This window comes from Setaria viridis, chromosome 7 (assembly GCF_005286985.2).
Source record: "Setaria viridis chromosome 7, Setaria_viridis_v4.0, whole genome shotgun sequence".
NCBI classification, from domain to species: Eukaryota; Viridiplantae; Streptophyta; class Magnoliopsida; order Poales; family Poaceae; genus Setaria; species Setaria viridis.
This window is the reverse complement of record NC_048269.2, coordinates 26,572,422-26,712,933: the sequence shown is the minus strand read 5'-3', so window position 1 is coordinate 26,712,933 and position 140,512 is coordinate 26,572,422. Positions and strand designations below refer to the sequence as shown.

At 47.3% G+C, this 140,512-nt stretch overlaps 10 protein-coding genes, 2 long non-coding RNA genes, 2 other non-coding genes and 1 pseudogene across 17 annotated transcripts; 10 read left to right on the top strand and 5 right to left on the bottom strand.

Moving 5' to 3' along the window:
- The first annotated feature begins 2,256 nt into the window (after positions 1-2,256).
- Positions 2,257-5,620, top strand: LOC117863955 (dof zinc finger protein 1). 2 transcript variants are annotated; one of them, XM_034747889.2, is made up of 2 exons: positions 2,257-3,335; positions 3,679-5,620. In XM_034747889.2, exons 1-2 carry the CDS (start codon positions 3,270-3,272, stop codon positions 4,780-4,782), a joined length of 1,170 nt encoding a protein of 389 aa, XP_034603780.1. In that variant the 5' UTR covers positions 2,257-3,269; the 3' UTR covers positions 4,783-5,620. The 2 variants fall into 2 exon arrangements, with proteins under 2 accessions (XP_034603780.1, XP_034603781.1); XM_034747890.2 differs by having other exon boundaries at positions 2,262-2,772.
- A 10,043-nt stretch (positions 5,621-15,663) lies between these two features.
- Positions 15,664-19,968, bottom strand: LOC117865250 (uncharacterized). Its single transcript, XM_034749406.2, has 3 exons — positions 19,534-19,968; positions 18,179-18,327; positions 15,664-16,136 (listed from the first exon to the last, which is right to left on the bottom strand). The coding sequence occupies exons 1-3, from the start codon at positions 19,717-19,719 to the stop codon at positions 15,998-16,000; spliced, it is 474 nt and encodes a 157-aa protein (XP_034605297.1). The 5' UTR covers positions 19,720-19,968; the 3' UTR covers positions 15,664-15,997.
- A 4,474-nt stretch (positions 19,969-24,442) lies between these two features.
- Positions 24,443-28,217, top strand: LOC117863818 (uncharacterized). Its single transcript, XR_004642300.2, has 2 exons — positions 24,443-24,926; positions 27,313-28,217. It is a non-coding gene; the product is annotated as an uncharacterized lncRNA (long non-coding RNA).
- On the bottom strand, positions 25,718-31,125 carry LOC117863817 (transcription factor EMB1444). The gene is made up of 10 exons (XM_034747675.2): positions 30,936-31,125; positions 30,039-30,128; positions 29,473-29,578; positions 29,155-29,196; positions 28,960-29,019; positions 27,138-28,634; positions 26,951-27,052; positions 26,693-26,845; positions 26,426-26,551; positions 25,718-26,342 (listed from the first exon to the last, which is right to left on the bottom strand). The coding sequence occupies exons 1-10, from the start codon at positions 31,016-31,018 to the stop codon at positions 26,160-26,162; spliced, it is 2,442 nt and encodes an 813-aa protein (XP_034603566.1). The 5' UTR covers positions 31,019-31,125; the 3' UTR covers positions 25,718-26,159.
- Positions 31,126-34,998: 3,873 nt separating this feature from the next.
- LOC117866016 (small nucleolar RNA Z247) lies at positions 34,999-35,132 on the top strand. Its single transcript, XR_004642716.1, has one exon. It is a non-coding gene; the product is annotated as a small nucleolar RNA Z247 (small nucleolar RNA).
- A 14,272-nt stretch (positions 35,133-49,404) lies between these two features.
- Positions 49,405-51,629, top strand: LOC117863713 (aluminum-activated malate transporter 10). Its single transcript, XM_034747530.2, has 3 exons — positions 49,405-49,891; positions 50,042-50,182; positions 50,285-51,629. The coding sequence occupies exons 1-3, from the start codon at positions 49,528-49,530 to the stop codon at positions 51,304-51,306; spliced, it is 1,527 nt and encodes a 508-aa protein (XP_034603421.1). The 5' UTR covers positions 49,405-49,527; the 3' UTR covers positions 51,307-51,629.
- A 2,112-nt stretch (positions 51,630-53,741) lies between these two features.
- On the top strand, positions 53,742-54,878 carry LOC140223496 (uncharacterized). The gene has a single exon (XM_072295335.1). It carries the CDS (start codon positions 53,742-53,744, stop codon positions 54,876-54,878), a length of 1,137 nt encoding a protein of 378 aa, XP_072151436.1.
- A 5,583-nt stretch (positions 54,879-60,461) lies between these two features.
- On the top strand, positions 60,462-69,464 carry LOC117863711 (uncharacterized). The gene is made up of 14 exons (XM_034747529.2): positions 60,462-60,853; positions 61,123-61,803; positions 62,706-62,909; positions 63,116-63,427; positions 63,609-63,727; positions 63,972-65,039; positions 65,607-65,748; positions 65,844-66,003; positions 66,099-66,262; positions 66,552-66,631; positions 67,201-67,300; positions 67,439-67,500; positions 68,100-68,259; positions 68,743-69,464. The coding sequence occupies exons 1-14, from the start codon at positions 60,680-60,682 to the stop codon at positions 68,911-68,913; spliced, it is 3,597 nt and encodes a 1,198-aa protein (XP_034603420.1). The 5' UTR covers positions 60,462-60,679; the 3' UTR covers positions 68,914-69,464.
- Positions 69,465-70,096: 632 nt separating this feature from the next.
- Positions 70,097-72,311, bottom strand: LOC117863714 (uncharacterized). The gene is made up of 2 exons (XR_004642283.2): positions 71,675-72,311; positions 70,097-70,548 (listed from the first exon to the last, which is right to left on the bottom strand). It is a non-coding gene; the product is annotated as an uncharacterized lncRNA (long non-coding RNA).
- A 1,752-nt stretch (positions 72,312-74,063) lies between these two features.
- On the top strand, positions 74,064-75,250 carry LOC117862912 (mitochondrial import inner membrane translocase subunit TIM23-2). The gene has a single exon (XM_034746466.2). The coding sequence runs from the start codon at positions 74,380-74,382 to the stop codon at positions 74,968-74,970; it is 591 nt and encodes a 196-aa protein (XP_034602357.1). The 5' UTR covers positions 74,064-74,379; the 3' UTR covers positions 74,971-75,250.
- An 8,602-nt stretch (positions 75,251-83,852) lies between these two features.
- LOC117862823 (myb family transcription factor MOF1) lies at positions 83,853-87,386 on the bottom strand. 2 transcript variants are annotated; one of them, XM_072295391.1, is made up of 6 exons: positions 87,110-87,386; positions 86,593-86,669; positions 86,451-86,487; positions 85,867-85,954; positions 85,450-85,696; positions 83,853-84,465 (listed from the first exon to the last, which is right to left on the bottom strand). In XM_072295391.1, exons 1-6 carry the CDS (start codon positions 87,237-87,239, stop codon positions 84,133-84,135), a joined length of 912 nt encoding a protein of 303 aa, XP_072151492.1. In that variant the 5' UTR covers positions 87,240-87,386; the 3' UTR covers positions 83,853-84,132. The 2 variants fall into 2 exon arrangements, with proteins under 2 accessions (XP_072151492.1, XP_034602235.1); XM_034746344.2 differs by having other exon boundaries at positions 83,853-84,462.
- Positions 87,387-95,485: 8,099 nt separating this feature from the next.
- On the top strand, positions 95,486-97,497 carry LOC117862724 (uncharacterized). Its single transcript, XM_034746221.2, has 2 exons — positions 95,486-96,914; positions 97,107-97,497. Exons 1-2 carry the CDS (start codon positions 95,689-95,691, stop codon positions 97,285-97,287), a joined length of 1,407 nt encoding a protein of 468 aa, XP_034602112.1. The 5' UTR covers positions 95,486-95,688; the 3' UTR covers positions 97,288-97,497.
- Positions 97,498-106,412: 8,915 nt separating this feature from the next.
- LOC117865480 (uncharacterized) lies at positions 106,413-108,803 on the top strand (annotated as a pseudogene).
- Positions 108,804-114,179: 5,376 nt separating this feature from the next.
- LOC117866083 (small nucleolar RNA Z247) lies at positions 114,180-114,317 on the bottom strand. The gene has a single exon (XR_004642776.1). It is a non-coding gene; the product is annotated as a small nucleolar RNA Z247 (small nucleolar RNA).
- Positions 114,318-118,606: 4,289 nt separating this feature from the next.
- On the top strand, positions 118,607-138,332 carry LOC117865828 (protein argonaute 1B). Of its 2 annotated transcripts, none has more exons than XM_034750066.2 (23): positions 118,607-118,806; positions 131,677-132,416; positions 132,490-132,710; positions 132,792-132,941; positions 133,016-133,149; positions 133,319-133,428; positions 133,516-133,622; positions 133,707-133,845; positions 133,980-134,096; positions 134,564-134,671; positions 134,780-134,851; positions 135,727-135,849; positions 135,941-136,106; positions 136,187-136,308; positions 136,387-136,524; positions 136,616-136,758; positions 136,845-136,907; positions 136,978-137,041; positions 137,122-137,257; positions 137,345-137,418; positions 137,505-137,599; positions 137,684-137,715; positions 137,821-138,332. In XM_034750066.2, exons 1-23 carry the CDS (start codon positions 118,752-118,754, stop codon positions 138,024-138,026), a joined length of 3,315 nt encoding a protein of 1,104 aa, XP_034605957.1. In that variant the 5' UTR covers positions 118,607-118,751; the 3' UTR covers positions 138,027-138,332. The 2 variants fall into 2 exon arrangements, with proteins under 2 accessions (XP_034605957.1, XP_034605958.1); XM_034750067.2 differs by lacking the exon at positions 118,607-118,806 and adding an exon at positions 129,781-129,942.
- The last annotated feature ends 2,180 nt before the right edge of the window (positions 138,333-140,512 follow it).

Sequence of the window (140,512 nt, the reverse complement as noted above, 5' to 3'; positions counted from 1 at the left end):
GCGGAATGCGTGCGTGTTCGGCCCTCCTCGGCCGGGGTCGGGTGCGATGCGATGCGATCGTCTCGGGCTCTTGGCGCGGCGCCGGGGGGACGTGGCAGCGCGCGTGTGGCGCCGGGGCCGCCGGGGGCCAGCCGCGCGCAGGGCACCACGCCGCCGGGTGCAGGGCGGGCACTGTGCCTTTGCCGTGGCTGCTGCTCGCTTGCCGTCGACGCCTGCGAGCTGTATGGACACCGACCGATCGATCGGCCGGCCGGCGAGGGCGCCATCATTGGTCGTGGGTGCTGATCGGGCCGGCTCCGATGCGGAGGCGTGAGGTGTGAGTTTCCTTCAAGCATGCACGACTCCGAGGACTTGTCGATCGAGCTGAGCTGACTGCCTACTACTCGATGATGGCCGGCCGGGCGGGCACCGGTGGAGTGCACCAGAAGCATACGTTTTTTCGAGCCAAGAGCCACAACCATAAGCCGTTCAGTTCAATCAGCTGATCTCATGCTCGTTTTATCTCTCTGGTTTTTTAGGCTGCAGTTGATGTTCTAATAGGTACACTTCTCAAGGGGGAAAACACACACGGAATGGTCGGGTGATGAATGGAGCATGTAGCGGATTGGCGGAGTGATGCAATCTAGATGGGCTTGATTGGTCCCTTGCAGTAGATGACGGATGAGAAGGGATGTTTCTCTAGCCAGCTACCTATACAAGCGCCGCAACTAGGATTTTTGGGGGAAAAAATAACAACTCCATGTCAAAACCGAGAAATATTGCACGCACAGGTTACGCCATTTCGTTCACAGTCAGATCCATCTGTTTGGATCAAGATCTCGGATAAAGATTAGCTCCTGATGATACAAATATTGGGACTAGAAATTAACCAATCTCCAACTAAATTTAGACACGAATAGTAAAAGACGAAAATACTTTGCCCGTAAAATCTGAACATTTTCTCTCTCGTACACCCCTAAGGATAGAATGAACTTTTACCCATTTATGGGGGTAAAAATTAGCTCTAGCTCCAAACAAGATATGGATAATCTTAGCCAACTAAAGTTTGGATGTCTAAACTTTAGTCAGGACAAAACTTTAGTTTTGATCCATCCAAACATACCCTTAGTTTAAAAGCGAATAGGTTTTCTTAGTGATAAAGAGTAAACTAGTGATTATTAGTTCGATCTAGACATTGTATGTTTAAAAATATAAGTCATTTAATCTCCTAATGGTAAATTCTCAATATAAACAATTTATACTTACAACATCATTGGAGGAAGGTAACACACCAGAGAAACACAAGAGCATAAAAAAGAAGGAAACTTTGTTTACGAGGTTCAACGGCTGTAATTTATATGACTACATGATTTGTGCCACATGTTAGAATTTAGACGGTGTATTTTGATTGATGTCAAGTTGCAAACTCTCGATTTTAAAACTTCTCTTGTGGCAACAACCATTCCTATCGTTGTGTAATAATGCTAGCTTAGGAAAAATGAAATGGTTCGCATATGTAGCACCTATTTGTATTTTAAAAATCATTTCCAACCTGGAAATCTCCCACATGGTAACCCTTCGATTTTTTTTTGAACGTAAGTAACCCTTCGTTTCATCAACGATTTTATGTGTTACACTGTGCTATGATTTTTTTCAACCCCTTCAGTACTAATGAACATAGAGACGCAATGTAGGAAGAACCAAACAGCCCAAGGTGTGGTATGCGTGTGAGCGGCTAATCAACCCTGAGAACTGTAACGGAAATTACTACTGCCTTTTAGCTTGGTAGTTCTACAAAAATGTCCATAAATGCCAATTTTGTTATTTCTTCATTATAGACATCCACGGTAACATAGTGTGTCTTGACTCGTGCATTGGCATAGTAGTTTTAATGTGAATATTTGGTTTAAAACTTACCAGGAACCAGAAGTCCAGAAGGATTTCTTTAATAAAAAGTAGATGGATCATCCATTTTGGTAAGTGGAAATTTATAGGACTTTTAGCAAACAAATATGGTGGACAATATTTTAAAAAGCTGACCTTTGGTGTAACTAAGCACAAAAAGGAAACCATTAGAGTTTTAAACTTTGAGGTTTGCCATTGAAATGCTTTAGGTGCAGAAATGAATTACAATAAGCAACAATACACCGAAAAATCAAAGAAGCAGGTGCCATGTCGCACACGAAGAAAAAGGGAGAATAGGAAAGGCAGCACTAAACAATGACGCCCAGGGAATTAAGCCAAGCCGGGGTGGCCGCACCTGCCACGCCGCCCCACGCACGTGCGAGGCCCCACAAACCGCCATTCCCAGGGCTTCCTCCCATGGTGGGTGGTGGCTTCCTTCGCCGCGTTCCTCTGTGGAATCCCGGCCGGTTGACTGCTGTGGACCTCATGAGTCATGAACAAGAACGCAGCTCCTCTCAGCAGCTGCCTACTTATCAACAGCAGGATTAAATTTTGCCACAATTACAGGCCAAACACTGGTGATGAGGAGAGGTTCAGCTGATAGGTGCATAAAAATATTTTAAAAAAGAATCCCCCACTACTAGATTAGAGAGGAGCGCAGATAGAGAGAGAGAGGGAGGAGCGCAGAGAGAAAGGGGCATAATTCCACTCACACTGCCCAACCACAGGACATTCTCTCTCCCCCTCCTCTTCGCTGAAGCAGAAGCTCCTCCTCATCTTCTTCCTCCCTGCTCTCCTCGTACTCCTCCGACACCCAAGAAGCAAGAATTGTGGGGGTAGCGAAGGAATTGGAGGAGATCTTGCATGGATGCAGCCCACTGGCAGCAGGTAATTTTTTCTTGCAAATCAAAGATCAATTCTGCACCCCATGCATCTGGCTACCTGGCCTCGAATCATCTGCGAGAATTTTGGTGTTGTTTTTTCTCGATCCTGTCGCTGTTCATCTTCCTCTCTGTGTGCCTTGTTCTTGGTGCGTGCCGCGCTTTATTTGATGAGACCATGATCTCTCCTGCTTCCTTCCGTTCCTTCTTGGGTCCTGTTCTTGCTTTATATCCTTCGTGTAGTAGATCTATGCATACCATCATCAGCATCTATCTCATCCATAGGCTTTGGGGTGAGGCCTTTGTGGCTTTAATCCTCTCCTGCCCCTCCCCTTTAATCCTTGAAAGCAGCACACACACCACCACCTTTCTTTTCCTCCCTTTCTAATCCCCCTTTCCTCTCTATCATCCTTTTTATCCTCTTTTTTTCCTCCATGGCTTTTTTCTCCTTCTCTCTCCTCGGCTCACCACCTCTTGCATCAAAAGAGCAGCCATGTCTTGGTGATGTGTAGCAGAAGCAGCAGCGGCAGTACTACTGCAACACACAACCCTACAAGAGCACAAACAAAGGTGTGTTTTGTGCTGTGGTGTCTTGTGTTTCTCTTTCATCTTTTCTTCCCCGGCCGGCCTCATCACCTTTTTCTTTCTTCTCCCTTTTCCTTTTTCCTCTCTCTAATCTGCCTTTGTATCCTTTTGCTTGGTTCTTAGTTGCACCATAAAGATTCTAGCATCCTCCCCCATCCAGCTCTCCCTCTCTTCCCCGCTGCATCTGCATGCCCACATGCTATTTTTGTTCACTTGTTCGTGCTTCTTCTAATCTTCTTGCTCTGGTTGTTAACTAACTTGGTGCTGATCGTCTGCGTTCTGATGATGGTGTGCTGCTGCTGCTGCACCATGTGCGTGTCCTCAACAGAGCTTAGGGCTGGTGAAGCCCATGGAGGAGATGCTGATGGCGGCCAACGCGGGCGCCGCCGCCGCGAACACGGGCCAGGGCTCGAATCCGAACCCGCCGGCGCCGGCGCCGGCGCCGTCGTCGGTACCTGGGGGAGGCGCCCTGCGCGCCGGCGCGCCGCCGGCCGTGGCGGGCGCGGGTAGCACGGAGCGGCGCGCGCGGCCGCAGAAGGAGAAGGCGCTCAACTGTCCGCGGTGCAACTCCACCAACACCAAGTTCTGCTATTACAACAACTACAGCCTCCAGCAGCCGCGCTACTTCTGCAAGACGTGCCGCCGCTACTGGACGGAGGGCGGCTCCCTCCGGAACGTCCCCGTCGGCGGCGGCTCCCGGAAGAACAAGCGCTCCTCCTCGTCGTCCGCGTCCGCCTCCACCTCCGCCTCGGTCACGAGCTCGTCTATGGCCAGCACAGCGGGGGCGGCGTCCAAGAACCCCAAGCTGGCGCACGAGGGCGCGCAGGACCTTAACCTGGCGTTCCCGCACCACAGCGGCTTGCACGCGCCCGAGTTCGGGGCGTTCCCGAGCCTGGAGAGCAGCAGCGTGTGCAACTCCGGTGGTGCAATGGCGAGCAACGGCCGGGGCGGCGGCGGCGGCGGCGCGGGGCCCGCGGTCGGCGCCCTCTCGGCCATGGAGCTGCTGCGGAGCTCCGGCTGCTACATGCCGCTGCAGATGCCGATGCATATGCCCGGAGATTACGCGGCGGGAGGGTTCGCGCTCGGAGAGTTCCGCGCGCCTCCACCGTCACAGAGCGTGCTCGGGTTCTCGCTGGACGCGCACGGCCCGGGGCCCGGTGCTGCCGCGGCCGGGTACGGCTCCAGCGCGGGGTTGCAGGGCGTGCCGGAGAACGCGGGCAGGTTATTGTTCCCGTTCGAGGACTTGAAGCCGCCGGTTAGTTCGGGAGGCGGCGGTGTGGCCACCGGTGCAAGCGGCGGCGACGGCGATGGAAACAGCGGCCACCCCCAGTTTGACCACAACAAGGACCAAGGAGGTGGAGCCCCCAGTGCCGGGCACGACCCGCCGGGATTCTGGAACGGCATGATCGGCGGCAGTGGCGCTTCTTGGTAATGCGGCGGCGCCATGCATGGCTCATGCAAAGCCTCCGTGCGAGCGTGCATGGGCGACTGGAGACATAGGCATGCAGTAGAGACAAGGGTTCAATAAGAGGTTGGCATTGGTGGTGGTACGGTCGCCGTGACATGGGAGTCTTTGATCTCTTCCCTGGTGTTGGTTCTTGGTGTTCTTGGTCCTCTCGCCGTTGTCGTCGCGAGTTCATGTGTGTTTTGCTGACCATCGACTTAATTGGGGCTCTAACACATCAGAGAGTACAAAATTCAGGGGGTCATGATACATAGTAGCTTGATCGACACATCTCTTGGTCGCCTCTCTCATTTCTGATCAATCTTTCGCTTGATCTGCCATGGCAGCTGCTTCACTGTAGCACTGGGGCAATTGGGAAGCTTCTTTTTAGGCCGGCTTCGAGTTAGATGGTACATCGTAATAGTAGTAGTACATTCTGTGTGTGAGAATGGGTGGCTCCAGGCCAGTGTGTTCACGCCACACATTGACACAGGGTTTAGTGACTCAGTGTGTGTTTGTGGTTGGTAACAACAATCCATGCAGCGCGTGGAACTTTGGAGCTTCTGGTGTAGAAGTAGATCTTAATTTGAAGGGGATTTTCAAGTTTGTATTGATCCAAAGAATATCAGAGCTACTGTTTTATTGTTTTTAACTGGCTACTTTAATTATGTTGTAGGCTCATATATATACACAAAGCTAGTACCTTATTTTTCATCAGAGCAAAGGGTTTTTTGAGCGCATGTAATGTGCATGTTATTTTTATTCCGTGTTATAAAATAATGTATATCTGTTGCTAGCTCAATGCAATGTTTCCCTACTTTTGCAAGCTTGTCTTTCTATCTGTCACCTCTCCCTGCGCTCCTTTTTCTTGTAGCAGGGCTAGCTCTGAGATGTCATGTCTCACCATCTTCCCAAACCAAGAATCTTCCAGCCATGAAAAGCACTAGCGAGAGGAGGAGGGAGGGAGAGAGAGAGAGGAAGATGAGGATGCAGTAGCGAGAGAGAAGGCATGGCCGCATGGAGCAGGAGAATATGTACGTATGACAAACACCCCACTGCCTAAAGAAACTTTACCCTGTCTCTCTCTTCACATGGTATTATTATATCATATGCTTGGCCATCTGTAAGTGCCTGGGCAGGCCATTTGTACCACCTTTATCGTTTTTGTAAGCCAAAAGGTACAATGCTACCCCCCCTTCCTTCTCATCATAATGCTTCTTGCATCTCTCATCAGAGATCTCTCGCCGTCCCTCAGGCTTTCATGTCCAAGTGGGTAAGAATGCAACTTTTACTCATTTGTTTTTGTTTGTTGTTAGGCATTCACACACTTGCCCGGTTCACCTGCCCACACCAAAAAGTTGCCATCCAATGATACTTCCAACCAGCCTGTAGTACCATGCATTTCCTTGTCCATAACTCCATATCACCATATGGCCTGTGCTGTGTGTCCCTTCTTCGTAGTACTGTACTGCAATGACACAGCTCTTCACTCTTCAGTCACCACGCCAATCCTTCCTTCCCCTGGAGAGATGAGTAAAGGGGGCCCCACAACAAACATTCTCCTAGGGATGAGGACAGGAGGAATATTTGCTTCATCACCCTGTTGATGCATTGGCCAACAGTATTAAACAAACCAGTCACCGCCTCAATGTGCTGAAGGGAGTATTATGATATGGTGCACTGGGGTCTGGGGGCTCTGCCATACCAAATGCCAAAGGATTAGTATAGTACTAGTTGTTAGCTCCTTGATAGCAGTATCAACCTAACAATGTGTGGATGAGGATTATGCATGCTCTTGTCCCCATGATTCACATCATTGCTTTGACCTTTAACTATGATAAAAAAATAACAGACTTTAAGGAAAGTTGTGCCATATATATTTCTATACTGTATAATCACGGAGTAGATCACTATGACTACGTTCTGCTAGTGGTCTAACCTAGAGGCTACTAATTAAAACTAGTTTTCGCCAAGACTTTCTCAAGTTGCTTGCTCGATTGATTATTTGTAACTACTTTTATCGCCTACATGTCTCTATCTGCCTTGTTTTCTTATCTATTTTTGTGCTGTGGTCTCAACTTTGTCTGCATGCTGTCCTAGCCTCGCCTTCATGCCACTACAAGGGGGTAGCTCATCGTTAGTTGCATGGGAGTGTAGTTGCTGTGCATCCTATATATACCTCGTGGTGCAATGGCTTACTTAACTTCTACGAGCGCATCTCTTTCATACATGCCACAAATGCATGGATACGGTTGGGGATGTCCAAGGCTTGACCTTTCAAGTTACTCCTTAGCAGACCCTACCTAAACTTGCAGCTCCTTTGCACTTGTTCATTTATGCGATAGCGAGGTGAGGCAGCTAGGAGAAAGATCAGCAGTAAGCATACGCTCACATCTGAACTACAAGTCTGCCAACTCACTATGCTTGGTTTTCGTCTTGGTTCTCTTTACGGATGCTCCTTCACAAGTATACCTGTTTCTTACATCCTTGAACTTAGGTCTCTGTATGTATGTGCTTTCTGTTGGTGAAAAAATGCAGTTTCTGGAAATAGCTAGCTTGGTCCTGGGTTGCAGAGAGTTCTAGAGGAGTAAAGTAGCGGTGATACTAACACCATATATTTTCTGCGATAGTAGACTGCTGCAAAAAGTAACCACATAATTCACCGCACCGATTAAGTGTAATTTGCAAAGAAGTTCCGCTGAAACTACCAAAACTAGCTATTCATGTTTAGTTATGTTTTGTATAGCTACTTGAGGGTTTTTTTCTTGGTAATATTAATGGATACTACAATTGTTTTGTTTTAAAAATAAATATATTAGTTTACTTTCCGTCATATATAATTGAATTATCTAGTGAACAATTGAAGCACTCAGTGAATTCAAGACATGATGGTTTGCATGCATGTATCTACAACAATGCTATATTGTGTAGAGGCAAATGCTGGACAAACTTCAATCAATCCTAAAAAGGTAACACTTTAGACACTGGTACTGTTATCCTCACAGAAACTTGGAACTTTGTTTTATGCAAAAGAATATGTCTATGAAAAAACATAATGATTCTGTATCATCTAAGATGGATGTTATATCTACAATATGTCTTCCAATAACAAATATAAAGCACAAACGAATAAATTGTAGGATGGCCTGCAATTGAATGCTTGTGTATGCTCTCCGAAATGTCTTTATTTTTGCCATGGGGCTGGGGAGCAAGCTACTAACAAGCTTGAGACTTTAAACTTTTAAGTGAGCTTATTATAGTGCATGCATAATACAAAATAATGCCCTTATATAGTCATATGCATTCATAATCCTAAATTTACCATAAACATCTATTATTAGACTGCTCTTGATTATATATATTTACAAGTCCGTAAACCCATGCAGCTGCACATGGGTTAGTGTTTTTGTTGTAAAAATAAATTAATAGCACTTCATGGAATGCCTATGATTTAAGATATATAGGTGATTGGTTTGAGAATATATATCACATTTCCCTACTATATTCCTCCATTGAACCGGAGTCTTGCCCAAGGTTATTTTGTTTTTTTCTTCTCACATTCATGATATTATTCATATGTGTGCTGTGCAACCATCCATGGCACAATATTAGTTATTTTTCCTTTTCTGGTTTGGTCTCTGGATTACACCAAGTAATTGAGAGAGGAAGGAGAGAAAGAGGTGGCTTAAGATAAATTATTAGAATACTTTGGCTTAATTTGTTATGATAACAAATCTATGATTCTTTAGTGGCAGATGTTTATAATATATTAGAAGCAAACAATGGAGTACTTTGGATTTGCTTTTTGTTATTAATGTCAAATGTAGGTAATTTAGAAGCAAATATTATGGTTTTTACATTTTTTTTCATAATGGCGGAGATAGTTAATTTATGTAATTTATTGTTTGTAGCACCCCTCATCATGAGTGCTCTGAAAGGAGTATCCAATTAGTATAGTAAGGTATAAGGTGCCGTTAATGCATCTCTAACCTCATATGATGGTTACTATGAGCTTCATATATTTGAACAAATTAAATTAATACTAGTTGTTCTCGGTTTTGGGAACCTCTCGCTCTACCTGCTGCGGTTTCCATCCATGGATCACCTCTATAAGTTTTTCTAATAATCCATTATTACGCCGTGTTCATGTGGGGGCAAGTTGGTGTTGTACCAACTGAACTATGCTCACGAAACTAAACACATGCATGGGTTCAATTAGAGTTAAGATCTAGTAGTGCGGTCCACCGCCCACCCGTTCTTCAAACCTTGACGGCTAAGTGATAACTCATGCAGTCATGTTAACAAGCATGCTTGTTGAGCCACGCCCGACAGGGGGTACATTCCGGATCCTGCTGATCGAAAAGGTCAGCAGGACTGCAGGAGGAGAACGGGGAGCCATCTCTCTATCGCTCAATAAGTCCACAGACTGTACATGGAAGTGGGCGTTGATTAGAGCGCAAGACATTGTTGTGGGGATGGAGGACATTCAGGGAAGTCAAACACATGCACTGAACCCACCACTACCAAGCAGGGCCCGTCGCGCCGCCATTGGCCGGCGGCCTGGTTGGTGTCGTTGGTGCATTGCGGCCGGTGCGCAGCACGCACCAGCTCGATCTCCCAACTGTTACGTGGTCATCGACCCCCACGGTGGTAGAGGTCTAGCGGGAGCGGGACACGCTGCACGCCGGGGCCCTGGGCCCGGCGTGAACTTTGCCTTGGTTTCGAAGCTAGAGCAGAGCTTGCCGTTCGGGTCTCGTGGGTGACCACCCCGGACGCGAAATGCTGCCAACCACCGCGCTATAGCAGCATGGCGCGTAGCTCTCGGGTCAGGATCTCGCGCGGGGTCGGGGTCGGTCGATCGCCCTGGCACTGTAGCTAGCGGCACGTGCCGGCATACCTGGCTGCCCCTGCTCGATCTCGATCGCCGCCGGAAAGCCACACGCCGCGTGTGCTCCGCGTTCTGGACGGCGACGACTCGTCGTCGTGCCTACGTCTACGTGGCTACGTACCTATACATCGTAGCTAGATTCTCGGATGAACTGCCCGACAGAGGGGAGTGGCCGCTGCTGCCCAGCCCGGCCAGCTAGGCGATCGAACGGTGAGGATCTTATCTATCAACTTCCTGCATCCGGGAAAAGGATTCGCTTGCAGGACTTGACCGTGCTGAGCTCTCAGTTTTCACCTGTCTGATCTTCTTGGGCTCCGGGCGGTTGCATGCAGTGTCGATCGAACGGCAGCGTCACGAGCCGGCCAGTCATGTGTAGTGTAGCAGTACAGGCCAGTTTCGCCACGCCCCCGGCACACAGGGCTGGAAAACTTTGACCCAGGGCCCGCGGTGGTGGCGGCGGCGGCGTAGATCTGTGGCCATTCAATTCCATTTCCCCGTCGAGGGAGACGGGGGAGGGGGAGGAATGTTCCGAGGCCCATTCCGGCATGTCGCCTATCGGATTCAATGCGGGCAGCCGATGGTTAGGATTCGGCACGGCGGTGCATGATCGGGGCCGCGCGCGGCCGCTCATCAATGCCCGCCGGCCGGCCGGCGAACAGCCATAACGAACTGGCAGGGAGGAGTCAGAAGTAATAGTGTACTACTAGTACGCTACGCTCGCGGCTTGGAGTAGAAGCGCCTTAACTCCGGCGACGTTGGTCCTGCACTCCAGCTTCGATCTCTTCCTGTGTCCTGGTCGATGTACACGATCCACGAAGCTCTAACGTTTTACCAGCACACGTCGATCCGACGATCACACGACACCGTAGATGAGTCTGGCGCGGGCATTCGACGCGTATCGAATTGGCGTGTTTCGATCACTTTCGCGTCGCGCTCGCATCATCCTGCTTACGCAACCCACGCCTACGACAGCCATGTTTCTCAGTTCCTGTATGGACTCGCCTGCAGAAAGCAGTAGAGATCGACCTTCTTTCAAAAAAGAAAAGAAGAAGAAGAAGAAGAAGAAAAGAAAGCAGCAGCGGAGACGATGCGATTTCCTCGTGGTGAGGAAGCACCTGGCGCAGGAGGCTGGGACAGCGTTTCCAAGCTTGCGTGTCTACGCGCACCATGTCACCGCAACGGCGCAATCCGCGAGAGGACCCACCCACCGCCGAAAAGCTAAGCCATGATCGTGGTGACCCCAGCAGCGACTTGTTTCATCAGACTCATTGTCCGGTGACTTGATACGTGTTGAGTTGCGTTGCAGTGCCTTTTTCACCACGGACACATAACTCAAAGGTGACCAGTCTACCAAAGTTGCCTGCCCATTAAAAGGTCGACGAGGGCTTTCCTTCAGGCGAACACAAGAACTGTTCGGGTTTGCTTGCCGAACGGTTCAGCCGACCATACACAGAAATGGGAACAAAGCTGAAGCCGCGCAAGCTGGAACAGTAGCCCAGGCTCTCCAAAACCAGCCGGGGAACAGGGGCTAGTCTCCACCTGTGCCTTTTCCAGTTTTCCTCCTGGTGAATTTGGTGATGGGTGTCACTGTCCTCGAGTCAGGCAGGCGTCGCCACTTTTCTTCAGGTCGAAGACAATGAAGCGGAAAACTCAACATTTGTCTCGAGTCTTAGTACCGGTTATTTTTTTATCCGGTACTGATGTGAACATTAGTACCGAGTCTAACGATTAGTTTCCCAGGAGTCCCCGTGACCCACTTTACTACCGGTTGGGGGCTTGGTACTAAGGTCACTCATTAGTACCAGGTGGATTAGTACCGGATGGACGCTGACTCCCCAACTCGTACTAACTTCCCTCTTATAAATCAGATGTCTTCCTCCTCCTGCCCAAGCCATTTCCTTTAGCTCGGGCTTCATCCATTCATGGCGAAATAGGAAGGTGCTGTCAGATTTTTAACCATTTCATGGGGATTTCACTCGTTTGAGTGTTCTAAAGGTTAGAAACTTCATCCTCCCTCGATACATGGTTAGTACTAAGTTTTATGCTTTAGAGCTAGAACAATTTGTGATTTTTAGAATAAGATACAATGGAGAAATTTTTCATTTATATCCAAGTTGCTTTCGGAGTTTGATAAGAACCTACTTCTATTCGCCAAAGATACAAATCTCACCGTAGCTCAACTTCGAGGGGAGGATCACATCCCAAAGCACGCTGGGGCTGGTAAATGGAAATACCATCTTCCAGCGAAAATGTACAAATTGCACCAATGGTACATGGAGGTTTCAGCCATCAGTTTACTCCTGCTAGAAGTTCGAATTGGAGATCAACATTATTTTCCTGGTGATGCCATTATAAATGTGCCGCTCGAGGAACTTTTTTCTTTTACCATCAAGACGCACTTGATAAATCACTCATCAGTTCCTAGGTTCTGTAAGTGTTTAATTTGCTCTAACTTCAAAATCTCCGCTCTAGTCATTGTGCGATGTCTTATCTCCTATTCTATTTTGTATGCCGGAGGAAAGGGTTGTATGACATCGGCTTCATGGACCCGGATGTTATAAACAAGGCAACTGTAAGGGTAAACCAAATTGAACCTTGAAGAATATGTATAATTTTTTGGATAAGCAACATTAGAAGAAGTACATACTTTTGTTGTACAACTTCAAGTGAGCGTGTTTTCCATCTCTTTTATTTTTCGAACTAGCAGTTAAAAATAAGACTAAATAGCTTTTCACTGTGCATATATGTCCAGCTTTCACTGGATACTCCTTGTTATCGTGGTTGATCGAAGCATGTTCTATATCCTGGACTCTCTGAGGAGACAAGAAATCAATACACCGACCTCATAAACATGCTTAACAGAGCATGGTCTCGCTTCCGTCAACATCACTAGGTAAATTCAAGGAGCAACTTCGTATCCACTCTGAATTCCATGTATGTATTGAATTTGCACATCTCGTGTCACTTCGTTGAACACAACAAATATTTCATAAGTTCTTTTGCCATATATATAGTGTTTGAGATAGAATCCGGGGACTATTTTATGTGGATACTACATATGTGAGTTCATCCATGGCTTTGTAGGTCCCAAGCGTATAACCGACCACGAATTCAGAGTACGTATACAAATTTCTTAACAATAAATTAGTTCTAATTGTGTAGATTTATTGATCTAATATAATAATCTTTGCTAATGACATAGACCGTGCACATGAAGAAAGAACTCCTCGAGATGAAAAAAATTAGGGCAACTCAAGAACAATTTAGTGGATTTTTTCTGAACGAGGTAGTAAATCTAGCTGGAGAGTTATGGATCAAATCTGTATCACCGTTAGGACTCAAGTTCAGAATAGTTGATCCAAAATGTTGAATTTGGAGAGTTGATGCAATGTAATATTATTCATATATGTGTATGCACAATATGTCTATGTATAATATTATCTCAAATGTAGTATTATAGATCAAATACAACTTTATATATATTGCGTATTAGAAGTAGTATACGTAAAGGAAATGAATATGAAATACTAATATAGAATAAAGAAACAAAAAAGAAAATAAGAAAAGAAACCGAAAAGAAAAAACAATTTAAATTGGTCCAGCTAATTTAGTACCGGTTGGTGAGGTACTAAAGGATCCCTTTTAACCCCCTTAGTACCGATTTAGCAATATCGGTTGCACAACCCGTACTAAAAGAAGATTTGGACCCGGTACTAAAGGCGCTTTCCCAACAGTGAAGGGTAGGGGCGGACCTCATGAGCGACTGGTAGTTACGGGGGAAACATGCGTTGCATACTTGCATTTGTCACGGAAACCATTTCCATTGGAGACGTGTCTGGCATATGGCCATGGAATTATTGATCGGATAACCCTTAGTTAGGCCACTTCCAGTGGCATATTTCATTTTTTTGTTTTTAAGATGCCACATTATCTTGGTATTGTAAAACCACGAATGTAGCAACCCCAATTCAAAGTTTCATTTTTTATATATATATGTAGCCACTCGTCAGGGTGGATCTAGGATAGTGAAAAGAGGGTGTTAGGACTCTTGTAGTTAGACTAATTGATACTTTATTGGCTAAACATGTACTAACTTCAATACTAAATTGACTAGCTGCGCACGGATTTTCTTGGGTTAAGGGGGCCTTGTAGCACCCCCTGCAGATCCACTATTGTAGCCACTCATGATATAACTAGCCGCATGAAAATGAAACTAGCCACGCTTTTCTCTTACAATATACCATGAGTACCTACCAAATCAATGACATATTAAAATATCCTTTATATAATATTAACTAAGTGGTTGTCATTTGTCAATATTATGAAATTTGACTTTAAGAAACAAGTCTAACATTTAATTATCTTGTAGGACTTCAAGCAATCTATATGTGATAGTATGCCCTAGGGTAGTTGCATCTCCTATAATTTCATATAACATGACAGGACAGCTTTAGAGAGTACGGTAAGAGAGAACACGAAAGATTAAGAATAGTCTTGCACACCCAAGGCTTTAAAAGCGAAGATTACACGAAATGAAAGGGCATCGTTCAATATGGTTGTCGATTTCTAAACATTTATTTCTATTTGTTGGCTCGTGTTTTAATGTAATATTCCTGCTTTATTAAAGTATTTATAAAAATTGAGAGATTGAGAGCTCCAGATTAATTAAGATGTAATCTCGATATGCATGCGCAATGAAATTGTGACATTCTCATGCCGGTTCGTTTTAAAAAGAAAAAAAGGCCATATCAATGTTGTATGTCTTTACTCTTAGCTTAGACATTTCCGTAGATTTAGTTTTTTCTTCGAGACCTTGATGGATGCTGTTAGGGCATGGCCAATGGTTGCTGCCCAAACACACCTTAAGATGGGACCCACTAACAGGTAGCATTTGTTAAGGCAAACCGCACAATGTTTGTGGTTTGCAATCTGAGCTCACTACAGGATAAAATATTTGCAGTAGTGTGCAGAAGGAAAAGAAAGTGGTGGCTCGTAGTGCGTGAATGATGCGAGAGAGCGGAGGAGAGAGAAAATACTTGTTTATTCAGTAAAGTGCGTCGTAAGCTTGAGGTTGACCGTAAGGAATCTTTTTCCTATGGTGCGTTTGCACAATGCTTACGGTGCACCACAAGAGCACATTAATTGCTTAAGGTTACCTTTTTACTTCCATTGTGGTTGCCCTTAGTTAGAGAACACTGACACTTAAAAAATTAAATAAGTCATATCAGTATTGTATGTGTCCTCCTTCAATTATTTTTTATGTATCATCACCGAGTTGTCTTAAAGTATATCGTCCATTTCTCAAATATTTGTAATCACTTATTTATTATCTATTACTTTGATTTCTTTTGGGAGCATCATGTGGTATATTTTGGGACATTTACTCAAACCAAACCAAGATTCTCATTCTCCTACGCCATAAGTAGCAGTGTGCAATGCAAACATGGTCTGCAAAAGAATCTATATTCAGACCCTCCCATGCAAGCATATACTCTCTCCATCGTTTTGAGCTTTCTAGATTTATAAATTTTACTATGCATCTAGATATACGCAATATCTAGATATATAACAAAAACTATGAATTTTAAAATGCCAAAATGGTTTATAATTTGGGATGTAGGGAATAGTGCAATAGTTGTCCTAGTAACATCAACAATATAGTATATGATGACTATAAAAGTAGTAATTCAACTACTAGCCTTTGCTTTAGTTTTCATCATTTTTAAGTGGTAATTCAACTACTAGCCTTTGCTTTAGTTTTCATCATTTTTACAACACATCAAATTCGGAGTGAGCAGGATTTTTATAGGCAGAAAGTAATTGCAAGGATAGCATCTCAATTGAAGGTTCAGATGTTCCCCCAAACGAATCTTGTCGTCTGTCGTGGGATCATCACATGACGTGCGTATGCCGAATACTCACCCCTATTGGGGAGACCAAAATAGTTTTCCAACTAAGTTGGTGCTACTAGATTCATCATGTACTAGAATTATTCGTCATGATTTTGTCATATCATGATTGATTATTTCCTCTTGACAAAAGAGCAGACCTGTACATGTATCAATTGCCAAATTCTTGCTAGAGAACGTATAACAACATTACGAGTCTACAGAACCTTTTGTTGACTAGTTGCAGAAAGCATCATCGTTCCAGCCTTCTTAGCATTTCTCTGTACAATGATTACATGTCATCTACGAACAGCTCTCAAACACTGCTACCGGTACTCTGGTGATTCAATTCAGAACTAGGCTCAACACCTCCTGTAATCCAAATGAAACGCGACATGTATAGGTGTCTACTGTGAGATGCTGCTCCTTAGCTGCCGGCATTGATCCCAAAAATCCGAACCTTGTGCATGTTTGGTAATTTGGCAACAACTAGCACGGTGACTGCTAGGGTGTTGAGGAAGAGCATAGGATGTTGATAGTCCGTGGTGTGGGAAGCTATCAAGTACCTGCCAAAGAACAGAGCAATTATCCCTAGATTAGTGCTGCAGTCAACTCCGACATATAAAATCAGACAATAGGTAGGGGGCAATTAAAGGATTGGCCAGCCAATCAAGAGAAGACTGGAACCCATGTGCCAGTCCACATACTATTTAAAGTTAAAAGGTACGTAACATCCTTTTATAAACAAAATTCTGTAACTTTCATATGCAGGTTGGGTCACTCAAGCAAAGGGAATTGAACTTCAGAAAATTTCTGCGCTGGAATATGACAACCAATTTGAGTGACAATTAGAATTTGACACTCATAGTCTCAATAACATGTGGGATCAGGCACCACATGTCAGTAAGACTGTAAAATTCCGAATCGCGGCTCTAGTTAGTGTCGTAAGGTCCTGAAATCTCTAATCTTAAGTGTCAGTAAGCCTGTTAAATTTCGAATCGCGGCTCTAGTTAGTGTCATAAGCTCCTGGAATCTCTAATCTTAACTAAGGGAACTCAAGCTAATCTCATCTCTACAAAAAGATGAGTACAAAACACATCACAACAGTGCCGCCCAGACATCACAACTTGTCTTCCTAGCTTTAGATTTAAAATACAATAGATATAGATGCACCATGCATAAATGCATAATAATACCATCATGATTGCTAGAGGCAGTTACATATTTCTAAAGAACACTTTTAGGATCAAATAAGGAAGGAAGTTATTATCGATCAGTGTGCTTACACTATTGGAACGTGAATGAAACGGGAAATGTAACATAACACTTTTTGTTTGGAAAACTGAGTGCCTAAAGGCAAGTACTCCCACAACCAATACTGGTTTAGTAGTTTGCCACATTGAAATACAAATACTTATTTAAAAGTGGCTTAGATACCTGCCGGTTCAAAACAGGAGAAAATCATGTGGATCAATGATGTAGCGTACGTTAAAACTAACATAGAATTTGAACTTAAAAGGGAATGTTAGCATCAGAAAATAAACCAAGTGGAAAGGTCAGACTTCTGTATTAGCAACAAAAATTATCGCTGCACTGCTGAAGGCACTTATGCGATCAACATGAAATGCATGATATCTCATTTTTTTAAAATGCACTAGAGTTGAAGCTGAGATTTATCTTCTAGACTAAATGCTAGGCATTTTGGGTATTACAAGATAACTTCTGGTTTTCAAAAAGAAAACTGAACATTGCTGCTACTGGTTTGTCTATAGTAACTTGTAAAGCAAACGAAGATGCATTGCCGACACTCCACTCGTATATGTTTAACAGAGTGACCGTGATCCTTAACTGTCTTCCATATGGCAGATACAATCCATTTTGGCAAATCCCAAGGCCCACTGTTGAATTGAAGCTAAGGAGCTAAACGTTGTTTAATGAACAAATTACTGCAAGGCCAGTTTCTTTAGTAGAAAGTGAAGCGAAACAAGGCATGCCTACACTAATAACAAATGGGCATTAGGGCATAGTGTGTTGGTAGCTGCGCTACACTTATCACATGGCACACATACATAGATTTTATTCAAGATTCAAGTAGATGGCACATCAGTTGTGGCAGTCTATTTTCAAGCTAGTTCAGTTATTCTACCAGGTCACATACAAAGACTTTGCCCAAAAAGATATGCTGTTCATAAAGCGTTTCTTCTTCTTCTAATATCCACATCTAGAAGTTTGAAACCAATTATCTTATGGAACAGAATGTCATCCCTTTAGTAGAAATTATGCCCTGAAAACTAGAAATCAAAATTTGAATAAAATGCACTTAAATAGCACGAGCAACCACAACAAATTACCTCGAATAATAACAAAATGTCGATTCATTAGAAACCATTTATTAACTCAGAAGGTTATGATCAATCTACAGTGTTATAGAAAAACATCAAGATCAGTGCTAATGAACCACTGACCTGCATCTTTTAAAAAAAATATTTATTGGCTACAAAGAACATGTTTCACTCATATATAAATCCATGTTACAATTATATGCAATAAGGACATCATGGGTATTCATGTATAAATGGAAACATATTTGCAATAGATAAGCACTTACAGAACGACAGGAACCGCTGTCAAAAACTTTCTGTTGCGGGTAAGCTGTTTGCCATTGTCCATTTGTTCCCACCAAGTCAATGTGTTATACATCCCTTGGTCATCAGCAAATGGAGTCCCCTTCTTCCAGTGGAAAAAGTGGTACGTGATCTGAAAGAAATATTTGATGAGGCAAGCAACAGAAATGGAAAGCGATTTTGGCTGAAGTCTGGAAGAAAAATGCCATACCGTAATCTTACACTGCTATAAGAAAATAGAAGTGTTAATTCTACTGTAATCTCACACTGCTAAGAGAGTCAAAATGTGATTCTACTGTAACCTTACACTGCTAAGCAAATCGAAATGTACAAAGCCAAGACCAACAGTATGAGCTGCCTTTACAAAATATAAGAATATTACATGGAATTAATCACAACTATTACCTTATTTAGACTGGCAAAACACTAATTAAAGTAAGTTGTTTATTTAGCTACTGTTTACGAAAAAAAAAATCAAAACTAATCATGCTGCAGGGCAAGGTTAGTTTGAGCACCATTGCATGTCCCAGGTCCAAATTACCTTAATATTACCTTCTGACTCTTGAATTTTACAAATGCAGCTCAATAGTAATAAGAAATATGTTCCACGCACTATCAAACAAGATATTCCCATTCTACTATGGTACTACCCTGACAGATGTGACCACTGTATATCAAGGATCAGATAACTCATAAACACTCACTCCATCAGAACGTAATGTAAGGAACACTGGCCAGCTATGTGAAATCCGAGCTCTCAACTAAAGCATCTCGGACATGTAGCTAAGTTGATCAAGAGCTGAAACTTACAGTACACAAGCTGTCCCTGCCACTACATTTATGGGTTTCTGGACTACCATAACAATGCAAACAGAACCTGTGTACCGAGTACCGACCACATAGCTGCTATGCACCCCAGTCCTGTTTGCATGTAATTTGACCTGGCGGGAGCAAACCTCTGCCTCAATTACCTTCAGTAATACGGAAACCTGAACCAATATTTAGCAATCTAGAAATCCTAATGCTAAAGTGGCAGAGGGGATGAAATGCAGGTAAGCATAAAAGTTCGTAATCCTGCCGAACCCAAGCTTTAGATAGCAACCGCCAGTTAAAACTCAGGACACAGATGACCAAGCGTGGTGCCATTTCATAGCTGCCACAGGGCAGCATCCATTCCAATCTCCCGAGCTGAACAACTTGAAGTAACCTAGCAACTAGAACAGCCGCTGGGCCTCAGATCCACGGGTGCGCCCAAACCAACGCGCAAACCCCCCCAGCCTCAATCGCAGGCAGAAGCAGTATAACAATAAGGGCAGGAGGGGGCGGGTGCCGCGCGTACCGCGAAATGGCCGAGGTTGACGAGCGTCCACGCCGTGCCGGGGGCGCACCCGAAGACGGAGAGGACGAGGATCCAGGAGAAGAAGAGGATGAGGATGTAGGTGGTCCAGACCCCGGGGTACATGAACCACTCCGTGTTCCTGTTCAGATCCGGGGGCGGCACCGCCTGCACGTACAGCTTCGCCATCGAAATCAGCCAACCGCCCCTTCTCCTCCCACTTCGCCGGCTCGGCTCCCTCGTCGGCTGCGTGCTGCTGCTGCTGCGGTCTGGGAGGGAGGGGGGGAGGGAGGGGGACAGCCCGCCTCGGGCTCGATTTATAAGGATGGGGTGGGGGCCGCCTCGCCCTCGCCGCGCTGGTCAGAGCGGAGGAGGAGGAGGAGGAAGGTTCAAAGATGGTGGCGAAAAAGTATTGCGATGTGGGGTGGCGGGCGGGCGGGCGGGCGACCGACGGGGAGAGGGAGGTGAGCGGTCGGGGAAGGAGGCGACGACGAGACGGTTGGCCGCTGGCAGGAGGAGACGGTGGAAACGCGACCGCGACCGCCAGCAGCGATCGGGTCAAACGCGACGGACGGGCGGCGGGCCGTGCGCGCTGAGAGCGGCTCTTGGGCTTGTAGCAGGCCGGCCGGCCTGTGAGCCCGTCGTCTCTTTGTGTGCTTTCCTTTTGGTTTCTCTCTCTCTCTCTCTCTCTCTCTCTCTCTCTCTCTGTGTGTGTGTGTGTGTGTGTGTGTGTGTGTGGTTTTTTTAAAGCTAGTTGAGGTGAAAATTGTGGTCCTCTCCGGGCGTCGTGTCTGCTCTCATGTTCGTGGTCGCGTTCGCTGTGCTCTCGTCATCAGCATTCAGAATTCAGTTTATTTGTTAAATTGCGACCGTAGCGTGCATGATTATCGCGTGATACCGCGGCGCAGCAGCATCTAATCAGGGAACCTTCTTTTCCGTCGAGGATCCATTTTTTCTATGGACCATGATCTCCACGGGTTTTTGGCGTTGGTTGCACACCTCATTATTGTCCTGATAATCTTATGATTATGGATGGCGCTGGAGCAATCATGCAGATGCAGGCTCGCGGCCTTCAGCAGTGTGGACGCGCAAAATGCAGCGTCAATCATCAAATCCTCTACGATTTTCTGCATCTAGAACGCGTACGTAGAATGTGACCGGTCTAGCAGTCAGCACGAGTTGCACTTTAGAGTCACCACTCACCCAACTCACGGCCGGAGGCGGAGCTGCGACGGCCGGAGGCTTGGTGGCTTGGTGCGATGCTATGCTAGATTCCTAGTTGCCCCTAGACCTCTACTCACCAGCGCCAAGTTCTCAACTTCTCATCGTCGATGGCAGCGAGCTCCCCGACCGTATAGAAGGCGTTGGTTCAGCACGGTTTCGACCAAGATCGCCGGCGCCTCGTGCTCCAACGAGATGCAGACTCATGATTAAACAGAGGTTTCAGCATCGAAGAGAGGACTGGTATAAGACAGGGCAGGACTCCGGATTTCGGGAATGGGCCTCGCCTTGGGCGGCGGCGCGGTACGCCGGGCACCACGTCGACGAGCTAGGATCTACCGTCCCTGCGGCCTGTGCTGATACCCTCGTTATGCATAGCAGCTTTCGAATCTAGAAGGATGGAAAGGGTACCGTGAGTATGACACGAGTTTACACCGTATGCTTTCGAATCTAGAAATGATATTGTGAGTACGACACGAGCTTGCACCGCATCAAGAACAATATTGATGAATCTTATAGAAAATCCTAGATGGCGGTGTTAAGACAACCACGACAAGAGAATAGGGTTTTGGCGAAGCCGACCGCAAATTTTTTAAGCACAACTTCCAAAAGAATACAAGTGATTGTCGCTCCCTCGCAACCCTACTTGATCCTTTAGGACCCTTCGATCTTGCCTTATACAAGAATCTAGTGCTATAGAAGTGTCTAACTTATTCATCTTGAGCGCTATTAATTGCCTCTCACAAGCCTTAGATAAAACCTTGGTGTTTGCCTTTAGCTTGATTGATTCCTAGAGGCTCCACACCCTTATTTATATAGTCCCCTCCAAGATCCTCATACATGTAGGGATCCTACCCCTAGTAGGGTTTAACGCTCAAGTTCTAGTAGAACTACAAGTCCTAATAGCACACCCCTATCGAGTCCTAATCCAAGTAGGATTTGAGTCGCCATACAATAATCTCCACCTTGACTCTAATCTTTTGAAATCACCGTGCTTCTCCAAGAATTCGCTCCAAATAGGCTTCTTTTTTATTTTTTATACTCCCATCACAGGAGTGCCCCCACCACAGGCTCGTGCACATCATCGCGATGTGTGTGTTAGTGTTCAGGCTTGAGTGTCCGGACCCTCCACCTCAGAGTTCCTTCGTCGTGTAGTTTGGTTAACCACACCACCTTCTCCTACAGCCCTACATGCCATAGGTTTGTACCGCCTTCGTGCTTCACCTGCTCGCCGGTAATACGTGGTCAGTCCCACCACGTTTTCCTCCTTCCAACAGCTCGTACCTTCGCCTCTATGACTATTTGGTTTTGCAACCGTCTTTGCAGCCTTGCACTTAACCGCAAATGAGATTTGAGTACCTGTCGTTGATGAAACAATTTTCTTCTCCAGATCAGGATTTTTACCAAATCTCCCAATGGTTGCATCACCTTTAAGATTTCCTATCACTCGGTATCCTCTATGAATCCAGATACTTTTCATGATCGCTTGCCCTTTGCAAGTAACTCGCATGACTCCACCTTGAAGAGATAAGCCATAACATTGGAGTTCTAGCGACCTCACAGATATTAGATTTTTTTTAAAATTAGGGATATACCGAACTCCCATCAGTGTGCAATGTTATACATCTCCAATGTAACCATTCCCACCTCAGTGACTGCATACTCCTTGAATCCGCCAAGTGAACAATTCCAATCGCCGGGTGTAGAGATCCTTCGTCAAACATCTCCCTTGCCGAACATATATGGAAGCAACTCCTCGAATCTAATATCCATTTATGAGTAGTATTTGGTTGACTAATGATAAGTACACCATTTTCATCCTCACTTGTCACTGAGTATACTCCTCTCATAGCCTTCAAATTTTTGGATAGTCTTTTATCATGTGACCCTCTTTTGTCATAAATATAGCATGTACGACTGCCTTTGCTCTTGCCTTTATTCTTCCCATAATTCTTGACTTTGCCTGCTCCACCTGAAACAGGCAATGCTTGATCACCCGAGGATGAAGATTCATGTGGCTTCTTCAAGGACTTCGCCTACAGTAGATATGCAACTACAACTGTTGTCAGGGATAAATCCCCAGTACCATAAGGAAGAAAGAAGATGGACTCCTACTAGGATTCCTCTCTAATCCTACTAGTACTCATACCATGTAATCCTAATAGAACTCCTACCTTGTAACCGACTAGTAATCCTACCTCCTGGAGTATATGAAGAAGGGCAGGGGTACCTAAATCGACAGAACCACAACAGAGGATAAAATCCTCAACACCAAATAACCCCCAAGCGCAGGGCGCGATATGAAACACCCCAAACAGGATGTAGGGTATCACGCTACTCTGGTGGCCCGAACCTGTATAAATCCGTGTCTTGTGTTCTCGCTTTTTCGTTCGAGTTCCAGGTCCGACGATTCTCCACCAACCAATCTACTACATTGGGATACCCCTCGGTAGGTTGTCAGGTATAAAACACCGACAACTGTCGTGTTGAAGTTGAGAGTAGTTTTCTCGACGAGAATATTCATCACCAATTGCTCCCATGAGGACGGTAAGGATGAAACCAGTATGATGACCTTATCGTTCTCCTTCTATGTTCTCATCCGCACTAATCAACTGCGTGACAAGCTTGTTGAAGATATTCAGATGGTCGATGAATGATGAATCGTGCGCTTTTCTCCATGCGCAACATGAATAGTTGACACTTCAGTACCCACCGAGTCTTCTAAGCTCTTCCATAATTTATTCAGTGATTTTTTCTTAATTACTGAGTACTTTACCTTATTGAAGAGACATTGTCAAATTGTACTGACAGCCTTCTACTTCATCACCTTCCATTCTTCAACAGTTGTGCTCGTTGGTTCGTTTCCCTCAAGAGATCAATCAGTCTTTGCTGAACAAGCACATCTGTCACCACACACTGCCACACGCTAAAATTCCCTTTGCCATCAAATTTCTCTACTCGATTCCACATCTGTAACATTGTCTTGATTTCGTGCTTCCTAGCACTGCCAACCTTCTCACAAAATCAAACCAATTCGACCTCGACTCTGCTGCCACTTGTTAGAATTTGATACCACTCGTTGTGTGCAGCAGCCCCCGGATCTAGAAAGAATATTATGAGTACGACACAAGCTTGCACCATATCAAGAACAATGTTGATGAATGTCGTAGAAAACCATAGATGACGACGTTAAGGCAACCACGACAAGAGAATAGGGTTTTGACGAAGCTGACCACAAATTCTTTAAATACAACTTCCAAAAGAGTATAAGTAATTTCACTCCCTCGCAACTCTACTCGACCCTCTAGGACCATTTGATCTTGCCCTATACAAGAATCTAATGCTATAGAACTGTCTAACATATCCCTCTTAAGCATTCCTAATTGCCTCACAGGCTTTGGATGAGACCTTGGTGTTTGCCTTTGACTTGATTGATTCCTAGAGGGAGCACCCCTTGTTTATATAGTCCCCTCCAAGGTTCTCATACAAGTAGGAGTGCTACACCTAGTAGGATTCAACGCTTAGAACTACAAGTCCACAAGTCCTAATAACATATCGCATCAACTCCTAATCCAAGTAGGATTTGAATCACCGTACAACATAATTTCCTTCCCTCCGTCTACCCTGAAGCTTCTCCATCCGGAATGCAGGCGGTGGAAGCCTCTGCTTCTGCGAGCTCGCCATCGACATCGGGTGCCGACCGGCGCCACGCATCAGCCGATAGGAGCATTGCTTTATTTGAAATTGCAATCCTAATCCGGCCGCCGGCGTGGCGTTAGCCGACAGGAGCATTGTTTCATTTGAAATCGCGACCCTAATTCTGATCACGATTAATAATCGCGATCCGACTTTTTTTAGGAACACCCCTATTTTGAATCGCGATCCCATATTTTGCAGATAGCCCCCTAATATTTGCAAAGTAGTCCCAAATTTGCGCCTGCTCTCCTCCAGTCCCTTCCTGTACGGCGACGGCGGCGGCGACAGCCGCCGGGCCTTCTCCGGCTCTCCCTTCACCATTCCTCTTGGATATCCACCACCGCGGTCCTCCTACTCCGCCTCTTCATCATCTCCATCTACCTCCCCGCCCGTCGCTTCCCCTATCCGGCGGTCCGACAACGTTAACTTGCTGCGACGAGCCGACGACCGACGATGCGAATTCGTTCTCCAGTCGCAAGGTACTAATTCCCTACAGCAGATCGACCTTCCCGTAGATGTCCTTGCTTAAGGATGCGTTCCTGGTGCGCCTCCACCCACAATCCGAACAGATTCTGTCAAGTAGTTAAGAAGTTAAGGCAATATAAATGTAGATTGGTGCTGATTGAACAATTACTGATGTGATAGTGTGGTTTCCATCACAAATCAAGAATTTGGTGTGGGTCCTTAATTTGTTGTTTGCATCAGAGAGATCAACAGTAACTAGCCTTGTTTTGCTAGATGATTGTCCAAGTTGGTGCCTAAAGGTACCAGCAGATTTTTTTTTTGGGGGGTGGGGTGGGGGGGGGGGGGGGGGGGGGGCTAGATAGGTTTCCTGTGACCATTGCTTTGATTTCTGTTACAGTTCCTTTCATGGTTCTATAAATAAAATCCCTAAGATCCTACATGCATTCACGATATAATAGATGTTGATATGGCTTAATTTTCTCTAGCTCCTTTTTTAGGATTGTTTCAACAGATGGTGTTGAATTGTGCTAACTTTGATTGCTGATTGGTTTGGTTTTATTGTTAGTCAATTAGTCGTGGTGATCAGATAGACCCGAGAGGAAGGGATGCATGAATCGTAGGTAGCCATTCTCCTTTGTTGAGGTTCTGAGGAAATGTGATGCTTTTAGTGTCGTTGAATTGTGCTAGCCGCGCCACAGTATATCTGCATTTTGCTCTTCTTGCGGGAGATGAGTGCTGCTAATATGAATTAGCTCGATATAAGGATAGGCGAAACATGAAACTTCAGTTTTGGAGGATCTGTTAGTAGATATTAAGCTTTAATATCTTATTAGTCATGACATATACATTATAGAATCACAAAATGAAAATGGAGGAGCATAGCCCAGTGTGACCTCCATGAGGCTCTGCCACTGCACGCGAGCTATACAACACTGCCATCACTGCATACAGAAACACCAGTATCAAGAACCCAGTTACCCAGGCGCAAGGCGGCAACATAGGATTTCTAACTAGGCAGGAGAGAATGAAATTGGCATCATAGATCACCCCCAGTCATCATCCGGGGCGTTCATGATTTCTGCACTAAAAGCTCATGTTTGCATCAATGATATTCTTGATACTAGCATTTCTAGCAGCAGTGAGGCTGTCGGGTGTCAACACTAGGCTCTGTCAAATGCATGGAGTCCTGGCTACCAATTTTGCTATCAGTCGAGTCGCCTAATCCTATCTAATCTAAGCATCTGCAGTCACTGCAGTCTCTCAGCAACGCCTACCGGAATCGGTAGCGGAGACCGCTGATGGTCTGTGAAGGATGGAACCCCACTGTTCATGACCTTTGCCATCTGCTCGTTTGATCGAACAAGGCTGTTTTGCTCCAGTAACTGAACAAGTGACAAAAATATATCCATCCTTGTGACTTCTCTGTTTGTCTGAAAAAACAAAAATTCAACATACAGCTCAACAACTAATGGAGCTAGAAATGAGGTACATAAACCAAAGGCTTCTTCTCTACCTCGACAAGAAATCGTGCCCATATCTTGCCATCGCGGAGTTCCATCAGCCCTTTCAAGATTGTCAGACCAAAACAACGTATGTTGTCGGCTATCTCCAGAAAGAGTCCCCTTTCCTCACAAAGCATCTGCAGATTTTTTTATAGGCAAGTTGTTATATTCATATTCTGCACTTAGCAGGAGAGAGAGAGAGAGAGAGAGAGAGAGAGAGAGAGAGAGAGAGAGAGAGAGAGAGAGAGGATAGCAGTAATTAAAGTACAGTTTTTCACCTCAACAAGCATCTGACCAGGTGGTGAAAGATCCTCAACGATTATAGGGCAAACCATAGTTTTCCCAGCAACCTCATAGGCCCATGTGGCACCACCATTTTTGCCGGCATCTTGGTTGTCTTTCAGGATGACACCACTCTCTTTGTCGATCAACTTAACAACCATGACAAGTCAGCATGTGTTGTTTTAGAGGACTTTTTTTATAAGAAAATATTTCAGCAATACAAGATTAATGTACACGCATAGAAGAGAGTATACCTTTGGTTCATCAGCTTGCTTAATTTTCTCTGCATACTTGGTTACACTTTGTAGAAACAGCATATGTTTAATTGTTCGCTCCAATAAAGCATCAATGCTGCACTGTTATATTAATAATGACAGGAAGTAATGGGGGTCAGCCACTCTGAATCAAAGGAAACATGACAAACGGGTGGTTGACTATTACCTTTGCACCATTAGGGACAATCTCTCGTAGTTCTTTGACTCGATCTTGTATCAGTTGTCGGTCTTTTGGTCTAGGCCGGGTGCTCTCGCTGGCTCTAGCTCTTTTCTTGGCAACCTTTGTTCCCTCAGTATTGTTCGATTGACTGCCCTTGGAATTTGTTGTGTTGAAACTGCAGGTGTCATCCACAGATATATTTGCTGGTGGCACTGAAGTTGCCTTTGAGGAGCCATTTTGGACATTTCCAGATGTATAGCTGCTGGAGGCCAATGACGGGACTTGTGCATTGTATGCTGTTATGCAGTCTCGAAAAGGAAACTGAGGTAACTGATAATTTGAAACACAGTTAGCTAAAGCACTAGCTTCAGCCCCAAGTGGACCATGTCCTGCAGGTGGAGGCGCATCAGCACTGAGTAATTGTTCGACAGCAGATATGGAAAGCAAGCCTCTCTCCCTAGTTGACGATGGATGCTTATTGGTCAATTCTGTAGCAGACTCTGAGTGCACGTTGCCTAAATTTTGAAGGTTTCCTGCCAGTAGAACGTTGTCATCCCACCAATCTTGCACAAAGCTGTTAGTGCTAAGGTCAAGCATCATACTTTCTAGTAGACTGTTGTTTCCAGTACATTCCTTCATGTCACTGTTTGATGTTCCTGCAGTAGCTTCTTCAGATGTCCTATTTGGTAATTCAGGACATGTACTATCAGGTGAGAGGAGCTTCACACATTCTCCAGTGTCAGGTATCAGAGATTGTTTATGCATGAGGGCATGATGTGGTGTGAGGCAATTATCTTGGATTTCAGAAACACAAGGGTTGCTGCTGAATGATACAGATTTACATAGAAATCTGTCACTCTCAGTCTGGAGGCATTTTCCGGATACTGTTGTAAGTGATGATGAGAAACCAGCACTGGAATAACAAAGTTCATCAAGCCTGGAATTTGGAGAGTTGGTGGTAGTGTAATGGTATGGGGGATATGGCATGTTCTGATCAGATGATTCATTTGTCATCCTATGAAGATTGTTTGAACTTTTGTATGCTGACATTATACTGGCAATAAAAGAATCAGGCACTTTGCTAGAGTTGACTTGAACTTCAGTTCTGGCATCAACATTTTGATGAAAAAAGTCAGTGACCTTATCAAATCCTTTGAGCTCATATATAGACTTGGAGTTAACAGGCATCGCCAATATGTGAGTATCAATATTGGTGTTACCAGTAACATAGGAGGTTAAATCATTTAAAGGCCTCTGTGAATTGCTCGGAGAACAGATCGAACTCCTTATAGATTCTGCTTTCTCTATATTATCCTCAAGCTTCTCACTTTGCAATGGGTTGACTGTGTTATGTACAAGAATGTCATTTGCAGATCTCAAGGAAGTGAGGATAGGTTGCTGACTACATGCAAGAGAATTGCTTCGGGTATTCTCCATTGAAGCGTTCTTCATCTGATCAAATATATTTCTGACCTGATTAAGAAAATCTGAGCTCCTGGGAACCTGGTGAGATGTTAGATTAGAGTCAGGTTCCAAAAAGAACTGATATGTTTGTACCCTGACAAAGCCATGTTCTGCATGCTTCAGCGATTATATTGTAATTCTGAAGTTAGCAGTTCCTTATGCTCTCTGGTGAGGTGGGCTATTATTACGAATTTCATTAAGAATTGAGATATCAATCAAGAAACGCGTATTGAATGTTGAACTATTATACTCTTGATGTTTGCTTGACACAAAGCAAGTTAACAACTCATCTGTTGACAATTGATAAAGAAAACACTGACATGAGGGCGCAAAGACTGTATTGTGGAGTCTTCAAGAAACTAACCTTCCGAAAGGAACCAAATTGCACCAATCCCTGCAACTGAAGAGGTAATACTGCAATGGTCTGCATATAAGGTTCCACCCTTCAGTATCCAATTTGACATTAGACAAGATAAACAAACACTCAAAGCTGGTCTCTTTATGAAATAAAGGTTGTGTAATTTTTCAGGAAAGAAACAAGGGAATGAGAAACACCAACCTTTATTCCATTCAGGAACTGGTATTGCCACCACGTATAACCCTGAAGAAGGGAAGCTTTCGATTTGTTAAAATCAAGTATCTGCTTTAGTTGTTAAAAGAAATGGTAGCACAAGTGATAATGAATGTAAGGAAGAGGTCAGAAGAAACAAAAATTATTCTGAATGCTTTAGTGGATTTTCAGTTATTCATCTATATAATTTTCTAGACACGGTAAAAGAGCTGTAAACTCAGGCCAAAGCGTAAATGGTTGTTCAACATTCTTAATTTTGCTTTGCTGATCGTGCCAAAAGCCCAAAACAAGAGAACAGATTTATACCTCAAATAACTCTCGGTTATCTGCGTGGCTTGTCTGGTTCAACGCGTTGCAAGTAGCATCGTATATCCATTGACACTCACCGCTTATTAGAGCTTCTCCTATGATGCTGAAACCAGAGAACATATGTTTTATACTGTATATTAATGGAAAGCCAAGAAGCACTTGCAAAAGAAACAGAGTCAAAAGCAATAACACAAACATGGTTTATAAATGAAAAGATATTAGTCAAATCAAAGTATCAAACTAGCTAAACAAAATGGAGAAACCATGTTCTACCTTTTTTTTCAGGAAAAATGTATTCTCAGCAATGAACAAACTCATAGGATTTTAGGACAGTGTTAAACTGAAGATTTTCTTGAGATAAGAGAAACAGACACACAGGAAGCATGGCGATTGGTGATTGAACCTTTACGGAGCTAAATAAATCCTACTGTGAATTACCAGTGCAGCCATCAGGGTGGAAAAGGGTCTTATCAAGACTGAATATAACATTAACGTGCCCGTATCGCCGGTCCAATTGAAATATCAAGATAAAATGTCAGGCATATATAACCAGATATCCATACCCTTCCCCAATAATATGAACTTGACCGAGCATCTTCTCAACCACTGTTTTAGCCTCATCTTCGGAGTATCTCTCCCCCAATGTAAGCAACCTGGCATCAAACGCGGTACCAGTCAGTATTCTCAAAACATGTAGTAGGAGCAACTCCCTAGAAAGAAAACGTGGCTACTGCACAGCACACACCACCGCTGGAAGGTACAAGACAAAACAAAATAGGAATCAAAAAGCAAAAGTTGGACAACGAGTGACACGATGCATCATGTCCGAAGGAAAAAAGAGACATCCAAAAAGAGGAGACACGTCTTCCTGTCAAAATTTGATGGGATCACAATGTTTTGCTCAAAAAAGTTGAGGAATGGACGCAGCTTTCTGCAACCATGCCTGTCACTCGGCAAAGTTTAAAGGAACAGAAGGAGAACTCAGTCATGTCTCCCTTCCTAAATGCAATGAGAATAGCTATTTGCAACCGTGCGAACCCTTTACAAAAACTCTCGATTAGCAATAGCCAATAGGCATAGCTTCCTCTTCTGGTCGCTGTGTGCTGCGTGAATGATGTGAAAAGAATAGGGATTTGGATGCAAACTTCTGACAGAAAGAACAGAAAAGAGCGCCACGTTCTTGAAATGCTTCTATTTGTGATCCTACACATGATACGGCTAGGTCGCATGAACTTCTCGATAACTATCTACTTCTTACTGAATATGCTAAGGATGGATGGAACTTTTAGCCCGTAAGATCTAAAGGCAGATTAACGTGAAACAAGCAACCGGAAGAACCAAGAACAGGAAAATCTCACAAATTCCCAACCAATCGGAAGCTAACCAGAGAAATGACCTAGCTACATGCACCGCCAGCAAACACCACTATCTATCACCCAATCTATACTCAGACGGCTCACCGAGGGTCGTGGGGATGGAAGCGCCATACGGCCGCGTACGACCACCCTCCGGCGCGGCACAACGCCCCCAGCGCCGCCTCCATGGGTTTCCGGAAGCCGGCTGGCCGGGGACGACGCGACGCGAGCGGTGGCGCGCGGAAGCGGAGGGCGTCGAGGCGTCGGGGAGGGGCCTGATAAATACTCGGGCACGGATGGATACGGCAGACTTGCTTGTAGTAGGCTGCGGAGAGAGAATTTTGAGAAAGAGACGTCCAGTACGGCGACGGCACACGGGCACAGGCGCGTTGGGGAGAAAGCAAAGCTATTTCGCCCCGTTTCTTTAACTGTTCTACCGGGAAAACGGAGGCTGTGTCGTGTGCGCGATGAATGCTACTGGTTCTGACCACGGAGGGTGAAGGTAGCCTTGCACCAAAATACTGAGAAAATATACGACAAAAAGCACACAACCAACCAAAATCAGATGGGACTGTTAAGAGTAAAGAGGAAGAAAAGGAGAAAATGACATGTATGCATAACGAAATGGACTGCAAAATCTTCCGCAAGCTTATGGATGAATGGAACCGGTGGGCACCAAGGTTGTAACTAATAAAGGTCTAAAGCAGCAACCTTTTCCTGAAAAGACCGGACCACTGATTCATACCTATGTTCTCTGTCAAAACTCTTTTATTTTATTACTATCATTTTACCCGAATAACTATTTCATTGGCAGGTCAAAGAAGTCGTCTACAGCTAGCTTTGTACAGAAGAAAGTGTTAGTTCCCCTATCAAAAAAGATTTACTAGTACCAGAAGCTATTTGCATTCTTTGGTGCCCTCAAATTCTAGTGGACGACCTTGACAGAAAATTATTTTGGACACCAATTTCTACGCACAGTGCTAGTAATCTCATGGTGAATTTATAATATCACCAAAGCACTTCTATGATAAATCATTTCTAAGTGGTCTATCTAAATATTCATAAAGATAAGAGATGGTATTGCCTTTCTTTTTGCTAGAGAATGGAATGCTATCAGTCGCATACTCTTCCATGAGTCAACTAACATGTAGTAGGACTAAATGTTGTCTCATTATTCCAGCAAGATTTTCTCCATGCATCTTCATTACCGTTTCTCTGCTACAATGAGCTCTGCTGGCTGCCTGGTTCTTACTTACCTGATTTACCTCTCTAATATCAACGAGAAGACAATGTCTAGATGAGTATAGAAGTAGGATTTGTAAAACAAGTATATACATCGCTTTGTCAGAGAACAGAATGAGCCATCTCTGCACCAGTCCTCCAACCCTATAGCAGCGATGTATATACTTGTTTTACCAGCGCATGCAGAAGTGCTCAGCAATGTGCATGCATGTGAGCGCATCATCACCTTTCCTGATGACCCTCCAGTCCGTGTGATCTCTCATTCCCTTTCCTCTAGGGGGGTTAAGTGGTTAACCTAACCTTCCCGCCATCCCAGCCACAGCCTCCCAGAAGCATGCATGTGACCGGCGACCTGTTCACATCGGGCATCGGGCATGTGTTTGTGTGTGTGATCGCAGATGGCAGGGGTGTGGCGGTACAGGCCCACTGCCCCATCAGCCGGGAGTGGAGAGATCGATAGAGATGGCGCAAGGCCCCACGCAATTGTAGGAATCTTGACCGGGGAAGATCGCCGCGGCCGCGCCATCAGGGCAAGCCCAAGGAGTGAGACCATGATGCGTGCGCGGAGATTCCCAGACATTCCATCGGGCCAAAGGCTGGCCATGATCAGCCGAGCTGTCTCCGTGCATAGCTCTCTCTCTCTCTCCCCCCTCTCTGATCTCAGAGCTCATGGCGTGTTAGCGTGTACGGACGCTGGTGCGAGGAGGCCTTTTCAGATCGACGATGGCTTTCGTTTCTGTGCTGCTGTGCTAAAAAATGGTTTAGCTATGGCCACCATGTGAAAGTGCTGTTGCTAATAAGCCAATCATGCATGTGTGGTCACCTATGGCTATGGCTGAGAGCCGCCCTACCAAAGGAATATTTCTAGGGTTTCCTTCCCCTTTTGCAGGGGATGTCTGCCACTTGGTGATGATGGTCTCCCTTGGTGTGTCATCGTCTCATCGATCGACATGCCCCGCGTTGCCCCCTAGCTAGCCTAGCTAGCTACAGGCCCACTAACTCTTGTTTGCACATCGGTAATGGCAAAACAGGGACGGGAATTGAGAAGAACACGAGGAGGACGAGAGTGGACGACGGTGACATTTACATCAACAAAACTTCTTTTCACTTTTAACCCAAAGGAAATTAAACTTGTTTTCACATATGGTCAGAGAGTATGTGTTGTGCAACTGCAAGTAAGGGTCGTTGAGATGACCTCATACAAGGGCAATTGTTCCATGGTTATGAACGAGGGAGAAAGTGTGTTAGTGGAGATTAATTGTAGCTATAACCAACTATATGTATGGTTAGCAGGTTATGGGTAGCTAGTACTGATCAGTCGACCACACTGGACCAAGCACACCTCCCCATCATTTTTGGCACTAACCAAGCTATACCTAGGCCTATAATTCTGTCTCATGAAAGCTTTCCTAGTATTCCCAGGCAAGGTCAATGTCCCAATCACAGCCAATGCAAAAACCCTTTCCCGCTAGAGCTTTCGATCATTCTTCCCTCACAGTGAAACAATTGCATCACCAAAACAAGATGATTTCAGCTTGAGGACAGATGGTGAAAGGAAAAAAAGAACACTGCAATTTCTGGGCACACCCTAACCCTATGCAACTGAGCGAGCGAGCCTGCTGCAGCTTTAGTTTGTTGCCCTCTCTGTAGCTGCTGCCACCTAGAAAGTCGCCGTGACTTCTTTGGTGGTGGCAGTGGCTGAGGCTCACTGGCACTTGTACAAGTATCAATTGAATTTGTTGCACGGTCCACTCGCATATTGTATATACATGCCACTGTCGCCTCGCCCCGGCCCCCTCGATGAATTACACATGCTTGATTGGATATACAATAATCACACGATATAAGTAGTATATTCCGAGTGATGATAGTCGCGCACCATTAGTAGAGAAGTGCCTACCTAAATCACCTAATCCGATCTTTGATGATCACCACTCCAGATTCAGCTTTCACAGACACTAGAGGGCCGTTGTATATTTGAAATCATTCGTGCTAGTACCAATTCGTCAGGCATGATAGAATCATGACATCACATTGGTCATGCAGAGAGACAACACACTGATCTTGATGGCTAAGTACAGACCAATAATACAGTTAATATCTCCCGGTGTCTGAGTCTGACGCCGCCTTGGATGGTGAAACTGGTGGTGGATCGATCGATTGAGTAGTTCAGAGCTAGTAGCGTTAGAAGAAATCTCTCTCCATATTGTAACAAACATGGTCTCTTTAGAGATATGTTTGGCCATAGTTTGATTCTGTTGTAACTAGAGATAGAGTCCTATTTTGTTGTAACTAAATTTGGTAGTTAAATTGGCCAAACGTTATCTCTAAGAGACTATATATGTAACCTGTTATGCGGCCGATTGTGCACGCCAAATCAGCACGAACTGCTCTTTGCGCCTCTGACTTGGTAATCAGAGTCTAGATTGCTTCCACTACAGATCGATCCATGGCGTCCAGCTCCAACACCTGCAACCCTCTGTTTGGCATCCAGATCACGGAGAAGCTAAGCAAGAGCAACCATGCGTTATGGCAGGCGCAGGTGCTCACCGCTATACGCGGTGCGTGCTTGGAGGGCTACATCACCGGCAAGACCGGCGTTCCCGAGGCTGAGGTCAACGGCAACCTTGTAGATGGCAAGATCGCCAAAGTTCTGAACCCTGCCTACAACAAGTGGTTCGCTTGTGACCAGCAGGTCCTCGGGTTTCTCTTCACATCCGTGACAAAGACGTCCTTGTGCAAATCGCCGCTGTAAAGATGGTGGCCCAAGCGTGGGAAGCGGTGGAAGGAATGTTCGCCGCACAAACGTGTGCCCATTCAGTGAACGTGCCTCGCGTTAGCTACTACCAAGAAGGGTGCAATGGCCATCATTGAGTACGTCAGCAAGATGAGATCTCTCAGCGATGAGATGGCGGCTACTAGGAAGCCACTGGATGAGGAAGAAATCATCGCCTACATTCTCGATGGGTTGGACCCTGAGTTCAATCCATTGGTGTCCGCCGTCATGACAAGGGTTGAGCTGATCTCGGTGGCTAAGCTATGAGCTCCTTAGCTTCGAGAACGGCTTGACATCCAATATGGGGCGGGCTCCTCCGTCAACTCCGTCAACAAGATGCGCAGCAATGGATCAGGCGGCTGTGGCCAAGGGCGTGGACTGCCCAGTGGCTGCAGCAATCGCGGCGGTGGATCAAGAGGACGCGGGCGTGGACACAGCAATGGCAATTAGCTGTCACGCCCCTTCTACGGCAACCAGCAGTGCAACCAAGGAGGCTCCAGTGAAGGGCGTCCCCTCTGCTAGGTATGCTTCAAGAAAGGTCATATGGCTCATGAATATTGGCATCGCTATGATGAGAACTGCACCCCCGATGAGCGTCTAGTCGCCACCACCATAGGAACCTACAGTGTAGACACCAACTGGTATACCGACACTGGGGCAACAGATCATGCCACAAGCAACCTTGAGAACCTTTTCGTCCACGACAAGTACAATGGCAATGAGCAGATTCACACGGCCAATGGTATAGGTACGAAGATCATTCACATCGATACATCTATTGTTCCAACCCACACTCGTGATTTACATCTTAATAATGTTCTTCATGTTCCTTAGACTACTAAGAATCTTGTTTCTGTTCATCGCCTTGCTAAGGATAATTCTACTTTTCTTGAATTTCATCCAAATTATTTTTTTGATAAAGGATCAAGCCATGAAGACCACGATCCTTAGAGGGAGATGCCACAAAGTGTTGGTGTACTGTGTGTATTAGGGCCCAATAGGCCCATGTAAGACATCTATATAGCTACCCTCTAGGGTTAGCCCATAATCTATCCATTACCTTCTAGCATGGTATCAGACTAGGTTTAGGGTTACCTGTGACCGGCGGGCGCCGCCGCCGCCTCCACGGGGGTCTCCCTGGCCGTCCTTTACCCACCCATGGTCAGGGCGCATCTCTATGTGGCCTTTCCAGGCCACCGGCGAGCCTCGTCCACCGGCCGCCATGCTTGCTGGCGCTGTCCCAGCTGCTCAGTTCGCGTCGCCGTGGGCTCCTCCTCAGTTCGCGTCGCCGTGGGCTCCTCCTCCCGGGGCCTCGCCTGGGCCTGTTGGGTGGGACCCGACAGCCCTGGCACGCTCTTTCGGCACCATGGCCCTGACTCCTCCAGTCGGTCAGGACTGGATCGCCGATTCGGGTGCCACCTTCCACACTACGCCCGACCCTGGTATCCTCTCTTCCGTTCACCCTCCTTCTTCCTCCCACCCTTCGTCCATCATGGTCGCCAATGGCTCGTGTCTTCCTGTCACCTCCGTGGGCACTGCTCACACTCCCGGTTCTTTTCGAGTCTCTGACGTTCTTGTTGCTCCTTCCATGGTTCACAACCTTCTTTCTATTCGCCGTTTTACCACTGACAATTCCTGTTCTGTTGAATTTGACTCCTCTGGTCTTACTGTGAAGGATTTGGCTTCCCGGCGACCTCTTCTCCGATGTGACAGCACCGGGCCCCTTTACTCCCTCCGGTTTCCTGCGTCCACTTCTTCCGCTTCGTCTTCCGCTTCGCCCTCCGCTTCTTCAGCTGCTTTTGCCGCCACAGCTTCTTCCACTACATGGCACCGGCGTCTTGGTCATCCTGGTCGTGCTGTCCTGACACAGCTTAGTCGTAGGTCCGATATCCCATGTACTCGGGCTCATGATGAGCACCTGTGTCAGGCGTGCCAACTGGGCCGTCATGTTCGACTTCCTTTTCCTACCTCTTCTTCACATGCGACCCATGTTTTCGACCTTGTACATTGTGATCTATGGACATCTCCTGTTCTAAGCATTTCTGGCTACAAGTACTATCTTATTGTGGTGGATGATTTCTCTCATTATTCTTGGACTTTTCCCTTGCGTGCCAAGTCTGATACTTTTCCCACACTTCTCCACTTCTTCGCGTGGGTGTCCACTCAGTTCGGTCTCACCATCAAGGCCGTCCAGTGTGACAACGGCCGCGAGTTTGATAACACCACCTCCCGTGCCTTCTTCCTCTCTCACGGCGTGCACCTACGCATGTCGTGTCCCTATACCTCCTCCCAGAACGGTAAGGCTGAACGCATGATTCGTACCACGAACGACACCATGCGCTCTCTTCTGTTCCAGTCTTCTCTCCCTGCCCCTTTTTGGGCTGAGAGTCTTCACACCTCCACCTATCTCCTTAACCGCCTACCTTCTGTTGCCTGTCCCGCTCCCACTCCACACCACGCTCTCTTCGGTACCTCCCCCCGTTACGATCACCTTCGGGTCTTCGGGTGTGCGTGTTATCCTAACACCGCAGCCACCGCTCCTCATAAGCTGGCTCCCCGTTCGACCCAGTGTGTCTTCCTCGGGTACTCCCCGGATCACAAGGGGTACCGTTGCTTTGACCTCTCTTCTCGGCGGGTCCTCATCTCTCGCCACGTGGTGTTTGACGAGTCCGTCTTCCCTTACTCCACCACCACCCCACCTCCTTCCACCTCCGACCCTGATCTCTCCTCTCTGTTTCCCACTGACCCGGTGGACCAGCCACCGCTACCGTTCTGTCCTGCAGGTACTGCTCCGCCGTGGTTCTCCTCGGACTCGACGTCCACCGGTACTGTCCCTGACCCTGCGCTCAGCACGGGTCCGACAGTGCCGGCCTCTGGTGCTGCTTCTTCCCCTTCGCCCTGCACGGGACCGGTGGCACCGCCCGCAGCACCTGCTGTCCGGTTTGCGCAGCCCGTCCGCGTCTACCAGCGTCGGGCGCGGCCGGCTCCACTGGACCTGCAGCCGGCCCCGCCACCGCCGTCGTCGCCTCCGTCATCGCCGGTGGACTCTTCTCCACCGGCGACGCCTACACCACCACCACCTCCACCGGCCCCGACTGCCCGTGTCGCGCCGACGGTGTACCATCCGCCTCTCCTACACCGACACCCGCGTCACGTTCACCCTATGGTGACGCGACTTGCGGCTGGTACCCTGCCGCCCCGGGCTCTTTCAGCGATGCCCGGCGCGCCGCAGGTTTCTCCTGTACCCTCCTCCGTCCGCGGCGCCCTGTCGGATCCTCACTGGCGTCGCGCGATGGAAGAGGAGTACGCGGCGCTCCTCGCCAACCAGACTTGGGATCTGGTGCCCCGTCCGCCTGGCTCCAACGTCGTCACCGGCAAGTGGATCTGGACTCACAAGCGGCGGGCTGATGGTACTCTTGAGCGGTACAAGGCTCGCTGGGTTCTCCGGGGTTTCACTCAGCGCCCTGGTGTCGACTACGACGAGACGTTCAGTCCGGTGGTCAAGCCAGCTACTGTCCGGACTGTTCTCTCACTGGCTCTCTCCCGCTCCTGGCCCGTGCATCAGCTCGACGTCAAGAACGCCTTCCTGCACGGCACTCTGACTGAGACTGTTTACTGCAGCCAGCCAGCGGGGTTTGTTGACTCTTCACGGCCTGATATGGTTTGCCGGCTCAACAAGTCCCTTTATGGCCTCAAGCAGGCCCCTCGAGCTTGGTATTCGAGGTTTGCTGCCTACCTCCTGACGCTGGGCTTTGTGGAGGCCAAGTCCGATACTTCACTGTTCATTTATCACCATGGAGCTGAGACTGCTTATCTACTGCTCTATGTTGATGACATTGTCCTCACTGCCTCCAGTCCGTCCCTCCTACGGCGGATCATCACCTCGCTTCAGCAGGAGTTCGCTATGAAGGATCTGGGTGTGCTCCATCATTTTCTTGGGGTCACTGTTGAGCCTCGTCAGGCCGGCCTCTTTCTTCACCAGCGGCAGTATACTCTTGATATCCTGGAGCGAGCTGGGATGACTGACTGCAAGCCCTGCTCCACTCCAGTTGATACTCAGGCCAAGTTGTCAGAGGCCGCCGGCACTCCTGTGACAGATGCTACTGCATATCGGAGTCTGGCTGGGGCCCTTCAGTACCTCACCTTCACCAGGCCAGATATCACTTATGCAGTTCAGCAGATTTGCCTTCACATGCATGATCCCCGAGAGCCCCATCTCACTGCTCTGAAGCGCTTACTCCGTTACCTCCGGGGCACTGTGGACTACGGCCTCCTGCTTCACCGGTCTCCCTCCACAGAGCTTGTTGTCTACACCGACGCTGACTGGGCCGGGTGTCCGGACACTAGGCGCTCTACCTCCGGCTACGCCGTCTTTTTGGGCGGCAACCTGGTGTCCTGGTCGTCCAAGCGTCAGCCGGTGGTCTCCCGCTCCAGTGCCGAGGCGGAGTACCGCGCTGTCGCTAACGGCGTGGCTGAGGCATCCTGGCTTCGGCAGCTCCTTGTCGAGCTCCACACTCCTTCTTCTCGGAGCACTCTTGTCTACTGCGACAACGTCAGTGCGGTGTACCTCTCCACCAACCCTGTTCAGCACCAGCGGACCAAGCATGTGGAGATCGACCTTCACTTCGTCCGGGATCGGGTCGCCATCGGCGATGTTCGGGTCCTCCACGTCCCGACCACCTCTCAGTTTGCTGACATCTTCACCAAGGGCCTCTCGTCACCCGCCTTCACCGAGTTTCGCTCCAGCCTCAACATCACCTGTGGCTAGTTGCGTCTGTGGGGAGGCTTGTGTGTGTGCCTTTCTTTACATGTCCAGTCTGCAACTCCGCTGCGTCGGTAGTTCAGACTGCGGGGGAGTGTTGGTGTACTGTGTGTATTAGGGCCCAATAGGCCCATGTAAGACATCTATATAGCTACCCTCTAGGGTTAGCCCATAATCTATCCATTACCTTCTAGCACAAAGGACTCTATCCCCTTCCTTCGATTCATCCCAGAAAGCAGGCTTTTGAAGTTGTGAAGCCATCTCTTGCAAGGTGGCATAGTCGTTTGGGTCATCCTTCCTCCCCTATTGTTACTAGAATAGTTAGTAGCAACAATTTACCTTATTTCATCGAGTCCAATAAACAATCAGTTTGTGATGCTTGTCAAAAGGTAAAAATTCATCAATTGCTTTATCCCAAGTCATCTAGTTCATCTAGCTCTCCCTTGGAACTTATTTATTCTGATGTTTGGGGTCCTACACCAGATTCTATTGGAGGAAGGAAATATTATGTTAGCTTTATCGATGATCATAGCAAGTTTGTTTGGATTTATCTTCTCAAGTCTAAATCTGAAGTTTTTCAAAAGTTTAATGAGTTCCAAAGCATGTAGAGAGGTTGTTCGATCGGAAAATTAAAACTATGCAAACTGATTGGGGCGGGGAATATCAAAGACTTCACTCCTTTTTTTAGAAAGTTGGCATCTCTCATCACATCTCATGTCCTCATGCACATCGACAGAATGGATCTGCAGAACGAAAACATCGACACATTGTTGAAGTTGGCCTAGCTCTTCTAGCTCATGCATCTATGCCTCTTAAATTTTGGGATGAAGCTTTTCTTGATGCTACTTATCTTATAAATAGAATTCCTAGAAAGGTTATTAATTTTGAAACTCCTCTAGAGCGCCTCTTCCATCAAACACCAGATTATTCATCCCTTAGAGTGTTTGGGTGTGCGTGTTGGCCTAATCTCCGCCCATATAATAAACACAAGCTTCAATTTTGGTCTCAGCAATGTGTTTTCCTAGGCTATAGCCCTCTCCACAAGGGGTTCAAGTGCCTAGATGTGGCTTCAGGTCATGTTTGTATCTCAAGAGACGTTATCTTTGATGAAAATGAATTTTTCTTCTCCAAGTTGCATGCAAATGCAGAAGCTCGCCTCCGTTAGGAAATTTCACTTCTTCTTGAACATCTTCTTAATCCTACCTTTTCTAGTGTTGGGGCGAAACAATTAGATACTGATGCGTCTGATTTTCTTGATTCTACTAATGATTCTGGTGAAAATTTGGATGAAAATAGTGGCTCCGACACAGCAAATAATGATGCAGGGAGGCAAACCAGTTCTAGCACGACCACCGAAGCTGATCCGGCATCAGCTCTGGTGCCAGATTCAACAGGATCGCCCTCGGGATCCGAGGCTATCCTGCCTGAGCAGCCGACCACATGCCTATCTCCCGTAGCGCCCGAATCTGCGCCCGCCACATCACCCTCCGTGCCACGTCGAAGCGCGTCTCCACCTGCGGAGGAGCGGGTGCGCCTACCAGACGTAGCCATGCGCCCTGGGCTGGTCGGGAGCACCATGGGAATGGAGATTCTCCCACCACCGCATGCAGGATCTTCTGCACCACCGAAGGAGCCTACTTCATCTGTTGTTGCTGACCATCCAGCACCTAAGGTATCACATCCCACGACTCGGCGTCAAGGAGGAATTCGCAAGGAGAAGGTATATACTGACGGCACTGTTAAGTATGGTTTTCTTATTGTTTCTGGTGAACCGCGTAATCTAGATGAAGTCATGAATAGTAAAGATTGGAAAGCTACTATGGATGATGAGTATATAGCGTTGATAAAAAATAAGACTTGGCATTTGGTTCCACCTAAGAAGGGGTTAAACATAATAGATTGCAAGTGGGTGTATAAAGTTAAGAGCAAATCTGATGGGAGTCTTGATAGATATAAAGCTCGCTTGGTTGCAAAGGGGTTCAAACATAGGTATGGAATAGATTATGAGGATACTTTTAGACCAGTTGTTAAAGAAACAACTATTAGAATCATATTGTCAATTGCTGTGTCTAGAGGATGGTGCTTGCGTTAATTTGATGTGCTGAATGCCTTCCTTTATGGACTTCTAGAGGAGGAGGTGTATATGAAACAACCTCCTGGGTATAAAGAAAAGTCTATGACTGGGTATATTTGCAAGCTAGATAAGGCTCTCTACGGTCTAAAGAAAGCTCCAAGGGCTTGATAATTGAGGTTAAGTTCTAAGCTCCAAAGTCTCGGGTTTAAAGCATCAAAGGCAGATATGTCACTTTTCTTCTATAATAAAGGAAACATAACTATGTTTATGCTTATATACGTTGATGACATTATTGTTGCTAGCTCTTCTCAAGATGCAGTCGCATGTCTGTTACAAGATCTCAGTAAAGACTTTGCTCTAAAAGATCTTGGTGAATTACATTATTTTCTTGGTATTGAGGTGAACAAGTTAAAGGATGGGATTTTGCTAACACATGAAAAATATGCTAATGATGTGTTGCATAGAGTGGGCATGATGAATTGCAAGCCTGTGACTATACCATTGTCCACCTCTGAGAAGCTTTCGGCACATGAAGGGTCATTGCTTGGACCGAATGATGCTACAAACTACATAAGTGTTGTTGGTGCTCTCTAATATTTGACCTTGACCTAACCAAATATTTCCTATTCAGTTAATAAGGTGTGTCAATTTCTTCATGCATCAACTACTATACATTGGATGGCGGTCAAAAGAATTTTGAGGTACTCGAAACACACAACTAATATTGGGTTGAAGATTTGCAGAACCAATTCTTTGCTTGTAAGTGTTTTTTCAGATGCAAACTGGGCTGGTTGTACAGATGACAGACGGTCAACAGGTGTCTTTGCTGTGTTCTTAGGAACTAATCTTGTGTCATGGAGTGCACAAAAATAAGCTACAGTTTCAAGATCAAATACTGAAGCTGAGTATAAGGCAGTAGCTAATGCAACTGCCGAGGTGATGTGAATTCAAACTTTACTCTATGAATTGGGAATTCAAGTGCCGAGAGCTGCAAAATTGTGATGTGACAATATTGGAGCTAAGTATCTTTCTGCTAATCCAGTTTTTTATGTAAGAACTAAACATATAGAAGTGGACTATCATTTTGTGCTGAGAAAGAGTAGCAAGGAAGTTACTTAACATAGAATATATTTCTACAGAGGATCAAATTGCTGATGGGTTTACAAAACCGCTTACTGTTCGGCATTTGGAAATTTTCATGAACAATCTTAATCTAGGAAGTTCATATTAAGGGAGAGTGTTAGAAGAAATCTCTCTCTCCATATTGTAACAAACCTGGTCTCTTTAGAGATATGTTTGGTCATAGTCTGATTCTGTTGTAAACTAGAGATAGAATCCTATTCTGTTGTAAATAGATTTGGTAGTTAGCTTGACCAAACGTTATCTCTAAGAGATTATATATGTAACCTGTTATGCGGCCGATTGTGCACACCAAATCAACACGAACCGTCGTACCCCAGGATCGTGTTCCTCCACACTCTTTGCGCCTGACTTCTTTCAAGTAGCACTACTGGTGTAGGTGCACGAGGAGTATACGACAGCAATAGGGCTTGTAGCTGTCGCTGGGTCGATGACCGGCCAGCTCCATGCCGGCCGCAGGATACACATCGACCGCCGCCCGCCGGCTCCTTGCCGGCACGCACGACCGCCCGGGGCTCGTAGTGCATGTCCCTGTGCCGTGCTGCTCACGACGTCGATCCAAGCTAGCGGCTAGTGTGGTGCTTGTGCTACGTACGCGCGGGTAGTCGTTCAAACATGTCGGCTCTGTAGTATCTCCATCGCATTCGCATCGATCGACCGTGTCTGAGTGACACAATGATAAGGCCAATTATAGCAGAGGCCGAAAGGGATCGGGCTGATCCCGATCGCTCGCGCTGGAAGCTTGCATTTGGATTTTGAACGAAGCAGGGTCGTCGATCAGTTCGGGACCATGCGTCGATCGGTGCATCGATTTGAACGTAACTGGCAGCCTCCGTAGGTAGTGAGCAGCCGGCTTGCCATGGCTACTCGATCGGTTGCCATTACCACTTGCAGGCAGCATGGATCAAAGGTAGGTGTTGTTTTCGTGCCCGGGACGTGAGGACATCCGCGTCCGTGTATCACGGGCGATATTTGGCGAGGCAGGCTGGGACGAAGACAAAGCCAGCCATGCGCAACCTCACGCTCTCACAGGGCTGGTCGATCTCCGTCCGGCTCTGACAGATCATCACAAGGCGGCCGGCCGGCCGGCATGCGCGGATGGCCTCGTACCCACGTCTGATGGATGAATGGATCCTTGCTATTGTTTGGGCGTGAGTAGCGTAGCTGTACTCATCTATCGGTCCCTCGCGGCACGGCACCGCGGGATGCGGGATCTGCTGCGCCCAGCGCCGGCAGCCCAGCCGGTGTTGGAGCCTCTGCTGCGCAGTGCCAAGTGCGAACGGACAACGGAGAGGAGTAGAGAGGACCATGAAACAGAGGGGAAGCTAACCAGAGGTCCACGGCACCGAAACAGGCCCAGGACAGGACCAATATTGGCTCGATCCATTATCATCTCTCTCTCTGCGTAGCCGAGCATCGCACGGCCCATTTTGTCCCGGTTGAACACATTACATGAGCCCACCGACCATAATGCAGCCCACCCCCATGAAACATTTTGCAAACTGAACCCTATTCGATCTTGGGGAATTTGTCCGTGGGACATTGCAAATTGACGGTTTTGTGTAGAGCACACTGTCAAAGTTGATTCTGTTTCCAGCACATCGTGACATCATGGTTTGGTTTGCAACACATTGTATTGAATAAGTTAATCATTTCCTGCTGAGATAGCGTCTAAAAGGGCACCCTTCGTCGGGGCCCACATGTCATTTCCTTCTCCCTCACATCTCTTTCCTTAATCCATTTCCCCTCCGCCGGCTTCTCTTCTTCTCCTGTCGCCGACCTCATGTTCTGCTGATGGTCTGCAGCTCTGCACATGCAGGAACTCCTTCACACAGTTCGGGCACTTGCACTGCCTGCCGCTGTCACCTGCTCCCCGCGAGCCGTGCCGCCCGAGTTAAACGCCGCCGAACGCCACGAGCTGAGCCGCTTGAGCTCCCCGTTGCCGCTGCCTGGAGATGCCCCGCCGCGAGCCGCGCCGACGCCGCCTGATCTTTCCCCGCCACGAGCAGCGCCACCGTTGATGCCGCCCGAGCTAGCCCCACCGTCGCTGCTGTCTCGCTCGCGAGCTTGCCACCGCCGCCGGCGCGCACTCCTGCCGCCGCCCGCGCGCGACATCTGCCGCCTCCATTCGCGGGCGAGCCGTCCTTTGCCACCCACGCGAGCTACCGCTGCACGCTGAGCCATCGTGTAGAGAGGAGAGACGAGAAGGGAGAGGCCAGCAGAGAGAGAAGAGAGCTGCGGCGGAGGGGAACAGGGGAGCAGAGAGAGAGGGGAGGTAGAAGATGACGTGTGGGCTCCAGCGGAGGGCACAATGGTCTATTTACCTATCTGCTTAGCTGAAAATAATTAGTTTATTCAATGTGGTGTGTTGTAGATTAAATCACAGTTTCACGATGTGTTGAAGACAAAATCAACTTTGGTGATGTGTTGAAGACAAAACAGCACTTTCATGGTGTGCTGTAGGCAAATTTCCCATCGATCTTTCGAACATCGGTCTTCATTTTGGTAGTAAGTGGTAACCAGAAACTTTGTTGAATGCCGCTCTTCCGATGTCCGGGCTTGATCGGCGCTGGATCGCGTGTACCATTTTCACGATCACGTCACGCTGCACCACGACGTCGTTTATAGGGCGATAAGTGCTTGCAGAGCGCAACCCCAACCATCGTTAGACGTTAGGTTACTTATTCGAACGCAAAGGTGATGGATAAGTCCGTTGTGCCTTTAATTTAAACAAAGCAAAAGATCGTTGAGACGGTGATCTTCTGATGACCTAATTCTGGTGCTGTAAAACATTTCCGTTCAGAAAACCTGCAGTGCCACTTTCAGGTCCGGGTGGAGCTGCTCCACTCCAGAACTCTAGATGGAGCTAGTTCTAGGTGGAGTTGGAGCGGTCTAGATGGTGTGTTTGGCTAGAAGAGTGCTCTCAGCTAAAAAAAAAGATCAATTTTAGTGTGGATTGCTATTGTTGCCCCCCAATTCAAACCCCACTTGTCATCCTCTCTATCCCCATCTTCTTCTTCCTTAGGATGGGGGCACACTGTCAGGGAAGAGCTGGGGCGTAAGGGAGGAGCCGGTGGCCTGGTCCGGCGGTGGAGGCGGGCGGCCTCAAGGTGGCGTCGGCGATCTTGGGGGTGGGGACGGTGGCTGGGCTCGCGCAGGATGGGGGCAGCGGCCGGCCTGCGGCGTGAGGGAGGGGCCACGACGGCGTGCCCGATGGGGCCACGGTGCGGCCGCCCGCCGGGGAGCAGGCGCGGCCGCCTGCCGATGGAGGTGCACGGTCGGGCGAGAGGCATGGCGCGGCTGCGCAGGAGGCGAGGCGACGGGCGGCGCTGGCGCGGCGGAGGCGCGCGGCCAGGCGAGAAGCGGCGGTGGCGACGGCGGTGGACGGTGGCTGTGGGGGTTTGGCGGCGACCAAGCGGCAGCGTCCTGCGAGGAAGAAAGACGGCGGCAGGCGGCGGGGGAGGAAAACGGCAGCCGGCGGCGGGGAAGGAAGACATGCCCGCGGGAGGGAGTCACGACGCGGGCGGGGGGAGGGCTCGGGAGAAAAGAAACGAACCGTTTTTTTTAACCAGTGGCATTGGTGGTTAATTACCCACCAACTCCACGAGGAGGTTCATATTGGGTGGTTTTGGAGCTGCAAAAGAAGTGTTCCAAAATTCCACCCCAATTTGCACTAAAGCTCCATGAAGTTTTCGGCTCCATGGAATTTTGGAGTTGAGGTGTTTGGCTGGAAAATTAGCTGGAGTTACTAAAGTTCAGCTCTGGAGCTATGCCAAACACGCCCTCAGTGGTAGGACAAGGAGACACCCGAACGCCTGCTGGGCCTTATACAGCTTCAAACCCGACCGGCGCTGCATCCAAACAATGAAAAGAGGAGTGCTGCACACCGCAAGGCCCCGACCATTTTTCAGAATTGTAATTAGCGCTCCATTGGATCTAAGGATTCTCGTTGCTCCATAAATTCACATGAATTTTAGATGGTTTCTAAAATTTTAGATGGCTCCATCAAAATAGGCCATTATTTTTGCTTTCATAATTTTATTTCATTCCGTAGGATTTTAGAAAATCAATTTTAATTATTTGTCAGCCCGAATTTATCCAAGAAAACTTATAGTAATAATTCCTTTTCTAATAATTAAAAAATATAGTCTTTGTTTTTAAAAAAAAATCATGGTACACCTCAACCTTACAATAATAAGTCCAAGATTGAGTTCATCACATCAAACATGGTAATACTTGATAAACAAGGTAAAAGGCATTTATATCACTAAATTGTGTGGCTAAGTAATTGTTTTCCTTATATTTATGGAAGGAGGTACGTACTTAGTTAATCGACGAAGGAATTGAAGCGCCTTAGCCCTAACATCAAATGTATCAGCGTGATTTCTGACCCCCTCATCAATGGCGCGCTACTCAGTTCATTTTTAAAAACATGATGTCATATATTTAAAAATGGATATAGTACTAGCCAAACACTGTACCAACCATGCATAACGCATAGGCGAACCCACTAACTTGCTTACAAGTTGATTACCAAAACTTTCTTAAACAAGGAAGATAAGCAGCCCCCAGACAGATGATTTGCATATGAGTGGGCTAAATAAAGCTTCCTTTCCTTTTTAGCTAGGTTGTGTCATTGCGTGTTGTGCGCTTACCAAAAAACGTGACATATCTAATCAAGTTGGGGAAAGCTAGCTAAACCTTTTTTGGGCACTACTGCATGCAAAGCTCGGGCGATCTATGCACCAACCGCATATCTGACGTGGCACATGACTTATTGACTTGTCAATGCATCGTCACTTGTGTTGCTCCACGTAGGCATAGACGCATGTATTTCGCCTCCCAAGCTAGTGACACGTGCCAGGTTGGTGAGCTGTGGGCATGTGCGATGTATCTCTAGGTTGGGGTGTAAAATAAGGTCTCCAGTCAGTGTGCCAAACCTAAAAGATGGATGATGATGTATATATAGCAACCGCAATTCTTCAGAGCTTGTGCGCTTACCGAACTAAGATAACCTGATGAGAACCTAAAATACTGCATTTCTTAAGGACTCCAAATGAGTGTTGCACGACATCCACATTTTTTCTCTTCTTCTTCTTTTTTTCATCATTTTGTTCGGCTCACGTCATTTCCAGAGGGATCCTATCCGTATGTTTATCGATTTAATTATTTTTTCTTGTACACAGGAGCAATTAATATAAAATCACAACATTATATTTGCCTCAAGTATCCATACCTTAACAGACTCATGCTGAACATTAAGATCACAACCAGGTTTATGTACCCAACTTGTAGGGGAGTACCCGTAAAAGAAAATATTGTAGGGGAGAAGAGATTCTTTGAAACCACAACGCTTCGTCACGAGTAATCGCTAGCGTTCACCGACACTTTAGTCGGTAAAAATTAGCCCATGGTGATTGAAACAGGGACCTAAAATTTTTTTATTTCATTAGTCCTTCAAACTTAGCTTTATAAGGGCTAATTTCAGAGACCACGCCTGCGAAAGATCAAAATACCCTATCTTCATAAGGAGGAGCGCCAATTGCTGTCTAGCACTAATATAACTTATCCCATCTATCCCAAAAGTGGTAGCGCTCGTGCTTGTACACCCAGATCGGTTTGTCAACAGCAAACCTACTACTGAATAGACAATGTGTCCCTCTTTTCTGATTCCCGGTTGTGGCACCGTGTACATTCGATGATTATTCCGTGACAACAGAGGAAGAAAACGAGAATGTGAATATGTGACTGTGTGAGGGCATGCCAATTCGTTCCTCGCTCTCGCCAAACATATTGTACCGCTGTACTTGTACAGCCGGTACGTCCTTTTGCGTGTTCTCACGCCAACAATTGCTGCCTTCTGTACTGCCCCATTTCCATTTGTACTCACTTTGTCTCTTAGCCCTGTTTAGTTCCCCTCAAAATTCCAACTTTGGCACTATGCAAAAAAAGATTTCCCATCACATTAAACTTGCGGTACATGCATGGAGTACTAAATGTAGACGAAATAAAAAACTAATTGCACAGTTTTGTTGTACTTTGCGAGATGAATCTTTTGAGCCTAATTAGTCAATATTTGGACGATAATTCACAAATACAAACGAAATGCTACAGTTACACATTTATAGCAAAATCCCAACTTTAGCACTCCCAAATTGGGAACTAAACAAGACCTTAATATTAAGTGAGCTGGTCAAACTTTTTAAACTTGACAATATTTGTAGAAAATATTAGCAACATTTATATTTTTAAATAAATTTATTATGAAGATAGGTTCAACGATCTATCTAATTATGTACCATAAATATTAATATTTTTATATATATTTGGTAGAAGTCGATTACGTTGAACGCGACAAATAAAAACGGTTATGCATCCTTTATGAAACCGTGCATGGTCCATGTATGCATGGATATGCGTACAAAGAAGCGGCATGGTGCTTTTAAGTTTGTGCGCAAAGGTCGGTCAGCACCTCCACCTTGAGAGACGACCGTGGCCTAACATCAGCCTCTCTCTCTCCTAGTATGCCACTATATATAGGTGCCACACGTCCAGATTCTTGCACATCCCATCCCAAAGCAGGAGCAACAAGAGCATCAGCCTAGCCACCTGAACCTAGCTAGGGCTCCAGCGCGCCAGTCGCCACTCCACCTCCATCCCCATTCTGCCGTGTGATTGTGAAGCTGCAAGAGTCAGGGCATATATGGAGATGGCCGCGGCGAAGCCGGCGCAGAACGGGCGGCCGACGCCTAGTGCCCCGGAGTGGCGGGTGACGGTGGCCGAGGGCGCGTCGGTGACGGTGGAGCACGAGGCCGGCCGGGCCGCGCGGGCGTGGGCGTGGCTGGTCGCGCGATTGCTCGCGTTCGGGGACAAGGCGCTTGGGTTCGGCGGGCGGGTCTGGAGGATCGGCGCCGACGACCCCCGGAGGGCTGTGCACGGCCTCAAGGTGGGCCTCGCCCTCGCGATGGTCTCCGTGTTCTACTACACCAGGCCCCTATACGACGGCGTCGGCGGCGCCGCCATGTGGGCCCTCCTCACGGTCGTCGTCGTCTTCGAGTACACCGTCGGTGAGTTTGCATGACATGCACGGGAATGCGGGATTAACGTTCTTTGGTCAAGCATGCATGCACAACGTGCCACATACAGTACATTCGGAAACTGGTCAACATACACTGTGACCTGACGAACTTGGTCAACATGCATGGGCGTGTGCACAGGTGGCTGCGTGTACAAGGGGTTCAACCGAGCCATCGCCACGGCCAGCGCCGCCGTGATCGCGCTTGGCGTGCACTGGATCGCCAGCAAGTCCGGCGACAAGTTCGAGCCGTTCATCCGCAGTGGCTCCGTCTTTCTGCTTGGTACGTAACCTAGACCAAATCGATGCATGAGTAGCCCGAAAAACATGCACGTATGGCGTATGGTATGACACTCTATGACTAATAACACGGCGAAACTTGCAGCCGCGATGGCGACGTTCTCGCGCTTCATCCCGACGGTGAAGGCGCGGTTCGACTACGGCGTCACCATCTTCATTCTCACCTACAGCCTGGTGGCGGTGTCGGGGTACCGCGTGGGCGCGCTGGTGGCGTTGGCGCAGCAGCGGGTGTGCACCATCTCCATCGGCGTCTCCATCTGCTTCGCTATCTGCGTCCTCATCTGCCCCGTGTGGGCCGGCCAGGAGCTGCACCGCGCCACAGCGCGCAACATGGAGAGCCTCGCGGGCGCCCTCGAGGCCATCGTCGAGGGCTACTTCCTCGCCGACGCCGCGGAGGAGGAGGCGAGCGGCGACAAGCGGCCGTCGTCCTCCAATGCGACGGAGGGGTACAGGTGCGTGCTCAACTCCAAGGCGTCCGAGGACTCGCAGGCCAACCTTGCGCGGTGGGAGCCCCCGCACGGCAGGTTCGGCTTCCGCCACCCGTACGGCCAGTACCGGAACGTCGGCGCCGCCATGCGCCACTGCGCCTACTGCGTGGAGGCCCTGGCCGGCTGCGCCCGCTCGGCCGAGGCCCAGCCGGCGGCGCCGCACGGGGGGCACTCCAGGCGGCACCTCGCCGGCGCGTGTACGCGGGTGGCGGCGCTGTGCGCCAGGGTGCTCAGGGAGGCGTCGGCCTCCGTCACCTCGATGACGGCGTCTGGGATCCTGGACTTCGCCGTCGCGGACATGAACGCCGCCGTGCAGGACCTGCGGGACGACCTGAGGGCGCTCCCGTCCGAGCTGCTGCTGGCCGGGGCGGGGTCGGCGGCGTCTACGGCGCTGCTGGTGGACGCGGCGCAGCTGTTCACCGTCACCTCGCTGCTGATAGAGGTGTCCGCCAGGGTCGAGGGCGTTGTGGACGCCGTCGACACGCTGGCCAGCCTCGCGAACTTCAGGTCAGCAGATGACGGAAAGCCTGCAGAGTCCGCGACTAAGGAGCAATCCATGATCAGCTCGGACTCGGAAGAGTCGGGAGGGAATCGGACGACGATGAAGGCGCTTGAATAGGCTTGATCGAGATCATCAGGTTCTGACCACCGGAATTAATTCCACAAGACTCGAAGATGATAACTCGAGCTGGCTGGGATAATTGTCATCCTGGCCCGATCTGATGCATGGGGTTTCGCGGGTTTTTACAATTCAGTGGCATCCTCTAAGGCCTCGTTTGGTAACTGGAAACATGATAATCCCCTCCAATCTTACACTTTCACTCTTACGAGTATACAGTTGGGAGAAATTGATGTACAAATTAGTTCACTTTTCACTCTAAAGTCTAAACCATATGTATTAGGAGGGAATGGGTTTATCCAAAGTTCCAAACAAGGCCTAAAGGAGTCCTCATATTCCAGCCTATCAAAACAAAGCCCTAGCACGCCGGATCAAGGGGATGGACGTGATTGGAGCATAAAAGGTTGCGTCGTTGGACCGGTTATGAATCCTTTATCCACCAAGGAGAAGTTGAGGAGCACAGCACCATGGTTCATGGCGAATAAAACCTTCTGCTAATAATGTTTACCTCGAAGTCAATGTAAACCTGTATCTGAAGTAGAGATGGCTTCCTCCACCCCCCCCCCCCCCCCCCCCCCCTGACCGTCAGAAAAAAAAATGTTTACCACGAAGTCAGCAGCATATCCTTTCTTGTTTTTTAGTCGAATTAAAAGCAGGATTTTTGTACTCCATGATGGAACACGAAAGTAGCAAGTGATCAAGTGAGTATAAGTCATGCGTATTTTAAAAATATAATGATGAAAGGTTACCAGATTTTCTCGGTATGCTTTCATATATGCTGCATTACAGCAATGCCCCGCACTTGGAACTCTGCAGCGACGAATGAACTCTTACCTCACGTTTTGTTGGTGCTAATTTGCTATTGCTCTCCCGCCAGTCAGCAAAAAGGAAAAAAAGAAGGAAGGAAGGAAAGAAAAGGATTTGAAATTCATTCGACTCAATCAAGTAGCTGAAGGGCAGAAAGGTTCTGGAGCAAATTCAATGGGAAGGACGTGTAGATGACGTTAGGCACACCTGGAAAAAAAAAACACAGGAATGAACCAGAAAGAGTTTGGTCTGATTGACTCTGAAAGTTTGGTCAGGGTACGCTGCTTGTGTTGATAAGACAAAGGGATCTGCACATTTGATATGGGGGGGGGGGGGGGGGGGGGGGGGTTACTTGTTTATTGATTCAGCTTTACTGTATAAGTCCTCTGTGTCATGCGTTGCCTCTTGCCTGAACAAAGTCGTCTAGGTACGGTCGAAGATTCATGCAAAAAGCATCTGACCTAACTTGGTGCAATACGCTCTATTGTAAGGGTCATCCATGGAAAGCGCCGTAGTACCTAGGTGACACATGGAGGAAATTAGGACTAGATCGAATGTTATGTCCAGACCAGATTAACCCATTTTCAGACAAAAGTGAAGGGATGTGTGCAGATTTTTGGACTGAAGCTGATGCATTCAGGTTTATTCAGAGCTCCGAAGTTTTGTTTGCAGGCCTGAGAACCTGCTGCTGGTTGCCTCCAAAATTACTCCATGATACTTACAATTGACAAGACCAAGCTGTTTTTGTGTGGCCTTTTGAGCCATACATATTAACGTGTGAAAGTTTCAGAAAACTGCAGAGATGTTTTGTGGCTCAAAGGGGTGTTGTGTGGCCAGAAGTAGATTGACTGTGCCACTGCCATCCTTATAATGCAACCTGTCAGGATTACACCATCTCATTACCTGGCTAGTTTCTTCCAGAAGCAGCTGTTTCGTGTGGTCAAGATTACACCATTCTTACATAAGGCATTCAGGCTGATGCTGGAAACAATGATATATTGCTGAATTGCTGAACCTTGAGAACAAGATATAAAAATCTGAACAGAATCAATACAGCCATCTTTGTTTTATCGAAAATCAGGGAAATTGTTAATATTCAGAATTCGGTCAAACCCAATGGATGAAATTAACCAACCTACTGTACTGATGAAAGGCAACGTGTCATGTACGGGCGTACATATGCCAGGCGCAGACGCGCCCGCGACGTACGCCGCGCTGCCGAACGTGCTGGGCAAGCACTGCTAGAATCAAACTCTAGCAACTAAAGATAGAAACTTAGTTTTGGTAATTACAATCAAGGAATACTTTCTACATTTAGGTTGGGCCATTGGCCATATATATGCTGCTGTAATCGTGAACATTGGCAAGCAAGAATTTATATCTCCCATCTTCCTTTCTCTGTTAAGCCTACGGCCAAGGGGGATAACCTCGCCGGAGAAGACGGCCGACGGCTACGAGCTACGTAGCCGCGGTCCGGCCAGTCGGGGACTCGACATCCTTGACAACCTGGTATCACGGTCTCGTCGATCCTCTCCCACCCGCTCCACCTCTTCGTCCACCGCCGTTCCCCACACGAGCCCCCCACGGTCGCCACCATCCGTACTGCTTCCGCGCCGCCGCCACCGGCCATGGGCGATCCGACCCTCGCCGATGTGATGGAATTGTTGAAATCCCTCACCACGGAAGTGACAACCCTGAAGGCAGACATGGCGGCTATGAAGGAGAAGCCGTCCTCGTCGTCCACCAGCGCCGCCGGCGGCCGCCCGGAGGGTCCGCGCGATGCTGAGCGCCCCCCAAAATTCCACAAGTTGGATTTTCCCCGTTACGACGGCAAGTCCGATCCGCTGCTCTTCATCAACAGGTGCGAATCCTACTTTTGCCAGCAACGTACAATGGCGGAGGAGCGAGTGTGGCTGGCTTCGTATCATCTGGAGGACGTCGCACAACTATGGTATACCCAACTCCAGGAGGACGAGGGGCCGCCACCTTGGGGGCGATTCAAGGAGCTCCTGCACCTGCGTTTCGGGCCTCCCCTCCGCTCGGCTCCGCTGTTCGAGCTCGCTGAGTGCCGGCGTACGGGGACTGTGGAGGACTACTCCAATCGCTTTCAGGCCCTCCTACCTCGCGCGGGCCGGCTGGATGAGGCCCAACGCGTCCAGCTCTTCACGGGTGGTCTTCTGCCGCCGCTCAGCCACGCCGTCCGCCTCCACAATCCGGCGACGCTCGCGGCCGCTATGAGCCTGGCGCGCCAGGTGGAGCTCATGGAAGTCGAACGACCGGCGCCGCATCCCCCTCGGCCACCGCCGCGCGGCCTCCTTCCCGCGCCCGGCCCCCGGCCAGCACTCTCGGCGCCCCACCAACCACTGGCGCTCCCTGCTCCTCCAGTGGCCGCCCAGCAAGGCCGCGGCGAGAGCAACCAGAGGCGTCTTACACCGGACGAGATGGCGGAACGCCGCCGTCTGGGGCTCTGTTTCAATTGCAATGAAAAATATACTCGGGGCCATAACCGGTTTTGCAGGCGCCTCTTCTTCATTGAAGGCGTGGAGCTCGAGGACACCTTGGACGCCGCGGATGATGAGGAGCGCGACACCGAGGCGCCGTGTTTCTCATTGCAGGTCGTGGCAGGGGTGCCCATGGCAAGCACCATGCAGATCGCCGTGGTCCTCGGTGCCGCGTCTCTCGTCGCCCTCCTCGACTCCGGCAGCACGCACAACTTCATCTCGGAGGAGGCGGCACGGCGCTCCGGTCTACCCTCCCGCTCCTGACCCCGCCTCACCGCCTTGGTCGCCAATGGCGAACGGATCTCCTGCGCCGGAGTCATCCGCAACGCGCCCCTGCTCATCGACGACGACTCGTTCCCGGCCGATCTCTACGTCATGCCGCTGGCTGGGTACGACGTCGTCCTCGGCACCAGGTGGCTCGGCGAGTTAGGACCCATCGTCTGGGACCTCGGCCACCGGCGCATGCACTTCCTGCGCCAAGGGCGTCTCGTCTCCTGGACCGGCGTGGCCAGCCCGGCGGTACCGGCCCTGAACGCCACAACAGCGGCGTGTTCCCTATTGGAGGCGCTGTTACTCTCCTTTGAGGGACTCTTCGCGGACCCGGTCGGGCTCCCTCCCAAGCGTACCCATGATCATCGAATCCTGCTCAAGCCCGACGCCCAACCGGTCGCCGTCCGTCCTTACCGGTACCCCGCGGCGCACAAAGATGAGCTGGAGCGGCAGTGTGCCGCCATGATCGATCAAGGCATCGTCCGCCGCAGTGACTCACCCTTCTCGTCACCCGTCCTCCTCGTCAAGAAGCCTGATGGGTCATGGCGCTTCTGTGTCGACTACCGGGCGTTGAACGCCCTCACCGTCAAGGACGCCTTCCCGATCCCGGTGGTCGACGAGCTCCTCGATGAACTTCATGGCGCCAAGTTCTTCACCAAGCTGGATCTGCGCTCTGGGTACCACCAGGTGCGCATGCGCCTGGAGGACATCCACAAGACGGCGTTCCGTACCCACGACGGCCTGTACGAGTTCCTTGTGATGGCGTTCGGACTATGCAACGCTCCGGCAACATTTCAGGCCCTGATGAACGACGTGCTCCGCCCGTTCCTCCGCCGCTTCGTCCTCGTATTTTTTGACGACATTCTGATCTATAACAGGACATGGGCTGATCATCTTCGTCACCTTCGGGCCGTCCTCGACGAACTCCGCCGCCACCAGCTGTTCGTGAAACGCAACAAGTGCTCCTTCGGCGCCTCGTCCGTTGCTTACCTCGGCCATGTCATATCCGCGGCAGGTGTGGCCATGGACCCTGCCAAGGTGCAGGCAATCCATGATTGGCCTCCTCCACATTCACCCCGGGCGGTGCGCGGCTTCCTCAGCCTCGCCGGATATTACCGCAAGTTCGTCCACAACTACGGGGCGATTGCTGCTCCTCTGACGGCACTACTCAAGAAGGAAGGTTTCTCCTGGGACGACACGGCGGTTGCGGCGTTCACCGCGCTCAAGGCCGCCGTCACATCTGCCCCCGTCCTCGCCATGCCCGACTTCACCAAGACGTTCACCGTGGAGTGCGACGCGTTGTCCGTCGGCTTCGGCGCGGTTCTTGTCCAGGAGGGCCACCCAGTCGCCTTCTTCAGCCGGCCTGTGGCACCTCGCCACCGCTCGTTGGCCGCCTATGAGCGTGAGCTCATCGGACTCGTCCAGGCCATCAGGCACTGGCGTCCATATCTCTGGGGATGGCGCTTCACCGTCAGAACCGATCACTACAGCTTGAAGTACCTCCTCGATCAGCGCCTCGCCACGATCCCTCAGCATCACTGGGTAGGCAAGCTCTTGGGCTTCGATTTCTCGGTGGAGTACCGCTCGGGCGCCACGAACATCGTCGCCGACGCCCTATCCCATCGCGATGATGACGCCGGGGAGATGATGGCTATTTCGGCGCCCCGTTTCGACTTCATCGAGCGCCTCCGCCACGCCCAGGCCACCGATCCCGCCTTGGTCGCCATCCACAACGAGGTTCGGGCCGGCACCCGCACCATACTGTGGGCGCTGATGGACGGCATGATTGCCTTCGATGGCCGCTTGTACATTCCCTCGGCGTCCCCGCTGCTGCAGGAGATAGTGGTCGCAGTCCACAACGACGGCCATGAAGGCGTCCACCGCACCCTCCACCGGCTCCGGCGGGACTTTCACTTTCCCTCCATGCGCCGGTTGGTGCAGGACTTCGTGAAGGCATGCGTCACTTGTCAGCAATACAAGTCCGATCATCTCCGGCCGGCCGGTCTGCTTCAACCTCTGCCGATTCCGTCGACCGTGTGGGCTGACATCGGCATCGACTTCATCGAGGCCCTGCCCAAGGTACAAGGCAAGACGGTCATCCTCTCCGTCGTGGATCGCTTCAGCAAGTACTGCCATTTCATTCCCCTGGCGCACCCTTACACTGCCGAGTCCGTCGCCCACGTCTTCTTCGCCGACATTGTTCGACTCCATGGCGTTCTGCAGTCCATCGTGTCGGACCGCGATCCAGTGTTCACCTCGGCATTCTGGCGTGAGCTCATGCGGCTCACAGGGACGAAGCTCTACATGTCGTCCGCCTTTCACCCCCAGACGGACGGCCAGACCGAGGCTGCCAACCGGGTCATTGTTATGTACTTGCGCTGCTTCACTGGCGACCGTCCCCGGCAGTGGCTCCGTTGGCTGCCCTGGGCCGAGTACACATACGACACTGCCTATCAGACCTCACTCCGCGACACTCTATTTCGTGTGGTGTATGGCCGGGACCCGCCGACCATTCGTTCCTATGAGCCTGGGGACACCCGTGTCGCCGCCGTCGCCCAGGAGATGGAGGAGTGCGCCGCCTTCCTCGACGACATCCACTATCGCCTAGAACAGGCACAGGCGGCCCAGAAACGTGTCTACGACCGGCACCACAGGCCCGTCTCCTTCCAGGTAGGCGACTGGGCTCTTCTTCATCTACGGCAGCGGGTGGCAGCATCCCTTCCACGCTTCGCAACAGGGAAGCTCAAGCCGCGCTACGTCGGGCCGTATCAGGTGACGGAGCTCATCAATGAAGTGGCTGTGAGGCTCCTGCTTCCTCCCGGGGCTCGTCTTCATGATGTGTTCCATGTCGGCGTTCTCAAGAAGTTTGTAGGTGTCCCCCCCCCCCCCCCGCTGTTGCCTCCGCTCCTCCATGGTGCTGTGGTGCCTACACCAAGCCGGGTGACGCGCGCTCGCCTGGCCCGTGGCGTCCGCCAGATACTAGTTGAATGGCAGGGCGAACCTCCTGCTTCGGCCACATGGGAGGATCTGGACGACTTCCGTACTCGGTTTCCTTCCTTTCAGCTCGAGGACGAGTTGGACTTCAAGGCAGGGGGAGATGTCATGTACGGGCGTACATACGCCAGGTGCAGACGCGCCCGCGACGTACGCCGCGCTGCCGAACGTGCTGGGCAAGCACTGCTAGAATCAAACTCTAGCAACTAAAGATAGAAACTTAGTTTTGGTAATTACAATCAAGGAATACTTTCTACATTTAGGTTGGGCCATTGGCCATATATATGCTGCTGTAATCGTGAACATTGGCAAGCAAGAATTTATATCTCCTATCTTCCTTTCTCTGTTAAGCCTACGGCCGAGGGGGATAACCTCGCCGGAGAAGACGGCCGACGGCTACGAGCTACGTAGCCGCGGTCCGGCCAGTCGGGGACTCGACGTCCTTGACACAACGCTTAGAAAATGATAGAAAATCCTCTTGGCTGTCTGTGTGTTCCTTCACTGAACCGAAGCATCAAGCAGATCGCACTCTCTCCCTTAGGATGAACTTCAGACACCGGTCGTGGAGAACAAATCAATTATTAGCGGATACAGAAAAAGGTGTTCGGGTTGCTAACAATCTTCTTCTTCTTTGCATCTAGATCATTCTGAATCGCAGATGGGCTCCGCCGCCGCCCCCATGTCCGTCGCACCGCAGCTTCAGTTCAACCCCATAGCAGCTTCCAGGTGCACAGCGACTCAAGCCCGCGGCTTCCGTGGCCGCGTCTTCCTCCTCTGTCTCATTCACCTCCTTGGCACGGGGCGTTTCGGGCGGAGGAACGAGCGCCCTGGCCGCCGGCGCCGGGACATTGAGCCGGCGAGGCGGATTCGTCGTACAAGTTATTTGCAGAAAGACTCCTCAATTGATCCATGTATTTACATGTGACCCCCTAAATCGGATCGCGACTATCAGGGAAAGTTTGGTTCCACGAACTAAAGTTTCCTATCACATCGAATCGAATGCTTAAATATTAATTATAAAATCAATTGCACAGATGGAAGCTAATTCGCGAGATGAATCTATTAAGCCTAATTAATTCATAATTAGTACGTATTTATTGTAGCATCACGTTGTCAAAATATGGATTAATTAGCCTTAATATATTCGTCCCCCGAAATAGCCTCATCTGTGCAATTAGTTTTATAATTAGTTTATTTAATTCTCCTAATTAGTATCTAAATATTCGATGTGACAATGACAAGCACCCGCTTGATCGCGATCCAAATATTTCCAATAAACTCCCCGCGATCCAAATAGTTTCAAAAAAACCCCTAAACCTCCGCAGTCTCTCCCGTCCGGTGACGGCGACCGCCGCCTCACCGTCGCGAATGTACTTCCACTCTTCCCATGGCTCTCTCCTTCCGCTTCCCATCCCCGCAGTATTTTCCCAGCCGGGCCACCGGCGACGAAGCGACGGCGATGTCCGCGGCGGATGGCCGTAGCCCGTAGCAGAGCCTGCCCGGCGTATGTTCGTGGGTATTGGCCGGCCCAACTCTCAGAGAAAACCTCCTCCTCGTTCTCTTCTCACGTCTTCTACGCATTCGCCGGTGGCGGTCGTCCGTCGGATTAGAAAGTTTCGAAACCGGAACACCCTGCCCCCTCCCTGGCCACCCCTTTGCTTTTGCTATCTCTTCAGCCTTAGCTGAATCTGTTCACACTGAATTGATTAATTCAGTTGCACTTTGGGAATCCTCGGTGATCCCTGATTAGAAGGGATGCAAAGCCCTTTCTATTCATTCCCTGCCCTCTCTTATTTCTTTCACTGGCTTTATAATGGAGCTGAGCCCAGAAGAGTGCATGCAGAGCAAGAGCAGATCAACGTTCTGCTGTTGCAGTTGTACAGTTCACATCCACACCACCGTTCACGGCTGATGTATGCTACTAGTATCTGACTTTTGATTTGGTTGTGGTCATCAAGAAGCTGGACACTTTGTCTCTTTTGCGCGATTAAATTGTTGTGCTCAGAGATTCCGATTCAGACTGAATTACAAACATATGCAGATTTATGGATTGAACTCGACGTGTTCAAGACATCTTTCACGGGTTAAATTTGTTTGCAGGCCCGTTCGTTCCCCCAAAAGATATTTTGACGGCCTTGATAACTTCATATCTTTAAAACCTATTGAAGGCGAGCCAAAGGTAGGGATTTTCACAAATTCCTGCTTCGCATATCCTCCATTATACATAATTACATAATTGTAGCTGCACATGTGCTGCTTTTTTTTTTTTGAAAGGCGCATGTGTTGCTTTGGTTAACATTGGTAAAGCATCTGTGATAAGCTCAGAAATGGAATTGGTCGAGTCACACAGTGCGAGTGTGAGAACGCACAGGCGCACGGCAGGCGCGCAGCACAATCTATCAAATATGAAAATCACACAGATATTCAAACGCTTGTAATGTTCAAAAAAAAAAAACAGCGTAAGTGTGAGACACATTCGTCGTCGACCAGACGCAGGCCTTGTTATGGTTTGGGCTGAAATCAACCGAGCCAGAGCCCATATCAAAAATCATCAGGCGAAAAGGCCCATCCGGCGGCTCGCTCCAATTCGAAATTCCATTTCCCCATTCTCACCAGTCACCACCAACCTTCGCCAGTCCCTCGCCGGCGAACCTTGGCGCCGCCGCCCGCCAGGCCCGAGCCACCAGCACCATCCTCGGCCTCCTCCTCCTCCATCTCGCTTACGCACAGAAGGGCGGAGCTACATTTCATCAAGTCACGGGGGAGGGCAATAAACCCTAGCTAGGCCCTGCCGGGAGGGTATGGAGGCGGCCGCCTCCAGCCTCTCGTCGCTGCTCTCCACCCTCCGCGTGGACGGTCCCTGGACGCCGCCGGGAACCTGGGAGTCGATCACCCCCGAGAGCGGCGCCGCTCGTACCTCAGGCCTCGGAGGGCGCCCCCGTCACGAGCCGATCTACGAGCTCGCATCGGTTACTGTAAGTGAAATCTACCTCCCAACCTGCTTTGATTGGGTGCCATTTCGAGCAGTTGGAGAGAGTAGAGGGCGAGTTGCTTGATTAGGGATTTTTATCAGGGGAGATCTCTGTTTCACTGAACGTTTAGTTGTTGGATCCACTACTTAAACTCTGCATTCATGCCACCATTTGTAGAAAAAAAATTAGTGCGACTACTGTTTCATAATATGAGTGCCAATCTATTTCAAATTATGCAGTTGTGGAATCTGATGATCGCCCATGTTGTGCAGGATGATGCTTTGGTTCGTTTGGCTTTACATGCCCTGCATGGTGTCAAATCATCGTTAGATGAGATTGATGAGCTTTTCATGGTGTTCTCCTCGAATCCGGCTGACAGGACCTCTAGTCGTGTCGCTAATGTGTGGTCACATTCATCCAGCACTACATCCGTGGGGCACATTCTCAAATCTATACGCTCAACAGGTCTTGCGGTCTTCTTCCTTTGCAAGTTTGTGCACTTTTATCTTATCCAAAGCCGAGAAAAGAATTGTGCAAGTGGAGGAAGACATGAATGTGAAGGTTCTGATGATAAAGACACTGAGCAGCATCAACCTTTCAGTCTAGTAAACCAAGCATTTGCTGCAGCAGTTGAAAAGGCCCTGGAAGGCTATTTATGTTCCTTGAATACTTTACCAGCATCAATTAAGCTCAGGCGTTCATTTGCACAATGTATGCCTTCCAAGATTTCAGATGGAGTGAGTTGCAATTTCACTTCAGAAGTCACTCTTCTGGAAGTTTATCTACACACTGAGGAATTAAGAAGGCATGTTAAGTCCCTTGGAAATATTTGTTTCCCTAAGTTTGCAGGTCTTACATTGTGCCAGGAGGGTTTGAATACTGATGCAAATGTGGAGTTTGAGAATTTCCCACGGGGCACTGATCTGCTTTCCTATCTGTATGTCCATCTTCGTGTAAGACATCATCTTACGATTTAGGTTTTGAACCCTTTGCTTTTTCTGATTTAATCATACTTCTAAAGGAAATTCTAGCCATGTGCTGCTTTATGAGTTATATGCTTGTTAATTTCTTGGTTTTACATGTATTTGTAATCAGATCAGATCTTAGATTTACATTTGTTAATTAATATCTCATTCTCATGAAGTGTATATTCATACTTGATGTACTTACCTTCCAAGTAGGCTAGTTGCTTTTTTCTTGAATGTAGGCCAGTTACTATTACTAGATGTTCTACTTTCCAAAAATATTAGTGTACTGTCGGGTAGACTGTAGACCTTACTGGTTTCAGTTTTTATTCTCTGAAGTGTGGCCCTACCTCTTATTACATATTCCCCAGATGCACCAGGGAGTTTCAAATGGAATCTATCAAGTGCCTATTTTATTACTTTGAAGTGCCCCCATCTTCTTTTTTTTTTTTTTGGGGGGGGGGGGGGGGGGGGGGGGGGTTGGGGGTTCGGGGGGGGGGGGGGGGGTTGTCAAAGATATTAGTACCTACCTCTTTCTTTTATAATAAGCAAAGGCAAGATATTGGATGCCCATTTGATGACACCTGAATTTGTTACTTCATGCAACGAAAGTAGATTTGATAGTTCTAGCATAATGCATCTCCTTTCTTGGGTGTGACGCTCTTTCCGGCGATCATCCTTTGTTTTGTTTTCTATATAGTTGCTCGTATGATTTTATCATCCTTTCCATGTATATGCAGTTGCTTGGTTGGTTTCCACCAAATTGAGTGCTACTTTTTGTTTATGTCATATATGTCTTGTTCATCTTATACATATAATGATATAACATAAAATTTTACTACGTGAAATGCTGAATGATTTTTTCTCCATTTTGTTTTACCTCAATTTAGGATGCTGATCCAGTTCACTATGGATTTCTGAAGTATCTCTTCATTCGTTCTTGTGAACCATACTTTAACTTCATTAAGTCATGGATTTACCGAGCTTCTGTTGATGACCCTTATGAGGAATTTCTCATTACACAAACTGAGAATAAGGATGCTCGAGGAGACTCTTCTGACATACTAGATGAGTTTACACTCTTCCCCTTGAAGGTAAAATATTGCTTTCTTCAGTGAAACTTCAAATATAAAAGCTTTATGTAATTTTTCTCCTCTGTTAATACGATTTACCTTTTACATCAGAAACCGAAGGATATGACCCATTGTTAACATAAATCCATTCGTAGTCACTGTCATTTAGTTTACTACTCATTTCATATTATATCTAACCTCATTTTATCATGATCTGCTGTCAACAGGGAAGAAATCATGTATCTGCTCCATGTTTTCTAAAGGAGATATGCCATCCTCTTTTGCGTACTGGCCAGCAGCTTCAAGTGCTCTTGAAGCTTCTAAAATCCTGCAATCTTTCTGCTACTGGACAAGATGCTTATCCCTCTCATAATACCATTCGTATGGAGGGAGTTCTCCCGTGGTTTGATACGCCAATTGAGTCTTCAATGAATTCATTTACATTCTCAAAAAGTAGTGTGGAGGCAGTAACATGCAAAAGGGATGCTATGTACAAGTTGATGATGGAGAAGCTGCAACACTTTTTCTCGAATGTTGAGGTCTAGTCACATAACTGCATTACACTCTGCTTTTATCTCCAGCACCTACTTCTTCTCCGGGTTTTGCTCTAGCAGAAGCAAGAATACATGCTTTTATGTTGGCGTTTGTATCAATTCACCTTCTACTCTTCATCTCCTTCGCTTCTGTTTGCCACTATGCTGACAGAAGGTTGTACTTCAGGTGATTCCTTTTGATACTGCATCGAACTTCCTACATAAGAGGACGGACCATCTGGCTACATCAGTTTCAGATGCTGAGCTGTACTATGGAGACAGCGATGCTGCACTTGCTTGCAAGATGTATGTCCTCGTTTTAATTTTCCTGCAATTGCTGTTTGTGGGCATATTTGAATTGCGCAAATTTCATAGGAAACAGTTTGGTCCCCCGCAAATAGGAATTTCCCCATGTTTCAAACAGGGTCTCAAAGTTACTGTTTCCACTCATCTTTCTGTATAGATAGCACTTATGCTTACTTATGCCATTAGCAGACAATGGACATTATAAGTCCCTTGTTATTGTCTGATTTATGTTTTCTTATGTCAGGGCTGCAGATGAAAAAGATAATGATGCTTCTTCAACTTCACAAGAATCTTCAGATAAAGAGGATCCCTTGGAATCTTCAGAATGCTCTTCTTATACCTCTATGGATGATGTTGAAGTTGAGAGTGCTACAGCTTGTGACGATTTGTCTAGTTCCATGTCCTCACCATACTGTACAAGTACAGGTGAAGCAAAATGCTCCTTGGTTACCAGAAAGCTGCTTTCTTCCCAAGCCAGTTCAGTTCACCATGGGATAAATCATGCAAGCCCTATTGATGAGTCCGAGAAAGATGACAACTTGAGTTACAGACATGTTCCTACGCACTCACAGAATATTAAGCATAATGCGGCGCTTGACGCTTTAGAATTGGATTATCAGTATAGTCAGTTTTCACCATTTGACAGGTTTATGAAGAGAACCTGTTGCTCATCCGAAAAAATGAATTTAGTTGAGGAGTTCTTATATACTGATCATAAAAGTTCAGTACAGAAAGTATCACATGGTAATGTAGTTTATCCATTACATTCTGAATCAGGGTCTCCTAGACTACTGAACAGTAAAAACTATGAGAAGTCTGGTAAGATAAATCAGGCATGGAATACTAGCATTCCTTACAATCTCAGTTTGAACCCCATACTGAGGAATGCAGCTTGTTGTCATACGGAGAGTGATTTGCAACATAAAAGCAAGAACCGAGCACTTGCCAGCTTTGATTTCGAGTCAGTCACAGACCCATGTGAAGTATATTGTGAAAGGAGCCCGTCCTGCCTTGTTGAATCTGTAAATGGAGCAGCAACAGTTGTCCAGCCCAAGACTCAGCTTTCTGGACAGCCTGATTGTTCTAGCAAGCTTCTTCAAGCTGAGGCAAGAAGTCAGGCATACCTTACTTCCTCAGGAGAAGTGGCAGAAGTTAATCTTCAAGAAAGTGCTTCTGGTGGCGCATTCTGGGAGAAGTCATTACAATATAATGATAAATCAAAAGAAAAAACAGCTGGGGATTTTAGCTCGGAGTTTGATATGCCCCTTGATATTGTTATTGAGAAGTGCATCATGCAAGAAGTTTTGCTTCAGTATCCTTGTAGCTTTCCTAATGATTAAATGGTTTATAGCTTTAGTTATTTAAGAACCATTGTTATGTTATTCTATATTACTATCAGTATCAGAAAACACTTAATAGTTTTTTGGCATCCCTACTACAGTATTTATATTTACTCTGCAGCTTTCTTATATGAAACCTGGAGCTTTTTCTTCAGTTCTGTTCTTCAAGCATTTGTAGTGCAGATAGTTCCAGGTTTGGTTAGTTGTGGGCTTTAAGAAAGCTATGCGGAACATCAGAGAGTCAACTTTGTTGAACACTAAGTTTTGATGTACTGTCTCTAATTGGTCTCTTTGTCTAATTTGGCCCAGTTGTAATTGATTATGTAATTAGTGTATATAGTTTTGTTTTACCATTAGTCTTGTTTATTAACTGCTTCTGTTACTGAGAACTTTTCATATCAAGTCATGATAAATGGTACTACAGTTTTAGTTATTTTTCTTGAAAATATTGTCAGTGGTTTTTAATTCTAAATCTTAACCCCCTCAAAATGTAGCTAGGTTTCTTCCAATTGTTACCCTTTGTTCCTTAACTTTAAAAGATATAAATATGTTAGCAGCTTCACAATGAAATTGCTTGAGGAGGGGTTTGATCTTCATGCACATCTGCTAGCTCTGCGGCGGTATCATTTCATGGAATTAGCTGACTGGACAGATTCCTTTATTTTTTCAATTTATCATAAGGTAATGTTTGTTTAACCATATTATTTTAGCCATAGGTCATATGGTTGGTGTTTACCTCTATAAATCTTCTCCAACCTTGAACTTCCCCCATGCAGAAATGGTCATTCGTTAAGCCTGAGCAGAAAAGAGCAGAGATCCAAGGGCTTATGGAATTGGCTTTGCAGAGGTCTTCATGCGATTATGATCCTTATAAGGAAAGATTGTTTATATACATGAGAGAGCAACCCATTTTTTCCTTTGATGCCTCTGCATGTGGTAATAATTTCACTTGTTCTCCAGCTATTAATGTTTGGCACGATAGCTAAAGTTCTACTTCTCAAATTGTTAACTGCTCGATTCTTTACTTCCAGGTCTTGATTTGCTGGATGATATCTTATTGGGTTATAAAGCTGAATGGCCGGTGAATATTGTCATTAGAGAAGACACACTTAAAATATATGCTGAAATATTCTGTTATCTTCTTCAAGTCAGGTTTGCGGTGTTCTCACTAACTGAAGTATGGAGATTTCTAAAGGTATCCTTCCCCCACTGATGTTTTATTCACATCATTTCATTCATTTAGATGTGCATACTATGAGAACTTCGACTTCTGATACTATTTCTTGTGGACAGAAGCAATTATATTAGTACCCAATGATCTTGGAACATTATAGAGTTGATTAATCCTGAGCTCAATTTTCTTATCAAGTAGCTACAAGCGTTTTCTTTTGCTCTAGTTCTGATAATAGATATTGCCATATTGGTAATGTGAGGCTTTTTTGCTATGTATGTGAAGGTATGACTCTTGTACTAATATATTACAGGAGTTGACACAGCTCATCAGTCGCTCCAGCCATAGTAGACCTGATGTGATGAAGAAATTGAATTTTGTAATGAGAGTGAGGTACTCACGTCTAGATCTTTATAAAGCTTTGTGGTGTCCAACCATCAATCTTATATTCCTCTTATCAGTTTTATGCTGTCACTGAAGTATTAGGAACGAAATGCATTTCTTCCTAAATTGTTTGATGCATTGTTGAATCTCTTTGCTTCTGGAATTCCTTTTGAAATGCAATATACATATAATAGGCATGTTCTTCTCATGGTAAAGCAGACATAATGTTCATATCCAATTAGGCAATTATCCATCCAGTAGCATCTGTAGTAGATATAAATAATTAAATATTAAATTAACGCTTGCATAAACCAACATTCTGTTATCTGTTTGCCTCAGTGATTTGTTCTTAAAAATTTTTTTGTTCAAATTTCTCTGGAACTAAACTCACTACTGATACAGCAAGTCAACAAAGCATACTGAATCTTGCTGATCCTGTTGGCTTATTTCTAGTTTCTTGTGCCGTATGCCCATGAATAGCCCTTTTACCTATAATGAACGCCATTTGGCTTTATTTTTGTCAGCATGCTTCTGGTCTTAACTGTTTGCCTGTCTTTCTGTTGCATGACTTTATTTAGGCATAAAGTTTATCATTTTCTATCAACACTACAGCAGTATCTCCATTGCCATTTATCTGATATATCATGGCGTCGTTTTCAACATTCCCTTAAAAATCAGGTATAGTATTTCGATCACTACTCTTGTCAAACTATTTTCAACCTGAGAGTAAATATGGTTTGTTAGGCTTCCTGCCTTAATTTTTGTGTTCGTTAATGCACTTATGAATAATGTTACTGATATTCCGTTATTGCTTAGGTGAGAGATATACTGGATCTGGAGTATGTGCATATGTGTTATATTACTGATGCACTTGACATGTGAGTGAGACCTTCCGGAAAAGAGTTATTTTCTAATTTACGATATTGATTATGTATTTATGTATGTCATCTGTTTAAACGAAGAGAACAACAGCAATGTGCAGAACCGGCATCTATATATGCTTTCTCTTTAGTGGTGTAATTCATTACCATCATCATAATATACATAAAACATTTCTTGACTGTAATGTTTTGGCTTGTCATGTTTGCATTTGGTTACCTAAGGAAGTATCTAGACCTACTTTCACGCAAGGGTTAGAGTAGATCCATAGATGGCATGGAAACACGAGGATTACCTAATTGAGTATCCAGGCTCTAAGATTGTCTTTTAACTTGTCAAAAGAAGCTTATCTTCTCTATCTTATTTTTCTTATCTGCATATCATCCTATTTAATTTTGATGTAGATATCCATGAGTATTCAGAGTTGGAAATGTAAAAACAATGTTTATAGATTTGTCTGGAAAGATTACTTTCACAAGACGATGATGTCCACATTAACACTTATTGTGACTGGGCTGGTTGAATGCTTATTAAAGTACCCATTGTTTTCTGATTGATTGGTGTGTTAGTTTTTAACTGATCATGACATGTTTTTCAGATGTTTCCTATCTGATGAGTCAAAACAAGTTGCCACAATAGTCAAAAGCATGCTGCGTCTGGCTTTGGAGTTACGATCATGTTTTCAGATTCTTGGTAACACTTGTGATTTACCAGAAAATCAACTCAGTAATCTGCATTCTCTTATAAACTTCTCTCAGGTATTCTCTCAGTTTCGTTCAATGTAGTTTGATTTAGAATAGGTGGCAGTGTGCATTGTTTCAGCCTTTCAACTCCAGCATGCAAATTGAAAAGTGTCTGACTGATCTGGTAATATGAGTTGTATGCTCTGTTCGAACCTTTTTCTACTCTATAGTTTCTTTGAAAGTATCTATCAAATATGTTCGAAGTGGTTTGCTGTTGGTTTCCTGTTCTTTCCTTAAGCAATGTCCTTAAATGCTGATCTAGATCTAGCTGTTTGATCATAGTTGTCAACAATGGAATCCCTGTCACACTGCATGAACACTTAACAGATTGACTGGTTTGTTAGTCGCTGTGATCTGCTAAATCTTTGTAGATTGTTCACTATTACCCACTGCAGTAGTTTAGAGGGTCTCCATTTCCTCCAAATCTCACCTTGCCACAAGTATTATCTGGTAGTAGGCTTTTTACAGCCTTTAACCTCCGTATGCTTTTCAATGCAGGTGGATGCAATTAGAACGAGGTTTGAGGGTAACATCAAAGATATGTATATTTTGCATTCCAAGTCTTCAAAATATGGGGAGCTTGGCCTTTCCCGTTTCTGGGGGTATCTGAATTACAATGAGTACCATTCTACAAAAATCAGTAGGGATATGGGCAGCTTCTGTTTTTGATAGGACATCTTAAGACTGAAGTAAGGTTTGCCTTTGGGGAATAGCTCACCATTCACAACCATTGGTGAGAGGTGCATGGCTTTGTTTTGGTTCTTCTGGAATCAGCCCAGCTTTTCCAGCCACCCATGGCATAAGTTATTGCTTGTTTGTGCTGGTTGTAGTGCCCCTTACGCATCTTCAGTTCAAGAGGTACACACTGCTAAGGTTCTCCTTTTAGATAAACACGCTGGTTTTTTTGTTTTCCACGTGTCTGCACCTATCCCTTATACTCCATTCAGCGAGTTAAAGAGACCCCCACTTCAAACATGATGTTCTATACTTGGAGATGGATTGATGGGTTGAGAAACTATAAGACTGGAAGTGCATTTAAAATTTGAAGGGGAAGTCGTGTAGCTTGATTATGAGACATCGGTAATGGTGTTTCTGTTGATTTAGTTGGGGAGTGGATGTATATAATATAACATGTAGTTCTTGGAAGGGTGGGTAATTCTGTATAGTTGATTCTTAACAGGTTACTCTTGATAAATGGAAGGTGTGATTGGTTGCTCTCTTGGCCTCTTGTACTGTTCTTTGAGTCGATCAACATGTCAGAAGAATACACTTCAAATTTCATGTGTAGAATTGAACATCACTCTTTGAATATTGAGCTTTCTCCCCCCTATAAATTTGTCGAGTATTTGTGGCAAATCGTGCGGGTGTAGGCGTGCGTCGTCTTTGTAATTTTTTTTTAGAAAAATCTAGAGATCCACCGATATTGCTTCTGCCGCTGGGGTGCGTGCGGGTCGCCGGAGTATTTGCTGATGCGGTTTTTGCCTACTGAGACGGCGACGCCAACCTTGGCGCTTGGGAAGCGGCAGCAAGACAACGCCGGATGCAGTCGCGGCAGTGTATTTGCAACTGCGGCGCTGCGTAGCTTCGCGCGGACTATAGGCTGCTGGTGGTTCGGGCCGGTTCGTCAGAGGTAAGGTAACGATGAGCTGTAGCTTCGTGCCGGTGATGCCAGTGCTCGCGCTCACGTACGCACGCCGAGGTCAATGAACACGCTCGTACAAGCATAGGACTAGGTCATGCCGCCGCGATAACATACTCTTTTAACCGCAAGAAAGCTACATCTCTCTCTATGGAAATCACTTAGAGATCACGAAAACACACGGATCATAAGCAAGCAGCTGACAGAAGCACGGCCACCAAACTGCATTTCTGTCCCCTTATTAAACGCGCCCCTGTAGCATCAGACAAGACATGTCATCGTCCAGATGACCAAATACCAGCTTAGCTAGCTGGGACGACCGCAGGATGCAATTTGTAATGACCACGCGCACGGCGTGTTAGGGACTTGTCACTTGCCGGAGGATGTCCCTCTCGGATGAACACACACACACCGTCCGGTGACGCACTACTAGGCTAGCTGCTCATCAGGGGCGTGCACCTCACCTGCAATTCTACTGTGTAGAATCCGTTTCTTTTCTATCTGATGATTCGTGCAGCTGTATACATCCACATGTCGTCAAGTTGCCATTGCACAGCAGGGGCTTTTGACGGACACCAGCTAGGCTCCAAAAGGGCATCCCATGTAGTGCCTTGACAATGTGTTATTGGATCACAGGGAAGTTTATGTGTTTTCCAACCACACAGCTGGATCAGGAGAAGTTAGCATCACGTCAGATGTGTACTTATTTTTTGACTATGCTTGCAAAGCTACAGAAATGGCCTTTCTGGATCTGTCCGTGATTTAGAATCTGCATATCGAAGTAAGCAGGAATATCTGTCTGCTTAATTTTATAGTTTATTTTGGTTAGACAAGTGCAGCCAAACAAGCTGTATGAGACTATACAAAAAATTGATTCCAGAGCAGGTATATAACAACTAGTATATATGGTACTGAATCGATTTGGACCGCAGCAATTTTTCCTAGACTTGATTTGGAGCAAAAAGAAATCTTCAAATTTGACCATGCGGCTCATAGTACGGTATGATGTAGTACCAAAGAACTGGCAGCAGAGTGCACACCGCTGGGGAATTCTGGAAGCGATCTCTTTTCAGGGAATCAAATCACATGAAAGATGAAACTGATGTATGGAATATGGATGCCTTTTTATAAGATAAGGATGCTTATAGAACAATTGTTAAAATAGTTTGGTTGGGATGCGAGGAAAAAATGGTATGTCATGTAAGCAAAACAATATGACTGAGAATGTGTTAATCGCTTTTTTCTGAAGAAATTTGTGGCTTCAGAAATTAGCAACTGCTCGTATAAGCAATGTTATGAAACAATATTAACAGTACTGCTATATCATCGTTACAGGACTCGCATGACATGATATATAACCCTTTAATCATATTCATATCTCGCTAGAGCTTCATGCTATCTTAATTTCCTGAAGAAAAAGATGAGCTAGCTAGTGATCATATGTGGTTCTGATGGAAGATTATATGTCTTCACATCCACAGGCCTTAAGAATGGAGCTCGTTCGGCAACCTTCGGATAATCAACAAGCATATTTATACAGCAATACCTTTATTTTGCCGTACTGTTAGAAACCAAGAAATCCTAGACTTTTCTCCTTTCAGTTTACAAGCAATGCTAGCTTAGTAGCTTATCTCAATGAACTCATATAGTTCCTCTCTATCTCTATGGAATCAACCGTTGTGTTGAAATTTTACTATACATAACAAGCATAAATCAAGCAGACCTTCTGCTACACTTCTGAAAATGAAAAAAAAAAAGACACTCAGGAAGAACCAGCCTCAGAACACTTACCAAGCTAGTAGCTAATAACGTTTCTCTCTCTCTTTTTTTCTGAATGAAGAATACATGAGTGATATTGGTTCGGCTCACATCACATCCGCCGACAGACTCAAGGAGGACATGAGCCGGAACAATACCACGCCATGTCGTCTTCTTCTTCCTCCATCCTCCTGCCATAGATGGATGCCCCCAAGTTGCTTGCTGCTGCCTGAGTGCCTGGGCTTGCCTTATACGTGTAGACCTGAAACTGTGTTCTCTGCTGATGCCTAAGCGGCCATGGCATGGGTTTTAATAGGGAGTGGGTGGCCTCCGAGGTGAAGCCGCGTATTAGCATCTTAGCATCCTTTCCCTTCTACTCATGGCATTATATAATTTCAATTAGCTTCTGGATCTGCTCAGCCTAATGGTCTGGGGACCATTATTTGGATTGCTGCTCACTGCTCTTGTGATCTGATCTGCAGCCTCCAATTTTCTGCAGCAAAGAGGGATTGCTTATTCTATCCCTCTGTGCTAGCTACATTTGGGTAGCCCTGCAATCCTGCTATGCACGTAGGTGTTCCTTTACAGCTCTAAATAGTAAAGCCGTAATTTAAAAGGACCATGGTGAGACACACTTTCAGTACATAATCTTTGGGAAATGATTTATTTTAGTGCTCGCTTCTGTTCCTTGCAAGAACTTTAGGAAGTCGATCTGCCTGCATCCTCTCATCATCCTTTTTTTGAAAAACTCTCATCATCCTTTGACATCCCACCAGCAAGTATTACAATTACGGGTGACATTTGTCAAAAGATTTGTCTACTTGTAATGTGGTAAGTGGCATGGTACTTTCATAAGAGGTCCAGTATCCATTGCTGTACCAAACAGCTTATGCTGAGCACTTGAGCTGATCGGTTTCACATTCAGTGCTCAACTGTTCATACACCTAAACACCAGCTCCCATCGCTATTTCCTGCCCTTTCTGAAGCTGCCAACTAACCTCTCTGTATGTGAAGAGATGTTGCCTCCGTCCTTTCTTTGTCGCAGGGAGGCAATACGCGGCCAGATTCGTAGGTGATACAGGCCAGGTTCAGAAGTTCAGATAGCAGCAAGCAATGTCCACATGGTGGTCCTTGTGCACAGTTGCTGCCTCATACCTGTACGCCAAACCTAGCGCATCGCCAATTGGGAAGGACAGCATGACAGCAAGAGCATAAAGAAAAGGAAATGCGATGCTAGCTTACTGGACGTACGAGTGCCACGCGACGATCTGGACAGGAAATCAGCAAGAATCCAGGGAGGAAACCAGCATCATTATACTAACATTTAGCGCCATGATTAGAGTTCTTGCATTGTGAGGACGAAACTCTGCTGCCCTCGTCGGGCTGATCCGTTCGGTCCTCCGACCAATCTGAACATGTTCTTGGGAGATAAAAATTCGTGCGGCCGAGATGCGCTTCAGTCACCCGATCTTCCCTCTGACCGGAACTGCTCCGCTTGACGTGCGAACCAAGCCGTGATCGCAGCTTGTGGTTGTGATGCACTGCCCTTGGAGTTCATGAGGGCGGGTTTTAAAAATGATCACGAGTAGTCCTTTTTGGTGCTTGGAATTTTAGATTCTAGATCAGTACGAACTGTATTGTAAGTGCGGTAGTGTGGTCCCCTCGTAATCTACTAGCGCCGCACCTGTTCAGTTTGGTCAGCACATAGAGGAAATTGTCTCTCTATGGATCAGGATTCATTTGGTCCACCTACAGCCGGATGTGGAGGACCAAATCAAATGGAAATGGACAACTACCATGCTCAGTTTGTTGCAACATACAATCGACATCACACAAAACTAATCTGGCGAGCACATACGGAGAACAAGTGCAAATTTTGACAACATACCGTGCTCACATCGCTGGAACATTTTGACAACATCGAAGATTGGTGGGAGGCAGCTGCTCGCTCAGTTAGCAAAGATGAAAGACGTAACTTCAATGGTTTGGTCATCTGCACCATGTGGAATATCTGGAAGGAGCAGAAACAGGAGGATCTTCGAACACCAGTTTCTCCCTGTCCAGCATGTTGCAGCTCGCACTAAAGAAGCGGTTGATGAGTTTAAACGGGCTTTTCGTGTAAACACTTAGGACCGTGTGCTCGTTTAGCGAGGTGTCCCCCTGGCGACCTTTGTTCTTGCGGCCAAGTGCTGCATGTATTTGTGTGCAAACTCTTTCCCTTCTTAATTGAAGGGCAGAGCTCCTGCCATTTTGTTAAAAAAAAAAAGGTTGCCCTACTCTACGCCCTAGAAAGTCCCTGCTGTTGACCTGTTTTGTCCGGCAGGGGTGTAGAACTCATGTGGTGTGGGTATCTTCTGTAGGCTTGTGATAATATAACAAGAGTACAAGACCTTGGTGGCTTGGTTGATGCTAGACCAGGTTGCTGGCTGACCTTCCAATGAAAATTGAGATGTTCCCTTTCCGGGGATGAGCACTTGAGCGACGCGAGATGTGCGAATGGATCTAGAACTTACAAGCCAGAAAGCCCACTGGGCTAAAAACGCAAGCTAGTAGAAAACACGTGGTACACACACGGCCCAATAAAGCCCACTAGCCCGTATCAACACCGCCGCACGCCCGTAGCAGCCACGCACTGTTCTTCTGCTACCCCAGGCGTCCCGATTCGCGAAGCCACAACCGCCGCGCCGGCGCCGCAGAACCCTAAACCCCACCCGACCCAACCTCCCCTCCTCGCCGACATGGCCGACTCCAGCGACCAGTCCCCCTACGGCGGCGAGGAGCGGTCTGAAGGCGGCGCCCGGCGCGTCTACACGCCGTACCAGCCGGAGGGCCTCGACCTCCCCTCGGTCCGCGCGCTCTACGACCTGCCGACCTCGCCGGAGCTCGTCTTCAGCGAGGAGCGCCGCGAGGCCCGCAGCTGGGGCGAGAACCTCACATTCTACGCCGGGTGCGGCTACCTCGCCGGCTGCGCGTCGGGGGCCGCCGTGGGGCTCCGCCGCGCCGCGGCGCAGTCCGAGCGCGGCGACTCCGCCAAGCTCCGCGCCAGCCGCGCGCTCACCCAGTGCGGCGCCGTGGGCCGCGCGTACGGGAACAGGCTCGGCATCATCGGGCTGCTCTTCGCGGGGGTCGAGAGCGGCGTGGCGGGGTTCCGCGACGCGGACGACTGGAAGAACACCGTCGCCGCGGGGCTGGGGGCTGGCCTGCTTTACCGCGCGGGGGCCGGGCCGCGGTCCGCGGTCTTCGGTTCCGTCGTCGGGGGACTGATGACCGGCGCAGCCCTCGTGGCGAACCAAGCTCTCGAGAAATACGTGCCTGATCTGGCTCTATAAACCGGAATGCCTGACGTACTAGTAAGTTTCAATCTACCGGATTGAGTTCGGCAGTAGTAGTTAGGCTAGTTAAGGTATTATGCATATGGAATCTGTATAAATTTCCAAGCTTTATTGCTGATGACTACATTACTAGAGTGCAATCTCTGTCCTGAATTCGATAATGGTCAGTATGTTGATCTAGGGGTACCAAGATCGTACTGGGAATGATCTTGAAGATTCAAATTTGAATACTTTGCTGCTCTTATATATCTATATGAAATTATGGCTTCCCTTGAAATGCTTTGTGGATGATGAAAAATTGAATTGCTGTTAGTATCGTTCAGTATTTATTAATATGGCGCATTGTGTTGCTTCTGAGACATTTGGATTAGTGTGCCTGTTAATGCTGCATAAGCATAAAATATGATTGTGTACCGTCCCTGCAAGTGCAAGAACATATCCATTATTGGCCCTATATCATTCTTCTGTAAATTTATTGCCATGGCTTTATTCTTGAAGCTGTCTTAGTGTAGCAAATCTAGTTTTATTCTTGTTAAGTTGTTATGGCGCTAGTTGCATCATGCTACTCATGTTCGAGGCAAGACCTACTGCAAAATTCAGACTTTTCATGGACAATTTTAGGTTTTTGGTCAAATGTGAGTTGGTGTATGTATTTCCTGTGATTTGCCATGACTAGGCTACTTAAGTTATATTGCATAATGCATATGGAATTTGTACAAATTTCCAAGTTTTATTGCTGATGACTATATTATAAACTGCAAATCTGCTGAGTTAGCTGCTAGTGTGAATGTTGGTTTATGGATATCAAGTTGTTATTGAATCTTGCTTTGAGACTCAAACTGAAGGCTGTTATGCTCTACACATCGCAAATTAAGGATTAATGGTTCTTGCATTTGTATTGTTTAATATCTTAAAATATGGTGTGCTGTGGTTTTTTGTGAAACATTTAGATTGGTGTCGATGTTGATGTTGTATAGAGCCTTTGCTTTTGTATAAAGTGGGAATTGGATCCCCTTTTATTCCTTGTTCAGTAGATCAATTGTCAGGACATTTTTCCTGCCTCAGCAACTCTAGTTTTACTTGTAAAATGTTTTATTTGTGATTCAGAAGTAGCAATGCTTGTACAAGGCAAGGCATAATTGAAATGGCATAGAACTTGAGGCATATTTGGTGTAACTGTGGTCTTTGTCATGCCTACCATCTTGCAAATGCTAGGTTATTTACCCCCTCCCTCCCTCTCAGATTTTTGAATCATATGACCATCTCTGTTCCACATGCTAGTCATGCTCATATATGTGCAGTTAATACGACATATGCCTTGATCTTAGAAACAAGTTTAACTTGGGCTTGTCTTTTGTTCTTCTGATTCCCAGTTGAATTGGATGGTACATGTTCTGTGAAGCTTGAAACTCATTATCACTTGCTGCTTTCTGGGGAAATTTGACATTTCTAGATGTAAATGTATCTGCTTGATTTGATTATTCTTCAAGAAGAGGGGTATATTGCACCCTCTTTCACCCATTATCTACAATCCATCTCATTGAAAGATATTTGTTTAATTCTGTGATTTGGTGTTCTGGTATGATATTTTCTGGTTAGCTACTACCTGGATTTGAATTTTGATGCTTTTGTCCATGCTGAGATAGTTGTATGAGACAACGCTGGATGTAACTGTTGCCCCCCTCACTGGGATTTTTCTTGTAGCAAGTTAGAACTCTTTGGATCATTCTCAAAATAAATTATAACTTCAAAACAGGGTGGTTGGTAAACAGTTATATAATGATGAACACATTGCAGTGTAATGTTAAGTTCTGAAATGATAATAGTAAGCATACTGCTGCCCTTTCGTGTGATGTTTACACACTACTTTTCCTACTTTCTTTCAATGCTTAAATCCACTGTGCTTATTTGGTTTCATACTTTGTGTAAATGCTTAAATCCACTGTATTTATTTGGTGCATGAAAAATCGTTGACATTTCGCTGAGCTATGTGTGTGTTCTTTAGTCATTTAAGTGGAGCCACAAGACTTCATATGAGGTTATCTGAATATCTATTTAGATTTTTATTCAGCTCCTACAATGCTAGCTTTTGCTGCGTGATACTGCTGCTGAAAACGTGCAGCAGTGCAGGCCATTTGGCGTGTTGCTTCTGAAGGAAAGGTAGTAGAAGACATGTGTTTATGGAATGATGTGCTAGGCTCAAGTTCAATGCAGGACACAGTTGGGAGAAGTGCAGGGGCCAAACTGCAGCAGTTTTGTTTCTGGGCTACAGAGCAGGCAGCACAAAGTCGTTGCCCTCGCGGGCCTTGCCTGCCCATCTCGAACGCCTTTCCTGCCGCTGAGGATCTCACCTTCGCTGTCAGCTCGCACGCGGCTTCAGATTTTGATCCAGCCGGTTACAGTAATGGCTGAGGAACCTAGCCGGTCATCCCCAACTTCCAACTTTAACACTATGCAAAAAGAAGATTCCCCATCACATCAAACTTGCGGTACATGCATGGAGTTCTAAATGTAGATGAAATTAAAAACTAATTGCACAGTTTTGTTGTACTTTGCGAGACGAATCTTTTAAGCCTAATTAGTCAATATTTGGATAATAATTCACAAATACAAACGAAACGCTACAGTGTGCTACAGTGCTGTAACAGTAATTTGACACCTCCAGACTTCAACTAAACAAGGCCCTAAACTGCAGGCTCGAGAAAGCTCCATCGGACAAGAGACAAACGACAAACGCACGCCACCAGTGCTGAACTAAACTGCAGGGCTCTGAATTTCCAGCCTCTTATGATGAGATCGAGCTGCTGGAAGTTTGGGCCTTGTTTAGTTGGGGAATTTGGGAGGTGCCAAATTACTGTTACAGCACTGTAGCACACTGTAGCGTTTCGTTTGTATTTGTGAATTATTGTCCAAATATTGACTAATTAGGCTCAAAAGATTCGTCTCGCAAAGTACAACAAAACTGTGCAATTAGTTTTTAATTTCATCTACATTTAGTACTCCATGCATGTACCGCAAGTTTGATGTGATGGAGAATCTTCTTTTTGCATAGTGTCAAAGTTGGGAGTTGGGAGTAACTAAACATGGCCTTGGTCATCAGAGTGGGCATCTACTGTTTGCACCACGCTTCAACCGGCCTGGCTGAAATTCCACTGTGGGCTCTTTCAGCCTAGTCAAGACAGGATTAATTTAACGGAGCAAGGTCTGATCTCTCTCATCCGCTATGACCGCGGTCTGTAAGAGTGAGACAGGTCCCTGTGGCAAGGTCAGAGCTGAAAGCCCAGAGCCGCGCCAGTTCTTGGAGCTTAGCTACCACTCGTCGCCTTTTTTCTAGTGCCCCTTCAATGTCAAAGCTCAGAAAGCTTGTGGGGTTAGATCATGGCCTCGCCAGTCACTGTGCCCCCCGCAACTTTCTCCCGCCACTGCTTCCACGGCGCATAATGGCCAGGTCACGAAGCACTGGAGCTGGAGGGGCCGCCGCAGCAGCAGCAGCCTGTGCTCGATCGATGGCTTCTGCTCCGCCCGCCGTACGTCTCCCTCTGCGTGCTACCCTGCCGAGCTCAGGCTCATCATGGTAATAATTTGTACTACTTGGGCAGGAAAACTTGACAATTTTTCACACCTTTTGTTGGAGATTTTCTTGCTTTTGCAAAATTCCAACTTTATCTTGCAAAGCTTCATGAGATTCCTATGCAGTACTGCTTTTCAGTTTCAAGCATTTTTCTTTGGTTGAAAATGCTGGTGCAATAGGTCAATTTTGTGCCCACTCTTTTGACCAGGAAACCAGTGGTCCACATGACAGAGGAGCTTTCCCCCATTTGGAGCACTTTTCCCTCTACTCATACTGCACACGCGCGGTTGCTCAGAGTCACGCAGTGGGCGCTCGCTGTCTCTGAGGTACAGTTCTTGACCGCTTCGTCCTCAATCATGGTGCTCTGGAGCTAGGTGCTCTAGTTGTTGGCTCTTCTCCTCTGAACTTGCAAGAAACTTTCAGAGGCCAAAAAAAAACCCAGATTTCTCCCGATCCATGAAGCATCCTATGGCGAATATGTGTTTACCATTGGTCCAATCCCTATTGCCTCGGCATGTTTTTATCCTAGGAGTGATCATGGCATTTCAGATGGAGACCTGCTTGCACGGGAGCATGCTCTGTCTGTACCTCACCGAGGAGGCTCTTGCATCCAAAGGGCATCACCTAGGCTTATATTCTTTGGATGCTCTGAAGCAAGCAAAGGGAGGAATGCAGTAGCGATTTTTCATTTTTGGTAAAAGAGAATCTCCTCAGTTCAGGATATTCTTTGCAGCTGCAGGAGCTGTCGATGTCAGCAGTAGCAAGTATATAGGAGCAACATTATGAACAGCAGCACTCTACCAGTACTCCCACATTTGCTTTTCTGACTTCTACTCCATGGAAGGGAATAAAAAGGGTACAGTCTTTCTAGTTTGTAGACATTGTTGGCACAAACATGATCTCGCAAAAAGCTTTGGTGTTGCCAATTTCTTGATCCCTACCCCTAGAAAGTCATCTTTGACACGATCAAACAAAAGGAGGCAAAGGAAAAGATGGCTGGGGCAAGAATCTCGCTTGTTCCTGTTCTTTGGTGCTCAAGCCTGAAGCGGAAAGCAACAGTACGGCAATGGTACTCTGAAGTCTGAAAGGAGCACGGTGACTTTGCCACTTAGGCCTCCTCCAAAGGTTGAGTCAGCTGCTAGCTCTTAACCCATACATGTCATCTAAGAGATACAATAAAAGATAGTTTCTCCAATGAACTACCTCTTAGGCTATCTCTTATTACTTTTAATGGCTGCATGTGTACAGATGATATGATGCCCCTTGGTGCGCTCTTACACAAAGTATACATAGAAACAAACATCTCAACTTATCTCAGCATAGTAGTAGCTTAGACATGTCAGCTTTGGAATAAAATAAGGTGTAGTTCTTCCACCTGCTAATGTCCGTACAAAACATGATAGCTATATCATGTAATCTAGTTGTACAAAACATGATAGCTATATCATGTTAATCTAGTTTACAATATTGAAGGAGCCATGCATATTACATTCAGGGCACAAAAGACAGGAAATCTAATTGCATTCATCAAAACAGACTGCCAAAAGCTTGAAGGCAACCCACAACATTGAACTCCTATTAATGAAAGAAAAATGAGTTGCCAATCAGTAGTAGAATCCAATGAAAGATAAACCAAACTGCAAATAAAAAAAGAATCATACCTAAACAACGCACAATTGTTTCACAAAATAACCAATGCATGCCTCCCCTGAGAAAAACAATTGATATTTCTTTCTAGTTTCTAGGTTTAATCAGATTTTCCTACCCTTCTTGATACAACATGCATTCTACAATCTATACAGTCTCAACAAATAGGAATATACTTGTTGCCTATAGAAACAACACACTCGGCAGGTGAACAATTGTTAAAAAATATATTTCTTACCAATCTAGGAACACATGACTGAATGGATTGGCCTGTGGCAGAGGTCCGTTCCACCACGCTGCACAACATAGAAAGCATCATCAAGTGACACCAATTTCCATGAAATAGGTACTGCAATCCACACCAAGGTTGAGTTTACCTGGTTGCTGGGCTCCTGGTGGCAGAGCCATTGCGCCACCAACAGACTGAAGGGAGGCGGATGAGGTGGCGTCAAAACACCCGGAAGCAATTGCAGATCCTGCTGCGCTTGGCGGCGGCGGCGGAGCTACTTCTCGCTTGAATCGACGGCTCATCTTGCTGCATAGGTCGTCGGTGTAGGACGTGATTGGTTGCAAAGGGGTGAGGCATACATGATGGAGGGGTGGTACCGGCCAGCGGGAGGCAGGATGGCCTGATGCAATTGCGTTAGTTTGGTTGCACATTGCTGTCGTCCTGAATAAGTCAAGCTACTGTTTGGTTAAATTAGATGGACAATTTTCGTGTATGAGATGGCACAAGAAGTCTTGTTTGGTAGGATGAATGGCAAATGTTCAGAACATCCCATGACCATTTTGGTGAGGTTACCACCAATGTTTAGTAGCATGAGCAAATAAAGTGTTATGTTTATCTTACAAAGATTGTTGTTCATAAATTATTTTCAAAGGAAACTAATTACTACAAGCATCCATAGAATAATAAAAAGCTCCACCACAATGATGATATGGAGCCAACTATATGTGCTGACCGCCATTTGTGCACCCAAAACAGGAACTTGGACATCTGCATCACCAATGAACTCAAGAAAAGATGCAGTTGCCTCTTCTTTGGAAGTGAAACTCTTATAGTAAAGTTTGGATAACCAGTCACCTATTGATGGCATGTGACCCAATTTGCATACACCCCAGTCTTTCTACCTCGGTAGACTACATACCAAGCCATTGTGCCTTATAATGAAAAGAAAACATGATTCAATTGCAAGGTGTAGTATGATCAAAGAAATTGTGGTAGAGTAAAGGTTGACCTCAGATTTTTGTTTTGTTTTTCATCATCCCCTAACCTTGAGCTTGGAGCATCAGTGACAAGAACTCCAAATAAATCGCAACAGAAATAGGCAGCAAGAAAGAATAAACACGCAAATTGCTAGACAAGAAACAAAAATATGATCAACAACACATGAACAAAGAATGTTCCAGTACCCCACAAGCTCAGGGTCATCAGATATTACCCAGCAAGATCACTGGGCAAAAAATTGAATCATCACAGACATATGGTCTTACCCTTAATATCAGGTCATTGACAACCAAGAAAGAACAAACAGGCAAATTGCTAGACAAGAAACAGAAATATGATCAACAACACACGAACAAACAATGTCCCAGTACCTCACAAGTTCAAGGTCATCAGATGTTATCCAGCAAGATCACTAGGCAAAAAATTGAATCATCACAGGCATATGGTCTTACCTTGAACACCAGGTCATTGACAACCACCAAGAAAGAACAAACAGGCGAATAAGAAATCATCAACCAGAACAAAGACATATGATAGGTCCATCACAACCACAAGTTCATGTGTTCATGTCTACACCTCACAGCTCCCTCCTCATCACCTCCTGAAGGTGACACTATGTATCCTATGCTATACAAAAATATATGCAGCCTTGGACAGGCTTCAAATGGTGTCTCTATCATTACCAATAGTGGTTAGAGCTAACCCCAAAAGTCAGATTATATCATAGACAATTAGCATGGCTACTTGCAAAAGCACATATGCCAATCAAATGGCATCTAGGAGAAGTGGGCTTGGCTTAGGTAGGACCAGAGCCATAGGATCATATGGGCTTCTGTCATCTGAACAAAACACAGGCCTTCTGCTTTGTTCTTGAGCAGGTAGACAAGGGCACACATGAGTGCCTCTTGTGAGTAGCCAGGGCAGGCCATAACACAGCCATACAGATCCTTATGGACCTCATTATGCTGAGGAACCTTAAGAGCATCTGCAACAGAGGCAACAGCTACAATCATACCATGTATCAGTTGGTATTCTACCTCACACAACTTCCTCCTTTTACCACCTCTTCCTTCCTTGTCTTTGTCATCACTACCCTTTGAGTTGTCCACCCCATTGGATGCTTCAGTTGGTTTACCAGAATCAGCTTCAGTCCCACCTAAGAACATTGCAACTTGTTCTTCAACAGTGGCATATATACTGTCCATAACCAATTGTCTTGTATGAAACAAGTCACACAGTTGGAAAAAAGGTACCCTTCTCATCCTTAGCAGGTTTACACAATGGACATCACCAGATTCATAAATGAATCTTAGGTTAGTTATCCTCTACTGGTCCCTCTCTGCCATGGGTCCATAGGTAATGGAGTGAGCATCTTGACCTCTCCTCCTAAACCACATGAAAAACCATGTAGCCACTGCAGCAACCATAGCAGCAGCCGTCCGGCGCCTAGCTTGGAAATCCATATCTACCAATACAATGCAATGTTAATTAGAATTGAGAAGAAGCACTTGGGGTCATGTTATTAAGCAAGCTAACATTCAGAACTACATGGTTGCCCAAGACGTGGCTGCCACACTCGAGGGTGTTCCTCCGGTGGCAAGGATTCATCATCAACCTAGGCACTTTGCTCAGTAATACATAAATCAATAAATCCGATCCATATGTTTGAATAAACATAGATTCACATCACAAAAACATAGATCCACATGCACACGAACAAAAGCACCACATAGATCTGAGAATATAAGAACCTAGGGTTTATCGTCGGCAAACAAAAACTAACGAATCAATAGATCATCACACATCTAGATGGGGAGGAAGCATCGTTAGAGGAGGGGGGATGTACCGTCACACTACCGGAGGACCAACAATAGGCCGCCGGAGGACTTCGACCCGACTGGCGAACTGAGGTCGAAGAAGGGGAGGGAGAGGAGAAGGCGCACCAGGGAAATGGAGGGGAGTGAAGGCAATGGCGCGAGAATGGGGCGGTAACCCTAGCCTCCCGTGCCTTTATCCCCAGGACGGCGCCATCTCCTGCGCTCGTCCCAAATCTTCCCACCTTGCATCGCCCCGTCCTGGCTCACAAGGGAAGGTCGATGCCGAGTGGACGGAGGGATGCGGGATGGAATGGGGAAAATGAACGAGGGGGTGTGGGCCTTTCGTGCGGGTGGGCGAACCGAACAGGCCAAAGTTGGGGATGGTCCATCGGACGCCCCCCCCCTCCCAGCTACCAATCACGAAAAAGGGAGAGAAGAGGAGGGAGGGCGCATGCAGGAGGATTTGCGCAGGCAAGGTGGAAGATTGGCGCACGGGAGATTTGGGGGAGGGAGTAGCGGATCCGTTTCTACGATGAAGAGTCAGGCTGACTCTTGCACTGGCTCGTATTGACATCAATCTTTGAGCGAGATAAGCGTGGCATAGGAGATAGATGGATTGATTTTGAATTTCGCTTTCCTCCACATAGGATGCATGATGACGTGGACATATATGAGATAGCTTACCTGAACTCATTGGAGGAGGCCTTGCACATACTAGCTAGAAATAACATGCTATGATTCTAAGGTCATCGTCCTACTACCAACTTGGGATTAGCTACTACTAACTTTCTACTTGGTCATGATGCCAGGAACATCCTAAAGAAACGCCACGCCCGGCGATCACCAAAGCAAAAGCTGGTCGATCGATGTACAAAATCCAGAACTGGAGCAGTGATCTAAAACCCACACGTGGACAGGGAAAGCTCCAAGCTTAAACCCGGGCCAGCAAAGCGGTCTGAATGGCCGGAGCAGTCACTGGAGCTCCTCCTCGCCGGAGAGGCCGTGAGGATGCAGCTGCTCTCGCTCGGCGAGGAGGCGGCCATGGCGCGGGTGCAGTTTGGGTCCAGACCAAGGGACAGTGACAGGGAGCACTGCTCAGGTGGCTTGTCCTTTGCCGCAGTGCTGAAGTTGCCGAAGAGGGAGCATCCGTTTCCGTTTCCATCCTTGACGGAGCCCTGCTTCTGATTCGGCACAAGAACAAGATGGTTTGCTTCAGGTCTGCTTATCTGCTAAAGCCCAACGAAATCACAGTTAGAAAGAGTGATTTGCTACACTGATGGAAAGTATGGCACAAAAGAAACAAGCACTTCTGCAGTAACTGTAAAAAATTGTGGCATGCATCTAGACCGTCAGATTTCGCAGTGTTGGAGCTCGTTTTCTCTCTGCACTTAACACCACAAGGATCGTCAGGATCCGGGCAACGGGGTACAACAGCTATGGTATTCATGTGAATAGAAGCAAAAGGACGTGCAGTTTTCAGAAAATTTCAGTCAGAGCGTGCCATCAGAGAAGCTATAATGAGCAAATTCTATCTGCACCAGCATCATCATGAGAAGTACTGGGTGCAACGCAAGGCATGGACCTGAAAGCTGCAGAAGCCACTGCAACATGCCACTACTGCGATGTGAGAAGTAAATGCCTGAACCAATGTTATCATTTCTATTTAAAAACAACAGATACATTTCAAGAAGTGATTTTGCCAGCAATCTAGCCATGCTGGTGCTTGCATCTCCTTCTGAAGATACGGGTAATCAAATGCCTATTGGCGCGGCTGTGCCCGTATCCAGATACCGAGGTGATACCTGTACCAGCAATCCTAAATGTTGTGTTTCTTCTACACAACATGCGCCAGAGATACGACAGTCCTGTTCCTGCAGGAGGATCTTTGGATGTGGTTGCATTGGTCGATCAGGTATGAACTCTGAACCCCTAGCCCTCTCACACAACTAATATCAATACAAACGCTGTTAGAGATGTGTGCAGATTACTGAGTGCTATCAGGTTGGCTAGTTGGCCAACACAGGTAAACAACTTTTGTGCAAAAAATCTGCCACCAAATAACTATAGAAAAAAATTGCAGAATAGGATGTAATGCAAAGATAAGGATGGGAGTGTGAAAGGGAGCAGTTAAGACAAGGAAAGATTCATCTTCTTTTGATAAACCTTTTGACGATCTCTCTTTTCTACTGTGTTTTACTTTTTAGCTGATGTACCTTAAAGGGGTCAGATTCTTGCACCAAACATCCCACGGCTTGGAGGCTGGAAGCCGCAGCCGCAGCATCCCTCCTCTGCCATCTCAGGCCCTCCTCCTTTATTCTCCTGCGCGTCGCCATGGCTTGCATGTAATCATCGATGCAGTACAGGCTCCCAGCAGCAGCAGCTGCAGCGGCCGTCCTCGCCTCACTGATTCGATGGCTTCCCTGCATGCTCTCGTATGCGACCGCCGTCCCCATCCTGGCCCTGTTCATCCATCCAAAGACGACCCCCCATGTAAAAAGAGCAAACGGACAGACGCCATGGGAAAAGGCGCTTTAGCTTCTTGCGTCAAGATTAGGCCCTGGAAAAGCCTTGTCTTTAACTTGAACACACGTTGCAAAGATGGGGAGGGGAAAGGTGGTTGCAGGGCTAACCTTTTCAGTGGTGGGCACAGGAACTCCTTGGGGCCTTGCTCATCACCGGCGCATGAGTGCCTCCTTTGCAGCTGGGCTGCTTGCATCCCTGATGGAGTGATGGTGCCATGAAAGAAAGGTGTTTGGCTTTCCATTAGCAAAATCTATAGAAAGTGAGCGAGTATTTTTTTTTCAGATTTCGTTTTTACATTTGGCTTTCCAAATAGAGGGTTTGCATGATAAAGGTACTCATGACACATGAGAAGGGAATCTGGGGGTTGCTCGGAGTAGTTGGCAAGTGCAGTGAGCATGTGGGAAAGTGAACTTAGAGAAGTCACGCAAACCACAAGACAGTGTGATGCTTCTTTTTTAAATATATATATATATATATTAAAATAATATGGAATGTTCAGTTTACTGTTGTAGACGTGTGTTTTGCTCCTGAACATTGAATAAACAATGCAGCTAAGCTGCACAGCGTTGACATGTAAAACAATTAAAAATACGGCCAAGAGAGAACAAAGAAAGAAATGACTTGGGAGGAATGTAGTGATAGACTGGTGGGCAAAGAAGCAAACGAAACGAGGGTTCATTTCATCTCTCACCTCTTCTTCCCGCGCCAAGCCTCGCAGCTCTGTACATCTGCTCATCAGAAGGGCAAATGGAGGAATCAAAAGCTTTGCATTTGCATACGGCATGGCGTGCAGGCGTGAACGGTGAAGGGATGAAGAAGAGAAATTAAATCACCTGGAGATGGCTCTTGACATGAGATATGGTAAGCCCCTTGGCGCCCATGAACTGGAGAATGAGCTTCGGCGTAGCCTCTGCAATTTACACCAGAAAAACGGTAATTAGCCTGTTGCAAACACAACTGGGAATAACAGGAAGGCGCAAGAAGACAACCAATTTTAGAACATAAAAGACAAGAAAGCACTTCATGGCGACAATTAAGAAAAAAAATTGAATCTCTCAAGAACAAGAATACTACACGCGCGTGCATCAAACAACGAACTGAGCGCTAAAGAGGAGGAGGAGGAAGAACAGCATGTACTAGAACCAAACAAGGCGGCGTGTGAGAGATAATCTACAGCTAGTACCATCAACGGAGAAGAGAAGAATGGCACCAGCAAGGGAAAGGTACATTTAGCAAACTCGAGAAGAGAACGCACTGTCTAAAGCCCTTTGACACCATGAATACAACACACATGGGAGGGCAGCAAGGTAGGAGGGGATAAGCGGAAGGAGAAGGTAGAAGGGAACGCACTGTCTTGGCCGCCGAGGCACTCTATGGCTCGCACGAAGCTGCGGTGGAGGTCGGCGGTCCACCTCATCCTGGGCTCCTTGGACCGGATGTACTGCCTCACGGCGCCGTTCCTGCCGCCGCCGCCGCCCATCTCCTCGATCGCCAGCAACGACGACGGGACCTCCCTAGCTGGACGATGGAGCTCGCCACACGCCCGAGCAAGAGCCGCGCGGCGGCAGGTGCTGGAGGAAAGAACCAAACTTCCGCTTTTTTCCCCCTCCTCCTCCCGGCACCTCTCCTCCACTATAAGCCCAGCCAGAGGTGCTGCACCGGCAGCGGCAGGCAGCGGCTCCCTCTCGCGACCGGGAGAGAAGTAGAGAACAAGCTGCTTGCCGCTCCTAGCTCCTCGCGGCGGGCTACACCGTGTCTCTTCCTCGCTCTCCCCTCCACGCCCTCAAAAGACGAGTGGGGCGTAGGCTTATAAGCTGCTGGATTCTCGGCGCTTCGTTCACTCCCTCTTGTATGGTATGGGGCTATGGGCAATGGGCATAGCTCTTCCTGTCTGTCTGTGCTACGCTACGTACTGATGGTACAGAGATGGGCTGTCTGAACCGTCTCGTTGGGCCTGTCGCGGATTAGCGGAGCGCAACACCGTTCGATCCATGGTGTCAACTGAACGGTAAACCTACTGCACTCACAGATACCGGATACGTCCATCATTAGCTGAATTTAATGGGTCTGCTGTCTGCAGAGATGGGTAGAGTCTTGTTTCCGTGGAGATGGATGAAAACCCTGCGAAAGCAAAGCTTCTTTACGAGTGAAAAGACGGCAGCTTCCTCCAAGTAATGGCCTGTGCCTGCTACGCGGATCGTATCTCGCAGCGCGTCAGCAGTTATGGTGCCTCGGGGGTTCAATCCTAGCAACCATCTTCTCTCTCTCTGTTTTGAGAGTTGACACCGATTTCTACAGCTCTCTCCGCATTATCCACTCGTGAGGTTGTTGACAATTAAAATTGACATGCCTGGATAAATCGAAGCATCCGGATTGCATAGAACATTTTTCTTTCTCTTTGTAGAACATTTTCTTTATACTGCTGGAGCATTTCCCACCGGAACGGTAAGTGAAAAAATGTGCCAGCGGTAGACAAAATGTTCCACCAGAAGAGATAAGTGGAAAATGCTCTGACATTTTAAAATGTATTTGTGATGATTTTCAGTAGCACATGCGGTGCTTGTAAAACAATCGATGCCGCTCGCTTGCCAACCGGCTTCCGGTATCCGAACAGGAAAATCAAGGTGGCAACAGCACTGGGAACTGGGAGTGGAAGTGGAATTCAAAAGGGAAGCAACAGCGCGGCGGCAAGTGAACAAACGGAAGGGGACAAAAAGGATGCACTGGTCCAGACACCTCAGACCGAGAGGTCCACGCCAAGACACAGGCAGCCCACAGTGAACTGAAAACACCCATCCGGCCAGGCCATCCAGTCCGTCCTCCGGCCAAACATGCCATGCACGTCCTTTGCGCTGCCCAAATCACAGCGCTCTGCGAAATACTCCTAGTAGTCCACCAGCTAGCCCTATTCCAGCCAGGTCCCCGACTCTCCAGCCAAGCCATGCCAACCCAGCCTTTCAGCCTGTTCGCTTCAGCTTATTCAGCCGGCTTATCAGCCATCAAACAGTGTTTTCCTCTCACAACAAATCAGCCATTTCAGCTTTTCAGCCGGCTTATAAGCTGAAGCGAACAGACCCTGTGACTCCATCAACCGGCGACAGCGACATGGACGGACGCTCAGAACTCAGACCTCAGACGAACGGGGGAGAGAGCTATCTGTACTGCCTACTAGCCTACAACTACTGTCTACTCGCAAGTCGCAACAGTGCAGGAGTATGTGGTATGTGTAATGCGAGCCGTGTACGCGAAAAAGAAGACGGCCACAGAACAGAATCTCTGGGCTTCGGATTTCTCTTGCCAAATCTTGTCACGCTCCCACCGCCTAGGCTGCTGAGGCTATAGTAGAATAGCTATAGCTACGCTTCTCCACACGGCCGCTGCTGCCTGCTGCGACTACTCGACAGTCCATCCATTGCTGCAGCTGCTGCTACACACAAGGCAAAGGTACGCCGGTCACCATGGTGGCTTGGTGCAGTGCACAGCTCCCTCCCAATCTCCCATTACTCGCCCGGCGAGCCTACGCCTCCTTTTTCCTTGTTTGGCCACGCACAGCCTACACGCCCCCAGTGGCCAGTACGCCCCGCCACACTGGCAGCTATACGCGGCGTCCATGTCCATGCATGCACATGCCATGCGATTGATGCGGATGTGCTTAGTGCTCTGTGCGCAGCACGCCAGCGTCAGAACGTACCCTGATCGCATAGATTCGAGCAGAGTCAAGTTGCAAAAAAAAATGCCACTGCTGTATACGGAGTATACTACTACGGCCGGCTAGAAGTCTAGAACGACGTGAGCAGTACACTGTACACGTACGCTCGTAGAATACGACAACAACTACTTGGATAGCATGTGCGTGGACTGCAGCATACATCGTCATACGGAGTACTACGTACCTGGGGTGCCCGTCAGTACTACGTGTGTTTCGTTCCGTATCTGTATTTATATGCACGCGGCCAGCTACGGGTGCGTACAATGATACCAGCGTGAGACGCGTACTGCACCTGGTATACCGTATAGGGCTGCCGCTGCTGGTATGGTACTAGGGGGTCCTACTCCTACGGGAATCTTTCGACCGTAAATGAAGTTGGAACATCCAACTATGATTAATAGATGAAAATACAAAAAGAAATGAGCTATTTGAATTTTGATCTCATCTGATGGCTTCTAGTTCAAAAGACGTGGTCTGCATGGTGGGATGTATGTGCTAACTTGAGTTAATTTTTCTATAGTAACGGTGAAGTAAAGTGGGTACTTTAGAAACATATACAGGGAGGCTATTTTATAATAACAGAAATAGATAACTTAGATGTTCCTCGATTATTTTAATACGTAATTGAGGTGGGTAATTTATATGTAATAAATTTAGAAGATCATTCTAGATTAATTTTCACGGTGGTATAGTTGGTTATTTGCCTGAAGATTAGGAAGCTACCTCATAGTATGTTCCGCAATACTGTATTTATATATATATTTAGTGGTTACTCTTGGCTACTTTTCGTATGGCTGATGTGTTTTTAGTTTAGATATGGATTAAGTGCTACCCTCAACTATTTTCTTAACAATTAAGGGATATTTTCTAAGAAAATAGATGTGATATAATAATTATTATTCTGTCATTGATTATTTGAGTTTATTGGTTGATCACAAATTTTCTTTATTTTTTAAGCAACTATGAAATTTATTTTTTTTCTAAGCTAACGTGGAAGCTCTAAAGAAGGCACTAATTAGTTATAATAAGACAAGAATACAAGATACGATGAGAGTACAAGCCATGCTGCATGGTCCATGTATTGGTACAGCAGAGGCATACGTAATAGAACTGTAGAAGTATCATCGCCTACTGGTACACGTACGGCGCCATGGTGGCCAATCAATGAAGTACGCCAGTTTAACTATCGACATGGTCAAAGATCGAATTTACACACGACGTGTGCTCTACTCCATGGAGTATTTTCTCTTCTTCCCTTTTCATTTTCCTTCACTCTGGCTAATCTGGAGGCGTGTCTTTGCATGGGCCACTGGCTAGTGATGAACTGACGACTTGACGAGCGATCAAGCTCAGATCACGTAACCGACCGGCATCCGTCCGCAGCGCGCTGTGGCTACACCTGCCAGCCCTATACAAGGCTAGGTGCCTAGGTCAGGTCGAGCTCTATTCTTGGGAGCAGTAAACTGTGAACAACTCAAATCAGCTCGCGTAGACGATTGGACCTGGCTGCATGGATGCATGGAGACGTCGGTCGTACTCACACGTCACATCGATCTGTCCACCGGTAGTAAAATCTAGTAATCTCAGAGAGACAGAGAGTTTTTAAAAAAGAAAGAACAAAAACCGTCTCCGGTGTCCCCGCTTCACCCTGCAGGAGAGTCGGGGACTTGCAACGGAACAAACGGGATTTAATTCTTGCAGGGCCTGGACCGTTGCCTTGCCGTGTGTTTTTGTTCAGGGCTACGGGGGAGTACTTTTCGTTCCGCTCACGCAAAGGTCAAACTCCCAACTTTGACATCATGAAAAAGAAGATTCCCCATCACATCAAACTTGCGGTACATGCATGGAGTACTAAATGTAGACGAAATCAAAAACTAATTACATAGTTTTGTTGTACTTTGCAAGACGAATCTTTTGAGCCTAATTAGTCAATATTTGGACAATAATTCACAAATACAAACGAAACGCTACAGTTGCGCATTTATGACAAAATGCTAATTTTGTCACTCCCAAATTGAGAAGTAAACAAGGCCTAGATGCAAACAAAAAGCACCCGCTCATGCAAAGGTCTGCTGAGATGCAAGCAAAAGGCACTCAAAGTTTTTGCTGTCCCTTGCATGCGTTCAGAATGCAGAGAGGATTTTCTTCCCAGGTTAAGTCACGGGAAAATGTACAGGAGCGCATACGTTGTTTTGTCGTAAATGGTGGGAGCAGTGAAAGGGCATAAACAGAGGGGAACAAGCTAGTTGTTGGCAGCTTGCCAGAATAAAATTAAAAAAAAAAGAATGAAGGAAGCGATGTGCAGAGAGATTCACAAGCTCTGAGCATAAAGATTTTGTGCCTCTGGAAATTCCTCGCACCATGCATTAGCTTCCATGCCTGAACATGGAGAGGGTGGTAGCTAGAAGACAGGCCTAAGTTTTCAATGAGGCGGGCAGGCGGCAGTGCAGAAGGCCTCTCGAGGAACGCAGCAGTATGAACTGGGAGGCGAATCGAGCAGCTGGGATACTGACCGAAGCCTACGGAGGCTAGGCACTTTTTACTCTCTGTGCTTCCATCCTTCCCTTTGCTTTGCCTACTTGTAGAAGCAAAGTTGCCATAAAAGTTGCGTAGAAACCAAAGTTTTGGCCGCGGCGCGGCTCTGCCGGCTCTGCGGCAGGCGGCAGCTCACGGATATGTGCGAAAGGACAAAGGACGAGAGCCATGGCATGGCGGCATGGCGCAACAGCGCAAGGCTGCTAGGACAGTGGGACTGACACCGCCCACCGGGCAATGAGAAATTCCCTTCTTCTCCTTTTACCATTAACTGAGATGGCCGACGTGGGTAAGGGGGTGGTTGATACGAGGTACTAAACTTGAGGAGAGTCACATCGGATGTTCGAACGCTAATTAGAAGGACTAAACATGAGCTAATTATAAAACTAACTGCAGAACCTCTATACTAATTCACGAGATGAATCTATTAAGCCTAATTAATCCATCATTAGCAAATGGTTACTGTAGCACCACATTGTCAAATCATGAACTAATTAGGTTTAATAGATTCGTCTCGCGAATTAGACTCTATCTGTGCAATTAGTTTTATAATTAGACTATATTTAATACTTCTAATTAGTATCCAAACATCCGATGTGACAGGTACTAAAGTTAGGGTATGTTACCAAACAGGGGCTAAGCCTTCTAAATTATATTCCTCTGTTGATTCAGATTCTTTTTTATTCTCACATTCATAATGTTGGTTATCTAGGTATATAACATTTTCTTTTTTACAGTTAAGTAATGGAGGTTCATTACAAATTGAGGGAGACATACAAATATTTTCAGGTAAAAAGCATATGGGCAAAGCAAGAAAGCAACACTTGGTCGCTTTTAAGGTGCGGGGAATTTTTAAGAAGGTTCCATGAGTTAGTTTTTTTTTATAACATAGATAGGTAGTTCAGAAGCAATTATTAGGGTACTCTCGATCAGTTTTTTTAATAATCCCAGAGGTAGGAAATGCTAAGCATGCATCTGTGAATTGATGCATAGATTAGACATAACGTAAAAGGGACAGGACTGTGCTGCAAAATTATTGAGGCCTTTACTCTTTCTAAACTTTTTGGGCTACAAACTAAAATCATGTTCAGTCTTATCTCGATGAAGGAAACTGCCACTATATGAAATATGTCGATCCACCTCTTCCTGAGCCAACCCAAGAGTACATCCACTACCTCAAGTGCAAGTTCTTTGACCTCGAGAGTAAGGTCGAGAATCTTCAATCTGAAGTTGATGCAAATCCTTAGGCAGTTAACATGGCATGTGACTTGATTTGTACCGATTCGTGGTGCAAGTACCCCTACCACCGCAACAAGGATCGCTCTCCGTCTCCGCCATCCTCCAGGGGTGCTGGCTACTATGGAGCTGAGCTCTCCCAACTCTCGCAAAGCCAGTTCTACTAGACAGTAAACATGGCTCTATTCCCGGCTATTTCAATTACTTAAGGTATACTAGGTTTAGCAACGGCACTTGTTTAGGATAGCATCTGTGCTGCATATCCCACTGCAATATATAATTAATTGTTCGCTCTAGAGCTGTTGTTGTTCGTATGTTGCAGGGACGGATCCACAGGGTATGCCGGGTGGGCCACGGCATACCTTGGGACCCAGCTATAAATATATACATACATAGGCCGTGTTAAGTTATATTATAGCTCTCCACGCGCTGAGCAACTCAACTCTGCAGGTGATACGTGATAGCCCATGTGCTGCTGGCTAAGGCCTGGTTTGGTTGGTTTGCTTATTTTTAAGCACCCGTCACATCGAATGTTTAGATACTAATTAGGAGTATTAAACGTAGACTATTTACAAAATCCATTACATAAGTGGAGGCTAAACGGCGAGACGAATCTATTAAGCCTAATTAGTCCATGATTTGACAATGTGTTGCTACAGTAAATATTTGCTAATGATGGATTAATTAGGCTTAATAGGTTCGTCTCGCTGTTTAGCCTCCACTTATGTAATGGATTTTGTAAATAGCCTACGTTTAATACTTCTAATTAGTATCTAAATATTGATGTGACACTTGCTTAAAAATAAGCAAAGGGAACCAAACGCCCCCTAAGGCGCTACAAGATGGCCCACTAGGCCGCTTGCGCATCTGGCAAGGGAGGGGGAGGTAGTCGGCGCTTGGATTCTCGGCTCAGCGCATCGCGGCTTGCACTACCGTCGCATCAAGCATGAGCTGTCCCATCTCCAGTTGAAACTTTTGTGGAAGAATAGCAGAATGGAGTGATAATTGAAGAAATCACGGATCCTATGCCCTCGCCTCCGCCACTACAACCACCCGCAGGTTGAATTTTATCCTAAGGACTTCTCCAACAATGATTTGCTAAAACTTGAATTGCAACTTGATAATTATATTGATGACATGCAATGAGATGATAGCCTCAAGGGTCTAGACAACATCGTTGATCTCTTAGTTAAGCTTGTTCAAACACGGAGGCACAAAGTGTATGATATAGTTTACTTGCTTCTCAAATTGATATTGCTTTTACCAGTGGCAACATCGAGTGTTGAAAGGGTATTTTCTGCATTGGTTATAGTGAAAATAAAGTCAAGGAATAAGCTAGATGATAGTGTTTTGGACGATTATCTAGTCACATTCATTGAGCGGGATATTTTCTTCCAAGTGAATGAATATAATATAATCAAGATATCCATGTCATTCAAAAAGCGGCGGGTAAACAAAGCAGACAAGTAATATTGTACTTTTATGCTATATTTCGAACTATTTGTATTTCATTTGAACTATTTATATTGTGATTTGTTTTTGTTTCTAGCTTAATCTTTAAATTTAAGACTTATCATGTTATTTAGTGCATGTTGTTTACCGAATTAGAATATGATTTTATCAAATTGTAAATGGTTTTATCGAATTGCATAAGATTTTTTTCGGCATACCCTGTGGTAAAATCCTAGGCCCGCCACTAGTATGTTGTGCACGAATTTTCGTTTCTATCTATTTTGCTGAAAACAGCTATGTATCTAATGGTCAGGAGTTAATTCATTTTCAATTATTTTCCTCAAAGCTCTCTACCTCTCTCAAATTACGAAGTTTCATATTGCAACTAAAAGTGACATATCTGAATATTTAGTGCTTCCAATGTAACTAGATATTTTTTTTAAATATCACACAAAATTACATGAAAACAAAATAAAAAAACCCATGTCATAGCCGGTTCAAACCGGCTATAGCTGCCAACACACACATAAACTAGGCCCCTGGAGAGCTAGCTACCGTCGTTTCAAACGGTGCTACCTATGTCCACCGCTCCAACCGCTGTTTCAAATGACGGTGTTTGATCCGGCGGCAGAAGGCTACTTCTGCAAATTTTTGAATCCCCTATTTATTTCTGCAAATTACGTAAAATATAAAATATAAAAATAAAAATATAAAAAATTCCGAGGTATGGGTGTGGCCGATCGCAGATCGAACGGTGGATTGAGATTTCGTTTGCTTTAACCTAAAGGAAGATTATCCCCTCGCCGCCACCCACCCGTGTTTTCCCCGTCGCCGTCCTCCTCCTCCTCCTCCTCCTCCACGGCTCCACCTTCCCCCCGAAACCCTATGCTGTTCGTTTCGATCCCATCTTGGATTTGATTCTCCAGCAAGGATAGCAGCTCCCAACTTCGATTCGGACTCCTCCCGGCTGAGATCGAGCGGAGAGATCCAAGCAACAATGAGCAATGAGGTATCCACACACCCCTCTCTTTGTCCGCCTCTACACGGCCACCCTCCCAACAATGTTCCCTGGGTGCTCCTCGACTTGCATGCCTACGTCGCCGACCGCGAAAATTCCACCTCCGCCTACTCCGAGATGAGCAACGGCAAGGCAATCAGGGTCACCTTCTGCACGGCGCCCCCGCCGCTCGTCTCCTACATCTGCGTCTGGTGCCCTGACCTGCCACCGACCGAGTTGATCATGGAGCCCACCATCGAGGCGGCGGAGGCAGATCTCGTCCTCTTCCGCCTCTCGCTCAGCGATTACCCCAATCAACGCGACTACTTCGTCTACAAGGCCGGCGGTGGCAAGCGGGGGCCCTGGCTGTGGCGCGTCGAGGAGCCTGACCTATACATGCCTTATCGCTACAGCAGTGCGCTCCTCCCCCGCCGCGACCTCGAAGAGGGTGGCTCCACCAGCCCACACGCAGATGAGCACGGCCACTTCTACATCGCCGCACTCAATCTCACTGCCAACCCGTCTGCGAGCTTCGAATTCTGTCTCTATGACTCCATGGACAAGAAATGGACCACCAGCACGATTTCTCTCCTCATGCCAATGACCCATATCACGGCCAAGGTGATTGCACTCGGAGGAGGTGTAGTGGCATTTGTTGACCCCTGGCGGGGCATCCTCGTCTGCGACTTGCTTCACCGCGGAAGTGAGCGGTACTTGCCTTTACCCCGAGATCTCATCAGATTCGGCTTCCGCTGTGATGAGATTCTGCTTCATCGGGACTTTGCTTTCAGCAAAGGTCGCCTTACTCTTGTTGAAATGCACCGCAGCTCTGATTGCCAGGGCTGGGATATTTCCACATGGAGCATCTCCAGTCCTTGGGAGGAGCAGGATAGTTGGCGGAAGGAATGCACTGTCAATACTCACAGTATAATAATTGATGATGACACTGCCAATGTCGAATTGCTGCCTAAGCTGCAGGACAATGGATCCACTCTGCGGCCATCCCTTGATAGTCTCTTATTAGCATATCCCGTGCTCAGCTTGAGTGACAATCGGGTTGTTTACCTCATGGGCATGGTTGACCGCTGGGACAAGAAGGCATTGGTGCTGTCTGTTGGCACGATGGATGCAAGGCTACAGGGAGTTGTCATCTTCGACGCAGAAAGAATGCTTGGTTACACCTGGATTCAGTCCAGGATCTCCAATTTTTTCAGCATGCACTCCAGGTGATTCCCTGTCTTCCGCCAGCAAATGGCAAGCCCCTAGATAAATAGCATGGTAAACTGATGTATGTCTATATTTTCTGAAATCACAATATCTCTAGACATTGGTGCTGCTCAGTAGCCAACAAGCCATTTTACCAGAAGGCTTTAATACAAGCTCTTTTGCACTAACATATGGGCTGTTTTGCTGGGCAGGTGGAGAGGGAAATTGAAACGACCTGGGAAGTTCCAAGTGTGTTACCCTCACAAGCATCATCAGACTGGATTCACTATGATGCACGGTGTGGAGTTTGGGCCAATGCAACGCCATGGTGGGGCTAAAGAGCAACAGGATACTGGAGCTGAAGATGGGGATAATAAAATGGCAGTGGATTGATCTTGTATCAAGTACGGTCCTCGAATAAATGTTGATTTTGGTGTCCCTGCCTAGTATTTTGTCGTTGTGTAAGACTACTGTGATGACTAGATTTGCCTCTGGCTTATCAGGGTTAAATTTATACTCATTTCAAATGGTAGGTTGTTTTTAGGTGTCTTAAGTCAAACTTGTTACACTTTTGCCATTCAGAAAAGTTGATTGTCCCCACCATTCCCTGTGTATCATACTCATCTCTGCTCATTTTTTGTTGGCCATTTGTTCGATGTGCAAGTATGAAGTTCTTTTGACCCCATTTCCTTATTGAATTAGTACTAGTTGCAACGGGCGTACAAGACTTGAACGAAGTGACAAACTATTTCAAAAGAAAAGGAATTATACAAGACACCTAATGATCAAGTCACGGTATATATAAATGTAAAGCCAAGGTGTTCGCCAATAAGCAAAGAATGGGAAGACTTTGCCTGTTGTACATGACCATCATCAGTTAACTTTGGAGGCATGCTATAGCATAAGATGGATGATTTTACTCCACCGAAGTTCATATACATTCAAACTAAAGAAAATATATGTCCGAACAAAGGTAATCACCACAAATAAGATTGAAAAAATAAATACAATGTTGGGCCCAGTTGTAGATCGGTGCACTTTTCTGTGCCAACAAAAATATTACATTGTGTACTAGTGCAGGCGTCCAGCCAACGATCGATCGAGCAAGTACAGCGCATCACACACCGTGGATGGGAGCGGGTGCCCATTGGCAGGAAAGTAAAAGCGAAGGTAGAAAAAGCAGACGTCCCCGTCAGTCTCTGGCCTGCTGCCGGTCGGAGCCGGACGGCCCAGAGGGCTGCCGCCGTACTGCCGTAGCCTGCAGCGAGGCAAGCCGCCTGACAAGCGGATCTCCGGCCCTCCTGTACGCCGCGAGGCCGCCGGTCGCCGGATCCGCCATCCGCTGCCCCGAACTCTCACAAGCCTGGTGCCGGTTGCTTATTTTTAGCACCTATCACATCGAATGTTTAGATACTAATTAGGAGTATTAAACATAGATTATTTACAAAACTCATTACATAAGTGGAGGCTAAACGGCGAGATGAATCTATTAAACCTAATTAGTCCATAATTTGACAATGTGTTGCTACAGTAAACATTTGCTAATAATGGATTAATTAGGTTTAATAGATTCGTCTCGCCGTTTAACCTCCACTTATGTAATGGATTTTGTAAATAATCTACGTTTAATACTCCTAATTAGTATCTAAACATTCGATGTGACACCTGCTAAAAATAAGCAAAGCACCTGTTACGCTCGGGCGGCGTGTAACACGACGTGCCAAGCCGGAACGGCAGGTACCGATCGAACTAGGTCAGTAGCTAGGTCGTCGTGCCGCGTGCGACGCCCGGGCTACGCTACGTACCTAGGATAGGAGTAGCTACGTACGCGAGCGCACAGGAGGTGAGAAGGAGCGACTTGGGCCTTGTTTACTTCACCCCCAACTTCCAACTTTAACACTATGCAAAAAGAAGATTCTCCATCACATCAAACTTGCGGTACATGCATGGAGTACTAAATGTAGATGAAATTAAAAACTAATTGCACAGTTTTGTTGTACTTTGCGAGACGAATCTTTTGAGCCTAATTAGTCAATGTTTGGACAATAATTCACAAATACAAACGAAACGCTACAGTGTGCTACAGTGCCGGCACAGTAATTTTGGCACTCCCAATTTTAGCAACTAAACAAGGCTTGATCTCCTCTTGTGATATGTCTTGTGCAGCGCGCCCAGAGGCGAGCACTGCTGGCTACTAGAGAACTGACTGATCCCTTTTTAGTCCCGGTTTAATTTAAGCCTAGAAAAAAAGTGGTGCGCCATGATAGGCTACAATTTAGGGGGTTTTTGGTTCCCTTTGCTTATTTTTAGCAAGTGTCACATCGAATGTTGAGATACTAATTAGGAGTATTAAACGTAGGCTATTTACAAAATTCATTACATAAGTGGAAGCTAAACGGTGAGACGAACCTATTAAGCCTAATTAATCCATCATTAGCAAATGTTGACTGTAGCAACACATTGTCAAATCATGGACTAATTAGGCTTAATAGATTCGTCTCGCCGTTTAGCCTCCGCTTATGTAATGGATTTTATAAATAGTCTACGTTTAATACTCCTAATTAGTATCTAAACATTCGATGTGACAGTTGCTTAAAAATAAGCAACCGAACCAAACCAGGTCTTACTCCCAGTTGGTATTTGCAATCGGGACTAAAGGGGAGTCCCGGTTCAAAAATCAACCACTCGTGGGGATCCATTAGTCCCGGTTGAAAAATTCAGACACACGTGGAGACCCTTTAATCCGGGTTGGTAAGATCAACCGGGACTAAAAGTTCACCCTTTAGTCCCGGTTGGTATTACCACCCGGGACTAAAGCAACCGGGATAAAATGGGGTCCTTAGTCCCGGTTGAAAACTCCAACCGGGATAAAAGGATCCCCCACGGGTGGCTGGAAAACGAATAAAGCCCTCGAACCCTTTTTATCCTGGTTGGTGTTTCCAACCACGATAAAAAGGGTCCCCCATGTGTGGCTGGGAAAGGACTAAATCCCTCGAACCTTTTTATCCCGGTTGGTAGTCTTTAATCCCGTTGGTGTTACCAACCCGGATTAAAGGGTCCTCCATGAGTTAATACAAAAGGATAGCATCCCCTATATAGGCAGATGTGGTGTGTAGGTGAGATGGTAAGGAAGCTACGCGCGAGGCTTGAGGTCATGGGTTCAAATCTCACGGACCGCGCACACGCATATTTCATGTGAAAAATCGCGTAACTTGTGACTTGCGCGTGTGGAGGGCCTCCCAGAGACCCCTGGGATAAAGGGGCGGGAGGCAGACCCTGGCGTGGCGACCGTTTTACCAACCGGGATTAAAAGGGGGTCTTATATCCCGGTTGAGGGACTCGGGATAAAAGATCTCTCCTTTTATCTCGACTGATTAATCACGGATCGTTTTTCAGGAGATATGCACCCTACCAACCGGGACTAATATGAGTTCTGTAGCAGTGAAGGCAGGCGTACAGTGCAGCGTAATGTCACGTCTTTCCGGGAGAGTTACGGGAGCCAGCTCGGCGGTCTACCGCCTATTACTCCCTGTGCGACAGGCGCGCCGTGCCGTCGTACGCGGCAGAGCTTGCTTGCCTTGTTCTTACAGCAGTGGATAGGCATGGCATCTACTGGCCGCTGGCCCTGTGCACAGAGCGCGCCGGGCAGCGGCGACCTGCATGGTGGAGCCTTGCCGTCCTGGCCTTCCGCGGCGGCATACCGCATAGGTAGCGGATGATGCTGGCAGCACCGGGTACGTGCCTGATGCCGCCGTCGTGTCTGTAGTAGGGAATTTTGCAGCGTCCAAGACCCGGCTTCCACACGTAGCAGAGAGGAAAGAAGCTTTTCTTTTTGAGGGCCAGAGAGGAAGAAGCTTGTGCATGCATAGCTGCGAGGACTCTGAACTTTGGCCGGATAGAGCACCTCCAATGCGCGGTAGGAACCTGATCCTATGGCCTATGGCCTATGGCCCTATGGGTATGTATGGAGGGCGATTCTATACGTTACTGCTAGTGTAACGACTCGTTACCAAACTTACCATGGAATAAAAATTTCTATACAACCTCTCTCTCCTCTAGTCTATGACGCGGGGCGCGTACACGCTTCGAGACACAGCCAGCAGGTGCTGCGGCTACTGTGGGCTCGCTCTTTACTCCTTGTGCAACAGGCGCGAGGTACACACGGCGCTGGGATACCCAACTAGCGCAGAGCTTTACCTGTCTTGTTATGGAATACAATATGGATATGGAGCAGTACGCTGGCGGTATAGGGCCACAGTGCATAGGCATGTCGTCCAGTGCAGCGCCCGCGGTGCAGGCAGATCGAGCCTCGACCGCGGCGGCGACAGTGTGCTAGGGCAGCAAGCGACGACCCTTCCCCTCGCCTATCGTCCGGGCCTCTGGGGCTTGTGCGCCCGCGTATGGTATCCTAGCTAGCCTAATGCCTTATGATGCCGTGCTCGTCAGGACGAGAGAATTTTGCAGTGCCTACCGCTGGCTTCCGTTTGTAGCGAGAGGAAGAAGGAGCTTGTGATTCGGTGCAGTGCCATGCGCAAACGAACAGTATCGCGCTTGCCTGCATGCGCCGCATTCACCATGAAGAGAGTACGATTCCAAGCCCACTCTCCGTTCTAGAGTACTCATGTTAGCACGCATTTCGAGGAAAAACGTACACCGCATCTCCTGCATCATCCGTAGATCGATCGCGGTCTGATACTCTGATCCAGCCACAGGCCACAGCACCCCTGTTGCCAGTTCTCCCTGTGGGCTTATTCAGGAAAGAAGAAATGCCCTGCATGCCATTCGCGTCGCGTAGTATGAGATTTCAGCAGAGCAACCCTCACGCAGTGCATTGTACTGTCTACGTCACCCGGCCGCCCAGACCTATACGTCACGTGTACCGTGTACGCGCACTCTGTATTATAAACGTACGTACACGCACGTTGCCGACAGCGCGCGTTGGGTGATGGACTGGTAGCTCCGGTTGAACAGCAGGGGGGACAACAAGACCATGTTCGTGGATTAGCAATTCGATCACGATGTCCACTACTGTGGCAACTGTCAACGACTGCGCCCCTGAGCCCGAAACCCGGAGGTGATGCCCATGGCCAGGCCGCCAGGCGCGTACGTGCAGTCGAGGACCGACGCGGTAACTGTTATCTGGACGCGAACTTTGAGGCCTCACAGGCCGTGCGATCTTGATGCAGAAAATTGGAGGACAGTAGGTGGATTTAAAAGAGATGCAACGGCATTCAGGAATCAGGAGATGGTCGTGCAAGCAACTGTGAAGCAATGGCGGCATGGCGCGACGTGCGCTAGCTTATCGGCGTATGGGAAAATTCAACGTTAACCGTTTCTATGGAACATTTTTTTTTATCACTGATCCGTTCTTCACCATACCTACTAGAAACGAGGCACGAGCAGAGACATGCACATTTACGATCCTTCTCGCAACTTGGAAACATCAAACCGATGAAAGGCAACGGGAGTACGCAGCTAGTAGTAAAAGACTGGGCAATGGTAGATCGCCAGAACCAGAAACGATGCAGACGTGGCAGTGGCAATGATCGCCTTGTTGGTGTGTGCATGTGCAGCACCGTCGTTCGCGCTAGCAGGATCATAGCTTAGCGATCGATGTGCCAAGCAGCGCGCCAAGGGCATGCGTGAGGCATTTAATGGAAAATAAGAATGTTTGGTTTGACCTTAGCACAGTGCTATGCGGGACCTTTTGCGGCCGGCCAGAATGAATGATTGCCACACTATTTTGCCAGAAAATGCACACCATCACTCTGTTTTTTTTTCCGAACAAATTGCAGGAGCACTTTCTTTCATTTAAGAAGGAAATAGAGTTGCAAGTAAACTTCCATGACGATTGCATTTTCGAAATTACGAACTCAACGAACTCAAACTAAAATAAACCTACATCATGAGACTAAAGAGCAGTCAGTTCCTCTCGGATGAACGGAGTACCACAGGCCTTCCTCCGAACGGAGATGTCACTTTGGATCAGACAGAATATTTGATCGGGCCTCAGCTTTGTATTTTCGAAAATCCTCCTATTTCTTTCCTTCCGGATATGCCATAATGTGTACGTGAGAACGGCAGCCACCGATCTTCTCTTGTTGCCTTTGATATCTTTCAGCATACTGCGCCACCATTCATCATTTATGTTTCCAGCAGAATCCGAGTGTATCAGGGCCGGGAGTTGCACCATCACTCTGTGTCCCTGCCATTTTTCGCCAACTTCCACGCACACGCGTCCCCTTTCCATGGAGCGATTTCTCCTGGGCACGTGTTTTTACTCTTTCTGAGTTGACGAGGCTATGTTACGTAGTAGGTGCCATGACTGATTTCTTCGCATTGCTAGCGAACTCATATAAATTATATCCCACGGACTAAAATTTAGTCTTGTCACATCGAATGTTTAGATACTAATTAGGAAGACTAAACATGAGGTAATTATAAAATCAATTGCACAGATGGAGGCCAATTCACGAGACGAATTTATTAAGCCTAATTACTTCGTGATTTGACAATGTGATGCTATAGTAAATATGTGCTAATCATGAATTAATTAGGCTTAATAGATTTGTCTCGCGAATTAGCCTCCATCTATGCAATTAGTTTTGTAATTAATTTATATTTAATATTTCTAATTAGTATCTAAACATTCAATATGATTAAACATTCAATGTGATAGCACCTGAGTATATATAGTAGTAAATGGACCGTGGTGTTTTTGGGTGAAAGAAGGCAAGCTAACAATAGCTGAAGAAAATCATCAGAAAAAAAAAGCAATACTAGTAACAGGAGCAAAAAAAACAAAAAAGGTTTTTTCGGGGACACGAGCAGTGGACAATGCCGAATGTGTTTGCATGGAAATAGTTTGGGCAATCATTACTTGCTGTGGACAGTATGGCACACGGCAGAGCACGTGTAACGCGTTTGGACTGCTGCTGCATGCCTGCATCTGGATGATGCTACATTGCTTGCCAACATTGGGCAGCACTCTGCTGTGCACCTCTTACAAATAGCAAATGATCAGTAACGCCACAGATCCAAAAATCTTATTTTGATCAACTAGCAGGTCCTCATCGTTTTGTGCAGGCCAAACTACTACATGGAGGTCAAGTAGTAGAGCATCATTGTGTCACAAAAAAAGGGTAATAGGGATTGTGCTAGAATTTGATTTTGATTTTTGTGGATCTATGTGGTACAATAGAACAAGCTTAAGAACTGCCCATGTATCTTTTATTTGTGTGATTTTGCAGACGTGGTTTTACTCAATTAATGTGGGTTAGCCCGTGGTGCGTGGATATACGTATGTAACGAACAGCTTCATATACTGACCGTTAGTGCAATGGCGGCTAGCATAGTGCCATCCTTTCAATAAAAGAAAAGGTGAAACAAGTAAAGTTTGCTTGAGCAGAGACCCATGCATTTCGAACAGAGAGAGCACTGAGACAGTAGCATTACATCTTTCGTGTACAAGTGTATATTCCACTAAAATACGGGTGGACCATTTGAATTGGTTGGTTTGCCGACCCTCTCTTCCGGAACCATGCAAGGTTATCTTCGGACATGTTCATGTAAAAGCACAGTAGAATCCTTTCAGGTGTATAAATGCAATCTGGTCTGATATACATACGGCGGCAGGCCGGACAAAGCAGGGCAAGGCCAGGCAAGCAAATGTTGGGGCCATGTCGATCCTGAGGATGAACCTGCCTCAATACTCCAGTTTAGAAGAATGAAACAAACGAAGAGCGTTGATCAGTATCGTCTTTGATCTGAAAAGAATCGTCGAGCCGAATAGCAGTGCACATCATTATCAGGCAGGTCAAAACAGGGACGTCACACACATTTTCAGAAGCCAATGTAGATCACCAATCGCACCATCGGACAACATGCTCGCCCAGAGAGCCATGGACGTTGCACATTCATACCATCCCTCGTAGCTACGCCGCTCCGCTGTCACCCTCCACATAAGGATCTTTCCAAATCGTGAACTGTTCATGCCAGACGTATAAGAGCGATCTGGTCTCACGCACGGCGGCAGCCTGCAGAAACAGGACAAGGTGCGAGTAAATATTCGGGCCACGCGTGCACGTTGGTGCACGGACGCCGGCAGAGCAGCGCACGGCTACGCACCACCAATGGCAGCATCTCTACCGGTCCACCCAGATGGCCAGACGGGAGATATTGGCCACATGGCCAGCAGGATGCGAGCGAAAAAAAACAGATGGAGCGAGAAATAGAGCCATAGAGGAGACAAGTGCTGAACTAGGCCGCACGACGCGCCATCATTGCGTGTGTGTCCGTGGCCCAGCAGCGTGCGGGAGGCCGCGCGTCCATTCCGTTCGCGTGGGCGTGGGCCAGCGTCCCCTAGCTGAAAGGCTGGCCCGCCCACCACGCCGTGCGGCCCGCTCGAGCGCCGTACGTGCGGACGTGCGGTGTCGCCCGGTGATGGTGGTGGGCAGCGGGGTTGTATCGCACGGGCGAGCGCGGAAGCATGGAATGGATGGGGCACATCATTTGCCTAGCACGACACGAGTGACACCGCCAATACAACTACGACTCTACGAGCGAGATGCCAAGGGGTGGCGGTCACTTGTCCCACCATCCCCATGCAAATGCGACCGGCAGTGCGCTTGCACGTACGGGCCACTGATCGCTCCGCCATCATGGTGCCCCGTGTCTTCCATCTTCCCTTTTCCCTGTGCATTTCCCTCTCACTCCAACACCCTTTGCCTGCGCTCGGGACCCAGGCCATGCACGCGACGCGATCGGCCGTCGAGGTCGGGGCGAAAAGGCTGGCGCCTTTGGAGTGGAAATCCCAGCACCACCGTACCTGCAGTCTCGGCCGGCAGTCGGCACCGTGTGCTTTGGTGCCTGCTTAGCTTGACGCCCGAGCTGAGAGAGAAGTCGGGTAAAGAGCTAGGGCTAATCTAAGGCCTAAGAGGGACAGGAAGAATCGTGTCACGTCGGAAACCTCGGCAAACTATTGGCTGGCGACTTGGTGACTGTCAACTGATTTGTACGGCGACACCCGCTGATCATATCGATGTGAACCAAATTTTCATTAAAAGACTAAACAGTCAAATTGCTCCAGACAGCGTAGGCGTCTGGCTCTACCTGACTGACCCGGCACAAGCTGCATTTTAGCCTAAAATTTCTAGGCCGGATCAATCGACTGAATGAAAGCGATCGCCCGTCCTATTCTCATGTCAACCGTTTGTCGGCTGATCGATGCTACCGACCGCCTACCGTGCAAGTGCAACGTGCCCCGGCCCCTTCGAAGATCCGTAGACTGCTCCATGTAACGATCATCAGTATAACGAGTACGCATAAATGCTTCGAGCTGCTTCCTTTCATCCTTTTTTCTGTCTCGGTGCAGTGTTTCTCTTTGCTTGGAGATTTGGAATGTTGTCATAGTGTCATTGGTCGCAGACCGGATCACGAACTTTAGGAGAAAATGGGGATTATCATCCATAATATCACTTGATGGGCGCGTTCTATACTTTTATCTGTACCACAAAGCTAGTGAATGACACGTGGGGTCTGGCCCATCATGTCGTTGATACAGGCTAATGGTAGAAATAAAAGTGCACCCAAGTGGTGGTGGTAGATTTTTTTTTTTTTGAGGACCAGTGATGGTGGTAGATTGAGAAGATAGATACAAACTGTTGCATTTTAACACTGGGCCTAATGGACCTACTGCAGCCCAATTATGTTTCGGTTTGTTGAAAAAGCCCACCTGTACCAGCCCACGAGTTATATAGGCCATGTTCTCGATACCGCCTTACGGTCCGGAAAACCAATCTGAAGCCGCAGCCGAACCGAAGAAGCTCTCTCACCCTCTGGCCTCTCCGCAGCGCCGCACCCCCAAAGCCCTAACGCACGCACGCAGCGAGCGGGAGAGAGCCATGGCGACGGCGGTGGCGACGCAGCAGCAGCACAAGTTCCGGTGGGGCGACATCGCGGACACGACGGCGACCTCGGCCTCCTCCTCCCGCCGCGGGTCATCCTCGGGCCCGACGCGGCCGGCCTCCAAAAGGTGATCGAGTACCGCTTCGACGATGAGGGCAACAAGGTCAAGGTCACCACCACCACCCGCACCCGCAGCCTCGCGCGCACGCGCCTCTCCAGGAGCGCCGTCGAGCGCCGCGCGTGGACCAAGTTCGGCGACGCCGTCAAGAGGGACGACGCCGGCTCGCGCCTCACCATGGTCTCCACCGAAGAGGTCCTCCTCGAGCGCCCACTTGCCCCAGGTATTGGCTCTCCTGTTATCCCCCCATGCGTTTCTCCCACCCTAGATCTGCTCCGCGTTGATCGATTCATCTGTTAACCATGATTAATCATAATGTGTGTCGACCATTTCCATCGCAGTGCTAATCGAGTAATCGTATTGATGTCAATTATGGACGTGTGGTGTGCACAGATTATACTGTATTTTTATACTTTCGTACCACCTACCATGGAATTGGCATGCCTTTATCCCATTCCAATCGCTTCTTGCGTTAGTGTTACCAAACACCCAAAATTACCATTCTGCATTTTCCTATTGACTCTTCTGTATAATGTCTAGATAATAATTCTATCTGCTGTTGACTGCTAATTTTAGTGTATTAAAGGAAGGAGGCCAGCTCTACACCCTTTCTTAAATTTGTAGACAGATTGTTCCGTTTCATATCAAATACTCGAATTCTGCAGGTGATCTCATTCCACATTAGGATTACATCCTCCTGAAACCTGAATGCAAGCATATTAAATCTAGCATGACTGCTTTGTAGTGTTAACTTTTTGATCAAAACCTTACTCGCCAAATGATCTGTCAGCTTTGTAGTGTACATCTTGTGTTGTGGATATAGAAATCTATCGTTCAGCCATTGTTAACGTTCTTCTAATACTATGACTTTAATCTTCTTAGAGCAAATGACAGTTTCTCTTGTTACATACATTCTTTTTTCTGGTTCTGAAGCCTCAAAACTTGCTGGTTCTGCTGTAATCTTGTTATCCTTTTGCCTTTGTTTGCTAACAGTTAATTCAATTGTAGGGAAGCAAGCTGAGGAACCATCTACTCCTGGTGATCCACTGTCTATGGAAAGTATGAGAGGCGGTGCCCTTCTCATGCTTTGCAGAATCTGTAAGAAAAAGGGTGACCACTGGACCTCAAAGTGCCCCTACAAAGACCTTGCTCCACAGGCAGGAGGTTTTGTCGACACGCCCCCTAGTGCCGACGGCCGTGCAGCACCACCTGGTGAGCGAGCGTATGTTCCTCCAAACAAGAAAGAAGGTGCTGATACGCGGAGAGCAAGTATGATGAGGAGGAATGATGAGAACTCCATCCGTGTGAACAACCTGTCAGAGGACACCCATGAGGCCGACCTCCTCGAGCTGTTCCGCACGTTTGGCCCTGTTACCCGTGCCTTCGTCGCGAGGGATAAGTGGACTCGATCAAGCGGGGGGTTTGGCTTTGTCAACTTCGTTCGCAGAGAGGATGGTGAGAAGGCTATCAGCAAGCTCAATGGGTATGGTTATGATAACCTTATCCTCCGGGTCGAGTGGTCAGACAGACCGAACTAGTTATAGCTACTACCTCTCCTAGCATGGCATATATTCACCCAACCTAGTGCTTTTCAGTATGGTCGCATATATTCACCCAACCTAGTGCTTATGAGCTTATCAGTATGGTCGCTTGAACTAGTTCTCAGTGTAATGCGCATATCCTGCGTCCTCAGCCTGTTCTAGTTATTTTGTTTGGACGAGACAATTGTACTTGCTGCTATTTTCGCTGTATGCCAGTCTTTCAAATGCGAATATTGGAGGATGGGATGGATCGAAATATTTCTAGAGCTCCGTCGTTACCAGTGTCTTTTATATATTGACTGCCGGTTCAGTATGCCACTGTCTCCGTGCCAACTTTTGTGCAATCAGAATGACACTTTGCACCTACATGTATGATCTGTTTGTGTATGATCAGCAAGCATATTCTGAACCAGACACCTTCCGGTGGCCGACGGCCGTATTTGTTTCATGCCCGTAGCTAGTATGCTAGTACTACCATACAGCGTCATATGGCGCTCCCTGTTCTATATGGCTGGTAACTTGCTACTGTAGTGTTGTACATATCAATGCTCTTTGCTCTTGTTTAATCATTACCCTCGCATTAGCCCGCATATAAATATAATTATAGTGGCACGAACACAGCTCAGATAGTTCGTAGTCGTAGAGCAGGTCTCGCTTGCACATACTTGTCGTAGGAAGGAGGAGAGCCTCACCTAACATACGTGATCCTGACGCCACCGACGGTGACCATGTCCCCGGCGCACCTCGGCACGAGCGATACGACGACGGTCTTGTCCCCGTCGGCGCCGATGTCGTCCAGCAGGTCGCAGATGCCGAACCTCGCCGCGGTCTTCACGGATCCATCCGTCCTTGCTGGGCCGGACCACGTTCGGCGTCAGCGCCACGCTCCCCGCGCACTGCGCCGCCGTGCCGCCGGCCCCGCTCCGCGACGCGTTCACGAACACGTCGAACTTGACGAACCTGCTGGACTGGTCGGCGATCTCGATCCCCTCGACGAAGAGCACCTCCTCGTCGTAGTCCTTCTCCCCGCGGATCCTCAACGTCCTGGGCCGTCCTCACGGTCTGGCTCAGGGTCGCCGGGAGCCGCTGGCCTCCGTGGGCGGCCTGGCGCTCAGCCACGGGAGACCCACGTCCTGGCACGCGTAGCGAAGCGCGGTGGCGTCGAGGCGGACACGGACGAGGCGGGCCTCCTCGTCGTAGAAGAGGAAGGTGCCTGCCCGAAATTTACTGCACTTCGCAGGAGGCTGCGGACAGCCACTGCGTCACCGCCGGCGATTTCGCGCTGGCAATCGGCGCCATACGCGCCGCTCCGTTGAACCGCGCGCGGCGTCGAGCCACAAGCGGGGTTTTGTCAGACCGGACACCGACAAACCTCCGCTTGACCGCAAGCTAGGGCTGCCGCGAGACAGGCACCCAAGGAAATGAAGGGCCGCCCGGCGTGAGGCGGAGCTCCGGCTAGCCGTGGCGGAGAACCGGATCGCCGATCGAAAATTGTGCAAAAGTCCCCTTATCACGAGCCGATTATTTGCAAAATACACCCTATTAATTTCATTTAATCCCCTAGTTTGGATCGCCATTGATCGCGATCCAATTATTTACAAAAAGACTCCTTATATTTTCATATAGCCCCTTGGTTCTGATCAGGGCCTCCCTCCGCCCGTCCGGCGCAAGCCAGCAGTTGCCGCCGCCATCCTGCGCGCTCGCTGGAAGCGCGGCATTCGTCGGGAGGCTTAGATCCCACCGGCTGCTGGGCCCTGGGCACGGCGTGTGAGAATGGCTTAACGTGATGCCTCGCTAGAGATCACGGTTTCGTGTTATATAGGCTGGGAAAAGCTCCCGGCGGGCACACAATACATCTTGTACAGGAAGTAAGCTTGTACACAAAGAAATCAACAAATATCTACACCTTATCTCTAATACACGAAGATCTATCGCATACAACAATCTGACTAATATCTAGCTGATATCTTGACACTCCCCCGACAATCACAACTTCAAAAACAAGTTGAGATTGTATATGAACTTCAACAACTCTCGATGAGGCAATGGTTTGGTGAAGCCATCAGCTAGCTGATCTCCTGTATGAATGAATCGGACATCCAACAATTTTTGAGCAACTTGTTCTCGCACAAAATGGAAATCAATTTCAATATGCTTAGCACGCGCATGAAACACCGGATTGGAAGACAGATACTTGGAGCCAATATTATCACACCATGGCCTAGCTGCAATAGGGTGTGATACGCCCAATTCATCAAGCAACTTGCGAACCCACATTACTTCAGCAGTGCCATTTGCCAATGCCTTGTATTCTGCCTCAGTGTTGGAGCATGAAACGGTGGGTTGCTTCCTTGCGCACCATGAAATTAAATTAGACCCAAGAAAAACTGCAAACCCACCCGTTGATCGTCGATCATCAGGGCATCCTGCCCATTCTGCATCAGAAACGCACTTATCATTGTTGAAGTACTCTTACTAATCTTCAATCCATGACTCAGCGTACCCTTCACATACTGAAGTATCCTCTTAATTGCATCCCAATGAACCGGTGTTGGGGAATGGAGGAACTGACAGACTTTGTTGGCAGCAAATGAGATGTCAGGACGTGCAAGGGTAAGGTATTGAAGAGCTCCAACAATGCTTCAATATTGGGTAGAGTCAGCTGGTCCAAGTTTTTCTCCATCAAAAACACTTCGCTTTTCAGAAACAGCCGAGGGTGTTTCTGTTGGTTTGCACAGGGTCATGTTAACTCTCTGGAGTACCTCGGTCGCATATCTTTCTTGTGACAGTAGCAATGCACCACTTGACCTCTATACCTAGCAAATAATGCAAATCACCTAGATCCTTCAAGGCAAACTCCTTTTCCAATCCTTTCAGCAATGCAATTGTTGCTTATTGAGAGGAGCTGGCTACTATGATGTCATGAACATATCCTAACATGAACATAGTGCAATCACCTTTGCTAAAGTAGAACAAAGATGTGTCAGCCTTGGAGGACTTGAACCCGAGCTCTAACAACTTCTTGCTTAGCCTGGAGTACGATGCACGTGGAGCTTGCTTCAAGCCATAGAGTGCTTTGTCCAGCTTGCACAGGTAATGAGGTGTTATCTTGTCTTCATATCCCGGGGGCTGGTGCATGAACACTTCTTCCTCAAGTATCCCATGCAAGAAAGAATTTTGCACATCCAATTGTCGCAGACTCCATCCCTTAGATACTGCAAGAGATAACACCAAGCGTATTAGCTGCTTTAACCATAGAACTGAAAGTGTCCTCATAGTCAATGCCATAGCGCTGCTTAAAGCCCTTTGCAACTAACCGAGCCTTATACTTGTCAATTGAACCATCTGCTTTCCTTTTTACCTTATACACCCATTTGCAACCAATCACATTCTTGCCCTTTTGAGGAGGTACCAATCGCATGTCTTGTTGTGCATTAGAGATGAAAATTCCATGTCCAGAGCATGCTTCCATCGAGTATCTTGAAGAGCAGCTTGAACACTAGAAGGTTCATCAGTGCTGGCCAAGTTTGCCCATCGAACAGTGTCATCTATGTAGGTCTTAGGTTTGCATATACCTTGTTGAAGACAAGTTACCAGACAGCGGCAGCATCAACAGCAGGATCACTGGGCGTAGAGGATTCGGGCGGCGCAGGTGATCCAGGCGCCTGATCCGAGGAGGATTCGCTCCCTCTCATCCTCGGCACCGTAGAGGAGACACCCGGGGTGGACAGCGACGGCACTGTCGGACACGCGACAGCGTCAGGCGGGGCGTGGCCAGCTACGCCCGAGCGAGCGGTGGGCAATGCACCACGTGGAGCCAAGGGAAAGGCCAAGGACGCACCCACGGACGTAGATGGGGAGCAAGGGGCGTAGCCGAGGCAGATTCAGGTGCTGGCGCCGCAGGTGAATCAGCCTTGGATCGAAGCCACCGAGATTTGCTCCTTCCACACCAGAGAACTGCATGAAATCAGACGTATTTGACACCAAATTTTCATCTGCACTTGGAGAAAAAAATTATAGGATCATCTGTAGGAGAAAGCACATCAGTAGCATTATCAGGTGAAGGACAAAGATTAGAAGGATCATGAGAATTGTCGCCACGGCTAACTGAATTTTGCAAAGAGTATGGTAGGAGGATTTCGAAGCGTAAGCGTGCTCCTACGTTTGGATGAAGACTTGCAAAGGGATAGATGTTCTCATCAAATATGACATCACGAGAGATGTAAACCCATCCTTCTTCCACGTCTAGGCACTTATAGCCTTTATGCATATTGCTGTAACTAAGGAACACGCAGTGCTTAGAGCATAATTGTAACTTGTGTGAATTATAAGGCCGCAAATTTGGCCAACAGGCGCACCCAAAAGTACGAAGGAGAGAGTACTCAGGTGTTTGACGAAAGATATGCTTAAGAGGGGTTTCATTATCAATGACTTGACTAGGTAGTCAATTGATCAAGTGGCAGTAAGAAAAGCCTCATCCCAAAACTTGAGAGGCATGGAGGCGTGTGCAAGTAAAGAGAGCCCAACTTCAACAGTATGGCAGTGTTTGCGCTCAGCAGAGCCATTTTGTTGATGAGTGTGAGGGCAAGATAATGTGAGATGCCAATGTGTTGGGAAAAAAATTTAGCTTTTGATACTCGCCCTAATCAGTTTGCATAGCTTTAATTTTCTTATCAAATAAACGCTCAACAAGACTTTAAAATTCATGAAAACGCTGAAAAACTTCAGATTATGGTGAATAAAGTAGATCCAAATAAACTTGCTATAATCATCAATGAAACTCATGTAATAATCATATCTTCCAACCGATGTGGGAGCAGACCCCAAACATCTAAAAACTCAAGTTCCAAAGGACTACTTGACATGCTGAGAGATCTAAAATATGGTAATTGATGACTTTTGCCTAGTTGGCATGCATCACAGATCAACTCTCTATTCGACTCATGAAAAAAATGAAAGCTCGTTCTTGCTAAGAACGTGCTGGACGACTAACGACGACAGGTGGCCAAGACGATTGTGCCACCGAGCTGATGAAGCCTTGGTGACACCATATGCTTGCTTATTTGGAAATGACTTCAAAGGATAGAGACCGCCCTCGTGTCTACCTCTAAGGAGCGTTTTCTTCATTGCCCGATCCTTGATAAGAAAATAATCAGGGTGAAATTCAAAGAAGGCTTGATTATCGAAAGCAAAATGATGAACAAAAACCCAGCTTTTGTTTGCCTTAGGAACATAAAGAATATTGTTTAAGATGAGATCTTTATTTGTGGTATGAACAAAACTATGACCAATCTGATCAATCTCCATACCTGCGCCACTTGCAGTGTGGACGTGATAGCCTCCATGGTACCTATCCCTCACAGAGAGCTTCTCAAGATCACCGGCGACATGATCTATCGTGCTGGTGTCAGAGTACCAATTAGTGTTGATGTCGTAGGAGAAAGTTGTCACAGCCGAGACGAACTTATTGTTGTTCTCCTGGACACCCTGGAAGGTGGCGTCGAACCTCTTGTAGCAGCGGATCACAGTGTGGCCATCCTTGCTACAAAGTTGGCAAGTGCCATGATTAGATGCATCCTGGCCTCCAATGCGGCCGCCACAGCCACGACCGTTTCCATGGCCGTGACCATGACCGTTGAAGCCACCCCCGTTGCACCCTTCGTGAGTAGCCATGTAGGCGGAGGAACCGGAGTTGTGGCCTTGCAGCAGCGCCATGCGCTCCTTGAAGCCAACGAGCTGTGTATATAGCTTGCCCAAGGAGATGGGTTTAACCTCGCCGCCACTGTAGAGATAAGAGGATTGAAGTCGATGTCCAGCCCCGCAAGGATGTACGAGGCCAGCTCCTCATGTTCAAGCTTCTTGCCGGCAGATGCCATCTCATCCGCCAGCGACTTCATCTTGCCAAAAAACTCAGCAACAGTGGCGCTTCCCTTTTGCGTTGTGATCAGTGCCATGCGGGTTCCAATGACCCGGGCACGTGACTGAGAAGCGAACATGGCCTCAATCGCTGCCCAGGCCGTGGCAGCCGTCGGTGACGTAGAACCCTATGCAGGTATCTCATGGGAAAGAGAGGACATCAAATAATTCAGAATATGTTGATCCTTTGCAACCCAGAGATCATACTCCGGATTTGGGACTTGATCATCAGGTTTGTCGGCCGCCCTAGCAACCGTCTTCGACGGTGCTGCTGCCGCTGGGTTGGTTAAGCTTGCCACCTGCACACTGCGGAGGGTAGACATGACCTGCGCCTTCCACATCTGGAAGTTGTTCTTCGTCAGCTTCTCGGTGACTGGAAATCCGAACGATGGAGCAGTAGCAGATGCGGAGGAACCCTGGAACACCATGGACTAAACCTTGGAGAAACGTGGCTCTGATTACCATGTTAGAATGGCTTAACGTGATGCCTCGCTAGAGGTCACGGTTCCTTGTTATATAGGCCGGGAAAAGCGCCGGCGTGGCACACAGTACATCTTGTACAGGAAGTAAATTTGTACACAAAGAAAGCAACAAACATCTACAACCTTATCTCTAATACACGAAGATCTATCGCATACAACAACCTTATACACAAAGAAAGCAACAAGCATCTATAGCCTTATCTCTAATACATGGAGATCTATTGCATACAACAACCTGACTAATATCTAGCTGATATCTTAGCACGGCGAACTCGAGTGGCGGCGGAACCTGATACGTGTTCGTGGAGAGACTAGCAACATCCACCGCCTGCGGAAGCTGCACGGTGATGATCCAGCGAGACTAGCCGCTGCCATTGTTGGTCCTGATCCGGCGAGATCGATTTGTGCAACTTTGCGAGGTTGAGCAGCTGCAGGGTGGTAAGAGCTTAGAAGGTTGAGCAGCTGCAGGGTGGTAAGAGCTTAGTGGTGATTTCTGTTGTCGCTTGAATTTGAAATTGTTAGGAAAAATTCGGTCAGGTGTTGTTGTGCAACGAAGAGAAGACTGAAGATGAACCCGGCCAAATAGTGGGTTTGATCATCGTGTAGTAGCACACAATTGGTGGGCTGGGAGCGATGATTAGGATTTCAGGTTGTGTCCATGTCTCAACCTCGAAGATGTTGGAATTAGAGGCATTTTACAGTTTATTTTAATTCAAAATATAAAATAAAATATGACATAAACGATAGTATAAACAAGAGCATGAACAGTTGTGTCTATAGCAATGAACATCAACCATGCGATGGAAATAACAGAAAATAAATAATAAATCAGAAAGTTCATGGGAAGTATCCTGAGGTGGGGCCATGTGTCGTTACCCGACATCGTTAGTCGAGTCTATTCGATGTAGTCGATCAGAGGTTGATGCCGTGCAGATGATCATAGTGTAGTTGCGCCTCCAGGAAGTAGATGTGCGCAGCGAGAAGTCATGCAAATACGCTCCCAAAAACTTAATCGCCCTTCTACTCCTCGGGTGCAGCGTCTCTAGCAAGGACGCAGCTCGGAGGCCTGCTCTTCCGATGAAGTCCGTGCACACATAACGCCGGAATGGGGACAACAAAAATGCAGCGCAACAGTAGACTGAGAGCTCGGTGGCTGGTGTGTTACGCGTGGTGAAGACAGATAAAAACACCTTTTTTTATAGGCAGCAGAGACCCTTGAGCGTCAGCATCCATAAGTTACGAGTCATTTGTGTTAGCCATTCAGTTACTAGTGACTAACAATTGAGATTAAAAACTGCAAAAAACCCGACCAAGCCAAGCCAAGCCCACAACATCATGTCCAAGCGCCGCGCGACGTGGTGAGCGAGCGCGTGTGGCATCCTTCTATCCCTTCCTCAACTTCTCAATAGGTGTAGCATAGCTCCACCTTATAAATTGGTTAGAAATCTTCTCAACCTCCAAGGTAGTTTTATTTCGAATGTAACTACCACCGTATGCGGTCTTGAGATTTAATTTACTAATTGATTTAGTAATAGACCACCGAGGCCCATTAGTCTAACAAAAGATAGATCGATCACTCCTTTTCCTACTTGCATAAAACTGTTCCTTAGAGTATTGCTCAAGATGCATCCCATCGTCATACCGAAAGCGCACGGGGGATTTCATGTTTGATGATTTCGACTCGGATGATGATTCCCGCCTTCACATTTATGCTCCAAGACTGGTTTCACTACTTGTAGATGACATTTGGGGTATGATTCCCATGCTTGAGAGTTGAGAACATGCCATCTTAGTGAGTCATGATTGAATCCCCTTCTACGAGCTTCCGAAAGCTTTAGATAGGTGGTTGATCACATGGCAATCTGCAGCCATGTTTGCCTGCGCACTTAACATATGTTAGCGCATGATGTAAAAAAACATGTTAACGCAGTTCATCGTGAATTCGCGATGAAAAAAAAAAGGTATCGCAGTATTGCAAGCTGCAACGCAGCTACAGTCGACTTGCAGACAGTGAGTAGTACAGCCGACACAGCCTGCAACCGTGCAGGTAGTGGGCTGCCATGGATGGTTGAATTTCGGATAAGTGGGCCGGCCTGTTTCTTAGACAGACGGGCAAGCTTTCAAAACAGAGTTCGGAGTTCCTCAAAGCCGGCCTTTTGAGCTTCAAATTTTTATGTGTTTCTCTGTTTCATCTTTTTATTTTTAGAAATACAGGCAAAGACGCCCTGTTGTTTCATCTTTTCTCACACACTATTATGGGGATCACTCTAATATTGTAGGGACGACAAAACACAAACAACCCGGGATGTTCTCGTTTTGCTACAATAACAAAGGTTTGCACGACAATGCGAGCCCTCCAGTCCTCCACCAAATATATTTTCCCATTTCCCAGAGGGGTATATTCCTTTGGAACATTCCGTTCTGACAAATGTACTAAATGCCAGAAAGAAAAAAAGTGACAATGACTTCAAAAAAACTATACGTTCCTGCAATTGCGAAACATGAATGCAGCACAGCCTTTTGTTTAAAGAGATGCCAAATTTGCAGTCTTTTCATAAAAAAAGCTCAACCACCGTATATTTATTACAATGCCCTTCACTGGGATGTCTAGGCAATATCGAGCGATTGATGGCGAGTTGGCGACAAAGCGGATGAGCATCCAGACCATAAACAACCATGCCAGTCCCTTTCCAACAGGTCATCACCTGCAACTCGCGTGGATAACAGCGTGTTTGGATCCTTAGGCTAAAATTTAGCCTTTGTTACATCGAATATTTGGATGCTCATTAGGAGGACTAAACATGAGCTAATTATAAAACTAACTGCAAAAGCCTTGGGTTAATTCGCGAGATGAATCTATTAAGCCTAATTAATTCATCATTAGTAAATGGTTATTGTAGCATCACATTGTCGAATCATGGATTAATTAGACTTAATAGAATTATGTCGCGAATTAGCATCCATACGTGCAATTAGTTTTGTAATTAGCTTATATTTAATACTCCTAATTAGCATCAAACATCTGATGTGACAGGGGCTAAAGTTTAAACTAGAAAACGAACACCCCCTACATAACCTTTTGATTTAGGTGAACGATTGCCTACATCTACATGTCACCTCACATGATAGCCATTGCACGTCGGATTACTCGAGTGCCGACTAGATCGCAACTTACGATCGAATGATCTGACTGCATAAAAAATTAAAAAATCTATAAACCTTCGCTTAAGTGCCGTCTTTTGTGTTCTCTGGGACACCGTGCCGCAATGTTGCCAAACAATACGAGTCGGGTCATTTCAACGCACCATAGTTGGCAACTTGGATCACCCTTATCTAGCAAAGGTTTCCCCCTCGACCAACCACGCCTTTTGTTTTTGTAATGGCGAATCTGATCGGTGGTGGTAGTGGCAACCCATTTCGAGAGGAAGGGGGCCCCTCCGTCCAAGGAAGCTAATGGCGAGTGGCTAATCCGCACCATTACCCAAACGAGCAGTGCTCGCAGCTCGATCGCGGAAATGGAAGATTGGAAGCCACAAACAGCCTGCGCCCGCGCAATATTTTTTCTCCCCCGGCGCCAACGGCAATAATTGGGCATATCTTTGCGCATACATCACCGATATCTTTTCTTTGGCTTACGACCAGGCCCAGTGAGGCAGCCGAGCCCCACCCACCTCCTCCCTCCCTTCCCTCCCCCCCCTAGCCATCGATAGCGTCGCCACCAATAAGACCCCGGCATCTCTCGCCAGCGCACTCGTGATCCACCCCAACCCAGCAGCCATCACACGCGCGCGCGCGCACGGGAAGAAACCCCTTTCCCTCGGCAACGACGTACGAAGTGGCCGCCGCGATCCGGCTGCCTCGCCCCCGGCTCGCGCGGCGCGGCGCGGCGCGTGAATGATTTGTGACCTTGACATGGCGATGCGGGTGGAGAACGGGCGCCCCCATCAAGGTACGCCCGTGTGCCCCCCTTTCCTTCTCGTCGTCCCGCTTCGGCGCCGCTTTCCCCCTGCCCGCTTCCGGTTTTTGCCTTTTCCTCGCTCCGGCCCGTCCCGTCAGTTCATACAGTTTCTGCGTGCATGATTGTGCGCCGCTAGGAGCAGGAGGGGTCGGGGGGCTCTTTTGACCGCGGCCCGGAATCGCGCGCTCGGGCGGCACGTCGGTCGATCGCTTCCTGTTCTTGGCGAGCTGTCGAGGGCGCTGTTCGCATGGTCGCGCCCATGCCGCCCGATTGGGCTCGCGTTTACTAGTTTTCTACAGCGATTTCGCTCGGGCCCTCGGGGGAACAGTTCGTCGGATCGTTCTAGACGAGTCCTCGTTTGTTTTTTGCGTTGATTAGGTCGTGTCGTCTTTGTGCTAAGCCTGCGCGCGGTTAGTGAGAGGGAGAAATGTGCGAGCTGCGGTGAGTGCAGTGACCTAGTCGGTCACCAGCTGCCGAAGTGCCGAGCATCCCGGTAGCTGCAGGGCCGGGAGATACGAACCAGCAGCAGCCTAAACCACTGTGGAGTCGGTGGGATAAACAGAGGCCGTAATGGCACTAGCTAGCTCAGAGGACCAAATGTCCAAGTGCCATTGATAGAAGAACAGCTACGTGACAAATCATTACCAGCGTTCTTTGCCGGTTTTAGGGTGTTTGGATACTAGCTGCTGCTAAAGTTTAGCAACTGTCATATTGGATGTTTGATACTAATTAGGAGTATTAAATATATGCTAATTATAAAACTAATTGCAAAATTAATTGTACAGATGGAGTCTAATTCACGAGACGAATCTATTAAGACTAATTAGTCCATGATTTGACAATGTGATGCTACAGTAACCATTTGCTAATGATGGATTAATTAGGCTTAATAGATTCGTCTCACGATTTAGCTCGGGGGTTTTGCAATTAGTTTTATAATTAGCTCATATTTAGTCCTCCTAATTAGCATCCGAACATCCAATGTGACACTGCTAAAGTTTAGCACCTAATATCAAAACATCCCCTTGGTCGTGCCATGGACCGTCTTTTTCACCCTCTAGGCTGCCTGGATGCGCATGCAGCATGCACAATACCAGAGATGGCCACATGAGTCTTCTGCATGAGCCATCAAGCAAGTACATACTTTAAGAAAATTACCATTCACTGATTCACACTACCAATCTAAATTAAAGAGTTAACCTTAGCACTTCATGCCATGCCTTCTTTCACGAGCAAGCACGAGGGAGTGCTTACTCCATCGAAACCACTGTTTCACACCTCCGTTTGCCGCCGGTCTCTACAGCAGTTCCTTTCCTCGAAACGACTATAGAAGGTTTGTGACCTGTGATTCGAGTAACTTTTGCTTTTGCAAGAGACAACACACAACAGCTACGTCCAAGAACGCACACGCACGCCCTTATCACAACAGTAACAAACCTGTCCGACGCGTCCAAGCTGCCGACAATAAAAAAAAGGGACAGCCATTTGGCACTTGCGTCGCACGGAACAGTAGAAGGCGAGGCGTCCGTGCCCCGCCCATTGTGTTTATCCAAGGGGCGCGCGCGTTGGTTGGATCCTTCGCTCGCCTCGGGCCGCCATGGGGACGGGGGCCCATCCACCCATGGCGGCAAGCGCAACAAGGCCATGCGGCCGTGCCACTGGTGCTTGGGCCCGCGTAGCATCCAAAATCCACGCGCGCGGGGGAGGACGGAGGATGCGGCCGCGGCGGGCCCACCCCGCGAGGATGCAGTACAGCAGTACACAAACAGCGCACCAGTGCAGTGCACCACCACCACCACCACCCGAGAGGTGCGTGCGCCCGTACTACGCCGTCGTGCAAGTGGGCCCACCCGCGCACCTGTGGGCTGTGGGACACGTTTCGGCCTCTGAACGGCCTGACAAGGGATAGAGGGCGGGGCCGCGCCCCGTGCCGGCTCACACGTCGGCGACTACGACTGCCCTCGCACTGGCCCCACCCGCAGGCTCACGGGTCGTTTGACGCGGTCCGGTCCATAGCACAAGGCACGGGGTCCGCATGTCAGTGGTACAGGATAGGCGCCGGACGCGACAAGCGAACAGTCACGTCGCGCCGTCCTGGAGGCTGCGTGGGGGGGGGGGGGGGGGGGGGGGGGGGGGGGTTCCGCTTGTACCGTTGCGTCAAACGAAGGACCGACCGACCTCTTGCCTCATCTCTTGATGCGCAGCACAGCATTGAAGTTTTTTCAAATTATCTTTCAAACAAGAGTTTTTGCAAATAATTTTGTTTATATATCAAAAAGGAGGAAGCGGTAAAGTGCAATTTGATCCTGCTTGCATTTAATTTGAACTCTCTTTTCTTAGCTTTGTTTTTGGCTTGTGTTTACCTTTCTTTCTCATTCGTACGTTTGGGACCAACATACGCTGCAAACTACCATAGACCAGAACATTCTTAGACCGTTAACTAAGAAAAGCAAGCTATTGCGATGCAGAGTAGCATCAGCTGGATGGTGTCGACCAGCTAAGCTAGGCAGCTATCGGAACCGATTTCCTTTTCTTCTCTCAATACGACAGTGTCAGAATGCACGCATGGCGAGATTTTCACTACATGCTATGCTAACTAGGTTCTTAGCATCATGTCCTTTTATGATCAAGCTCGTGGGGGTTCATGCTCAGGCTTTCTTCGCTTTCATTGCAAGCCAGAGCGGTCCCTTCGGTCTAGAAGAGATCGCATCGTCCTTGTCGCATAGTCCTTCGCATTTCGATTTTCTTTTGGGGAGTTTTGGTTCCCTTTGCTTATTTTTAAGTAAGTGTCACATCAATATTTAGATACTAATTAGGAGTATTAAATGTAGGCTATTTACAAAACTCATTACATAAGTGGAGGCTAAACGACGAGACGAACCTATTAAGCCTAATTAATACATCATTAGCAAACGTTTACTGTAGCAACACATTGTCAAATCATGGACTAATAGACTTAATAGATTCGTCTCGTCGTTTAGCCTCCACTTATGTAATGAATTTTGTAAATAGTCTACGTTTAATACTCCTAATTAGTATCTAAATATTCGATATGACGGGTGCTTAAAAATAAGCAAATGAACCAAACCAGGCCAGCCCAACATATACGGCACAATTTTTCATTTTCTACGAGACCACAAAGGCCACAAGGGATGCTTCCATTTTACCACGTAAAATTCTCTAATTTCGCTGCGGCACTAACATATGGGTGTGAGTGTCCACTGTCTTTTTTTCTAAAAAAAAAGTGTCCGCTGTCAATATACACTAATTCACACAGTTGTAGGTGTAAGGAGTTTAATCTTCACTGATTTAAGCTACCTGTAGGCTTTTTTTTTTTTGGTTTTTGCTGTTGCAAATGCATTTCCTTTGTTGCTGCAATGACAGAAGAGAGTACCATAAAACGGCACTTTCTTATCTCATTTTAGTCGAAAGAGAGTACCATAAACGATAATCGAGAAGAGCGATATATGGTTACTGGGAAAAAAAGTCTAGAAACACCAAAGAAAACTCATAATTTTGTCTTTTTCGAGAAAGGCTGGGTCTCCAAAAGCCATGTGTGGCAATTGGCGAGGCATAGGTTCTTTTGAGTAAGTTTCCTCCTCTGTCTTTTTTTCTGTTGAAGTATCCTTCCTTTTCATGAAAGGATAGCAAGAATTGTTCAGAAGCAGTTTCGAGAGGCCCAAACTGTCTTTGTTTCGGCAATTTTTTTCTTTAACGCTAAAAGCAGGATGGTGCTTAGCTAGGGATAGCGAGTGGTGTTTGTCGTTAGACGCATCTTTAACACGAATTCGTTAGTGTTAGGAACGAACGGCGTATGGAATATGAAGTAAAGAATCAAACCGCAAGAAGACACACGATTTACGTGGAAAACCCCTTCAATGTGAAGAGGAAAAACCACGGGCACCAGCCGGCAACAATCTCACTATATCAAGAGTTTAGGGTTACACGCCTATGGCGGCTTACAAGAGAATCTGATAATCTCTCTCTCTTCTCTCTTCTGTCTGTCGCATGAAACCCTAGCAAGGGTGTCGGTATATATTGTACCGAAACCCCAGACAGGGGGTATTGAGCGGTACGGACTCTTAGTCCCGTGCGAGGATAAAACTCCTCCTCGTCCGACCTTGAGTCCTTCGTCTTGGAGTCGGGTGCGCCTGGGACTTCGCCTCGTCCGACCTCAAGCCTGGGATCGGATGCGCCTGACCCCTTGAGGGTCGATCTCCGACTCGCCCGACCCCGAATCCTGGGGTCGGGAGATGCTCCGACTCGCCCGACCCCAAAGTCCAGGGATCGGGAGACGCTCCGCCTCGCCCGGCCCCGAGTCCCGGGGTCGGGAGATTCTCTGCCTCGCCCGACCCCGAGTCCCGGGGTCGGGAGATTCTCCGCCTCGCCCGACCCTAAGTGTAAAGGGTCGGGAAGGTCGGCCTTTATCCTGGAGTGAATTTGGAACAACTCCAACAAACTCCACCTTGAGACAAATTCATCTTGTATCATCATCCCTTCATCCTGAACAGAACAGAGACAAGGAAAACCACTGGTGCCAACAATAGTCTCTTGGACTATCTGATTAAACCAACTAAGCCCGAGCACAGCTCAAACTTAGCAACAGGAACAGGCTTTGTCATCATATCAGCAGGATTATCATGAGTACTGATCTTGCATACCTTCAGCTTACCTTCTTCGATCACATCACGCACAAAATGATACTTGATGTCAATGTGCTTAGTTCTTTCATGGAACATTTGATCTTTAGTGAGGTAAATTGCACTTTGGCTGTCACAGTGCAAACTTATGCAAGCTTCAACTCCACAAAGCTCGGCGTACAAACCTTTCAGCCAAATCAGTTCTTTGCACGCTTCACAAATTGCCATGTATTCTGCTTCAGTAGTAGACAAAGCAACAACTGACTGTAAAGTAGCCTTCCAACTCACAGCACAACTGCCAACAGTAAACACATAACCTGTGAGTGATCTTCGCCTGTCCAGATCAGCAGCATAATCTGAGTCCACATAGCCAACAAGACCCTCATCAGTTCTTCCAAACTTTAAACAGGAATTTGCTGTGCCTTTGAGGTATCTGAAAAAATCCACTGAACTGCCCTCCAATGTTCTTTGCCGGGATTAGACATATATCTACTAACAAGACTCATAGCATATGACAAATCTGGGCGAGAGCAAACCATGGCATACATCAAGGACCCAACAGCACTAGAATAAGGAATCTTTGACATGTCTTTGACCTCTGCATCTGTACTAGGACACTGAGCAGCTGACAACTTGAAGTGAGGTGCAATAGGAGTACTTACAGCCTTAGCATCTTGCATGTTGAAACGCTGAAGAACTTTCTTGATATAATTCTGTTGACTAAGAAATAGCAAACCAGAATTTCGGTCTCTACTAATTTCCATACCAAGAATTTTCTTAGCACTACCAAGATCTTTCATATCAAAACCACTACTCAATAGTTTCTTTAACTTATTGATTTCATTCTTACTCTTGGCAGCAATCAGCATATCATCAACATATATCAGCAAGTATATAGGTGATCCATTAACATGCTTGATATAAACACAGCTATCATACTTAGATCTTTTAAAACTGTGTGATAACATAAATGAATCAAACCTCTTGTTCCACTGTCGAGGGGACTGTTTCAAACCATACAAGGATCTCTTCAACTTGCACACATATTTCTCCTCGCCAGGCACTATGAAACCTTCTGGTTGGTCCATGTATATGTCCTCCTCAAGCTCTCCATGCAAAAACGCAGTCTTCACATCTAACTGCTCAAGCTCGAGATCATGTGAAGCAACAACACTAAGGAAAGTGCGAATTGAACTGTGTTTTACCACTGGAGAGAAAACATCATTGTAGTTAACACCCGGAATTTGGCTGTAGCCTTTAGCAACTAACCTTGCCTTATATTTTGGAGGCTCTCTTGGAGATAAACCCTCCTTTCTCTTGAAGATCCACTTGCAGCGGATGGCCTTCTTTTTCTTAGGCAAAGGTACAAGTTCCCATGTACTGTTCTTCTCAAGAGATTGCATCTCCTCATGCATAGCCGAAATCCAGTTTTCAGTATCATCACAATGAATAGCTTCTTTATAGGTTGCTGGCTCATGAACATTCTCCACCTGTTCAGCACAACTCAAAGCATGGTAAGACAAGTTACATTCTTAAATTAGACGGTTAGGAGGGACAACAGTCCTTTTGGACTTGCGTTTAGCAATGGGTAGATCCTCCTCTGGAGTTTGCTGGACATCATCATGAGCATCAGCCGACCCCGAGACTGAGGGGTCTGGCGCATCAGCAACAGCCGACCCCAGAGCCAAGGGGTCTGGCGCAGCAACATCCGACCCCGGAGCCAAGGGGTCTGGTGCTTGAGCATCAGCCGACCCTGGAGCCAAGGGGTCTGGCGCATCCGACCCCGAGACCAAGGGGTCGGGGTTATCAGCATCATCACGTGCGTTCTCCACCTGCATGCGCATACGCTGCAGTTCTTTGTTTGGAACTTGGTCTGAGGGCAAGCTGTTAGTAAACATCACAGATTCATTGAAAATAACACTTCTGCTCAGAAAGGTCTTTCCTGTTTCCGGGTTCCACAATTTATAGCCTTTGACACCCGAACCATAACCAAGGAAAAGACATTTAACAGCTCTAGGCTCCAATTTTCCATTATCAACATGAGCATATGCAGTGCATCCAAAAACTTTCAACTGTGAGTAATCAGCAGGCGTACCAGACCATACCTCAATGGGAGTTCTTTTATTTAGTGGAATAGAAGGCGACCTGTTGATCAAGTAACAGGCAGTATTAGCAGCTTCAGCCCAAAAACGCTTGCTCATCCTGGCATTAGACAGCATGCAACGAGCCTTGGATATGATGGATCTGTTCATGCGTTCGGCCACACCATTCTGTTGTGGAGTATGGGGTATGGTGTGATGCCTTACAATGCCTTCTGATCGGCAATAATCATTAAATTCACGTGAACAAAATTCTCCACCATTATCAGTACGAAGCAATTTCACCTTCCTTTCAGTTTGCCTTTCAATCATGACTTTCCAGTCCTTAAAAGCAGCAAAGGTATCATCTTTTCGTTTCAGAAAATAAGGCCAAACCCTTCTAGAGTAATCATCAATAATTGTGAGCATGTAACGAGCACCACCAAGCGAGGGCTTACGAGAAGGTCCCCATAAGTCAGCATGTATATAATCAAGAGTACCTTTTGTGGTGTGAACAGAAGTGTTGAAACGTACCCTTTTATGCTTCCCGAAAACACAGTGCTCACAAAACTTCATTTTACTCGAAGTGCAGCCATCCAGTAGGTTTCTCCTCATCAATTCAGCCATACCAAGGTGACTCATATGTCCCAGACGCATATGCCAAAGGTTAGTTTTACTAGGTTCCTCATTAGTAACAGCAGCAACAGCGGAATCAGAACCAGGTAAAGTACACCCTCTAAGGACATATAATTTAGCAGAATTGAGATCACCTTTTAAGCAGACGAGATTACCTCTTGATACCTTCAGAACACCATCCGAACCGGAATATTTGTAACCTTTTGCATCAAGCGTGCTCAATGAAATAAGATTTCTGGACATCCCTGGTATGTACCTGACGTTTTTCAGAGTGCGTGTCATGCCATCATGAGTCTTGATCTGAACTGATCCAATCCCCACAATATCACACGGGCTATTATCTCCCATCCGCACAACATCCCCTTTCGGCATAGCCTTGTAAGAGCTAAACCAATTTCTGTTAATGCAAATATGAAATGAACATGCGGAATCAAGGATCCACTCATCATGACCAGCAACACAACCGGCAAATACAACCAGACTATCTCCAGATTCTTCATCAGACACGGCAGCAGCAACAGAGACCTTACCAGCCGACTTGTTTTTCTTCTTCTCCTTATTCTGTACTTTTCTGCAATCCTCAACATTGTGATTTGTTAGCTTGCAATAAACACAGAATTTTTTGTTACCATGCGGCTTGGACTTTGAACGGCCTCGTCTTTCATAGTTTTTTCTTCCATCATCATTGGAGGATCTGTTATCAGTTCTGCCTCTCACAAGCAAAGCATCGCCTCTGGAGGACGACGTCCTGTCATTCTGCACCATACCTTTCATCTTCTCCCTTGATTGGAGAGCCTCATAAACTTCCTTTAAGGTTAGTTCATCACGGCTCAAGAGTATGGTGTCACGAAAATTTGTATACGAAGTTGGCAAAGAACATAACAGTAAAAGACCTAAGTCCTCATCATCATACTTCACCTCCATTGATACTAGATCGGCGACGATCTTCTTAAATTCAGCGATGTGGTTTATCACTGAATCTTCTTCCTTCATCTTCAGGGTGAACAGCTTCATCTTCATCTGCATCTTACTGGTTAGATCCTTGGACATACAGATCGATTCCAGTTTCAGCCATAGTTCTGCAGCAGTTTTTTCTTTCAGACACTCCTGCAAAATATCATTATGAAGATGCAACTGTATTAAGGCGAGAGCCTTCTGATCCTTGCGGATCTCTTCTTGAGTCCACTCGGCCTTCGTCTTCTTCCCGAAGCTATCCAGCGCCTCATCATAATCGTGAGTTTGCGCCAGAATTCCCCTCATCTTGACTTGCCATAGCGAGAACCGCGTGTCGTAGTTTAGCAGCGGTAGATCAAACTTCATCGACGTCGACATGAAATCCAAACAGCAACCAAAGCTCTGATACCACTTGTTAGGAACGAACGGCGTATGGAATATGAAGTAAAGAATCAAACCGCAAGAAGACACACGATTTACGTGGAAAACCCCTTCAATGTGAAGAGGAAAAACCACGGGCACCAGCCGGCAACAATCTCACTATATCAAGAGTTTAGGGTTACACGCCTATGGCGGCTTACAAGAGAATCTGATAATCTCTCTCTCTTCTCTCTTCTGTCTGTCGCATGAAACCCTAGCAAGGGTGTCGGTATATATTGTACCGAAACCCCAGACAGGGGGTATTGAGCGGTACGGACTCTTAGTCCCGTGCGAGGATGGAACTCCTCCTCGTCCGACCTTGAGTCCTTCGTCTTGGAGTCGGGTGCGCCTGGGACTTCGCCTCGTCCGACCTCAAGCCTGGGATCGGATGCGCCTGACCCCTTGAGGGTCGATCTCCGACTCGCCCGACCCCGAATCCTGGGGTCGGGAGATGCTCCGACTCGCCCGACCCCAAAGTCCAGGGATCGGGAGACGCTCCGCCTCGCCCGGCCCCGAGTCCCGGGGTCGGGAGATTCTCTGCCTCGCCCGACCCCGATTCCCGGGGTCGGGAGATTCTCCGCCTCGCCCGACCCTAAGTGTAAAGGGTCGGGAAGGTCGGCCTTTATCCTGGAGTGAATTTGGAACAACTCCAACAGTTAGAAGTGAGTAGGAGTTAGGACCGAGGGATCCTGTGCTGTGCATTGGCGAGTGGCGACCCAGCAAATCTCTTCAGTGTGCTCTCCCCGTCCCTGATGTGAGCTCTGAAAGCACTGTCTCCACCCTCCACCGAAACCAAAGACAAGAAGACCGTGGCGTACGACCGACGTGATACCCGCTGTATCATACCCTTGTACATTGCAGCGTCAAGCCTGCAAGCGCAAACAGAGCACTGGCTTGTGGCGCTGCTTATCTCTCCAACTGCATCGAGTCGGTAGGTCTGCGAGGCTTTGGAGAAGGCCGGCCGCGGCCGGCTGTGTCATTCTGGTTGTGAGGCCCGAGGCAGCCCACTGGGCACTGGCCTTTGCCTGGTCGAGAGCGAGGCGCGCGAAAGCGAAAGGGCCCCCACCCGCACCTCCACACCTCCAACCCGTACCGCGGGCTCCACCCCGCCCGTCCCCGTCATCGGGCCGCGGGCCCAGCAGGGCAACGGCTGGCCGCGAGCCCGGTACGGCTCGCGCAGCGCGGGCCCCCACCTACCATCCATCGGGTACAGCACAACTTGCTCCACGCGCTGCTGCTGCTCACCGGCACCCGTCTCGCTGCGCACTGGGCCCGCGCGGCCGGTGGGCTCGTCGTGTCATCCCGTGGGGTACGGCCAGGCGCGTTAGGCGAAGTGATGTGAACAGTCTTCTGGTGCGCCCCACGCACTGGCGCGTGCGCCCCGCATGCCGAACCGTTCCGGGCCATCGATACGCTAGGGTGGCCGTGTAGGTCTGTGCCCGCCCGTCGTCGTTGGGTTGGGTGCGGTAGCAAATGCTACTGTTGCTGGCCGCCTGGCGCACCGAGCGGCGTTTGACCCATTCCTTTCCCTTTTACGGGCCTGAACGGCTTAGCCGAAACGGGAGCGCGGCGACAGAGACTCGGCACCGGGCGAACCACACCCTGCCCCACCCCATTACGCACAGTCGCGGGTTGGCACCTCGCGGTCATTGATGTGCAGGCGTAACTCCTCATCCGTGATCGCCCAGCCGAGCCGAGCCCCTCTTCTTCTCCTGCGTCTCGTCTCCCTGTCACGCCGTACGCACGAACACGACCCCTGTGGATGGATCGATGGTATTCGCTCGGTCTGCTGGTCTCGTATGATCGCGTAGCGCGCACGGGGACACGAAAGCGAGGCGATCCAATCACCAATCGAAACGTCCTTGGGCCCTGGGGGGAACAACAGGGCGAGGGGGCACGATTATCCACTTCTGACACCCCGGGCCCCCGCTGTCGTTTGCGACTAAAACCTTTGATTAGCCCCACTAATCCCACCGGAGGCGTCGCGCCCGAGGCGGTACCGGCCAATAGCCCGCCTCCGGGCCCCACGACGTCAGTGGCACCCGCCCCACGTTCTCCGAACGGGTCGCCGGGTCCACGCGACGCGACCCGCCTCGCCCCGCGCCGCGACCTGACCCTGACCGGCTGACCCTGACACGGGCACCCAGCCCTGCCTGCGCTCGCTTCGGCGCTTTCCCCAGTGAGCCGCACTGCCGCTGCCGCTAATTAACCACAAGCGGCCGTCGCCTTCCCCCTCCGCTCCTCATAAAAGTTGGAGAGGTGGTGGTGGTGGTGGACACGCAGGGGGGGAGCACCCAGCGAGCAGCAGCAGCGCTGCGGCAGTAGAAAGGGGGCGCCATTACAGCCCGGCACTCCCGCTCCGTTCCCATCCCGCGCCGCCGCCCGGCGAGCCTGCTCAGGTATCGCTCCCCGCCGTTCTCTGCTAGATCTGCTGCTCTTCGCCCGCTGATTCCGTGGGAGTGTGGCTAAGTGTAGCGTTCGATCGTTCCGGGGGTGGGTTGCTGCGTTGCGGCGGTGTTGGTGCTCGAATAGACGAGTTCCAGTGGGTGCTGGCGGATTTGGTGGGGTCTGTTGGTCGATTTGGCCGGTTCTAGCTCCGTGGTGAGTTGATCCGATGAGGGCTCGGCGATTTGTGCTTGCTTTTGTGACCGTCTTAGGTTTTCTAGGCTAAGCGCATAATGTGGAAATGGGAGGCTTAGTTGCTTTGCGAGATGAGGAACCTCTGTTCCTTCAGGTGTCTAGTGCTTAGTATTTGGGTTAACTGCTTGACTGATGCTCTCAAAGCCTCAACATTTGATATTGCTGTACTTCCTTCTGCTGCTTATCTGCTTGTGTGGTTTCTGATAGAATATGCTTGTGTGATTATTTCCCTCTACGCTAAGGTAAAAGGTCTGCTATGCTTGTGTGTTTTAACTGCTGAACCTTGTGTTTGAGTGTGGTTAATCGGTTGTTTAGAGGGACTACTTTTTTTCAGTGTCTTTTTTCTCTGGCCAACATATAAGGATTAGTTTTGGCATGTAATAATGTGTTAGTTAAATTGCAGACTCCACCAACAATGTAGACATGTTCCAGACATCGGTTTGTGCCTAATGTTTGGTGTTCTCACTCAGTGTCAAGTGTGAACTCTCGGCCTTGATAACAAGTGCAAGTATGCTCAAGGATGTGTTCCATCATTGCGATAAAAGCTGCTGTTCTGTTGATCATGATCAAAGTGTTAATGGTAGCATAAAAAATGTTTAATGTGATCAAGACATTCTATTGAATAGCTATAGCTAGGAAATGATCTTCCTGAAACTAACTTCAAAAACATCACATATTGCTAGTCTTTAGTAGTAGGATTCTGTTCATCTTATGTGTAGTGTAGTGCAGTTTTGCATGGTTCTCATCTATGCGATATCTCATACTCTGGTGTTGTTCATGCATCCCTGAAGATCGTATCACGTACATTGTCTATTTCAAATGACAGTATAAATCTTGTTATACCATTATAAAAAAGGTGCCTGGATTTTATTTATTTCTTGTCTGTATATGTGTTTTAGGCTGTTACTTTTGAACGAGTAAAATAATTTTAGGTGTCTAGGAGACACCTAAATGGCCCTGCTTTGGATGATATGATCTTTCTTACATTTTCCTAACCTTCTACCTGTCCACTTTCTTTATCCAAATGAAAATGCTCAAAAATGATCAAAATGAAGAAAGCGTAAAGCCAGTAAAAATGCAATTAGTTACTCAAGTAGCCAATAAAAATGCATTCGGTTACCTAAGTAACCAATAAAAATATAATCAGTTAGTCTTATTTTCTAGTACTTGTGAAATTACATTTTCTTTCTTCTAGTTTTACTTACCTTTTCTTTTTTACCGTGTTCTGGTAGCTTAGTTCATTTCACATGGGCACAAGGTTCTATGATGTTGTGATTCTCAAGTTTCTATTTGTTATGTTAGCAATTCCTGGATGCAGCTTGGTAGCAGCTTATCTTCTATTTTTGTTACATTTTCTTTATTCTGTGTAAACTGTTGCAATTCTCCTCAGTATACAAACCTCCCTCCTGTTGCTGTTTTCTTTTTCACAGATATACAGTCAAACAGTTTTCTTCATGTCTTGAACCCAGTTTTGATGTATTCCTGTCATGCAGTGCCCATCATGGTGAGGAAGAAGAGAACTGGCCCTGGCGGTTCCGGAGAAACTTCCGGAGAGTCTTCAGGGGCTTCTGGACAAGGTTCCTCACAGCGACCTGAGCGAACTCAACAACATGGAGGAGGACGCGGCTGGCCTCAACAGGGTGGCCGTGGTGGTGGGCAATACCAGGGCCGTGGTGGACATTATCAGGGCCGTGGAGGGCCAGGGCCACATCACCCAGGTGGTGGGCCACCTGAGTATCACCCGCGTGACTACCAGGGACGTGGTGGTGAATACCAGGGACGTGGTGGCGACTACCAGGGACGTGGTGGTGAATACCAGGGACGTGGTGGCCCCCGTCCCAGAGGTGGAATGCCGCAGCCATACTATGGCGGGCAAAGGGGAGGTAGTGTTGGACGAAATGTTCCTCCAGGTCCATCCAGAACAGTTCCCGAGCTGCACCAAGCCCCATATGTCCAGTATCAAGCCCCGATGGTTTCACCATCCCCATCGGGACCTGGCTCATCCTCACAGCCTGTGACAGAGGTGAGCTCTGGACATGTCCAGCAACAATTTCAGCAACTTTCTATTCGTGGTCAGACTTCCACAAGTCAAGAAATTCAAGTGGCACCGGCATCAAGCAAATCAGTTCGATTCCCGCTGCGCCCTGGCAAGGGCACTTATGGGGACAGGTGCATTGTGAAAGCAAACCATTTCTTTGCTGAACTTCCTGACAAAGACCTTCACCAATACGATGTAAGCTCCTCTTAAGAAGTAATTTCATGTCATTTTTTTTTGTGATTTCTGTTCATCAATCTATTGTCTTCAGGTATCTATAACGCCTGAGGTTACTTCACGTGGTGTCAATCGTGCTGTCATGGGAGAGCTTGTAACGCTGTATAGACAATCCCAATTGGGTGGGCGTCTACCTGCATATGATGGAAGAAAGAGCCTTTATACAGCTGGACCTCTGCCATTTACTTCTAGGACATTTGAAATTACCTTGCAAGATGAGGAAGATAGTCTTAGTGGTGGCCAAGGTGGGCAAAGGTATGGTATTGCTTCTGTGTCTATATTTAGGACATGTAAAACAAAATTTCATGCTGACTTCTGCCATCCCTTCTGATTCAGGCGCGAGAGAGTATTTAGGGTGGTGATCAAATTTGCTGCCCGTGCTGATCTCCACCATTTGGCTATGTTCCTAGCTGGAAGGCAAGCAGATGCTCCTCAAGAAGCTCTTCAAGTGCTTGACATTGTACTACGTGAATTGCCTACTGCGAGGTGATATTTTAGCTAGTTGTATTTTCGTAGTTACTTTTTCCATGGCGAAATCTTATTGTACTTTTCTTGTATAGGTATTCTCCTGTTGGTAGATCATTTTATTCTCCCGACTTAGGGAGACGTCAGCAACTTGGTGAGGGTTTGGAAAGTTGGCGCGGTTTTTACCAAAGCATAAGGCCAACTCAGATGGGCCTTTCACTGAATATCGGTTAGATACTGTCACTTCAGCCTTTTCATTTCACTGCTTTTCTTTCAGTTGTCACACATGATCCATGGCAGTACCGCAGTAGTATGCTACATTCTAATTTACATGGACTAGGTGTAGTTTATGGAATCAGTATCAATCTTGTCTTAGCCTTTGATCTGTGCCCTTGCAGATATGTCATCAACTGCGTTTATCGAGCCTCTCCCTGTGATTGATTTTGTTGCCCAGCTTCTTAACAGAGATATCTCAGTTAGACCATTGTCTGATTCTGATCGCGTGAAGGTTTGGACCACTACCTTGCCTTTTTGATAGTAACTTTTGTTTATTCTTAGTTGGTGCTAAGTTACTGCCATTCCTTTTCCTCTGTAGATCAAAAAAGCCCTGAGAGGTGTGAAGGTCGAGGTCACGCACCGAGGAAACATGCGCAGAAAATATCGTATCTCTGGCCTCACTTCACAAGCAACAAGAGAGCTATCGTATGTGTGTCTTCCCTTGCTGGTATGAGCTAATAGCTTAAAGGATGATGCTCTGACATGGTTTTGTTGCTTTCTCTGTGATAGATTCCCTGTTGATGATCGTGGTACCGTGAAGACTGTAGTGCAATATTTTATGGAGACTTATGGTTTTAGTATTCAACACACCACTTTACCTTGCTTGCAAGTGGGCAATCAGCAAAGACCAAACTATCTGCCTATGGAAGTTAGTGTCTTCAACTATCTCTGTTGAAACTTATTTGCTATATTACGCTTATTCTTCAAATGTTTTCTCAATGCTACATCCAGCTTCATCATATTATCGTAATAAGTTGCTGGCTTTGAAATATGAAATATCAGGTCTGTAAGATTGTTGAAGGACAGCGTTACTCAAAGCGACTCAATGAGAAACAAATCACTGCTCTGCTGAAAGTGACCTGTCAGCGCCCTCAAGAGCGTGAGCTGGACATCTTGCAGGTGACTGTTGATCATATGTTTTGTGAAAGTTATTTCATCATTTTTGTGATCCACATCTCATGAATTCAGGTGTTTAACCATGCTGCAATTATAGCCTTTGTATAAGTTTTTTTAGCTTTTGGGCTTTGGAAGCCCTGCTTACTCATTTGCTTTTGCATTCTTTAGGGTTTAGGGACACTACTAAGTTATTGCCACTTGTAATTTTGCCCTCTTGGTTACACATTTGCCTGTATCTGAAATGATCTCTGCCTCTCTGGAATTGGTGGTAGGGTATCTACCACAGTTGTTGTATCATTAAAATGTTTTTATGAGTCATATTTTTCTGGTGAAAAGTACCACCTGTTTTATCAGAATTGTTACTGTATAATGATTAAATATAACACTGAGGTCTTATTGTTTTAGTGCCAATCAGGTGAATTGATGATTCTGACTTAATTTTTTATTTTGCCTTTCCTCCTTTTTATCAGACTGTGCATCACAATGCATACTATGAAGACCCATATGCACAGGAATTTGGTATAAGAATTGATGAACGTCTTGCAGCAGTTGAAGCTCGTGTTCTGCCACCACCAAGGGTAAGTTTATTTTCTGAAATCTAACAGCATCACTGCATTTCATTTTCCTTATTTATGCATATGTTGTGCATTGCCACTGATGTTGAATTTGTACTTTTGTGTAATTAGCTTAAATACCATGATAGTGGCCGAGAGAAGGATGTCCTGCCAAGGGTTGGCCAATGGAACATGATGAATAAGGTATGCTTGGTTAAATATGTCCTAAGAAGTCTAGATAAAATCGCTCTTCCTGTATTTCTAAATCTCCCCTTATGGTAATGTTAGGCTAGAACCATACTGAAATTAAATAAATGGAAATTTTAAATCGAGAGTGTCCTTGATTTATCAGTTTCACGAAAGCCCCCATTTAAAACTGATGCATGTTGTCAAAAGGATTTGTTGCTGAAAAAAGGGACTGAGAGATGAAAATAACTCTAATTCCGACCGGCGAGGGATGTTGCTCTGGCGGCGTTTGGTTTTTTGTAGGGGATGATTTGATATCTACCAGTCCTAAGGGGGTGGCCCCGTGGAAAGCAGTCCGGGCAGGCAAGGGCAATGCCCGGCGGGAAATCCCGCTGTTGGCGGAGGCAGTGGATGGACTGCGGCAAGAGGACGAAGTAGATAATTGTGTGGAGCATAGACTGTTTTTGCAAACTACAGAGTCATAACTAATGAGTTTATTGCCTCGCTGCTTGTGTTTGATTTAGTTTTGGTTTTGTTATCTCCTCAAAATTCCAGGATCTATCTAGCTTCACATGGAAGCATTTTTTGGGAGGGAGGAATTTTTCATTATTTACACAGAAAGCTCTATCAGGAGCTCCTGAATTGTCTGGGATTTTGCTCTCCTTTTCCCTTGGATTAACTCTCGTAGGTTGTTAGTTTAGGACCATCTTTTATGCAACACATCAACTGCAACATTAATCATTTGGGTTATGGTGTGCCATTGACAATATTATAATCTAGAGAGCATCTGTCTACCTTTTGCTTGCCTCTGTCTTCATGTTCCCCTTTGTGGTTTACTTGTTCATTTAATAATCTCGTAACTTTCTTGTGTTTACTGTTCTTTTTCTGTGTAGAAAATGGTTAATGGTGGTAGAGTCAGCAACTGGGCGTGCATTAACTTTTCTCGGAATGTGCAAGATAGTGCTGCTAGGGGCTTCTGTCATGAGCTGGCTATCATGTGCCAAATATCTGGAATGGTACGACTTTGTCCTTCAAATATCATTCATGCCCAATGTCCCTTTGGTATCTTGTGTTATTTACTCTTCATATTTCCCATTCTCCCTCTAGGACTTTGCTCTTGAGCCTGTGCTGCCACCACTGACTGCAAGGCCAGAGCATGTTGAGAGAGCATTAAAGGCACGCTATCAAGATGCGATGAACATACTGAGACCCCAGGGCAGGGAACTTGACCTGCTGATTGTAATACTGCCTGACAATAATGGTTCTCTTTATGGTAATGTTCTCTTCTGGCAGAGACACTTAAGCATTGTCCACTGAATACATTCTGTCATCAGCGTTCTTTTAATTCCTCAGGGGATCTCAAGAGAATCTGTGAGACTGATCTTGGATTGGTCTCCCAGTGTTGCTTGACTAAGCATGTTTTTAAGATGAGCAAGCAGTATCTTGCAAATGTTGCACTCAAAATAAATGTTAAGGTAAAATCTCTCAAAACCATTCCATCCTTAACTAATACCTGAATCATTTGTTTTCTCATGGTTTTCCCTATTTTTCAGGTTGGTGGAAGGAATACTGTACTTGTAGATGCTTTGACAAGGAGAATCCCCCTTGTCAGTGACAGACCAACTATTATATTTGGTGCTGATGTTACCCATCCCCATCCTGGAGAAGACTCCAGTCCTTCCATTGCAGCTGTAAGTACAAGACTTGTTACAACGATGATAGGCCAGAAGTTCTGCTGTGGAAGTTTCACCCTTTATGTTTACTATATTGTTTTCTTCCTAGGTTGTTGCTTCTCAAGACTGGCCTGAGGTCACCAAGTATGCTGGTCTAGTGAGTGCTCAAGCCCATCGCCAGGAGCTGATTCAGGATCTTTTCAAAGTATGGCAAGATCCACAAAGAGGGACAGTAACCGGTGGCATGATCAAGTATGATCTTTACTGATATAATGAGATATAGTTACGCTTCTCTGTTTTTGGATTCTGCTATATGTATAATTCTTTTGATTGTGCAGGGAACTTCTCATTTCTTTTAAGAGGGCAACTGGACAGAAACCTCAGAGGATCATATTCTACAGGTTCTTACCCTTGCATGAGCATCTCTTTTCTGATCATGATTTTCAGTATCTTAAACAGTTTTAATTTCAGGGATGGTGTCAGTGAGGGGCAGTTCTATCAAGTATTGCTGTATGAACTTGATGCCATCAGAAAGGTAAATGTAATTCCATAGCATTCATCTGATGTTGTTATTCATCTTTTTCTCTCACTGTCCTTGCCAAACCATGGTTATAGGCCTGTGCATCCTTGGAGCCCAATTACCAGCCTCCAGTTACTTTTGTGGTAGTTCAGAAGCGACATCACACTAGGTTGTTTGCTAATAACCACAATGATCAGCGCACTGTTGATAGAAGTGGAAACATACTGCCTGGTTAGTTCATGGCCCACCTCCAGTTTTTTGGGCTTGGCATGTCTAATTTGAATCTGACCAGAAACTGTTTCTTTGATCTGAGTTTAGGTACCGTGGTTGATTCAAAGATTTGCCATCCTACTGAGTTTGATTTCTACCTGTGTAGCCATGCTGGCATTCAGGTTGATTCCTCATCCTCCTTTTCAATTCATCACTTGATGGATGGGCTGATTTAATGATTACTGATTGAAGCTTTTCATCTATTCAGGGAACAAGCCGCCCTGCTCATTATCATGTCCTGTGGGATGAGAACAAGTTTACGGCTGATGAGCTGCAGACTCTGACAAACAACCTGTGCTACACGTAATTATATACTGCTCCATCGATCCATTACTTTCCTCGCACTCTTGAACTGCTGCCTATTAAACATTGTTTCAACTTTTGCAGATATGCTAGGTGCACCCGCTCTGTGTCAATTGGTAAGCCTAACTTAAAAACATCAGTCTCTTTGTCTAACTCTAGACCACCCATTTGTGGATTATTCTGTCCAAATCACTTGTTGACCGTTGCTTGATTTCTTGCAGTGCCTCCGGCATACTATGCTCATCTGGCAGCCTTCCGAGCTCGCTTCTACATGGAGCCAGATACCTCTGACAGCGGGTCAATGGCAAGTGGCGCCCGTGGCCCTCCACCAGGTGGGGCACGCAGCAGCAGGGCTGCGGGAAGTGTTGCTGTTAGGCCCCTGCCCGCTCTCAAGGAGAACGTGAAGCGTGTCATGTTTTACTGCTGAGATGCTGAGCAGTAAGCAGCTTCCACCAAGGAGTATCCTGGAGTATTCCATGTACCCGCGCTATTTCGATGTTTGCAGTTTGACACCCATCTTTATGCATTCAGACTAGCCCAGTGATCTGTGGATTTTAAGTACCTGTACTGTGTTGGCAGTGTTGTGAACTCCGCTATGGGGATCTGTGGATTTCAAGTACCTGAACTGTGTTGGCAGTGTTGTGAACTATTTCTTGTAAGTTGTAGCCAGCCACACCTTAGACTGGTATGTATCGACGAACTATTTCTGTGAGGCTTGCTTGTTTGATGATAATGACCGCTTCTCTTTTCCTAAGTAGTAGTAGTTTTCTTATATCATACTATGGTCAGACGTGAGCCTGGCTGCGCGGTGCCCCCACCGAATTTGTGTCGAAACTGGATGCTTTCGTTTCTTGAATGTAAAAGGGGCACTTCCTACGTGCACCTGCTCTTGGCGACCACCAATGCTACCGGCGTGGAGATTGCTTCACGACCCTACGCAGCTCGGAGCACAAGCGCAACCTCCACCTCCATCCGTTCTTGTCCGTGAGCGAATTCATCTGTGAGAATAATTTTGGTTTGGAGTTTGGATTCGGACGTGCATTAAAACCTGCCCAGAAGCCAAACCGCAGTCCGGCACTAAAACTATGGTGCTCGTGAACCTGTTGGCTGTTGCCACCCCGTCCCCACTGCAAAGTTTGCGTTGGCAGTCTCCGCCCTCCGGACGTGCTGATCCCTGCACATCCATCAGGAAGGGCGGTGACCGGTGGTCGCGTCCGGCGGCCAATTGAAGGCCTGGTTTTCACGTGCCGAATGTACACAAGCGTCATGCCCATTTGTCTTAGCTCGACTGACTGGACTGTCGACGTGATTGTACCCTGCCACCACATCGGTACTCCGAGGCCGCGCCACAGCGAAGCCGAGAGGAAAAAAAGTGACAGCACGGCCGTGCGCTGCGCTGGTGCTGCTACCTGAGCAACCGACTGGATCGGCTCCGAGTCGCGCAGTTGCACAGTGGACCTGACTTTTCTTCGTGCTACTGCTACCATCAGAGCCCAGGAGACCGTAAGCCAGTAGCCACCAACCAGTGACGCACGCCCTGTCCCGGCCGACGAGAACGCCGACGCTTTGGCCTGAGGCTCTGAGCGCGCACGCAAGGCCGCAGCATATTTCTTCTGGTACCGTAACTTTTTTTTTCCTGTGGCTACCGTTCGCACGAGTCTATCTAGTAGAAAATTAGGCACCTTTCCAGGCGAAACGCGCGCACGCAACGCTGCGTTACGGCCTTACGGGCAGCTTGGCGGGGTGGATCAAATGGAGTAAAATTGCGGCGTTGAAGCAGAAGAAACCGTCCAAAACCGGGGCGCACTCATTCGTTCGATGGTGTCGGAATGGCGGAGCGGCGCGGACAAGGAGACCTGACGGTCGCTTTCTGCCTCTCTCCACGGCTCCACCTGTTCATGGCGGCACCAGAAAGGCAAGCCGGGAATGCGGTCAGGGGCGGCCACCTCCTAGGAAGGCAGAGCCAAATTGCCCTCCGCCTGCGGTTTCATAGGCACGGAAGCGAGCAGCGCCTAGCGGTGGAGTGGAGAACTCAAAGCGTCAGTGCTGCCACCGCCTCTACGTCCCGGGGCTGCGTGGTGCGCGGTCCCAGCAGCGCCAGCCAACTCCACCGCCGTCCACCGTCCTCTCATCTCTCTCGCGGGCGTAGCAGTCGGTCGTGCGTGATCCGGACCAGAAACAGCTTCAAAAGCCAGAGCAAGAGTGGGCCGCAGTCCACGGGCTTGTTGGAGGTTGCTGCGATGGGCTGGCTTTCCAGTTTCCACTACCCACCGTGTGCAGCCGCCCCCGCCCCCACTCCTCCGTTGAGAGCGCGCTCGGCGTCTTCCGCTTGGGCGCGTGGAGGCCGACCCCGACCTCGGAATGGGGGGAACGTGACGTCGCGGCAGCTGCGGCGCGGCTTGGCCTGCCTGCGCGGTGCGTGGAATCTCTGCTGAGACGTCAGTTCTGCCAGTCAATACACGCAAGCGCATGCTCTATCCGTTCGCTCTGCTCCCACTACTGCTATCGCCACCATCGGGAGGCCACCGTCGATCTTGTGCACGAACCGGCTACAGAAGGCTGCTGTGATGCGGCGGTGCGGTACATAGCAAGTTGTGGTACCTCCACCTCCGATCGATCCACGAGATTCAACAGGCACACAACTACCGGAGAACGTACCGAGACCGCACAAACACAAAAACCGTACGCCCGTCCGTGCCCGTTCCGACTTCTGGACCTCACCACATGCACCAGCGCTCCGCACCCGAATCTACCACGGTGCGAAGTTAACACGATACCCGGGCCACCACGTACGCTCGCGTGTGCCACGCCCAGCTCGTCCGTGTCCGTCGCCCCCGCACCGGTCCTCCTCTCTCCACAGCTACAGCCGCGTACACATGATTGCGACCCAAAAGCTGCAGCTACCCTCCAAAT

Bases quoted from the DNA above. Each gene is read 5' to 3' on its own strand.
- LOC117862724 (XM_034746221.2), top strand. From the start codon at position 95,689: ATGAGCAATGAGGTATCCACACACCCCTCTCTTTGTCCGCCTCTACAC. The intron at 96,915-97,106 runs GTGATTCCCTGT...TTTGCTGGGCAG, and splicing joins TTTTTCAGCATGCACTCCAG to GTGGAGAGGGAAATTGAAAC.
- LOC117863711 (XM_034747529.2), top strand. From the start codon at position 60,680: ATGGAGGCGGCCGCCTCCAGCCTCTCGTCGCTGCTCTCCACCCTCCGC. The intron at 60,854-61,122 runs GTAAGTGAAATC...CATGTTGTGCAG, and splicing joins ACGAGCTCGCATCGGTTACT to GATGATGCTTTGGTTCGTTT. The intron at 65,749-65,843 runs GTAATGTTTGTT...TCCCCCATGCAG, and splicing joins TTTTTTCAATTTATCATAAG to AAATGGTCATTCGTTAAGCC.
- LOC117862823 (XM_072295391.1), bottom strand. From the start codon at position 87,239: ATGGGCGGCGGCGGCGGCAGGAACGGCGCCGTGAGGCAGTACATCCGG. The intron at 86,670-87,109 runs GTGCGTTCCCTT...TGTAAATTGCAG, and splicing joins GTGCCTCGGCGGCCAAGACA to AGGCTACGCCGAAGCTCATT. The intron at 85,955-86,450 runs GTGAGAGATGAA...TCACTCCATCAG, and splicing joins GCTTGGCGCGGGAAGAAGAG to GGATGCAAGCAGCCCAGCTG.
- LOC117863713 (XM_034747530.2), top strand. From the start codon at position 49,528: ATGGAGATGGCCGCGGCGAAGCCGGCGCAGAACGGGCGGCCGACGCCT. The intron at 49,892-50,041 runs GTGAGTTTGCAT...GCGTGTGCACAG, and splicing joins CGTCTTCGAGTACACCGTCG to GTGGCTGCGTGTACAAGGGG. The intron at 50,183-50,284 runs GTACGTAACCTA...CGAAACTTGCAG, and splicing joins TGGCTCCGTCTTTCTGCTTG to CCGCGATGGCGACGTTCTCG.
- LOC140223496 (XM_072295335.1), top strand. From the start codon at position 53,742: ATGGGCGATCCGACCCTCGCCGATGTGATGGAATTGTTGAAATCCCTC.
- LOC117865250 (XM_034749406.2), bottom strand. From the start codon at position 19,719: ATGGCGAAGCTGTACGTGCAGGCGGTGCCGCCCCCGGATCTGAACAGG. The intron at 18,328-19,533 runs GTACGCGCGGCA...TATTTCTTTCAG, and splicing joins TCAACCTCGGCCATTTCGCG to ATCACGTACCACTTTTTCCA. The intron at 16,137-18,178 runs GTAAGTGCTTAT...GTTCTTTGGCAG, and splicing joins ACAGCGGTTCCTGTCGTTCT to GTACTTGATAGCTTCCCACA.
- LOC117863955 (XM_034747889.2), top strand. From the start codon at position 3,270: ATGTGTAGCAGAAGCAGCAGCGGCAGTACTACTGCAACACACAACCCT. The intron at 3,336-3,678 runs GTGTGTTTTGTG...TGTCCTCAACAG, and splicing joins CTACAAGAGCACAAACAAAG to AGCTTAGGGCTGGTGAAGCC.
- LOC117865828 (XM_034750066.2), top strand. From the start codon at position 118,752: ATGATTTGTGACCTTGACATGGCGATGCGGGTGGAGAACGGGCGCCCC. The intron at 136,107-136,186 runs GTAATGTTCTCT...TTAATTCCTCAG, and splicing joins CAATAATGGTTCTCTTTATG to GGGATCTCAAGAGAATCTGT. The intron at 137,419-137,504 runs GTTGATTCCTCA...TCATCTATTCAG, and splicing joins GTAGCCATGCTGGCATTCAG to GGAACAAGCCGCCCTGCTCA.
- LOC117862912 (XM_034746466.2), top strand. From the start codon at position 74,380: ATGGCCGACTCCAGCGACCAGTCCCCCTACGGCGGCGAGGAGCGGTCT.
- LOC117863817 (XM_034747675.2), bottom strand. From the start codon at position 31,018: ATGGAGGCGGCGCTGGGGGCGTTGTGCCGCGCCGGAGGGTGGTCGTAC. The intron at 29,197-29,472 runs GTATAAATCTGT...TCCCTTCTTCAG, and splicing joins ATAACCGAGAGTTATTTGAG to GGTTATACGTGGTGGCAATA. The intron at 26,846-26,950 runs GTATACTCTCTT...ATGGTTGTTAAG, and splicing joins AGCAAGCTGATGAACCAAAG to TTGATCGACAAAGAGAGTGG.